The sequence below is a fragment of the Taurulus bubalis genome (assembly GCF_910589615.1).
Source record: "Taurulus bubalis genome assembly, chromosome: 10".
Taxonomy (NCBI): domain Eukaryota; kingdom Metazoa; phylum Chordata; class Actinopteri; order Perciformes; family Cottidae; genus Taurulus; species Taurulus bubalis.
The window spans coordinates 14,327,277-14,471,455 of NC_136598.1; the positions used below are offsets into that span (position 1 = coordinate 14,327,277).

At 41.0% G+C, this 144,179-nt stretch overlaps 5 protein-coding genes across 5 annotated transcripts; 2 read left to right on the forward strand and 3 right to left on the reverse strand.

The window, feature by feature from the left end:
- Positions 1-18,019: 18,019 nt before the first annotated feature.
- tmprss4a (transmembrane serine protease 4a) lies at positions 18,020-31,292 on the forward strand (the record flags this gene model as incomplete). Its single annotated transcript, XM_079224535.1, has 13 exons — positions 18,020-18,100; positions 26,288-26,342; positions 26,442-26,585; positions 26,716-26,868; positions 26,967-27,093; positions 27,212-27,331; positions 27,896-27,939; positions 28,296-28,458; positions 28,564-28,730; positions 29,052-29,147; positions 29,247-29,389; positions 29,590-29,742; positions 29,828-31,292. 13 exons carry the CDS (start codon positions 18,020-18,022, stop codon positions 29,837-29,839), a joined length of 1,458 nt encoding a protein of 485 aa, XP_079080661.1. The 3' UTR covers positions 29,840-31,292.
- A 238-nt stretch (positions 31,293-31,530) lies between these two features.
- On the reverse strand, positions 31,531-36,651 carry mre11a (MRE11 homolog A, double strand break repair nuclease). Its single transcript, XM_079225329.1, has 19 exons — positions 36,579-36,651; positions 36,332-36,464; positions 36,044-36,204; positions 35,866-35,953; positions 35,596-35,737; positions 35,359-35,473; positions 35,060-35,245; positions 34,776-34,947; positions 34,592-34,672; positions 34,380-34,509; positions 34,177-34,277; positions 33,891-34,061; positions 33,745-33,804; positions 33,490-33,661; positions 33,030-33,116; positions 32,835-32,878; positions 32,689-32,750; positions 32,406-32,511; positions 31,531-32,092 (listed from the first exon to the last, which is right to left on the reverse strand). Exons 1-19 carry the CDS (start codon positions 36,596-36,598, stop codon positions 32,054-32,056), a joined length of 2,070 nt encoding a protein of 689 aa, XP_079081455.1. The 5' UTR covers positions 36,599-36,651; the 3' UTR covers positions 31,531-32,053.
- A 1,105-nt stretch (positions 36,652-37,756) lies between these two features.
- cep57 (centrosomal protein 57) lies at positions 37,757-41,704 on the forward strand (the record flags this gene model as incomplete). The annotated part of the gene is made up of 11 exons (XM_079225036.1): positions 37,757-37,804; positions 38,147-38,333; positions 38,636-38,839; positions 38,922-39,043; positions 39,145-39,273; positions 39,568-39,645; positions 39,853-39,948; positions 40,421-40,501; positions 40,613-40,845; positions 40,928-41,072; positions 41,169-41,704. The coding sequence occupies 11 exons, from the start codon at positions 37,757-37,759 to the stop codon at positions 41,352-41,354; spliced, it is 1,509 nt and encodes a 502-aa protein (XP_079081162.1). The 3' UTR covers positions 41,355-41,704.
- A 2,357-nt stretch (positions 41,705-44,061) lies between these two features.
- On the reverse strand, positions 44,062-45,574 carry LOC306742194 (uncharacterized protein; the record flags this gene model as incomplete). Its single annotated transcript, XM_079224536.1, has 3 exons — positions 44,062-44,185; positions 44,287-44,509; positions 45,256-45,574. The coding sequence occupies 3 exons, from the start codon at positions 45,572-45,574 to the stop codon at positions 44,062-44,064; spliced, it is 666 nt and encodes a 221-aa protein (XP_079080662.1).
- A 3,040-nt stretch (positions 45,575-48,614) lies between these two features.
- On the reverse strand, positions 48,615-106,751 carry dock10 (dedicator of cytokinesis 10; the record flags this gene model as incomplete). Its single annotated transcript, XM_079225179.1, has 57 exons — positions 48,615-49,613; positions 49,800-49,872; positions 50,035-50,173; positions 50,821-50,921; positions 51,003-51,193; positions 51,324-51,534; positions 51,662-51,808; positions 52,963-53,076; positions 53,203-53,325; positions 53,542-53,648; positions 54,207-54,308; positions 55,003-55,060; positions 55,178-55,393; positions 55,479-55,589; positions 55,676-55,858; positions 55,954-56,091; positions 56,669-56,784; positions 56,874-56,986; positions 57,479-57,589; positions 60,217-60,264; positions 60,669-60,735; positions 60,997-61,111; positions 62,519-62,631; positions 62,743-62,860; positions 63,853-63,969; positions 64,519-64,697; positions 64,939-64,971; positions 65,127-65,223; positions 65,313-65,396; positions 65,616-65,762; positions 65,881-65,952; positions 66,184-66,297; positions 67,657-67,726; positions 67,975-68,093; positions 68,305-68,397; positions 69,658-69,741; positions 69,918-70,039; positions 70,162-70,285; positions 70,450-70,542; positions 70,661-70,726; positions 70,880-71,067; positions 71,197-71,276; positions 71,368-71,490; positions 71,610-71,692; positions 72,221-72,343; positions 72,452-72,700; positions 72,860-73,018; positions 73,198-73,281; positions 73,775-73,863; positions 74,757-74,943; positions 75,387-75,521; positions 75,859-75,987; positions 76,251-76,323; positions 78,098-78,180; positions 79,078-79,167; positions 80,996-81,115; positions 106,644-106,751. The coding sequence occupies 57 exons, from the start codon at positions 106,749-106,751 to the stop codon at positions 49,555-49,557; spliced, it is 6,591 nt and encodes a 2,196-aa protein (XP_079081305.1). The 3' UTR covers positions 48,615-49,554.
- Positions 106,752-144,179: the final 37,428 nt, after the last annotated feature.

Genomic DNA, 144,179 nt, shown 5'->3' on the forward strand with positions numbered 1-144,179 from the left:
CAGTGCACCAGATTCCTACCTGCCAGACCGGTTTTGTGGCAGACCAAGACTGTCAAAGCTTGTTTCGCAGTGTTACGCTCCATTGTGGCTCAAATGACACCAGCTGAGTTGTCAGGGCCCTACACCAAAATGTCTTCTCCTCCACAGAGAGAGAACTTTACTTGTTATCCCATCACATTCGTATTCTACATTATTTCCGCTTAATGCAGTATGCGTTGTCTGTAAAGTTCACAATATGCTCATAGGTGGTATCAGGAAATGCTGGGGAAAAGAAAAGCTCTATCATTGAATCCTGGAAATAAAGGTAATGATTATTGGGTGTTCAAATTTGTGACTCGTGTGTGGCCCTTTTTGAGTGTTTTCCTAAACTTTAACCTGTGAATTGTAGACCGCTGCGAATGCACAGCATATTGGCCTTCCACACTGCAAAACCTTTCCGCAAACAGATCTCCGATGTTGCTTCTGGAAACTTTTGGAGCTGCCTTCCTCTAGTTTTTAAATTTCACTTCTGTGTTCACTTTTACATTCAGGCAACGGGGCCTGGCCCCACCCACCTTGATATATATATATATATATATATATATATATATATATATATATATATATATATATATATATATATATATATTTATAATATTATTAATTATAAAAAATATAATAATATGAATAAACTATACTAATGTATTACTATTATTATTATTTGTGTTTATGAGCTATGGATATGGATCAGATAGATAGATATGGAACAGTAATATTCGTAAAATAGGATATCTGCACAAAATATATGCTTTTCCTGCTTGTCCTCTCCATACCTCTCAGCTGCCCGTGCACGTCTCTGCTGCGCCGTGCACGTGCTGGGGCAACATCGATTTTGCCCAAAGAAGGCTAACTCGGTATAATCTCTCCTCCAACACCAATTTGAGAGAAGACCTTTGGCGGAGAAACTATAGGTAAAACACCTGGACCCAGATCAACCTGACCGGTGGTACAACCGGTACCAGACCGAAAAGCAAAGCAGATTTCGGTGCTTCCTTTCGGTGCCTGAGCCGATTAAAAAAAAATATGTTTACACTACTCTGTAATGTTGCACGATACTAAAAAAGTAGCGCGGTACCCGTACGTTAAAAACGATACGATTTTGCATATTTTTATTATCGATACTTTATTAAAATAGCGCGGATCAGAGCGCACTCAATGCTCCGCACTCAATGCCCTCAATGCCTCTCATGCAGAGATGGGGCTCAAGGGGGCGGGGCTTCCAGCGCTCACACACGCAGCAATGCTCGCTCACAGAGTGATCAGTGGAGACATGAGTGCAGGAGCTTTTGCCGACTGTCCTCGGCTTGTTGGAACAAAACTCTCCCAGTTGATATGATATGATATGATGATATGAGGACGTGTAGTCCAGTAAAGCAGCAGAGTTTGTAGAATCCAACAGTCTCTGAGTGGAGTTCTGTTGCACACGGTCCCAATCAGGCCACCTGATGCTTGTGTCTGTTCTTTATATATATATATATATATATATATATTGTTTGAAGTTAAACAGTTTGAAGCTGTAGTTTGAAGTCAAATGTTTTGTGTTTATTTATTTATTTATATGTATAGTATACTTTAAACAGTTAATATATTGTTCAATTTTAAGAAGAAAAATCGATTCAGGCACCGTTTAGGCATCGTTATCATTTTTAAAGTATCGTTTTAGCTCCGGTATCGGAAAAAAATCCAAACAATACCCATCCCTAATTATAATATACTGAATTGTAATAATAAGATGTCCTTGTTATGTCAATGTGTTGGAATAAATGTTAAATGTTTGACTGCAAAGTAGTAATGCGTGATACCTTTTTTTTTGCATTGAATCATACTGGGATTAGATGGCCCTACCAAAAATAATTGCCACTAGATGCCACTGCCTCTCCAGTTTGGCATATTCACTTTTTTTTAGTTGCTGTCCCTTGAGACTCTACATATCTTGCCCCCTGAGGATTTCTGTTCCCTGCCTATTTGCATAATGTCTGGTTGACCAGTACGTGTCAAGGTCTGGAAATTCAACAAGGCTAACCCTTCACTGTGTCTTCCTTTGTAAGCTTCCCACAGTTTACAGGAGCTTCTCAGTGTGTGGTCTTCCTGCATCTTTCACCCTGACACGATATATTGTCAGGAACAATCTAGCTGGTGGGTGCAGTGTGATAAGGGGGACCTATGCCTCTATTGACTTGGTGCTGAGCGCCTGCTTTTTGAAAAGAAAACAACATAGAAAACAACACATAATTATTAATATAGGGCATTGAGGTGGCCTAGTGTGGTCTAAGACACATACCACATAACCACAATGTCCCAGATTTGAACTTTGCTCTGGACCTTTCTAGCACATCATCCTCCAACCTCTCTCTCCACATTTCCTTTGTCAAAACTCTGTACTATAACACACATTAAAGTAATATCTCACCAAAATATATAAAACCATGATAGAGAGAGAGCAGATAGAGACCATTATTCATTCAAAATAATAAAGTGCTGAAATACAGAACTGGATTGCAAGACCTTTAAAGTTCAGACAAACTGAGTCTTTGTGTGGGTCTTTTTAAATGTGATCATTACTGAATTTATGGGAAGCACTACAAGATTCAATGTAAAGATGTGATCACCTTGAGGTTGATATTCTATACAGTCTTCCTCTGTGCATGTATCCACTCCTCACATACCAAGTGACTCGTAAGAGAAGTCCCCTTTGTTAACACCAGCAGATGATCTCTGACATTTAAGTGGCGTCCCACAGTTCCGATTTACTCAGCAGCTCTCTGTCCGTCTGCAAGACAGAAACCAAAAAGTGACACTAAATAGCTAACTCGTGATTTGCTCTGTTTGCATTTACCAGGAACTAAAACTTGAAGAGTCTCATGTGAAAAGAAGTTGAGAAACAGAGAGGGGAACTGTGGCGACATTTTTGGCTATAATTAAGAGAAAAATGCTTTCTCAGAATTCAAACCATATTCATAAAAATCCAAGTATCAGACTTAGAGTATAAGCGTTTAATAAAAGTAAAACAAATGATCAACTAATAATTGACTTCTCCCCCTGAGCAGCATCATTATATGTACAGTATGCTAACAACTTTAAAGTTTAAATGGGACTGATTGTAAACATTAGGACAGCAAGAGTTTGGTGTTTTCATGATGAGACAAATGTCTCGGACGGATGCAAACGTTGTGTTTAGTTACCAAACAAGATAATGTGAGAGACCTGGCTTAAGGCTGGCACTGTTGTAATGTAAACAGAACAAACAAGTGAGATAGTTCATCCAACTGTAAACGTCTAGTTTTGGGGCAATTACATTAGAAATGTGTCTTGTATTTTCAGATATTATTTCTTATTATAGAGCAGTATCCAGCAGAGTCATGAGATAAGAAAATGTATGTAAAAATGTTGTGCCTTGTTTGTTTGAATTCTGCACATACTAACAGTCAGTACATGAAGGTACATTTCTCAGACAATCCTACTTATCCACCCTCAATAACCTTTATATCACTCATTTCCTTTTAAAGTCTGACAAAATGTTGAACTGATTTGTTTCAGACTGAGTGAGGCATTGAGTTAAGGTTCCATGGTCACTGTGGTGTGTAAAGACCTTTTAAAGGTCAAGCTTGTCCCATGATGTCACAAATCAAGTAATGATTTACCTGTTTTGCTTTTTTTCATGTTTGTTTTGCTTTTCAAACATATGTTACCAAATTACCCCAGAATAAATGTGTTTTTAGTTGTCCTATCCTCTAAGCCAGTGGTTCTCAATCTTTTTCCAGTGATGTACCCCTGTGGATTTTTTTAAAAACAATGTAATACACAGCGGTGCGCCATCAGTGTCTGATTTAATAAAGAATATATACAATTCAGTTTAAGAATTTACACTTATATTATTGAATATTTATGCTAAATTTAAATATATATATTTTTAATCTCAAGCACCCCCAGGTGTACTAGTACCCCCATTTGCGAACCACTGCTCTCAGCCATCTCTACCATTGCTCTTTGCTAAAACCACCTGCAATGCAGCCAACCACAACTGAGGTTTTACAGACAGATTATTACAGGAAACGATTCAAATACACGTGCTGTAGTCAAAAAGGCACGCACACACAAACTAAACAGAAGCAAATAAAGACAATATGTGTCTTCTACATGTGTGGATTGTATATTTTTCAATATGGAAGCTAAGAAGTGAAACACATTATGTTTAAAAACAACAGAATGCCCCTCTCATCAAACTTCTGCCTGCAATCACAAAAAGTGAAAGGGGAATCCCTAATTGCTTCCCTTTTCTTGTCTCTGAGCCACGTATATCACAGCAGTTCATTGTACACCATGAACCTGCTGAGAGTGTAAAGAGGAAAAGAAAAAGAGGAACGCAAATGTTCGGTGAGAGAGAAGGGAGAGATGAAACTAGCAGCAGCGTCACTCATGTAGTCGCAACAGGAAGTGCATCACGTGAGAGGGAGGGGGGTTTAGCAAGAGTGGAAGATATTTTGGGAGATCTATGTAAATAATTAGGCAAAAACAAGTGGCTTCTTCTTATTTCTTCCAGAGACGAACAGACACCACATCAGTGAGAGACGAGCTGCTTCCCCACTGAATACATTTGTTAACATGTTCATGTTAATCTGAACTGTTACACAGACTCGCTGTAGAGGAAATATGTTTCTACAGACTGATTTGCTTCACTGATGATTGGAATAAGAGACTTCTTTAGTGGCTACTGCGTGGAATACGACTGAATGACATGATACCAGACATGGATATGAGCAATAAGTCACCACTTCTTGTCGTCCTGATTGTCTACATAAACTGTGTGTCAGGTAATTAACACTTTTTATTACACAATATCAAGTCTTCTCTGTTTAATTTATCCTGTTGTGTATTTAAATTACTTTTGAATTATCTTACTGTGAAATGCTTTTGTAAAATTCACATGACTGGAATTATGGAATGGAGAAATACTGAAAGTCAAATACAGACATTCTGTAAAATGTTTAGTTGTTTCAATGAAACTTACGTTCTAAATCTATGTTTGTAATATGGTTTCCATCATGAAAGCGTCAGGTGGAAAAAAGAATTACGTGGGAAGTGTATCGCAAAAAAATAGCCCACAGTGTCATTATCATCAGAGATCCCATAAATGATTTGCAAGATTGTAGCCAGACTTCCTTTTACCGCCCACATCCTTCCATTGTAACATACCATATGTACAGTATACAGCATTTGCTTAGCAAGGTTTATGATTGTATAGCCTGAAATCTGTCTTCTCCCTCGACCACTCGAAAACTGTTTTTCATTGGAATGAATGTAAATGATTGTGTAATACTCGGCACTGAATATTTATGATAATTTCCCCCTTTGCTATGGCAGGACTGGACGTGCCTCAGCCTGAAAAACTGGTTGTGAATATTTTGGATGGGGAGGTAATCGTACATTGGGGACATCCTGCGGACGCCCCATCAAACTCCCAATACAATGTACAAATGGCAAAGTATGTTTAACTTTTTATTTCAGAGTTACATTGTACACTTTGTTCACAAATTTCCTATTATTTTGAAATTCAAATTCACAGCATTCTGTACTTTTTTCTTCACATCTACACCACTTAGATTGTTATTTTTGCCCTTTGATTCATCTGATTCTTCCAGGGAGAATTATCTTTTTATCATATTCAGCTCCTTCCAGTTTGTGACTGGTGTTTTCTGTCCACTAGGTACATTGGTGAATGGGCCGTGGTGGCCAGCTGCACCGGGATCATAAATACCTACTGTCACCTTAGCAACCTTGTACAGGACTGTGGCTCTGCATACAAGGTCAGAGTTCAGCTGGTTGCAGGAGATGACGTGTCTGTTTGGACACAGAAGAAATTTCTCCCAAATAAAAGTACGATTAGTTGTCAGTTTGGTCGGATGTCAGTGTACCATGGTTAATACATTACATTTTTGCTATATGTTTGTTTTCTAACCTCTCTCTGGTCCTACAGGTGAATTGCAGCCTCCCTCATTCACCTTGTGGGCAACGTCCAGCACTCTGAGAGTTTATGTTCACCAAAAACCCATTCTGAAAAAACTCTTTCCTTTTGGGCTCACCTACACCATATACCTGGAGGAGAGAGGACCACATGAAAAGGTATATGTCCCACCAACCCATCATTAAAATTCAAATCAGAAGCATGAACTAATAGAAACACTCTTAACTGATAGGGTGGACTGTTAAAATACAGACCTACACACAGAAGTATAACTTTGTCATGATTTTTTTTTATTTACATTTTCAATTATGTTAAGTTGAGAAATAGATAAAAAAAAATCCAACTCTACAATTGTATGGAATTTAATTCACCTCATTGTGAATGATCCAAGAAAACCATTTTACAATATTTAATGTTAAAAACATCTGAACCTTACTCATCCCACATTGTAAAATGTGGTCTATACAATGCCTTAACCTGCGTGGTAATTACATTTCTAACCTATAGAACACGACAGCATACCTGAAAGATAACATGGAGGAGGATCAGAGGACTAAGTTGTTCAGTTCTCTTCGCTGGGGGCGAGAGTACTGTGTCAGCATCAAAGTAGAGGGCATTGGATCTCTGTCCACCAGCAGTGTGTCCCCGAAACAGTGTCTGCTGCTACCAGAGCAAGGTAAGCAAAACATTGTCATGATATTAGTGATGTTAGTTTAGTGGATTTTGTAATGGAAATTTAACTTGTCAATTTCCTTCAGTGGAAAACAAATGCGATGTTAAACACTTAAATGTCTTTAAGTATTTATTAAACAGAAACTTGGAAATAATTCAATTGAATGGGCAGAGCTCTTCCCCACAAATGGTTCGGAGGTCTGACCCGGAAAAAATAGTTCACATGAGTTTTATACATCAACAATTATTCTTTGAAATGGTTGCCCTCTTCCCTTTCCCCTCCCCCCACACTGCCATCCGTGTGCAGACAGGGGACAGTCCACGTCACCCAGCTGGCGCCTGCCGCTTGGTCGCGGCCCTGAGAAAGGAAAGTGATAGCCCAGAGAAAGAAAACAAGAAAACAGAAGAATCCAAACAATAGAAAGATACCCCTGCTATCATTCCAAGATGGCCCGGTTCAGTCTGGGCGAACTGACCTAACTAAATGATCCACACGTTGAAGAATAATGCCTTCTAAATAAAATTTCCACCACAATTCCCCCTTTGGTCACGACAGTGACCACAAAAGTAATTACAATGTGTCAACCCATACATTTGACCTAAAATGGTTTACGCACATCATCTGTAAGGTTAGGCTTCAGCTGTTTTTGTGAGAAGTAAGCAACTCTATGTTAGATAGATAGATAGATAGATAGATAGATAGATAGATAGATAGATAGATAGATAGATAGATAAGGAATGCTGACATATTTTAATTAAACCCTGGGAACAAACAATTTAAACTAATCTATTCAATCACATAGTTAAGTTATTATAACAATCATCAGGAACCAATTGTTGATTTAATTGATCCTTCTACCTGTAAACATTGATTGGATAACTTATTCTTTATTACACCACATCTAGGAAAAAAACCGCGTAATGACACGAATTATAAGCTTTATTACACAGAAGAATCACTTTTATATTCCTCCCCACTCGTCCCTTTGGTCTTTGTCACACTCCTCTGACGTGTGTTCTATCTCAAATAATAACTAGCAATATTTATTTCCTCCTGTTCTTTTACATTCCCTTAATTAACAACTAATTTGAATACTTTGATTTAATTTCCCCTAAAAATGTGAAATCATATAAAGAGATATAAAATGTTATAAACCGTTTTTATTATCTGTGTGTAAATGTTGCTTTTATTTGCTTTGGTGACACCTACATCTTAATGAGCAGTTGAACAAAAATAATTATAATCTGCCTTAAACAATTACCAAAGTATTTACTCTTTTATCACTGTGTTATTTTGATGCCTTTTAGATTGCCATTACTAAAATAACTATACAGAATATGGATCTATCTTTATAATAACCTACATATACATACTCCCCCTTTTGCTAAATGACCTATGCTAATTTAGCAAAACAGAAAAACTGCACCAGAAGAGGCCCATCCCTTCACTTTGGGGCAGCCAATGTCTGGAAATACGTCAACATCATCAGTGAAAGATATTTCTGAAGGCACACCTAGTGTTATGAGCTGAAAAGAGAAAACCTAAATAAGCCTCGCTTCTAGCTGCAGCAGCATCTGCAGCACTACCTGTTGAAAGGGATCAGAAGCGTTAGCGTGAGCATCACATTTCATGCCACAGTCAGTTTTAGGGAGCAGTATGGCTCCTAGCTCAGCGCTCAGACCTGTTCAAAAGAAAAACAACATAGTTATGTGGCTCTCCATCTGTTCGAGTAAGAAAACAAGTTGCAGGATTAAGGTAGAAAACAGTAGTGAAACAAACACCAGGTCTCTGTTTCCCCCCATAGTCCTGAGTCAAAACCTAATGTCATGTGACCGTCCCGTTGGTCAACGTACTGTGTGAACGATGTGTCCAGTTTAGCTAGTCCAAGTGTCAGAGCACCCACTAATGCACTCTTTAGGTCAAGGAAAGCCTCACTCGAGGAGTCAGTCCAGGTCAGTTTGTCATGCGCAGAAAGATGCTTACCATGAATTATGGAAGAGAGTAGTGCCTCTCTTTCTGAATAATTGGTGAATGTTGTGAAGCAAAATCAGTCCGCTGTGTCGGTTTTTTGTCCGCTCACCATCAGGCCATCAGGGCCCGATGTGAGAATAATTCCAAATATGCACATTAAATCTCTGCCCCGCTAAATTTATGGAGCAGCAATCAGACAGCAGAAATACATGTCTGACTTTGATGTCATCAAATGTACAAGACAATAGCGTTGTCTACGGTTCACTAATTGATACGCCCACCGAGCCAACCGTTCTGCAATATCTGCCACTCTTCTCAGGAGGGACAGGTAAAGCAGAAGTCCTTCAAATTGAGAGTTTGGCTCCTGTGTCAATCAAATATGGAACATCTTACCTTTAATAGTTAACATGACTTATGGTCATTTCCTAAAACCTCAATTTTCATTCAAATATATCTTATATTTTTTGTGTTTTTGCGCGCCCCTGCTATCATTCCAAGATGGCCCGGTTCAGTCTGGGTGAACTGACCTCACTAAATGATCCACACGTTTAAGAATAATGCCTTCTAAATAAAATTTCCACCACAGATTTATTTAAGTAAAACAAAAAAAGACATAATACATTCACAGACTGATAAATAATGTAGCTGGTGAGATGAAAACAAACAAAAGGCCTTTCAAAGACATCTCATGAAACATGTCAACTAAAATAAATCTAACAATAAAATAAATATGGGAGACATTTATATGTCAATTGTCCCAACAGGCAGGGCACAAAACTACAAAAAAAGAGTGAAGGCATAAATCTATTCTCACCCATTTTCAATCTTTGTGTGGTTTGCTAGAGGTTGTTTCTTGTTTACTCTTGACATGAGTAAAATAAGCACATTTCCCAAAACCTCACTAATCCATTGGCCAAAATATAAAGTCTGAAAGAAAGAAATATTGTGTTGCAAGATGATACAAGTTTAAATCTCCAGGTTTAACAGATAACACCCTTGCTCCTATTAAACTGTCTTTTTCTTTTTCCCCTCCAGAATGGTTCATAATTGCTGTGTCATCTTTAACTATTCTGGGTGTGCTGGCCAGCACCGGTATCATGGCAACCATTCTCCTGTGTTACCTGAGACGTCCAGCAAAAACACCTGCAGCACTGGTAAGTACATTCAAAAAATAAATAATGGGGCAAATTACAGTAATACAAACTTTTACTCTCAACGATGCTGAAAACAGAACCAAAAGTTAATTGTTTTAGTTGCATCCTGTTCTTGATATTAGCCTTGCTGAGACGGTTCAGTCGGTCATAACTACCATTGTTCCTAAACATGATTTTGTGAAACAATAAGTTATACAACAACCTCTGTCTTCTTTCTTCTCCGCCCAGAAATCGACTGTAAGTGGTTGGCTTCCACTTTCTGTTGGAGAAGGGACTATGGAGGCTGTTACAGACAAGGGATGGTTCCTGTCCAGCGACAAAACGGAAGTGAAAAACTGTGTCAAAGATCCAGTGGCACATGATACGGTAACTGAGGACGATAGAGAGGAGGACAGGAGGACCAGCATGGACAGCGGCTCGTCCATGGAGTCCAATTCTGCTACAACCAGCAGAGGAAGTCCTCCAAGGAGACAAGAGGACAGTGGCTGTGGGAGCTTAGGAGAACAAGAGAGCTCCACTAGCTGTCAGACCGATTACCCAGTAAAGGATGAGAGGACTGTCACCGACATGGCTGGGAAGAGGGAGGACAGTGGGATGGGGCTGTGCTGCCAGCTTGATTCCTCTTCCATTAATCTGGAGGGTCAGGACAAGGGATCTCTAAAGGTTGCTGGGGGTAATTATCGCAGCCATAGCGCCTCTGCTGTGCAGATTCATGTCTGTGATGATGAGGAGCGGTTTAAACAGATGCTTCCTGACTTCATTTTGGCGGAAGTGGTCACAGGTTACAGGGCTGGGCTTCAATCCTGTATTTGTTCAGGAGCAGGACAGTGCACTTGGTGCCATAAACAAGGCCACTATGAAACTGACGTCATCAAACAATACAGAGCTTTGTGTATTCAAAATGGACTACTGAGCAGCACATGTGATTTTGTGGACTCTTACAAACGGGGGCTTACTTTTTCAAATTATTCTAAAAAAACACAAATGGACACTGTTGTGGTGGATGACTTAGAAACAACTTTTATACAATTGGGGGAGACTTTCCCTCTGTTGACAGCTCTATCACCACTGCCCCTAGAGGACAGAGGACATGACTTCAACATGAACCACCTGCCTCTCTCCCTCTGTGACATACAGCTGATGGCTGACTGACGCCCTGTGGAATGCAACAAACGCTATTTATAAACTCGTGCTGACATGACCTACGTACCTGAGTATTATATTGGATTATTTAAATTTTCTTCATAACACAATCATGCAAATGAAAAAATTGAGTCGTGAAATAGAAGCATTAGTCAGTATTTGGGGGGAGAGGAATTGCTCCAGAATGAATATTTTTAGAGAAAAGAGAGGAGAAAGCCGCAGGCTGTTATTGAACACAGGAAGGAAACAGACGTTAGACCACCCAGCTGCTGGCTGGTAGCTGTTAGTTAAAGTCTCAGGAGCTTCTATAGATGGACGACATAAGGTCAAAAACCTTATTCAACCCTATCACACTGGGTATATATTATAACTGACTTAACTGCTGTATGCCGGAAGTGAAACTAGCATGGGGAGCAATGCTGACAAAACAGTTTGACAGTTTCATGCTCTTGGACATTTTGCGACTCCTCCCTGCTCTCACATACGCCAACAATGTCTGTAACCAACCCGTAAAGTTTCTGAAATGTATTTATTTTTCTCACCACTATGTAAACTTTAGACAATGTAAAATACTTGTTAGCCATTTTAAATTAGTGCAATATCAAGTGGTGTCAAACAAAGCAGCTAACATTTTCAATGATGTGCAAAACATTTTGTCACAGATATGAAGCCAGTGACATTCATATGCCTTCTGGCCTAATTAGCACATCTGTACCCCCGTTTACATATTTTATTAGGTATTTATTGTGTATTAATGTGACTTGTTTGTCATTAAAAGAAAATGTCTCTGGAATGTTCTGCAAATGTCATTCATTCTCAAAAAAAAGGTTTTTAAATGACAGAATGTTGATTTCAGAAACCATGACTCGAAGAAACGCAGAAACAGAGTGATACTCACTGGAAAATTAACATTGCATATCACGTTCTTTACTTGGGAACCCCATTTGCAAATGATCTGTACAGGAACCAAATGGTGGTTTTAAAGCTTCTGATCTAAGATAAAAACACTTCCTCTTAATGGTTTCCACTCAGCTCAAAAAACTCCTGCTTCACATTGCATAGAGCATAATATCGTCACTTATGCTGTTAGGAAATACCTCTCTTAATGAAGCAGATCCCTGGTAGTGGTGGGGAAATCATGTGACCTACAAACATATGTGACTACAGTGGAAGTGAGACAGCTTTTGGGTGAAACCTAAATGTTAACCCAAAGAATCCTTTACTGGTTTTGTAGTTCACTGATGATCACCAAATGTAGATCACAGTTCATCTTCTGTTTTTTACCCCACCATGTTTGGCTGCTGTAGGAGGCCTTGTGGAAAACATTTTCTGTTGAGCCCATATTGATCCTCTGTGCACTGCTACCAGTACTCCAATGCTAAAATAATACGTTTTGTAGTAATTATATTAAAAAACAAAGCTCTGAAAATTAGATTTTGAGACAGGGTCTCTCTACAAGATGCAGACACAAAATTAACTGATTAGCCGGGATCCACCGATTGACATTTTATTTTAGAGGTCCAAATTCCTGTAAAATGATTCAGTGATATTAACAACATCCTAAAAATGAAATTAGACTGTCTCTCGACAAATTACTATGTGCTATTAAGAGGGCATAAATTCCCAATAAAACACAGTTTGTGTGTCCAGTCAAGTAACATTTTTGGGGACAGTGCAAATGTGCACAGCTGTAGATAGTTAACAAAAAATGTATCACGTTGCAGAAATAAAAATGGAAACAGTAATATATTAGACTTACATTAGACTCTATTAGGATTATGTGTGAAACTGAGCAACATTTACAGGAAATGTTTATGGTAACCAGGCTTACGAGTGGCATTTCCCACCTTTTCATGACCAAGACACAATAAGACAGACTCAATTTTTTAATTTGCTGTGGCATAAAAAGTCATAAGTGTCTCATCCGCCATTTGTGTTTCTGTGCAGAGAAGGAAGCCTGAAGTCATCTAAAATAATTCAAATCAAATTCACAAACTTCTAATGCCTATTTTTTATTTCGTGCACCACTAAGTTGTTGTTTTGACTGAGTGGAGAAGTTGACCTTTATTTCCCTTTGTGTAGGCAGTTCATATTTTAAAAAAAATCAGATACAGATAAACAAGTTTTAGTTTCATTAAAAGAAAAACTATGAGACATAATTCCGCTAACCATAGAAAAAAACAAAAAGGTAATATCGAGGGAAGTAACTTGCAGCTTACAAGAAAAATGATCTGCCTGGTTGCTGTGGTTAAGCTGTTGATATTTTGCTTTCCACTCAATAGGTTTTTCTCATCTGTAGCAGAATGTATGCGTTTGTTTTTCTGGGGTTTGTGTGTGCATGTGTGTACGGACGTGCATGTGTGTGTGTGTGTGTGTGTGTGTGTGTGTGTGTGTGTGTGTGTGTGTGTGTGTGTGTGTGTGTGTGCGCAGCCAAACTGAGACAGTTGGTATGACAAAAAGTGAAACTTATCATACTAAACTAAACTAATTAAATTAAATTGCAAGTATACAGTATATACATGTGCATTCCACATATTCCTTTTATTCATTATTGTTGCAATGTCATTAACATTACATAAGTGAGTACAACTTTGCATACACAGTAGCATGTAATGCCCCTCCTTCAGTTTCAAAGTGAGCACTGTTGTCAGGACAAAGACTAAAAATCTAAGTTGGCCACTGACATGTTTCAAAAGCACGACATCACACAAAGTCATGTACAAATAACATTGTTATATGCTTCTTCAGTATTCAGGTAAAAAACATGAACATGAATTATAGCAGCAAAATACAAACAGAAATGGTTAACATACTAAAAACAAGATAGGTGATGCGTAGGAAAGTGACAGCCGAGGGCTTCTGTCATGGTGGTCGTTACCAGAATCAACTGCCACCGAGTCAGCTGTCATTTTATGACATTGCTGATGGAGAAGGGAGGAGGGGACTTCTTCAAGCCAACTTTTCTGTAGATAGAGAGAGCAACTGTTAAGTAATTATATACGAGTAAATAAAACTTGAATTCAAACGGCCTGTAAGGAAGAAATAAACTTACTTGAACACTTTGTCCTTCAGAGATGGCTCTATATAGAAAGAAGAGGAGATGGAGTAGAGGTGCATTTCAGTGTGACAGTAGCATGACAGATTCATCATATTGTGGGTGATATGCATGCCAGTTTTTGAGATAACTGTATCTGAAAAGTGTGTCTCCACCTCAATATAATGTAGGTAAAAGCACATAGCATAGAAGAATAAAAAAACAAAATCTGCATCTGTATTCATTGTCAGGGTTACCCCAGATAACAACTATATAACAACAGAAAGTAGTTGCTACAGTATGAAACGTGTTCACAGAGGTCTAAGATGGACTGATTTATTCAGAGTAACCAACTTCATGATGCATATCTCAAACCACAAACACACAATGCCACTAGAAGAAAGATAGAACGTTCTTGTTTTAGTTTTTTTGTGGTGAACTGACTCACTGAAGCTCTGCTCACCCGTTTTCTTGCAGCATTTTTGGCATTTGTACTTGCAGCAGAATTGTAGAATGGCAATGGTGAAGAGGATCACCAAAATCCCAAAGCCAACAGCAATACCAACTGCCGTCGAGTTTACACTGCTCCCTGCAAATACAAATACAGATTTCACACAGATCATTTTACAGACATTTGAAGAACAATAAACAAGCCAACTGAGTGACAAAATGTTATTTTTGAGTTTTAATGAGTTGTATATTTCTGACATAAATTATTAACAACTGAAATAGTCATTTGTCTGGCTGTATCTGTTCCTTACGAGTGATTATAATACAGGTAGATGAAATCCAGCATTCTGATTGGTTGAGAGTGAGTCACGGGGTGTACTGTATTGACCCATAATGTCCTGTATGCCTGTTTACATTTACCAGAGCATTCCATATCAGTGCGCACTCAAAATAACAGGTAGATTTTGCGCGACCGTTAGTTGTGATTTCAAACAAACATGTTTCGTGTAAACTTTGATATTTCGGGGGGGAATGACTTTTGATGAGAATGGCAGGGGTGAATAATGGGGGCGAGGGGAGAGGAGAGCAGATAACGCTCTGAGCGAGCAGACTCATTTGTGGGGAGCGAGTGCGTAAAACCGGAAACTAAGATGAGGAATGAAAAGGGGTTTATCACAAAATCGTGATGATTTCCAGTGAGAGATAATTACCGTCAGTAATTTCCCGACGCGAGGAAAGTTCTCTAAACTACATGGAGGGGAATAAAGTGACAGAGAAGTCGACGGACAGAGAAGCAGCGAGACCTGAGTAGCATTCATCCTCCACCCTGCTTTCAGACAAATGTGGTTTTCCCAATGCTGTTTGTATGTACAGCCACACATACGGGGACTATTTTTTTTACTGTTCAAGGCTTTGCCGGCCCTCCGCTACGTGTCGGGCCTAACAACACCCTTGAACTGTACATTATTGACGATACAGTACTGCCTCTCGTACCTTGCTTAAATATTCACTCTGATGAAATGAGTTTGGGAAATCAGTCTCTGGGAAAGAAACCTTTGAAAGGAAAGTGAAATGACGAGTGCAGATGGACTATAAGGGACACGAAAACTTCTCTTACATTGCCCTTTCGTTTTCTTTCCTAACTGCATGAGTATCAGCAGCAGCAGATGGAGAACACTTTACTACTAAACTTTCACAATTGTATTTGCTACTTTACCGTTGCACCTTTTAAGAATATATATACATGCACTGATGACAATAGTGACTGGCCATGCATATTTAAAAGACATTTTCAATATAAGTTCTATGTTGCAGCTTACACATTGAGAGGAGCTAATAGTGTAGTTACAGGAAACATGCAGAGCTAAATGACGTGATGTGTGTAATGTGCCACATTAAAACACAATGACCAGAAAAAGCAGCCCAGTACATTTAGTTGGAATTCAAGGACAACAATGTTGTAAAATAAAAAAATTAAGCTGGATCACTACGTAGAGCTGCTTTTTCAAAGTTGTTTGTGTGCTTCACAGTGATTGTAAACATAATTGAAATGAAGCATTACAGCAGAAAGACTCTTACCATTCCCCATAGTCGACCAGCGAGGATGACCAGTGTTATTTATTTTTTATCTTCTTTTCTCCTCCCAATCATTCCGTGTTGAACTCCGTCATTCACTCATCAGTCTTACAAAATGATTTGTCTTGACTGTGAAGATCCAATGCGGAGTTCTCCCTTCCCCTTCTTATGCCTTTGTCTGCCTGTCCATGTCCCCATTCCTGTCATTCTTTGAAACCGGTCCATCTTCTTTCTTTATCCTGCCTCTCTCCTACCTTCTTCATGAGCATATGTTAGAACAAAGTGGATCTGACGGCCTGTTGTTCTCACATGGCCATTCATGCTGAGCAACCCCTGCTTTAAAACATTCACATTGGAGTACTTTGGTACTGTGCATTGTAACAACTTTTCAAAAGCCTCACTGAGATCCAGCAAGAAACTTAAACAGAAACTCTAAGAAATCTATTTTAAAAATCAAAGCTACAACATGATGAGCCTTTCCTTTGTACCTCAGGTTTCAATAGCTCAAATACTAGCCTGTCTCTTTTCCCTCTAACAAATCATTAACAGACCGTCTGGTAATGGCACCTGAATTAGGTGGTCCTTGGTGACTCCTGTTGGATGCCTGAGTTACTACACCTCTTTATCATCATACTCTAGTCCCGTAATCGTTTTGATCATGACAAAATACTTTTAAACTATTGAATTCCCCATGTTAAAATCTGAAGTGAAATCAATAAAACATGCTCTCAAATTAAAAAAGAACACTCTTGAATAAAGATATGAATAAAGTTCCATTAGTGCAGTGGTTCTCAAACTGTGGGGCGCGACCCTCTAATGGGGGGGATATTTGGGGAAATTATGCTTTGCATTTTACCCATCCTTAGTATTAAAGGGGCAGTGTGCTGCTGTGAAGCACTGGGGCTTCAGTGTGCTGCTCAAGGACACTTCAACATGAAACTATGGGAAGAACAGGGATCGAACCGGCTACCTTGTGGTTTCAGGACGAACACTCTCCCCATGAGCATGATAACTTTACATAGTACAAAAGTACAAAGTACACAGACATAAAACGTCTTTAATAAATACATGGCGAAATGCCTGTACTTTCGTGGAAATGTATACGTTACTCCGTTAACAGGTTACGGTTGCGCGACTCACCGATGGCGTTTTGCTAAAAGCCTATCTTCGTGAGATCTCCGTGAGATCTTTTCTGCTGCTGCGTCTCTCAAAACAGAATACAGATCTAAGGTCAACATTGAGCATGAATTGAGATTGGCCGTATCAAATCTACAACCCCGTTTTAAAAATATTTGTAAAGGAAAGCAGCTCACTGCAGCAACTAATACTGACACAACGTGATGGCTCACACATCTGCACTCATTCTGTTTTGCACAGGTTGAACATTATTGTTATTATCTTGAAAATATATTCAGTGCAAAACAGGTAATTTGCATGTACACTTTATTTGCATTGTTTTTGTCTGATGGAGCAATCTGGTTTACTTGACAGGGATTTCAATTTTCTTTATTCTATTATTTGAGTCACAAAAAGTTGTTACAATTTTGTTGGGGTGGTGGGGCTCGAACATTTTTCTTCCTCCAAAGTGGGGCGTGACAGAACAAGTTTGAGAACCACTGCATTAGTGTAACAGGATCTCAAGCACCTGGATTTATTTTTTGCATTAAGCAAAAGTTAAGTTGGTAAATTGTGATCTGCCTAATTCTCAATAAAAATTTTAATTCATGTTTTCACTCTGAATATACGTTTTCGTAAAAGCCACATCAAAGCATGGGTAGGTAACATTGAACAAATCAGGAAGACTACGCTCGATTAAAATAATTATCCAGCTGAAAAATGAGCGTTGCCAACTCATCTTCAATAAAAGTAGATGGCAGCATTAGCCAAAAAAAGTCACTAAATCTTGCGAGAAATCTAACAGCACTCTCAACGTTTCCTTTCAGGCCTCCCTCTGAATTGTTCTTATCGATCGTATTGTTATTCACGTAAAGGTATTATCATGAACCTAAACAACAAAAATGTCTATTGATTGTACTCGCAGCTGTAAACTTAACAGCGTGTGGAAGACTCCGGTGACCCACAGTGAGTGCACGGGCAGAGTGAGCGCAGGTAGGCAGGCCATAAATGATGATCCAAATGATTGGACGAGTTTATTGCAGTCCTGCAACAGCCACAGATACCAGATGTTTAATTTAATTTTGTGAGAGCATTTGATTTATTGATTGCCCTTGGGATGTGCTTGCTGTGCTATGAAAGGGGTGAGCTGGAGAACAAGGGCCACAGCAGAGCAGAGGGAGCTGTAGGGACAGAAGAAACAGGGTTACAAGAATGGCTTGAAATGCAGACTGACTGAGTAGGAACTACAATCTGTCTCCAGTGAAGAAATCACGCACACAATCTCTCTCTCTCTCTCTCTCTCTCTCTCTCTCTCTCTCTCACACACACACACACACACACACACACACACACACACACACACACGCACGCATGCACGCACACACACAAACAGAAAAGAGAGAGCGAGACACTCAGGAAGATGTCCCAGGAGCCCTGACAAAGCCTGACATCTATAAAAACGTCAATAAACTAAACCAACCCAAATAAATAAAGTAGAAATATAGATCAAATATGCTAACTTTACAGTGTCCACACATACATTTTCACAAAAGTATCCTATACATGTGTGTCAGTATGTTCAGGAGGTGAGCGGTAAGTCGCAGAGAAAAGATATTTTCAGGAAACGTTTTGGCGATTTCTTGGTAATATGGCTGCACAATTCCCAGATACAATTTCATTTTACCATCACATCACAAGTGAAATGTAACTGATCCTCTTTCCGATGATCAAGGCAATAATAGATTATCAGGCTGCAGTGACCTATATTCACTGTGATATCATCCATCACTATGGCATGACTAATGCATTGCTGTGGCTACATGCAGCTTACTTAAGTTGCATAATGGATATATTTCATATTTCTCAGCAAACAACACAAGTACTTCCTCATACTGTAAGTCCAGTGTTTGATATTGTCAGCCCGGTAAAGTGGGTGTCAGCTGACACAATGACACTATTCAAATTGACACTATTTTGTGATCTCAAAGGACAGTGACACAAGACTTTGATCCCAGGATCTGTGTTGATCTTTTCTCATGTTGCAATTGTAATGCTTAAGATAACATATTGTTGTATGTTAAAGAATATATACAATTTTAGATGGCAAGTGTGTATTATCACAGACTTATTGGTGGAACTTTCATGTCTCTTTGTTTTTTCCACTCAATTCACGTTTGTTTTCCCTTCGCTTTTGTATGTCCTATATTCAGAGAATGTAATTTATATTTTCCATTTTCAATATCTTTAATTACTCTAAAAACCCATCCAGTTTTGAAAGGAAAGTGGTTCACCCAGATGAGAACACTTTGTTTAGAGTCCAGGGAACATGAAGTGGGAAAGTGTTAATTATTAACCAGTTATTTTTTTCTAGCTGCACTTCCCTTAACATTTGGCTTCATATTAAGTGACACAAAATGCACACCTGTGTTGACAAAAGACGGTTTGGGTGCCTTGTCTGGTGAGGAGATAGGGGTCTAATAGTTTTGAGGGTGTGTGTGTGTGTGTGTGTGTGTGTGTGTGTGTGTGTGTGTGTGTGTGTGTGTGTGTGTGTGTGTGTGTGTAAGAGAGAGAGAGAGAGAGAGACGGCTGTTTGCCGTGGAAGGAGGGTGGAAAGTTGGGATGAAGGAACTCAGAAGGGTGTTCCCTGTTGAAGCAATAAAGGTCGGTCGAGAAACTCCTCTGAGTAAAATGTGGTCAGATATCTAGAACACTTTTCTCCAGCGTCAGTGTGTTCAGTAATCTTCAAATGCTTTTCTGACAAGGAGTGACAGAGTGACAGCTACTTCACAGGTGAGGAAGAGTACAGTGGTGTGGGCATTGATGGTGTTTTTTTTTATTTGTATTACTTTTTCTTTTTTCTTAAACCTTAACTGTCATAGCCCCATTATAATGAATGTGTTTGTATTGCATTTCTCTCTGTTAGAGTAGTAGATGATTTGTATTGGTGCTTTACAAATTTTAAATTGATGTTGTTCGGCAGTACGACTTAGTACGACTTAAAAATATGTTTTGCTCATAAGAGACTGTATTTGTAATTTAATTGGACGACAGTGGTTTTCTATGTTCATGATACTTTTGCTTCGTTCAAAATGTTACTTAAATCAAATGCTTTAAAGTAATGTTCCAAAAGCTCCATGCTTAGGTTTCTGAGAAGTTTTGAATCTGCTGGCGCATTGTTTGCAAGTCAATGAGAAATAAAATGGTTCCAACATTTTCCAAAGATGCTGTCAGATAATAAGTAATAAAATGGAATGATTTTAACTTCCATTTTCTTAGTTGGCATATAATCATATTGTGAATACAACAATCACAGCAATAGTCCAAATAGATCTGTTAATATGTAATCCATCTGGACTATAAGCGGTTCAGGAGGGCAGCAGTCTATTTAGTTTCCCTTGAGCCGTACATGGCTGTCGTACTGTGAGAGCTGATGTGATATGAACAAAATGAAGCCGCTTGACTCAGTAGAACAATAAAAGCCCAGAGCCAAACAAAGGTGCACAATAGATTTATTAGATCCCTGAATTGCTCTCATCTTCTCCTTTATAACGTGTGCAAACATCTTGTCAGCCATTGTTCATTCATGTCAGACTGTCAGACAGGAAAACACTTTTATTGCACAACATTTATTTGATTTACTGTGTAAACTCTGTGGGAAATGTGTGCTATCCGAGTTAATGGGAAATGGGAGATTTAGATGATTTTATTGTGGCCCATCATTTTACAAATTGGAATATATGACACTATATTGACGTTATAGGTCCAGTCTGGCAAACGCACTAAAGGAGGTCATGCACCAGAGGTAATACCAGGGTGGAGCCTCTAAGTGCCATGGCAACTTTATGGCAACCTGAATGTTTAACCAAGGTTATTGACCGAAAGAAACCTTGTCTGGAGAACTTTCAGAGGCCGCTAGCTTCACACTGATCCCCTCTATCTGTATTTACCTCATGGATACATCCTTCTATCTATCTATTTCTGCATACATATACTCTGAGACAGTTAATGAGTCCATAGACCAAGTTTTATGAGGGAAGACAAGTTGTGTGTCAGCTGTAAAGTTCATTGCATTAATAGTTCAGGTCAAGCCACAAAATCAGCTTCTGTTTTATTTGTTTATTTTTTGCACAATTCAAACAATAAAATAAAAATAAAAAAACATAACAGAGATAAATGAATATCACAGTGCAGAAAGGGGGACCTATATAATATTTAACATTTTACAAAATTACAAACATAAAAAGAAATATGCATAAGACAAAAAAGAAAAAGAAAAAAATAAATGAAAGAAAAAGAATGTCATTATGTCGAGTCTGTGTGTGCATGTGTGAGTGAAAGTAAGCATGGCTTGCGTTTGTTCAGGGATGTTGGATTATACCCCTGTGGCATTTCCTAAGCAATGGTAATGCTACAAGTCCCCATGAGTGAAACAACTATACATGTAGATAAAACAGCTAAAACAAGACATGAAACTAATACATTAAAAACAAATCTTACAAAACAGCAATGAGACTTTCTTTTAGGCAATTTTTGAAACATTTTATGGAGGTACATTTCTTTGTTAGGTGGGAAAATAGTGTCTCCTTCTGTTCAGACAACCTCCATTTTTTTTCTCACACTCATTCAATTGCTTTCACCCTCAGTGGTCTATGCTCACTGTCCCATAACATTCACATTCATACAAACATGTGCTGCTTTAGTCATTCTATACGTTTTTTTATAATCATGTTTCTGACATGTTTAATTCCGTTTTCTGTTAACTTCTAACTCTGCATAGAAAGACATATTCAATTTGTATTTTCTCTCGCATGTCACGGAGTGTGTTTGTCATATTCCTGTTCTGTTCATGATGTGGCATGAGTCACAACGTGATGTCAGGAACTCCTGACAGATACCAACTGACTATTAGACTGTCAAAACAATCCAGACGAAACACACCTCCGCCTCGATGGCATGTCACCACACACACACACACACACACACACACACACACACACACACACACACACACACTAAACCATTTGAAAGTTTGAAGTGGGAGGAGAGAGAGAGAGAGAGAGAGAGAGAGAGAGAGAGGGTTCAAGTTTCAGGTTACCTGTAATACTTTTGTTTTGTTTTGTCAGCAGGGCTGGGTCATTCCGAAACCGCTTTCTGAATCTGCGCAGTGTCGAAAAACAAGGCTCCAAATCAGCGCACTTTAATACTTCCTCGGGGTCTCAAAGAGGGGCAAGTCAAGCCGGATTTGGTTTCACTGCTGTAGAAAGAAGAGAGTGAGGGAGGGAAGGAATACGGAATAAAACCAGGTTTTGTAGTTGAAGCCAGTGGAGCGAGAGCTTGGATAGGGTGAGAGGAAGAGGAAGGACATCCAGGTGAGAGTGAGTTACTGAGGAGTCCCACTTCCAGGGAGTGAGGGCAGCGTTGACTCGCTGCTCCGTGTCAGAGTGTGTCTAGGCCTTACCACAAAGGACAACTAACTACATCATGTGGGTGAGTACAACTGGAAGGAGAATCAACGGATTTGTTGTGAAGATGACAGGGCAGGTCTCTGTTTTGCACTGGATTTGCACGTCACCACTACAACATATCCTGCTCACCAGTTTCTCATACTATGGTACAAGGAGTCACATTTAAAGTACTCTGTTTGCGTACTTTTGCTACACTAGTGTGTGCAGTGTATAGGCTCATAAGAAGCAGGAATGTTTTGCATGTTTGAGATACTATCTGCAACTGAATTGGTGCACACACAGTTGGCTGTTGTTCATATGTTAAGCATATGTAGCCTTGTGCTATATATGGTATGGTGTCACAGGTGTGTGATCAGTTGCAGCTTCTGGCAGGTAGGAACATGTTGGTTCATATTGATACAGCTGATTCTCATTACATTATTTGTGCAGTTGTGAGTTTATTTTACCTGTGGATCAAACTAGACAGCAACTTTTAGTTTTTCAGAATGTATGTGTGCACCACCTACCTCATTGTGTGAATGAGCAGATTTGTACGGATCTGCTTGTGTGTTGGTGAGTAAAGCTTGCTCAACACTAAATAAGGTGTTCACTTCTGGTACATGTGTGCTTGCCTGTGCCTCTAAATAACATGTACAATGCTGTGGAAGGGAACATCCACATGAGGACATTAGTTTGAAGTCAAAAAGGCATCTAAATGTGCAGACTGCACTGGTCTAGATCTCTGCCTCTTGATTAAAGCGCGTCCAACATGGCACGCGTAGCTTCTCAAAAGCTCTTTTGTGAACGTTTTAGTTTAGAGGAACATAATCCTACGAAGCTGAGAAGCAGCAATGGGGAACACCTTGTTTGAACAAAAGGTTTACAATGTCAAAACTTGTATCTGTTCAGTCTGACCCAGTTATGCATGTTTGATGGAGCAGGATCTGTTCTGACCCAGGGTTAATGGTTGGAGTCCACCTTGTGAGTCAGTCTGACTCAAAGAAACAAAATCAGGTTCGGCACATTAGCTGTTGCTGTCGCAATAAGACGTGAGATATAACAATGCTTAGCTATTTGATTGTTTTTAATTACTGCTCCGGCTCATTAATTAAACTGTTTCTGTTGTCGTGGCACAAATTATGACTTTAATTAATTAAGGCACTTACATGTCATGGTTCGACAAAACAGGCAGAATGACTTTCTTTAGCTATCTTTCTGGTTTCCCAGGTAGGTGGACCTCCCACTTTTTAGTGCTGTGTCATTCATCTTGCCTTTAATCCTCTCTCGCTTATTCAGTTCATACTGTATAACATCAGGGAATGATGACCTGGTTTCTCCTATCTTTGGTTTTTATTGATTTCTGGTATCGGTGATGATTATTTTGAGGGTGTTTATTAACTCTGATTTTTTTTTTTTTTAAGCTCCATACTGTACTGTGTGACATCAATGTGAGGCCTAAACTCTGCACCTGACTTACACAAAGAGTTTTTAATCTTTTGGGGACAATACGAAGAGAGGGTATCTCAGGATAACTTTACACCCTGTTACATAAAGTGAAATGTATATGGCTATAAACTAAATATATGAAATCAAATAGCATTTTTACTATAATTGAGTACAACTCTTGTTATACATACCAAAGTACTGCAAGGGTTAATGCACACAAGCCGAACATTCCTTGTTTCAATGTAAAATTTGAGAGAGATTGGACATGACAACATGTACAGTGAAGAACAAAGTGTCTGGGTCTTTGACGTATGCAGCTTTTATGCTTTCAGTTGGACTTGACCTGTTCAAATGTCTTTTTATAGTAAAGCAAACCAGTCTTAGCCCGCATAGCTGATTCATAGCCAGATAAAGGCTATGAATCAGCTGAATAGTCTCTCTTCTGAAAAAAAAACCCTTGACCTCTCTACGTATAGAGTCTATATACTATAGATATATACTAACTATATGCATGTTCCTTACATTTGGCTGACGAGAACAGACTGTGGACATGAAACAGATATGAGATTTCAAAAACTCTTGCATCGGAGTTGATTATTATGAACTTCCTTTAAATGAGGTAAGCCAAACTACAGTAGAATGGACCTGGTAGTTAGCAAATGAGGGAATTTACCTAATACTTTCAAACAGAAGTGAAAACTATAGAACATTGTGGCACTCTGAGATTCTTTTGAAAGAAAAGTGCGTTAAAAATGAAATTTATTATTATTATTAGCAGTATAACAGCTTTCCCCGTGAGCTGTTCTGTTTAGCTGTGGTTCTAGCAATTCCTCATTTAGTCTGAATATCAAAGAGTCCGAACTAAATGCCAAACAACGTATCGACTAACATATACTGTATACAGTAAATGTGTGTGGTTCAAACAGTGAATGAAAAGTTGGGCAGACAAGACAAAGGAAGAACAGCAGGTAGACGACAAGTGCTCCTCAAACCATCAGTTAGTTATATACCATCTGCTGAAATCCAGTCAGCAGCCATAGTGATGTTTATCTATACCATTACAGGATGAATCCTTTTCATCTTTGATGAATAACAGGCACTATACCTACTACAGAGTGTAACACACAAAAAGTGGAAAAGCCACCACAGATGACCTCAAAGCCGTCATTTTAGTGGCTCTTTACAAAAGGCTTTTGGAAAATGAGTTTTTTCCCCTTCCAGTTGTAAAAGATCTCTCCGAGCTTTTTTAATTCTGATTTCTGCTTTAAAAATAATGAAAGTGGTGTTCATTTGTCAAGATTATCTCACGACAACTTGTATGTATCGTAAACGTTTGTTTGCCACAGAGTTTATTTTCTGCAATAATACCAAATCTATTGGAAAACTCCCTTGCAATTCTAACTGGTTGGCCAACCAAAATGCATCATCCCTGCAGCAGTTTCAGCTCATTAATTAGCGGCTTGGCTTAGCTGCTAAAAAGCTAACACGACCTGTTCAGCACCAGACAGACACAGTTAGCCACGTACTGGTGAACATAATAAAGCGCCATATATTTCCTTTGTGGTTGAACATTTGCCATTTATAATTGTTCCTACACACATACAATGTACTGTGTATGCAAAAATGCAACTGCAGCTGCTATCTTCCTGGAGTATATCTGAGTAGCATGGAGCTTGAACCTGTCTCCTGTGGTTGAAGGGCGACCACCCTCTGGCTATACCGCCTTGCAACATTACAATGTGTGGCTCCACAATATAAGCTGCGTTGAATGGAAGACACACACGGCCCCAATAGATCCTGCCACACTACACCCCACAGTATTGTACATTCAGAGTCTATTCTTTCCCTGGTGGGGTCGAGGAGTCTCTCTGATGACAGATTATGGGAACTCCCTGAAGCCTGTGGAGCGATGAACTGCGTGGCACACGATGTCCCATGTTTGAATGATTGGTCATCCTTTTGCGGCTCCTCCCTTGGATATGCATTGTATTATATACTTGTTTTACGCATGGCTAACGTTTGTGTTTTGTAGTACTTTGGACAGATAGGTGCAACTTATTCTCACATATATTTCGATCACCTGGAATTAAACACAAAAGGTCCATCCAAACCGATCGAGAGCTTGGATAATTACATCGAAACTCTGACACAAAATTAAACAATCACAATTACCTCCACCTAGAAATACATACTTTATATTTTCTCTCAAACCAAGCAATGCACAATGTGTTGACACCTGTGCTAACCTTGTCTGATGTATCCTTGATATTCTTTCCACAGACGAGCGCCCAGGTGCCTGAGGAAAGCACTAGACCATTGAATCCAAGGCAGGCAGGTAAGCTGTTGTTTGGGGTTGGTTTCATGTAAATGTATGTTGCTTAATGAATATGTTAAATAGATGGAAACTATAGTATAATACTTTTTTTCTTCTCAGTGGCTCCACAGCCAGGCCGCCACAGAAAGCCCATGACAGCGCCAAAGACTCAGAAAGACAAGGCGTCTAAGAGGAAGAAAGTGTTGGTGACTGTTGTGACAGTTGTGGTCTTACTGGGCATACTGGTCACTGCAGCATACTTCAGTGAGTCACAATTATTGGAAGTACTGTAGCTTCCTCCTCAAAGGACACATTTATTTAAAATGATCCACGCAAAATGCCCAACCTTTTGTTCTGCCCTTCCCTTCCAATGTGCCTCTCTGTCTCCATCCAGTTAAGCAGCTGATTGACAGCAAATATTTCTTCTGCAAAAGTTCAGTGAAGTTCATTCCAATAGACAAAGCCTGTGACGGGACAGATGACTGTAGTGGAGGAGAGGATGAGATTACATGCGTGGCAAGATTTACGGTCAACACTACCTTTCCAGGTATAACAACACACCTGACTGTCGCTTTGTCATCACGGACGCAAAAACAAAGCTATTCAAACTCATTATCTTCCTTTTTGTGCCATTTCTCCCTCCAGTGCGTCTCATGACAGCGCGGCAGGTCCTGCAGGTGTACAATCATGGACAAGGTTGGCGAAGTGTGTGTAGCGACAACTGGACCGAGAGGAACACAGACACAGCATGCAAACAACTAGGCTACACATCGTGAGCTTACACGTGCATATGAGATTGCTTCCATTGCAAAATTTGTCTTGCAAATTTGATTTAATGTGTTATTTGACCTGACGTCAAGTCTTACATCGCCTCCCTTCTGTCTGAACAGTAAACCAAGTAGCACCAGGGTCTCAGTAAACACCTTGATGTCTTCCCTGAAAAATGGACGGTTCACAGCTATCAAGCCTGGTACTACGAACACGCCCATCCATCAGGCCACCATAGACCAGTGAGTAATGGGTCAGCAAATAGGAAAATCCCTGTTCACATCAGACCTGAAGTCATCTAACATATCAGTGTTGTTTAGGACTCTCTGTGTGCTGTTGCTGTTCACATTACTTTTATGTCAAGAGAGACAAAGATGCAGCTTTTGACACAGAGCTGATTCCCATCTGAACTCAAAAGAATCCATTGTCTTGAAAATGAAAGCACATTGTACACATCCCACACTTCCTGTGTTTGAAAAATTCTTACTTTTATTCTCTTTCAGCTTTTTACTCCTGCTCTCCCCCCTCATGTCTCTTCTTGCTGGTATCTGCTCTCACAGTTTCTGTTCCTAAAAGACAATAAGTCCCACAGTTTTTGTTCCCTCTCTGTCTTCTCCCCTATGTCCGTGAACAAAAAGACAGGGTAGTTTACTCAAACAAAGCAGAAGAGAAACATAGACAAAGTTCAGCATGGGTGACGTTTGGTCAACATTTGACTGTGTGTTTTGTCTATCTGACTAATTGTTGGGTTTGTGGTACATGTGCAACTCTAAATATTTGTATCAATTCATTTTATTTCCCAACAGCACTGTGTGTAAATCTGGATCTGTGGTATCTTTGTCATGTTCAGGTGAGTTTAAAAAAAAAAAAAAAAAAAAAAAAAAAATCCCATTGTTTACAGTTTAAAGTAGGACTCATGGGTGGAAGGTGGAGAGTGACATGGTTGTGGGACCAGTTTTACACGAACTGGCCCATACACGTTGAGCAGCAAAACTATTTCTTAGCAACATGAGAAGTTTCCTTCTTTTTTTTACAACAAATAAAATTAAAAGTTCTGGACAGGAAAAATAAACGTGTCCTACCTGACCTTTACTGTCAGAATAGAAGAGTCTACTCTAGATGAATAAAACAAAAATGCAATACAAGTTTGATTTAAATGGACTACAGTAAATACAATGATCTTAACAAGATAACTTTGTTCATCAGACTGTGGATACGTGGGCCCTAGGGAACGTATTGTCGGGGGTACAGATGCTGTCATTGAGGACTGGCCCTGGCAGGTTAGCCTGCAACAGGGGGGCCATCACACATGTGGAGGCTCACTGGTGTCGACGCGTTGGGTCGTCACTGCCGCCCATTGCTTTACTGGGTCAGTGTAGATTCCATAAACACTATTTCCAATGAACAGCTTTTGTCGGTGAACATCATACACTCATTCTCACACCTCCTCGCTCTCTTCTTCTGGGCCTTGCAGTAGTAAAAAGGAGCTGACTCGCTGGAGAGTGGTGTCAGGCCGGACATCCATGGGCACACTTGGAGGTTCCTATGTGGACAGGATCATATTGAATGGAGACTATGACCCAGTACGAAATGACTACGACATTGCACTGATGAGACTCAGCAGCCCAATCAGCGTGGGAGGTTAGTTTTATTTATTACTCCATTTTAAAAACCTGGATTGCTATATGTATTAGTATATTGTTGAACTGACCCTGTGGAGTCTGTAGTTGAAATTTAAACCCAAACAGTTCAGATAAGTGAGGAATGCATGTGCTTTACTCAATTGCCCTCTTGTGGTGTCTATGTCAAACAGCACGCTCTTCACTATGGATCAAATTCAGCCAATGTGATCACCACTCTAACTTTAACTGTATCACCAATTGGACAGAGCTTTGACAAAGGTTACATAATAAAATAATAAGACGGTATTTTCATAACAAATGCCCTGTTCCTGTCCTTCAGAGAGCCGCAGGCCAGTTTGTCTACCTCCTAAAGCCTTCGGCCTTATTGCCTCCGCCTCCATGGCTGTGACCGGCTGGGGATACCTGGAGGAAGATGGTGAGAAACCACACTACCCCTCATCTTCATCAACTGTCACCCTGTGAACAAGAATATAAGTTATCTCTATAACTGAATGTTGCATCCTTGTCCCTTCAGGTAAGGTCTCTCCTTCACTTCAGGAGGCCTTTATCCCTTTGATAGACCATGCTAAGTGTTCCAGCCCCACAGTGTATGGTAGTGCCATAACCCAAAGGATGATCTGTGCTGGTTTAATGAAGGGGGGAGTGGACGCCTGCCAGGTAAGAGTCCACTGATGCAAATTACAATCAATATTGATTTAGACTAAAAATGAAAAACAAGAATATTATCAGTTTTACCTCTCTAGGCCTACAGTTCAATATTAGTTGTAGTTTGGAGAATGGTCAAACAAATGATGTTCTCTTCTGGTAAATGATACTCGGATGTGATAAAAATGTCATTGTGCTGTTATGACTCCCAGGGGGACAGTGGGGGTCCTTTGGTGTACTTCACCTCCTCTCGATGGCATCTGGTTGGAGTGGTGAGCTGGGGTGTTGGCTGTGCTCGGGAGAGAAGGCCAGGTGTTTACTGCAACGTTGAAGAGATGTTAAACTGGATTCATACAGTCATTGAGGTACAGCATACAAAATTATACATGTTTGTGATACTGCAATACATTCAAAACCCCGCCCTGATTATTTTTAACTTCATCCCTCCAGAAAACCCCCTGAGGTCCTCCATCGTGAAGAGCAGCCTCCTCAAGACTCCAGTCTAGTCGACCTTGGACGGCCTGTGAAACGAAAAGAACGTTTTTAACTCAATGTGGCTGACAGAAGATGGGAGACAGAAGTAGAGAAAGGGGAAGTTTAGGATCGATCTCAGCGGCAGGGTAACTGTTAAACATAGCCATATGCAAGAACACACACACACACACGCGCACCCACACACAAACATTTCAGACAAAGCTTATTTCAGGTGTTGTTTGGGCCCTTTCAGGTTCTTCTTTCAGGGGACTCAATTTATGTTTGTTTATGTGTCACTTTTACAATGTTGTAATCTGACAGATTCAATGATTAATTCAATTTAAGAAATAGTAATTGGTATTAAAGTGAGGGCTTGGTAATAAGAGCACTACCTGTTTAGGCTGGGAAGATATTGGACCTTAGCAGCCTGGCAGACCTTAACCCTAATGTACTTTATTACATGGTATGATTACAGGTGTGCAATGTGTTATGAGCGTTCATACCGTAAACTGCTGTGAGGAAAGGTGACAGACCGGGTAAACCTGTGCTATGCTAATGTCAGCTGAAGTCTGAAGCTTCAGGTTAATATTACCAATATAAGTAAGTCTAGGAGTTTACGGCCTTCATGGTGCTGATTCTGTTGATCTGATGTGCATCTTGATTACAAAGAAAATGCACCTTTTTTATTTTTTTAACAAATGTGCTCGCTTCCTACAACAAAAGCTATTTTAATAAGCACTTTAAGTGGACAGTGAGAATTACTTGACCTTACCGTATGTACAGATGGCTCAAGTTGCTAGTCAAATAAAGCACTGAAAACTAAAATTCAATACACTGTTATGTTTTCATAGTGCCTCCACAATGAGTTTCAAAGTACAAGTGCCTTTATTCAGAAAACTCACATCACAGACAGAATATTCAGAGTGGTGGTCACAGAGTTTTTCCCTTTTTTTTTAAAGCTAACATGTAAATAAATAAATATAATTTGCTCAAGTTTGAGGAACAGTAATTAAAAGTATGTTAATTTGTAAAACGTGTGCACTCAGCCAACACCCTGTCATTATTTCATCCATTTTAATCATTCCATTTGTAGCAAAGAAAGAATACATCTACCTGTATTTCTGGGTTATATTTCATTCTCTAGTCTATGGAGATCTACACACAATTAGGGTACCTGCATTCAAAAACAGTTTACACGTTTAATTCAAATATATTTAAATATATATATATTAATATAAATGTGTGTGTATATATAACTATTTTAAATATATATATAAACATATATATATATATTTCTATTTTAATATTACATACAGGAATAGCCTTTCTTTCTAGATTTGGTGTGTGGCTGATAACATTTGAGTATATATATATGGTCCATTTTGTTTATTTTATATACTTGTAAATAAGTTGTAAATATAATAAAGACATTCTTGTGTAAGTTGGCCATTGTTTATTCACAACTGTAAATGTATGTGTTGGAAACTAGATCTCCTTTCCGTTCAGTGCTACTCTCCTCCCAAGCCCACATCCTCTGACCCAAACTGAACAAAAAGCAACAACAGGGAACAGAATTTATGTAAATAGTTATATGCACACAATATATGATCCAAATGACAATTGTCATCTCAAATTTCAGGAACATTTCTTAAAACGAGGTATTGCGTAAAAAGGTTGGATTCTTCTACCGTCACCTAATGTCTTGGCAAAACCAGTTTTTAGCAGCAAGACAGTGGAAAAAAGAATATGGGACTCCAGTGCTATTGGTGCTTGGACCCCCAAAAAATGCGTGCCACAAGACACAGACCATAGATCAAAAATAACGAGACCGTTGATTATGTATGAAAAAACATTTATAATTTCCTGAATATCAGAGAGCGATAAAGGCCAATGACAAAACACAACTTTAAACAGTGTTGATGTACAGTAGCAGATGGGCTGCACCAGTGGAAAGCTTAGGTGGTGAATAATAAACGTAGTAGTTCTTGTCTGAAAGCCATCTCCACACTACAGCCTTTATTCTTCACCAAAATAGATTGATTGGATAGTTTTACCCCAAGCAGTAGCTAATCAACATTATTTATTGTCAACAATAGGAGGTTAATTGAAAATGCACTTTAAAGTCCTCCAGAACACGCTGCAACAGCTCACATGCTAATTAGCATTTACAGATTTTAAAGTTACATAATAGATGCTCTTGTGTTATTTTCGTGAACGATGGCTGGGGCCTTTGAATGGGTCCTGGTCAAGAAAAAAAGAAAAGGAGATGAAAAAAAGATTACAACATTTGCCATGTTAAGATAATCAAGTATATAGTTAAATACATTTTTGGCAAGCAAATATAAAATGGATTACGGGAGATTAAGTGTAGATGTATACATTTATATTAGGATTTTAATAATACATGTTAGGATTTAAGATTGGTTTTCATTTCCAGAAAGGTATGTGGTTAAATAGTAATCCCACTTTACAGGACAATACATTTTTCACCATTGGAAAACCAAATCACAGACTTCCCCCCCTAGCACTCCAGATACATGCTACATCTTTTTACCTCATCATCATCATCATCACTGTCATCAAATGCAACTCCTTTAGATGCCTGGCTCTGGCTCTGAGAGCTGTACTTGTTGAAGGACAATGACGACGATGCTGCTGACCTGTAGTAAGCAAGAGAAGGAACCAGGGTAAAAGAAATGATCAAAAGAAGCATCACAGATATAGAATATAAAGTAAGTTACAGAGAGGATGAATATAGTATGGACAGCTGTGTGACTGCAGGTTTTTCTTTTCATAATGTACTGGACTACCACATTGTAGACCGAACAAAGACAGACCTTGAAGGGGGTCTGGTAACTTTCATTACAGGCATATCTTCATCGGAGTCATCAATGGTCACCTGGAGACGGATAGAGATGAAAAGCAAGCTTAAAGGAAGGTATAGTTTACATACTGTATTTGTGCAAGTCATCATTTGACTTACTTCATCTGCAATCCGAGATGATCTTTGGGATGAAGCTTGAAATGCTGAAGAATGAGGTATAAAGAAGAGGGAAAACTTGAAGTCATGGAAGAAATTTGAAGTGATGCTGCAGTCTGGCATATAAGTGTTGTATACAGAACGTTAACTGTGTGTCTATATATCATCACACTCACACGCATAATGTCACTCTCCTACCTTGCATAATGCTCCTGCTTTGTGTTGACGCTGAGGATTTATGGGAACGGCCCCGACCAGCTGGCTTTGGTTCAGAGGCAGTTGCACCTGGGTGGATAGATGAACAACTCAGAACAAGGATTCATGATGAGGCTGTCCATCATAGATGTACATTCTGAAATCTCTTTTCCTTTCTAATTAACTAGTGAATACACATAACATTAACTTTGGTAAGAGTGCATATTTCTGCATCAATCTTTCTCACAAGGCTGGTAGGCTGTGTATATGGTGTGAACTACCACTTGTGGTATTTACTGCTTTAATGCTTTTATGCACAAAACGTATTACGTTGTGCATTTGCTGATTCATTTTCTTGCACCAAGCCTATTCTAAACTAAACCTGTGGATCAACTATTTACCACTATCTTACTCTTGCTGCACCTCATAGTTCATCTTCGTGACAAATAATATGATAACTCACCTCTCCCCCGCCCCCGGCCTCCCCGCCCCCGGCCTCCTCGTCCTCTGCCTCGCGCGGGGGGAGAAAATGGAGCCGGGCCTTCGTCAGAGTCCAACTCAAGCTCATTGGATACATCAAAGTCTACAGGCTCATTGCCACGCTCCAAACGGTGAGCTTTGGCTCTGTTGAAAGCCTGAGAAATGGCGATAGAAAGCACACGAAGTGTAACACAACAGACCACACAACTTGTCTGGCGTCTGTGCAATCCTTACTTACCTCTTTGATTTCATTCTCTTCCTCAGTTGTGTTTTTTTTGGAGTCTCTGAATCGCTGAATCTGAAAATGTAAAAACCAGCATTATTTTAATGACGTGAGACATTAACATCCTTTGCCCTACTTACCATGCAAGCCCCAGTTCTTACCTCAGTGTCTATATCCTGCTCCGTGGTTACTGCTCTGCCTTGGAGGTGGCGCTGGGTCTTCTCTAACTGGTAATTGATCAGCTCCTCAATTGCATCTTTCTCATCTTTTTCTACAAACTCCTGAATTGCCTTCCCCATGCCCTGCTCCGTCAGAAGGGACAGCTGCACTGTCTATGAAGATATTGACACACTTTTTAAGAAGAAAAAAAAGAATATTCAATAGAAACAGTAGATAAGTGTTATGACACCCTGTAAGTGTGTGACGGTAAATCTGTGTGTGCAGTACCTGTTCAGTTGCCTCAAAGTACTCTTTAACCATGTCCTCCACTCTCAGCCCCTCAACTGCTGTGGTTTTTATCAGTTTGCTGTAGTCCACATTGACCTCATCTAAAAAGCACAAAGATTGAAACATGTCAAATAGATAATGCTGTAAATTAATCAATGGGGTAAACTGTAGATCCGTAGCTGTGTATTTAGCTTGAGTCAGACCTTTGATGCCCTCCTTCTGCTCACGGCGTCTGAGAAAGTGAATGATGTCTTTTGGGTTGGCTACTTGGTCCACAAACTTCTGACTGAAGCGAGAAGTGTTGAACGTATCAAAGCCTCCAGTGTAGTCAACCTAGGAAGGCAATGAAGATGATGACTTTGACTGAAAAGCAATGGGAAGGTGATTGCACACACTGAAAGTGTCTCCATCTTACCCTCAGGCGAATAAGAGGTTTCTCTGGGGTGAGCGGACATCCAAGTCTTTCTCTTTCAGCTTCTTGTAACATCTCTGTGACCTACAGAATGACAGAAAGATTAAGACACATATATTAGGGGACAGATGAGGGCAAGAATGGTAAGATGAGCAATGGATGTTTGTTAGTGGCTTTTAAGTGTTACCTTTGCATAGCACAAGTCCTCCACCTTCTTTGTGACCTGGGGTGTATCAGCTGTGAAGCGGTCTTGGTAGTCATCCAGCACCACATCTTGGATGAAGAACTGACGCACTGTCTTTAGAGGGATCTTTTGCAGGTTCATTTTACGACCTTTCACCCTCAGCAGCCCTATGTGCCTATATCCACACAAACAGTGTTTGGTCTACTTTATCTCTTTAAGACACCATCAGAATATAGAGTGGACTATCCATTGTGGGTGTGTCTGAGTATGTGTGTATTTGTTTGTACTTCTTGGTGGCCTCTCCAGGGGACAGGGAGGTGGCTACAGAGCTGCCAGGCTGTGTCACATAGAAGAGCTGCTGTTCATTTCTGGATGGTGCAATCAAACACTCATGCTCATGACCCCAAACCACCAAGTCGATAAATTCATCCAGGAACTGCTCAGGGATGTAGTTAGTGGGTCCGTGTTTACTCCTAGAGAAGACACATAGACAGAAAAGACAACAATTCAAAACAAATCCCAAAGTGTAGCGTGATATTGGGAAAATATAGTGGTTTAAATCCCTAAACCACAAACATGCACAGACCTGTTCTGGTGGATGGTGAAGAGGTTAAACCATTCATCTTGGTCTTCTTTGGGGCGAAGCATTGTGACCTGATTGTTGACAAACATCCTGTACAAGCGCTCATCTGGGATGGAGCCTACACACACATGCATACTTAATTTAGACCAAAACATTAATAATGTTTCTAATCTTGGCAGAACAGAGACAAAACATATTCTAGGAATAAGTAAGTACATCGTGATACAAATAAACTCTTACCAAGACCAAATAAGGCTATCTTGGTGTTGCCTTTCTGCATTAGGATGGGACTAATTTCTATCCTCTCCACTGACTGGGAGTGGCCAAAGTGATTGACAAGACCAGAGGCACTTAGCAGATCCAATGCACACAAACCTTCAGCCTTGAGGGGGAAAAAGTAACCTTGTCATTAAAACAAACAAATACATACAAAAACAACTTAACAGACACACACACATATACATACTTGTGTTGAGTCCAATTATGTATTTTATGGTGAACTCAACTCACCCCAGTTGGGTCATCATGGTTACCATGAATGCTAAATGCAGGGATAGAGATGTTCAGGTTTTCATCCTGATAGTTAACCCAGGGGAACCTACAACACATCAACAAACATTAAACAACATTAATGTAACAGGACTACCAGGTTTTGATAAATTGACCACACAAACACAGCAGAACTGACTGAGTGGTGTTGAAGTTGACAGCCTGGTCACTGAGGATGTTGAATTTTATGGGCGTGTCTCCCATGCAGTATTGTCTCAGCATAGTGATGCAGCTGTGGAGGCATCGGCGGGACGGCTTGTTGTCGTGAAACAAATCACCACCCAGCAAGATGAAATCTACCTGCAAGCAAACAAGCAAATAGAAAGCAGTGGGCGTTTGGAGTAGGTAGACTTTATTATGTCCGCTCAAGCAGACAGAGATCAACATGTCGAGTCATCCACATCCACTTTCATCAACTTGTATGTACCTGATTTGTCTTGGCACATTTCAGGATTTCATCAAGTGTGTTAAAAGAGTCATTTCCACGGATAGCGTCCTTTTCGAGGTAACCAAGGTGAATATCTGTAGCGATCAGGATCTTGAAGGTATCCTCATCATCCCTAGAAAAATAAACAGCAAAACAACACAACTCATTAGATTTAACTGTAAATGATCTAGATGTCTACTATGCATTTGCTTTGAGAAAAGCTTTGCAGGTATTTAAAAAGACTCACATGGTTTCCCCCGAGGACATGATGTGGGAAAATTAGATCTCACTCCTGACAGTTGGTCAGCAACAGGCTTCCCCTGCAGAAAATACATTTAGCACAAAATATCTTGCTTAAAAATGATATTCTGGCATACATTTACAATGATGAGACTAAGCAACACATTTGTACAACTATTATGTTTGGATGTAAGGAGCGAATATAAATACCACATTTCAAAGTTAGGTTACAATGATAAAGATAATATCCATTCATCAACAGACCGTGAGCTATTCGTGGGAACTATTGCAGAATACATATTTCTGTCAAAGTTTCTGAAAGAAAGCCATGTTTACAATATCTTGGTCACCGAACAATACACTCCTCAACGTAAGGTATTACTGTGTGATAGCTTGCTAGCTAATTATCCGTTCGTAAAGTCGTAGTTAACAGCAACATCACAGTTACTGCCAGGATGAGCTATGTTACTGTTAGCTTTCACTTTAGCTAGAAACCATCAACAGCTAACGTGAGGTGAAAGTTATCAATGACATAGCGAACAGGAACTACACTTGAGAGTTTACAAAGCAGGTAACAAAGCTAGGTGAAACGTTAGCCCACGTGTCTATTGGACGTTAAATAATTAACATTATTGATAGTGTATACTACGAGCTACAACCATATAACTACAACCCACCTCCTCTTGAGTTCAATAACTGGTAAACGTGCCAGAAAACTCCCGGCAAGTCTTGCAAACCCTCTCTCCCCGCCTCTCACAGATGGCTCACAGTTGTTGTAGTTTTATTATGAAACAGCAGGATTCTAAACACCGGAATAATCACGGAAGAAAAACTACACTTCCGGTAAGAAAACGGCGTGCGCTTGTTTTATTTTTCCAATGACGCCGGTTCGGCTGCCTCTACCAGAACGCTTCACGTGTATCTGTGCCGCGCCGGGCGAGCTACTCTGGTGTTAATATCATTCAAACCCCTCAGAAATCCTGGATTGTGCTGCTTGTCAAGTGATGTTTTCTTTTCATGACCTACATTAGCGGCGGTGGCAGCCACAGTCGTAGCTAGCAGGCTGTCAATCAGGAATTAAAAACGGTTTTGACTGTTATTTCACTTTTAACTATCATTAACGTATTTTCCATAATTTAACTACTTCTCAGCACAGGCGGCGTGGACTGGATTGGCTTCATTTCAATGGAGACGCTGTCAAAAACACCCGGTGCTGACGCTACGCAGCAGAAGGTAGCTTTAACCTTAAATTACTAACATTATATCTAGTCAGGTCTGTTCGCCACTGCTCATGGTGGCGATAGAGTGAGCTGGACGACAAGGAAAGCTGCCTGGCAGCAGTTGCTACAACTCAGTTCAGCTGATGTTGCAGACCTGGAGAAGTTGTACCTTCATGTGTTAACGTTATTTGTGACTTGTGTTGGACATGACTCATGCAATCTAAGGTTGTAGCTCATAACTTCATATTTGCACTTGTATTGATCGTGATGCGATGGCTACTATTACTGTCATACTCATATATTAAATATATACTTTAGTGGATGCTGGTCAACATTTAGCCCTGTTTCTCTGCAGAAGCTCTGTCCACCACCAGCACCCAGTGGAGTGGTATCTGACAGCCTTTCTCTCCCATCTTACAAAGACTACCCTTCTCACCGTCCCTTCATCAACACACTTTTGCATCACACCCCCCAAACACGCTCACAACAGTCTTGTCGCTCCTCATCTCCCAGTAAGGCATTCCCAGAGACCAGCAGTGCAGGTAACTTTATTCAATGTCTGCATTCATGTTTGTGCTTTGTTTTTCCCCTGTCAAAGTTTCCATTCAGGTATTGTGGTGTTTCAGCGCTCCATGGCAACAGCATGTGCAACATGATGCCGCACTACATGAACGTCTCACTTGCACCGACATGTATCCATTCTTTCTTAGTGTCCTCCCTCTCTTCCCATCCTGCCCTCCAGTTTTTCCATCCAAACCTTAAAAATCATATATTTTTACTCCACGACTTAATTCATGCCCTAAATATGTTCAATCCTCCCAATCCGTGTGTCGTGTTCGTGTAGAGATCTTATCTGCCTTGAGGAACCTCCAGGAGAAGATCAGGATATTGGAGTTGGAGAAAGGACATGTGAAGCGCAGTCTGCACACTGTGGGGAAAAACGCCACATCATACACACATCTGCAGACTGATGAAGTCACACAGAGACTCTTAAAAGATCCCAGAGACCCAGAAAGAGAAATAAGTGGGCAGTCCAACTGCAATCAAGGTGGGTGCATGAATATCATATTATAACTTATTTATTCCTCCCTGCTATTCCTTATAGCTCATGGTGTCTCATTGTTCTCCAGTGTTGATCACTCATCTGGCTGCTGCCGAGTCTCGCTGTGTGAAGCTGGAGCGACAGCTGGACCACATGAGGAGGATGCTGCGCAGTGCCAAGGCAGACAGGACCAGCCTGCTCAAACAGCAGGTTTGTGTTCCCGAGGCCCAAAGAACGGCAAAAGATAAAGGCCTCCGATGTGTGAGTGAGTAGATTTGTAGAACTTTATTAATTGTTGTCTAATCTTTCAGGTTTCCATGGAGACGACCAGGTCAGCTGATCAACAGTGGGACACAGTGTTTGAGCATGCCCAGTTGGAGAAGCTGGAGCGATTGGAGCGGGAATATTTTCGGCTGACACGCACACAAAACAATGCAGAGGTACAGACAAGGACACAGCCCAATCTGAGAGGGGAAAAGTTAATTTTTGGTTAAACTACTTGTAATTTGGGAGAAATTGATTTGTTCTAAATAATCCCAAACCAAGTGCTGTAGGTCGAAAGACACTGAGTTTGCTCTGGTTCTCCAGATTAGTTCAGAAATCACACGTGTGGGCGTTGTCTCACTTCACGCCAGGATGATGTTGAAAAGATTGTGGGCAGGGACCAGAGGGAAAAAAATCAATTGTATTATTATTATACCAATAAGATGATTGTACATGTTTTATTATGTCAGATGAAGATTCGGCAGCTGGAGATGAAACTACAGGAGGAGGAGCACCAGAGAAAGCTGGTCCAGGATAAGGCCAATCAGGTAACAAGGATTTGATTTGTATTTCTCTTTAGCTTCAATCACCACTATTGACAGTTGTGATGTTTGCTATACTTGAAAGGAAGTGCAGGCTACTGTTTTACATACTGCATTTGTTTATGCTAAATGTACATTTTGAAATTTCCCCACACTCAAAATAAACTTAAAACTCAAAATAATGTTGTGTGTGTGTGTGTTTGCGTTCCTCAGCTGCAGACTGGTTTGGAGACCAATAGGATACTGCTGCAGTCGGTGTCTCCTTGCCTGTCCAGCAGAAAGTCCAAAGAGAAGAAGTCTTATTCAAAGGTAAAGAACTCTACAGTTCAAAGCTTTTACTACAGTTTGAGAATGCTTCTTCCCCTCTTTGAACAAATGTGACAAGGCGATTAAAGTCGAGAGTTTCTCTACAGTGTTAGCACATCTCCTAATGTCACATTGAATAAAGAAGGAAGGAATTAAGTGCACGTGTTTAAATATCTTGATACATTTTTAAGATGGTAAAAAAAAATATATATATGGAAGTTGCATTTCCTCTACCTTTATTTCCTCAAAAAAGCACCATACTTTTTAATAAGTTTAATTTTTTTTTTTTGTATATATTTTGAATGTGAAAAACTAATTGTTTAAATATGTTTTACAGTAAATAATATAATCAAGCCTTTTGATAGATTAACCGATAATAAAAAAAACAATCCTTAGCTGTAGGTTTACTTCATACTCACAAATCTACATTTTCCTGTGGATCTTACTATTGTTTATGTTGATTTTCTCTTTCCAGAAATCTTCACCACAGCAGGCGTCTTTCACAGAGCCACACTATAGACTGAGCCTCAGAGATGTACCTTTTGTTGCTGGAACGGTATTATGGGCACACGTACATATGTGGATTTAGTGTTGGAATAAAAATTATATTAATTTAATGCTGCACCTTCCTAACGCCGTCTCTCTATTCAACTCTCCTAACTTTCAGTCAGTCGGCTGCAGCCACTCAGTCCGAGCAAACGTCCAGTCAGTTTTGTCCCTTCTGAAGCGACACCAGCCACACCTCTGCAACAGCCGCGTCCTCTCGAACAACGCAAACAGCTATGAGACAGGATGTCGCAGGCATTCAGACGGCTCCTCGTCCTCCTCCTCCTCCGCTAGTGGGGAAGAGCTGTCAGAGCTGCTGCAAACACTCCAGGAGGAGCAAAGACTCATAAGCTTGTGAGTGTGGCTGCGTATGAGCGCTATAAGGAATGGCTTACTTAGAATAGTGTTGGATTTTAGTCTCTGTTTTGTGTTGCAGGGAGCAGGACGAGTTGATGAGGCAGGTGGAGGCCAGTGTCTCAGACCAGGAGAGAAAAGAACTTCAGAGGGAGCAGGAGAGGCTGCTGCTGAAAATGGAGAGGAAAGGAGAACAGATCAATACGCTCTACAAACACAAGTTACACGTACGTTTTTTTACACAGAAACAATTCAGTTTACACAAACCTAAATTGAAAAAGTAAGATTTAGTTTTCCCTCCTTTTTATTCATCTCTCTGCTAGATAAAGAAGTTAAGAAAGGAAGCGAATTCCAGACGGAACAGCGGCAGTGAGGCGAGGGTGACTTCCACAATGTCCACTAGAGGTCGCTCTGCTGCACCAGTCAAAGTGAGACCAGGAGACAGAAGCAAGGGGAACCTGAGGCTGCTGCGGGACATGAGGGCTCTGCAGACCTCATTACGAACCTGAAACCCACCAGAACATGAACACACGCGTGAGGTTCATCTTGTTGGTGCTTCCTACCTAAGGCCAGTATTTCATAGTCAACACACCATGAACGACCTATGATCCATCGGGGAAAAGACTTTTTTTGTCTACTGTATTAGGAAAATGTAACGGTCTAAACAGACTGCTTGAACAAGACCTACGTTTTCTCCACCAGTCCGCCCAAAGTGCATTTTGTCAGTTTGTTAGTCTGGTGAATCATCTCGTCAAATGCCTTTTCAGAATATTTTGAAGAAAATTGGGGTTGACTTGGTTTAAACCTAGACTTTACTTAATGTTGAAGTCCTTTACCAGATGGAGGCATGAGGGTTCAGAGTGACAATGTGGCTGGCTATGTAATTGAAGATCCAATGAGGAAAAACTTTAAAGGAAATTTAACATTTTCATTTTAGTTTTTCATGTAGTTTTCTGAGCATCGGAACCATTTTTACAATAATAGACAACCTGGACTTCTAAGAGTCTCATTAAATAAAATACAATATATAAATGTCATTCTTAAATACGGAAGCTACAATCTTCTGGTTCGAAAACATTCCTGGGTTGCTTGATAGTTACAGATTCTTACACTTAAATATTTATGAATGGGATGCCGCAGCAACCATGGTTTGAAGAAACTGCAGTGATGAAATTGTTTATAACATATTTCTGCAATTTGATTAACCTAATTTTGTGCTGAAGGACCTAAGCACACTGTGCGGTATTTGGTCAAAATAAACTGAACCCTCTCCCTGTGTGTACGGTATGCGCTCATGCGTTGTGTGTTATGATCAGATATGTTTTATTATTTCTACAAATATACATATGAATCATGGGATACCTATTTTTGAGTGAACACATTTCTTCAAGGAATAAAGTATTTGTGTTTGCATATGACTACAGTGCTGCTTTGTGTATTTGGCCACAGTTTGTTCCACTGTGCCTTGTACTCTGTGTGAGCTGCTACTGTTGGGCTCTCATGTTTGACACACTTGTCTTAGCTAACATTGATGCTGGTACCATGGACCGCCGTCATGACATCAGTGGGCATCTAAACAGTTTTCCACATCGACAGTTTTTTTGTTATCATAACCACAAAAACAAGAAACTTTTCATATGAAGTATTTAAGGATGAAATTACAATGCTGTTAGGAAAAAAGAAACCTGCAAGCTCCTAGGTACAATTTGTCAAAGGTTGTCTTGAGGCAGTTCGAAGAATATTTCTTTGAGTTTTGCAAACACTCGGGCTATGATCACATGCTACAGACTCTGGGAGGAACTCCTGTCTGTTTTAAATTGGGTAACAAAGACTTCTAATTGCCAATTGTTTGCTTTTTGATGCTCTGCAGACTTTATTAGCTGTATATCAATCGTATTCCCTCTCACTCACTTGACTATAAATGATTCAACCATGGTGCAGTGTATTTAACAAGTGTCATTGCTCTTGAACACCAGACATTGCCAAAAGAGTTTTTTTGTAGATGGCATCATTTATTCTCACTGTGTATTATAGCTTAATAGTCCCTTGAGTGAATGTGCGATACAATGTCTGACATACTAAATAATAAATGCATTTTCTCTGTCAGTGATGGACTAATATTCCGATGAGCACAGAAGGTACACATTCAGTTTATATTATATAATACTAATTTGTTTGCATGCAACATAGTGAAGAGTCAACACGCTCCCTTGTTTGCCTGGTGCTTTTAAACCAACAAATTCTGCAGGTTTATTTGAAATACGGGTGTTGCAATATACAGATATCAATGATAACCGTGATATTTAAATATATCATGTGAATACACATTATGTAAACACAAAAATCCAGGGCCTCTTAAATCAGGCGTTTGTACAGGTATGGTAACAGACTCTCTCGCCACCCCCCTGAACAAGTTATTCGTTTGCTAAAAAAAGAGGCAAACGCACAATAAACAAAGTTTCAAATGAATTTGACTGACAGCAATTTTTTTTTTTTCAAATTTTCTATAGATATCGTGATGTTATCATTATCGGGAATAGTGAACAAATGATATCGTGACAGCCCTAATTTGAAGCATGGACATTTCAGCTAATGCCAAAATACTGAGACAACAAATGTGAACTTCAAGAGACCTTGAGTGGAATTTGTTTGCGCAGTAACAGTTTATAATGACTATTGAAGGTGCCTTACATTAATTTTCATAATAGTATACAAAACACTGGTTTATTTACAAGGAGCCTTTCATACATGAAAGCAGAGACTACGATGTGTGATGTGCTCTAAAAAAATACTCTCCAGTTTAAAAACACTGTCAAGAAGCCACATGTTTAGAGGCACACATGGCCCCTTGACTAGCCTTTACAGTTGCCTTCGTGAAAAGATAAATATCTAATGAGTCTGATGTTGCTCACGAGGCCGGAGTCAGTGACCACAACAGTCCGTAAAATGGCCATCACCTGCAGGTGTGGGTCTCACTCCGAAACGACACCCCAGGTCAAGAGAGGAGTCCAGACATCTGATCCTCTCCGCAGAGGGCCCTGTGTCACATCACCGCTAACCGGGCCTGGATTGCGATGGTCTGATGAAAACAACACCTGTAACCAGAGTCTTCTGTTTGTGTGGTCAGGTGTGATCAAATCAGTCTGCAGGCTCACTCATTAAGTTGTCTGTTTCAAGGCTTATTTCATGTGGTCAAGTCTTCAAAAGTTCTGCTTATCAGGAATCTGTCTCGGTTATAGAAGACAGCTCAGTGATTTTAGGCCCCAGTTTGGCCAGAACTGGCCGATTGGTGTAAATGTCATCCACAGGTAGAAGAAACGTGACAGTTTTTACCTTGGCCCTGAAAGATCAAAGACATCACAGGTTATATGGCTACAAAGCTGCAACTTAGAAATAGATTTATGCAACATATCTTTACATAGTAGACAGGCCAGTCTGTACCTGTTTTTGTCTACATATTCCTGCAGGGAGTGCCTGTTCGTTACTTTTCCCATTTCTCCTCCAGCTGAGTTACAAAAGATACCATTACCATGCTGGATCTGTTCATGTAGTCTTTCCCAACCAGAGTCACTGGGCTGTGCTCTGTCAGTCCTCCCCTCTGTCATAATCACACCAGACAGACTGGAGCTTATAGAGTATCTTCGGACAGTCATGACGGCGTTCTCTGTGAAATACCATGAAATGCATGAGATTGGATTAATTTCCCCATTATGGAGATGGATATGAAAAGAAAACACTAAGGACATTTTTTTATGTTGAAATCAAAATGTCATGTTATCTTTCTACAGCAATTAAAACAAAAATATCACTCTAGGTCTTCAAATAAACACATGATTTTCTGTTACTTTCTCACATGTTGTGAATAGAAAGTGCACTTATGTTACAATGTTTCATTAAACCTCTTTAACCTCAGTTGAAAAAAAAAATCCAAATGTTTTGCAGAAAGCTTCCAGAAGCTTTCCAGAAAGGTGCGCTAATCATGTCTCTCTCTCTCTCTCGAGTCACTTTCGCGTCCTCGAGTCATATTTATGGTTTATGTTAATAGTTATGGTTGAATTGTGTTATAAACATGTCAAATGGACTTATATGCTCTTGTGTTTGTGTAGCTTGACCAATACAAAATACTAACATCTCGACTCTTAACGTGCTCTTCGATTTGAAGTATTCTCTCATTTAATTTGTCTCTTAAGAAACCTCCAACTTAATTACAGTGTGATGCTAAAATCGTTGAAGTGCATCATTCAAATACTTGCTGTATTAAATGACAAACAAAGTATCATATTATATTTCTTTTTAAATCACTTCACACACAAACAGCCCACTTTCGTGTGTTGTATTGTGGTGTGGCCTATATTGTAATACTAGTTTAATATCTTGAATACACAGCTGTGCTGTAACCGGACATCTTACCTTTATATTGGCCCTCCAGGACTGGCGCAGACGCATTTCGCCTCAGGTTCACATAAGTGTTTTCCTCCACTCCCGCTCCTGAGGGAGCCGGGCTGGCTCCCCCTCGCATCGCCTCGGGGGCCCGCTGCCCGTGGTCCCCCCGTAGCTCTCGGTTCTCCGCCTCCAGTTTATTGATTTCATCGCGCATCTCCATGATAACCTCCGCCAGGCCGCGGGTGCTCTCCATGGTGCTGCCGCTGCGCTGCCAGTACCACGGCTTCCCAAAAACCGGCGAGGAGTCGTGCAGGAGAAGCTCGCCGTGCTGCTGCGGTTTTAACATGCTGCTCGTCAAAGCTTTTGCGGTCTTACCGCTGTGTGCCTTTCTCGGTTGCGTTTGCCTCAATCTCAGTCCAGGTCTTGTTCTGGGGAGATTATGTCGCCTTTCACCACTTATACAGCTGAAAGGGCTCCGGTGATCAGCCAGCAGCACACAAAGGATGTTTTATTAATCAGCCCCGGCGTCCAGTTTCAGGAAAACTAAGCAGGGGTCGGAAATGAAATGTGCACTGCAAGAGCTTGAATGGCGGGAGACCTATAACTGCAGGGTGTCTGAAATAGTGAGAGTTTATGACAACGTCTTGGCCCTAGAACATGTGCACCTCCATGTTTTAGCTCAAGAGAAGATGGGCAAGATCAGATTTTTCTGGCCACCTTGCTCTTCCTCTTGTAATGCCCATGTATCTGTCGGGATACTATAACCTCCCTCTAAAATAAGAATTACATCCTTCAGCAAAGATAAATATAGGACGGAAAAATAAAAACTTTTCAGTATTTTATTTCTTACGTTTTGAATGTAATGGTTTAAAACTATTTATAGTTATACGTATAGATTTGATTTATGTCTTTGCAGAGTGATATTTTTGACATTTCCCTCAGAAGACAGGAATTGGAGACACGGGTGGGTTGGCCTCTAATTCAAGTTGACTGAATATTCGTTCCTCTGTCTCGTGAATATGCATGTTAATTGATGGCAGGAGGTTTGGCAGTCCACCCAATGATGACGGAGAGCTTTGAAGAAAAAAAAAACCCACATGAAAACAAAACAGATGCTTGATAAATAATAAGAGAAGGAATCACTGCAACAGACATCAAATAGGCATGCTGCACACAAAGAAGAAAATTACAGATAATTCCACTCAAAGGGGCTTCCACAGCTGAGATTGTACAGCCAGGTGCTCCAGTGGAGCTCATGTGGACATAGGCTGTAACCCATGATGAATAGAGCAGACAGCCTCTGAGCACACCTGTAGCTTAGCTGGTCTGACTGCAACATGAAAAGATGTTTAACACTGCCCAAATACATTAAAATAATATGCAAATAGGAAATATTGTCCGATGAGCCGATGGCTACCAGGTGGCAGGTTTGAGACTGTTTGTCGTCAGTGACCTGGACTGAATGTTGCTGGCTCAGAGCAACCTGACCCGCTAGAGTGTAGGCCACTGGGAGGGAGACAGGCCGCTCTGTGGAGGAGAGAAACCCAATCATGCCCCTCTTTCTGGTTCACAAAATAGGCTACAGAGAGGGAGGGAGGCGAGGGAGACGAGACAGAGGCGGGGAGAAATACTGAGCGTCTGGAAGGAAATTAGTTTGTGGAAAAGAAACTCTATCTGCTGCACCTCAGGTGTGCAACGTATTGCCACTGCCCAAGTTGCATTATTTGGGTGAGAATGTGTTGGTGACTGCAGAGCGAGAATGAAGAGACAGACGTAGAAATGTTTCAGCCGTCTCGCCAGGCAGAGATAGAAAAAGACAGATGAGACACAGAGGACTGCATGCTGTCTTTTACCACCCGCTGTATGTTCAGGGCCACTTAATCTCTTTGTATGCACATTGCCACAACCCCAAGCTTAGCATCAATAAGTAAACAACCACTCTGCTGCTCGCTCTCGGCGTGGTCAGTAATTACACCCAACTATTGGAAAAAAGTGAAACCCGATCCCATGGAGAACTGTCAGTCATTTCACTTTCATTGAAACCCCAAGCACAAGTTTTGTACATGATGTCTTCTCACAATACATTTTATCATAACGGTTTCTTACGATACTACTTATATTTAAGTGAATGAAAAGAAGCACCTCTAATTAAAAAAATTGCTCCCTGCTATCAACTAAACAAAAATCATTCTCTTTACTAATTCCTATATCCAGACGGCATTTTAGTTGCCCACATATTATTAAAAAAAGATGTCAATATAGTGATGGTGAGATATGGAGTCAACAATGAAGATGCAAAGCACAAAGGAAACCAGAGCCTCTGGGTAAACATCACGTAGACGGTCTGAAACAGAGACACCAAAACAACAGACAGACTTGTAGCAGTGATGATCAGAGCCTTCAGACTCTATAAATAAAAAATAAATTTAAAAAACTGTCGGATTTGGATTTATTTGGCAACTGCCTTTGGAAAATAAATCAATGATCCAAAACAAAGCATAGTTGCTTTTGCTATCCCTTCATTTGAGGCATTTGTTACTGTACAGTAAAGTAACCCTTCCCGAGTAGTTTCTACAGAACAATTGATAAGCAAAGAAAAAATATTTTGGCACAATGCACGCACATATTTAACAGTGGACATGCCTTAAAGCACTGGCCCTGAGTCATTGTGATGAACGGAGATGACATGAAAGGTTGACCTAAAGCTGAATGTCTTTCTACCGGTTAAAACAACCCGATCTCTTTTATCTGGATGCTTTGATGCAGCAGAGCCTTTTCTTCTCTTGCATTGGGCTTTCTCCGCTAAGTACCAAGTTACACAAAAAAAAGAAGGAAAACAGGCAACAGAGTCCAACTCATAACTAAAGGTGTGAACGCTGGAAATGTACTGTATAGTTTCATAATGGTGGTTCAAACTCCACTACTACGTTAAAATTAGAAACAATACAATGGGTATTAATAGCTGCTGGATATAAACGTTAAAACAGCTGCTGTCCATTATCTCATGGACCTCGGCAAAAAGTCTTTGCAATTTAACACATTTCCATCACATTTGTTGTGCAGGTGAAAGGCCTCACACTTATCTATAATTAGCTGCGCTCTGGTCTCAGGCTCGCTCAATAGACAGAAATGAGTGTTGCTGTGCACAGCTGCAGCCAAGGCACAATTTCATTTTAGAAAGCTATTTTACCCCATTTACATCTGGATTAATGCAATTAACATAGTGAGCAACATGAGCTATAGTGGGAGGAAGGGTGATCTGAATGTAAGGTATGAAACAATAGTACACTGACATGTGGATGAAGTGGAACATTATGTAGTATAATCATGGATTTTGGACATTAACAAAATTTTATTTAAATGTTATACATAAAACTTTAGTTGTTGTTCTTTTTTTGAATTCAGCTAAACAAATATTTATATATTGTATATTTTATAAAAAAACAAACATTTCAAACGTTTTAAATATTAATATTTCTTATTTACAATTCAAAACAGTACAGGAAATAATAACAGTAACAATGCAATTTCAATCATAAAAATGTTACAAAACATACTTTTTTTTTTGTTTCCACTTGAAAATTGGCAAGCTGATATTTCCAGAACGTTAGCAAGGATACAAAGTAGCAATGTGGAGCTGCTCTACATTCAAACAAGAACTGGAGGTGCGTTCAACTCTTCAGATGCTTCGTTAGTTAAAAAACCTGTAATCCAATTATTTCTTCACATTAGTCATCTTAAAAGATCTCTTGAGATAGCTTGAAGTACAATGATATTCCACAGAAAAAATGTAAAAATGGTGATCAAAACGCACCAGGGCGCTATGTGTTAGATCAACAGCTGAACGCACCTCGAGCTCAGTAAGGTCACTGTTCTCTAAAGGGACTGGGTTGTGGACAGAAGGCGCATGTTGGGTGGTTGTGTGCATGTATATGTGAACATGTGCACTGTGTATACTTGTTTGTGAGTGTGTATGTCAGTATGTAAGCTGATGAATCAGTTGGCAGGGGAATCCATGACGCGCATGGATTGAGTCTCTAAAACCAAAACAAACGGTAGCTAACAGTCCAGCAGCCTGGCCTCTACTGTAGATAGTCAACGTTCAACGACAGGACTACAGACTATCACGACCACGGTCTACACACTTCTTCCCTTGTTTTCTCTACACTCCACCAGTCACAGTTCCACTAGCCTGCTGCTTCTTGCAGCAGGAAACAACTACAGTCAGAAGCAAGCAAATGAGCCACTTTTGAGGCTCGAACTGGCACTCCAAAGCCATTTCTGGGAAGAATAAATGTCCTCCCAGGCAAAAAGGATTACTTGAGTCTAGTGACCATTCAGTAGGCGCTGTGCCGTTCCGTTCCTGGTTGTCTTGTGTGAGGAATCTGGACAAGAGCAAGAATAAAAAGCTTGCATTGGTACAGGAAAATTCAAAAGGCGGTCAAGTATTGAGACTAGCAGTTTGGCTCTTGGATAGATTGGCTGACATATGGGAGAAAGATAGAGTGGTTTAAGCAAGTAGCAAGGTGACAGGAGAGTGTTTTATGAAGGAATGTGATGACATGACATACCGGTCTTAGAAAGAGTGGACAGAAAGCTGTTAGAGAGAGAGGTGGTACTGGCAGCAAGAACACTTTTTTGAAGCTGTAATGAAAAAAAGTTGGAAAAGAAGTAGATGAAACCATGAAGTAAAAACAGAAGCTGATACACATGAGAATGATGATGCTCATTATGCCATATGGAAAACAAGCAACAATGTGGTAGTAACATAAGTCTGGACACTCATTGGTCATTGCATAGTGAGACCTGTTCATTCATGATGCCAGACAGCTCAGTCAGCATGTCCCGGTAGTGAGCTCTCATCTCCTCCTGGTACTCCAGCTGGTCCTCCTTGATCAGACGCTCATTCACGTCCAAAGCCTGACCGCAGGCTTCTGCAAACTGCCTGCAGGGGGAAAACAAAGTTTTACTGATTATTAATCATGCCATTGAACCTGACTTTTAATGATCTGGGTATGTTTTTTTATTTTCAAGAAGTAACATTGACAAAAGGCTCTAATGGGTGCTATTTACACTTTGAAAAAGATTGTTGCATTTATAAATCCTAATGTGCAAATCAATTATGATCATATCATGTATCAATATAATCAAATAACTCAAAAAGGAACTGATCATGATGGGTTTTCTGAATTGTTTGCAATATTTATTCCCCTTTAATTCACATGTAAGACAGTCACTATTAGTGCTGTCAAGTGTACCCTTCATCTTGGCCTTTTATCATCTGGCTAAGTGTGTTACACTGTAACAATTATTTTGTGTTGATTTGAGTTTACTCGCACCTAAAACAGATTTAGCTCTAAAACAGCATTCAAGACTATACAAACATGTTAAATGAATAAGTATGATGTGTGTGCACTATTAAACACTGGAGAACAAGTGAATGCAAATTTGTGGTAATACACCTATTTTGCTCTTCTTATAAGGTGTTGAATTTAAGTAATTTTTGAGGGCCATTTCTACAATGTAATGCTAAGAACAAAATCCAATTCTTAGCACTGAATAGTGCTTTTAAAATTTCTTTAAATGTCCTACCTGAAGATCTCTTTGAGCAATTTGACCTGGTTGTCTGGGTATTTCTTGGCATTCTTCTCTTCTAAAAACGCTCTGGCATAGGCCATCGGCCCTGCATTCACCTGGAAAGGGGATGATCAGCTGAGACAAAGCAAAGCAAACGGTTTTAACCACAAATCTGTATTTTTTGGAGGAATCCCCACCTTGACACTGACACTGCCCTGCAGTTTCAGCTGCAGCCGGATCATGTCCACCTCCTCCATATTGCAGAGCTGGTTGAGTTCAGAGACTTTACGGGACATCTCATCGATGGCTACCTCAATGGGGTTCATTTCTGTGCTCTGCTGCTCCACCACCTGGATACGCTTCTTTAGGTAGGGGAAGCTGGAACTGGCTGTTGAGAGAGAAACAACAGCCCACTGGTCAGACCAACTCCATGTTTTAGTTCCCTCGGTTTTAAGGGCAGAAATTGTAAAGACATGTGTTCTTTTTGACAGGGGATAAAGTGGCAAACGAATACTTACTGGTCAGTATGGTGCGCCTCTTGCACTGCTCCTCCACGTCTCCATGTTTCTTTCCAGAGAGAGTGAACGGCGTCTCAAATACGAAGCGGTTGATGTTGTGATGTCTCTCAAAATCAGTCCTTTTGTCCTGCTGTTCTTTCTCGTCAAAGTAGTGCACCACGTACGTTACCTGAATGTACGCAAACTTGGGGTCCAGGTCTTTAGGATTTACCTGTTTTTAAAGAATGTTAAGCAACCAATAGTGAACGTCCACAAATTCACCAATAAGTGGTAATAATAACAGCTCGGCAAATTATTAAATTTGATTGTCTTATAAGTAACTTAAACCGGCCTCCAACCTTATTGGAGTCCTGGATCATCTTGACATTATCGGCTCCAAACTTGTCAGAGTAGAGTTTGAGTAATCTCTGGGAGATTTCCGACAGCCCCGTCAGCTTTGGCTCTTTGTAGATGAACTCTTTGCTCTCTTCCTCCTCAAAAAAACCCTACCAGAACAAAATGTAAACTCTAGTTACCAATGCCGGTTACATGTATGAGTGTTTGTACGTATGCAATTAAAGTGTACTATGTAGATGTTGCTTTTGCTGTCAAAACAAGCTGTATACATGTCAGTGTGACTTGATGTTGCCCCCTAGTGGTTTCTTGAGTCACTGGCTGTACACACAGGTGTAACACATGTTAGAACAACTCAAGGTGTCAGGTTAAGTGCTGGATGGGAGAGTTCAGAGGTCATACTCAAAGCAGCATTGGCGGCAAATGTCAAAAGGTGACTGAGGTTTATTAAAAAGTTATTTTCCTGTCCACTGTGGCTTTTTGACACCAAGCTCTTCTTAATGTTTGGGGAGGAAACAACTTCTTCATTGGAGATTATGGGAAGTCAAATGGACAACAGCAAGCTTGAAACAAACCCATCACAGGGTAAGAGCAGCAGATGTTAATAGTGGCAGAAGGAGAAGAGAGGTAAAAGTGGTTAGCACTGAGGAAAATGGAAAATCAAAGACATACAAAACTTACCACGATCTTGATATAGAATTTTTTTTTTTTTTAAAGGAAGAAAAGAGCAGACGGAAGAATTAAGGACACCGACTCTGGTCTTGTTTTCTTTCAATCTCTCTGCGTCACTGATGAGAGTGTAACTCTCTTCTCCTTTTTCCCAACAATCAGCTTAATAAACTTGACTTCAGAGCACTGAAATCACTGCATGGAAATTCTATCCCCTCATTAACAAATAGGCATCTGTGTCAAGGATCTAGGTTCTTAAAAACAACCCTGAACGGCAAAGCCCTTCTTCACTGATGAAGCCATTAAAAAAGCAAATCTGTTATCTGTATCTAATATGTGTTAAAAAAATTAAAAAGAATTAGTTCACCAAAATAACTAACAAAAGAAAATATTTGCAGAGGTTGATCTTTACCACTGAGACGTTTTCCACCTTGGTTTGAGACACTTAAAGCAGAAAAAATGACATTTTATAAACTAAATCAGCAAAATCTCTGCAGAGACGTTTGGTACCAAATTCAGTCGGTCAAATCTGTCGGCAGTAGAGTTTAATTTACTGTTGTTCTGCTGTGGCTTAAGTAATGTGCGTGCGGAGACATGGAAGTGTGTGTGCTGTCTGCGGTAAGGAAGTGTCGCTCACCAGTCCATAGAAAGCTACACGGTAGTAGCGACCGAAGAGGCGCTTCTCTGAGTTCACCACCTCAGTCACCTTCAGGTAGGAGCGATGGATGTCGTAGTACAGCTCCGACAGCCTCTGTGGTCACGCACCAACACACATGTAAGATCAAACCTAGCTCAACATGCGTGTGCATGTTGAGCTAGGTAACACACACACACACACACACACACACTTACAAAGAGTGGAAGGGTGAAGAGTTACCTTAAAATCCCTTCGCTTCTCAAAAACAGCAATCACAGGTTTGTTGATGTCAGCGATGAGTTCGTATCTCTCTGATTTCCACAGGTAGTCCACACACAACTCCAGCTGCTCTACCAGAGTGTCCTACACAGTACAGCAGGAAGCATGTCAGAGAGAAAGACTGTAACTTGGTGGCCACTATTTCAAATCCAATAGGCTATTAAACTCAACAAGGATCTTCTAAAACCTACAATAATGGTTCTGGTCATTAGATTACTTGATACGCAAAATATTTGGTCATTTGTGAAGCTAAACAAAGTGTATTTACAATGCTGTTTAGGGTTAAAGGCGAACACTGACCTCGGTATAGGGCGTGTCTTGTGTACCAGTGTCTTCTTTCATGGCTCCCTCCTCCTTCACATTAGGGCTGATGCACATAAACGCTGCCCAGCCCATAGAAAACGATGCTGGGATTTCAAATAAGTAAAAGTGAAACAAAGGCAGGTTAGCAAATAAAATGATATAAATGTACGCTCCATTTACGCTCAGCTTGTTGATATACAGAAACAGACATTTTTTTATCGAAATACAAAACGTATTTACTGTTTGACGATCAAGCATTCATCAAAAAGTCATAAATAAAAAACTCAAAATGAGAGCATGCTTCATCTCAAACCTTAGTGACACTAAACATCTTATCCGTGAGTGAACAGTGACGGTCAAACAGTGACAGTAATTAGTGATAACCGGACACAATCATCATAAAAGGCAAGAACAGTGGTCATCAACATATTTAACTGTCTAGTACAACACAGTGTAGAAACCTGGTTCAACACCTGGGTGGAAAGGATTTAAACTGGAACCTAATGCTCTTCAATCCAAACCATGTCCACCTGTCAATAGCAAAAGTGGTTTAAACATGTCATTGCACACACCCACTCCCTCCCACACTCCCTTGTCTCTCCATCCTGATCTTGTGAACTCCCATCCCCACCACCCAGCAGGCCCCAGGCGCACACACTCACTGTCTTGATCTCGGGAGGTAGTTAGTAAGGAGCTACAGTTAAAGACAGGGCTTTCTTCACGGGACACACTGGACATCCTGGCCTTGTCAGCTCTCCAGTAGCCTGTTTGGTAGGAGGGGAGGAGGAGGAGGACGAGGTTTACAAAGTCCGCTTGCTTTTGCCCATTATGCTCGAGGACAAGGATCGCGAATCAGCTACATGTACAGCATGCTGCTGGCATGCTATGCTAGCTATTAGCACACAGACTCTGTGTGTAAAGTGCAAGCGAAAAGATATCAGACACGTTCAGCGAAAGGTTGACACATGCTGTAGCCTACGTGAGGAAGCACATGTAATAACACAAACATTTGCAGAAAGAAGAACATGCAGCACAGCTACATGTTTAGACATCAATCTCTATTTATACTAGAAGCCATGGAAGGGAATGGTGTGTGGATGCAAAGACAGATCCCTACAACTAGTAACATAAGAATCCATCTTCATTCCCCACGAGTTCCTAATTTAATCTCCACCACACAAAAACACATTCAAGTCACTGGCGTGCTCACTTTCAGGCAAACAAATCAACCCCCATGGTGAGATGAAGGACTGATGCCTGAAAGTTAAAGTGATTTGCAGAGAGTTGTGATGACCATGTTGTCAGAGAGAAAGAGAGATTTGCTGAGTGACAGAAGATGGCTGTGATCAGACTTTCCATGTCCGCAAAGATGCACGCACAGGCAGCAATTTCAAACATATGCACACCCGCAAACACATGCAAAATGTAAAGTTAAAGCAGCAGTATGTGTGCACTAACCTCTCCTCTTCAGCGATTCAGCGATCAGGGCCGAGATGTGGATGTAGCACATGGCAGCCTGATGGGAAAATCACACATTACCATCAAATTCACTTCTTAACTTTAATAAAAAATAAAAGCAATTTCAGAAGTTTCTGAAGTAAGACCACCCTGAAACATTTATAAAATTTCTCACCTCTGAGAGATCACCGTTGCGGACGTGAACCTTAGCCATGCTCTCCAGCCAGGTGCACCGAAGCTCCGGGGTGCTGGCGTAGGAGTTAGCCAAACTGTACTGAAGATCCACCAGCATCTCTGGGTCCTTCTCATGCTCCTTCATTTGGGCTGTGGCCATCAGAACCGTTCTGATCCGTTTGGTCAGGTCCTTCACCTCAGCAGGGAATGGAGTGTTCTGCAGAAAACGTGTTATGAACATTTGAAAATAGAAACAAATAACAGCGTGATTCATAATCAATGATAATAAAGCTGTGCTATACCTTGAGTGGTGCATCTCCGTTGGCAAAGTTATTAATGATAGCCAGGGACTGCTGAAATCTCGAGCCACCAATGCCAGCATCTGCTATCAACTGGCTCACTGCCTTGATAACCTGATTTGGAATGAGGAGTGTGGGTTGAGGACAATGTCACCATTAACAAAACACACAAGACTGAAAATGCATTTGGTCTCACTGACCTGCAGATGGGAGCGGACTATAGACTTGCCCTTGGTGAATTCAAAGTTTTTTCTCATGAAAAAATACAGCAGGGCAGCTGCCTCCGTCTGAGTGGAGCTGGAACGATGGTTGCAGCACTTGAGGATTTCATAGCACAGACAGCCACACAGGTCTGCCTTACCCTGGAAGAATGCACTGGGGAACTACATGTACAGAGAGAGAGAAATACGAATACACACGTAAGGAAAAAATATTTAAATTTTCATGTAGATGTATGTGTACATGGAGCTTGCTGGACCTTTTGTACAAAGAGCCTGAGTCCAGCGAAGATATGTCGTAGAGTGGCGGTTGATTGGTTGATCTGAAAGAAGAGCAAGTAGGTGTCCAGCACCTTCTTCATCAGTGCGTTTTGTCCTTCATCCAGCAACAGCTGCTTCTGCATACATGAATGTGAGAAGAAAAAAGCAGAAAATACATTTTACTTTCAAGTTTTAACTGAAAGGTTAATAGCTGAGAGACAATAATGACAAATATATATATATATATATATATATATATATATATATATATATATATATATATATATATATATATATATATATATATATATTGGGCACCAGGTGGCAGTAGAGTAGCATTAGCTTGTCTTTAGAATGTGCATGAAACACTATGTGCGTGATTTACAATGCAATTTGTTCTGGAGCCTACACACAAACAAATGTAGATTGTTATGTTTGTTTTAAATCAAGAAACAGAAAATAAAACTGTTTGAAAACTCCCTGTTCAATTTCACAGTTAGAAAGCCAGGATCTAACTTTATATTAGATTGTTTTAAGTAGACTACTGGTGGGATATTTACCCTTTGCTACTATGATATCCACAGGCCAATGCAATATGTACTGAATATACATAACATAATATATCTTAACAATAGAAAATATATGACACCACACACAGTAAGTGTGTGGTGTGAACTGTAGTTTTAAGTCATAAACTATGAAAGGACTGAATACCTTGTGATGGTGAACAAAGAGCTCCAGTACATCCAGCACAGTGAGGGCCACCTCTGTGGACAAGTTTGCCTCGATATCTGTCGGACTCAGGTTGTCCCCATCCTGAATATTCCCATCTGAAAACAGGATCCGATATCAATAACTCAAATCTATGTCAGTCATTTTATATTCATCTCAGTCAAATGCGTGTGTTTGTGTGTGTTACCTGTCTCCATCATGTGCAGCAGCTTTGGGTTGGTGAGAGCATTCTTGCTCCTGATGATGGGCATGGTTTGGGAGCGAGCATGCCGGTGACCGTCCCCTCCAGATGACGCCATCCTGGAGGCAACAGGAGGGATCAGCAGTTTGATCCAATACTTGTTTAAAATCAGACTGCAGTAACTGCACATCTAAACTGGGTAAATATAAATATACATGGCAACCATGTCCCAAGGACATGCTGTTATTGGGAGTCTATTAACACATGGGAAGACAGAGACAGAGACAAATCACACCAAACACTGAAGGTATGAGGAGGGACATGCTGAGAACACAATTACAGTCTATAACATGGAAACACAAGGTGGTCACATCAATGACGAATACACACAGGGCAAGAATGTATTTATCTAAATCTACAGTAAGTGTTGTTGTAGGTTGCACCTGTATTCAAATAGTCTGAAGTTTCTCGCTATTAAAGAAAATATTTGCATTTTCAGCCAATCACCATACATCATTACAGCATTTCGAACAATTTCAGTAACCAAAGACTCTTTAAATAGTTTAACTCTGGAACGTGGCCACAGTGTTTTCCTGGTGGAGGGTGATTACCATTGTGGGAAGAGGCTTGAGGGATGAGAGGACTGGGAGGGGTGGTTAGAGCCCTTCAGGGTGCCATTGGCGTGGGTGGACTGGGCCAGCTTTACTGCCGCTGCTAGCTTCCTGTTCACGAGCCAATCACATCAAAGCTAACATTAGTTAGTCTAGTTGAAACCATCATGGTTTGGTGTCCATTATTAGTCAGTTATATTAACTATGTGTGGCACGCTAATAGCTAAGCATGCCTGCAATCAATAAATAAATTGATCTTGTAGCGTAAATATACACATTGCAATACAGCACTATGTTTTGCAATTTTGTGATCTAGTTGCATGTTTATAGCAACAAGGTCACATTGTATTCCTGTAAGGCTAAATGAAATGCTAAAAGCATACAGGATCTCCAATTTGCCCTTGACGTGATGAGAGCGGCTAAAGTCAAAGAGGAAGATCAAATAGCTTGCATGGAGAGGGAGGGAGGTCAGCCAGATGGAAAGGTTAGTGGCGTAGCAGAGTCAATGGTTTTAGTTTGCCATTAGTAAAATATTGTGTAAAGGTTATATCAACTCTTTGGAGAGTTTAAGTGGAGAGTATAGGCTTGAGGTCAGCATTAACGGTGGTGGACAGCAAGGAGATTAGGGTGTATAGATGTGATGAAACCGATAGACAGTTAAGCTGCAGCACAAATCATCTTAGTAACAAACAGATGTTCAACATATCATATTCTCATGATGCCTAAATGAAGCTCCAGCTACACTAAGCACATAATGCCCTCGCCAGCCAAAAGAAAGATGACACAACTACCGTGTAAGCCAATCAAGGAGACAGCGGGCTACAAGGTCGACATGCAACATCAAGGAGGCGACTGGATTACAGAATGTGAAGAGCAAACACAACTAACATACAGCACCAGAATGAATAATACAGAATAATACATGAAGGGTTACTTAATGCGACAGAACATCAATAATGTGCAGTCACACTGTCAATCCATTAACAGCTGCAGCATGCACAGAGGGGGAGGACATGAGGCATGCACTGTGGTGGAAACTACAAAAGCAAGGTCCAACAGGGAGAAAACAATACGATTCATAGTTATTGGTTTGTGTCATGTAGAGCAGTGGTTCTCAACCTTTTTTCAGCGATGTGCCCCTTGTGAAATGTTTTTCCAGCCAAGTACCGCCTAACCAGTGCAAAGCATTTTTGTTTGAAAAAAAGATGTAATACACAGCGCTTTGCCATCAGTGTCGGATTTAATATAGAATATATACAATTCTGTTTATGAACTTACACTTATATTTCATTGAATATTTATTAAATATATAATTGAAAGGATTTTTGGATGAATGTTCATTTTTAATATATATTTTTTAAATCTCACGTACCCCCTGGAGTGCTTTCATGTACACCCATTTGAGAACAACTGATGTAGAGCATATTGTGCATGAGTGTGTTTGTATCTTAGCTAAAGTCTACAGTATGTTCTACGTTAAGGAAGTGAGGCACCCTGAACCAACGCAGCCAAAACAGGATAAATTAGAAGAATGTCTGGGATTAAACTGCAGCGTAGGTGGCTAATCTTAAAGCCCTGACAATCTATTTTCTCAATCGGTTTGTAATGAGAACACATATTCTTGGCAGAATTTTGAACAGGTTTGGTGATTTTAATTTTAATTTGATCAAACCACATCCACACATTCCTAATGAAGCACATTAGCAGTTTTGCTTTACCTTTTATTGGTGCTTTATCCCCAGTATTCAATATGATGGAGGAATTTTAAACAACTTTTCAGCAGGGGCTGCAGTGGTTGATTGTTGTCTGACAGACTGGCTGACGGATGGTCTTCAGCTGGCTGGCTGGCTACACAATGCTGACTGGCTGGCTGGCTACACAATGCTAGTGTAACGCATCTCTGCTGAACTTCAATGGGTGCCCACACTCTCAGCCAGGCATCAAAGAGCTAACAGAGAGAGACACTGAGACAGACACAGGTGTAAGACTGTGAATCCCTCATGGCCTTGTATTAGAGACGAATGTTAAGTAGCTTGCAGCCACAGACAGGCTCAACTGCATCTGAGAGCAGTAGCTAGGCTTCCAGCTATCTTTATTCTGTTAATGCCTCCACACACAGTAAAGCAGTGTGTTCTCCCAGCCTTTTGTTGGCTTACATCTCAGCATCTTATTGCTGAAAGGAAAAAGAGAGCTAATTTAATTAGCTGGGAGGAACCAGAAGATGGAAGAGTCTAGCTGTGCCAATGGCTCAGCTCCAGTAAGAGAGCACACACACACACACGCACACGCACACACAATCAACCCCCATCCTGTGCTTGCCAACTACTACAGTACAATATCCAGCAGTGCTTTTCTCTCAACAGCAAGATCCAGGAGTTCCCCCTCCCCCGCTCTTCCTTTTCTTCCCCCCTTTACCTCTTCCCCTCTTGAAGCACATCCCTGAGCGTGCACACGCATACAGAACACATATTAGTATTTCTGCCTGACTGTGTCTGATTCATTTTTGTGTGTGTGTTTGCATACGTGTCTGTGTGTGCGTCGCTGCATTTGCACATGTGTGCATGCGTGTGTGCGCATGATTAAAGGATTATGTGGGTTGGGGGTGTTACAACCATTAGCTGCAACATGTATGTTGAGTTAATAAGCTGTTTCCATATATGCAACATTATAATAAATGCATGTGAATGAGACCTGGTCCACCTCTTTGTTGGAGAAAGCAGTCAGAGGCACACACTCACCTGGCTATGTGGCGTTTCCCGAGGAATCTGAAGTGCTGAAGACAGAGCCTGAAGAAAGAGAAAATGCAGCAATATCTTGGTTGAAGGGGGAAGGTTTGCTCGTTTTCATGTTTTTTGTAAGTTAAGAACACAGGACAAATGAAGTGCATTTGATCAAACTGAGCTGCAACAGCCGAGTCTGGATGCTGACACAAACAGGAAACAGGCAGTTAATTAACTGCACTGTTCAGTGGAGAGGGTGCCCTCATTGGAATTACAGTCTGTTTTTCTTCTCTCCTTCTCTCTCTTGCTGTGTCATTACTTTCATCTGTTCCCTTCTGGCTAGATTATTCCCCTTTCTTCTCCTATCATTCTCCTGTCCCCATCCACGTCTGTCTCAATGTGCTTTCACACTGTGCTCAGTATCACTAGTCTGTGGTAATACTCTGCAATGAAAAGAGAAGAGCACTTACTCCAGGATGTTAAAGAAGTCTGATATCTCCTGGTGAATGGCCCGATGCCAGTAGGAGACCAGCACATCTGGAAACAGGAAGCAAAGACATCATATCACATTGCAAAGCAGATGTCCAGAGGGCCAGCCAAATGCCAAAGAACCTTTTTGCAGAGTCAGTATTTCTCTACTGAACGGGTGTTGGAGTGATTCAAAAAAGCCCTGATTCTGTTTCCTGATCACGTGTAGTATGATAGTAAACATAATAACATTTACAAACACAATTCGACAAGGCTCTGGGCTGGACTGTGTGAATCTTCTGTACATGTTTGTAAAATGTAATTTCTTACCCTCGGATATAGTTTTCATGATGTGCAAAAAGCACATGAGGAGACTGCGGGTCTCTGCCTGGTCCAGCTTGTCACAGCGAGAGCCGTAGCCTATGAGCGACTGTGGCCGTGCAAACTAAGGAGAAACATCCAGACAGAAACACAGTCAGAGATATACTGTTAGTGTTGAGCTACCACTGAGGACACTGAGATCATGTCCTCAGTATTCTTCATCTTTAATACATGAATAAAGGGTTCAGCAATTCCCTGCCAAAATTGTATTCCAGGAAATGTGGAGAGGGTTTGGAAACATCATTTATACCTTCATCTTGGGAAACTAAATTTAAAGAAACATGAACTGGCAAATGTGTGAATGAAATATCTCTTCTTTTGTATTTTGTATTAAGAGATCTCGGGCCCTGACAGGAGTGATGGCTGCAATATTTTTTCTTTAGGGGATGAAATTCAACAAAGGTCCCTGGCTGGACTTGAACATTGCAAAAATATGATAAGTCCTGGACCACCAGGCTACCGCCCAACTTCAATATTTCTTTAGCTGGTATTAGCGCAGTGTGCAAAGTCTACATGTCCAATCTTAAAGGTTCAGTGTGTTGCAAGTTGCAACCAACTAAATACCCCTCAGCTCACACCAACAGGTAGGGAGAGTTATCTTTAGGATTTTAGTACAACTAGAAGCAAAAAAAAAGCAACCCATAATTCCATTTCCAATAGAACCAACACTCCATCCACTGATAAATATATTCATGTCTTATAAATAAAAATGTAGAGTATTGATAAGAGTAGCCTCTTATCAATACTCTTTTCTACAGTCGAAATAATTGCTTTAAGAAAAATATATCGAATTTTGAAAACAAATCAATTCAGAAAAGGATTCAAATCTATATTTAAAATATATCAAAATATTGTTTATAAAGTAGCAACAGTTGTTTACACTCATAAAGTACAGCAGTAACTTATGGGTTTAAATACCCCAGTAATTTAGCCCTGGGCCTGTTATATACCGGGTTTCGGAACAAATCACTATCTTCAGATAAAAGACTCTCGTCAGAGCCAATGTCCATTCTGCTGAAGATGGTGAACTCCGTGGAAGACGACGCTCCCTAGGTAAATATAAATTACTTTTTCCAAGGAAACGAAAACCCTACCATTCTTAGTTTCTGGTGATTATACACTGATGAAAACATTATTATGAATATATTTCATTGCTGCCAATTAATCCCCCTAAATGTTACAAACTGTACCTTTAAGTGGTCTAAAATGGAAGCCAATGGAAGTCTGTTTTTTAGCATACTCCTCTTTCAGAAATCCATGTATCATATAGAATGAGAATATATAGAATATGAATGACTCACGGTGAAGAAGTTGCACCATAAATACATATACGTACATTTAAAAAACATACAATAAATGTATTTAAATGATTTTTAGAGACGGGTCTGCTTGCTGCTCCTCTCCAAGAGTCCATAAGAGGACGTGTCATTAAACAGAAAGGGCTGTTTCACTCTTCTCTTTCTTTTCTCACCTTCTCACATCCATCCATCTTCTCACTGTTCCTGTCACTGTTGCTCGGGTTGGAGTCCACGCTGATCAGAGAACCCCGAGAGTCTGCCGTGGCAACTGCCAAGGATGAGAAGGCTGGTGGGAGGGGAGGACAGGGGGGTCAGCATGAATGTCCTCATTCACAGCTTTTATATAGACACTGAAAATAGATAGACAGCTACATACGAGCGCGTCACACACCGTTACCTGTGATCGAGTTCAGTACTTCTTTGGAAAAGGAAGCATCTACAGAGTTGCCATGGCGAGTCACAGGAATCACGCCTCCCGCCACTCCGCCTCCGACACTGAGATCGTCTCGAGAGCCCTGATAGAGGAGAGGCTTATTATTTTATAATCCAGGCTATTATTTCTATTAGTTATGAGAGTTATTAACAAGCTGCAATGATTGCCAAGATCTCAGGCAGCAACACCAGCATCTATAAAGGAAAGCAACATACGTCTTTTGTTTTACTAGAACCACCAAATGTTACAATGTTTACTTATTTAATAATACAAGTAAACATTTAAAGTTGCATTATAATTGGCCATTGTATTGCTGTACTTCCAGTTCAACTGGGCAGGATGATTAATATACACTACAGCAGTGGTTCTCAAATGGGGGTACTTAAAGGCACTCCAGTGGTGGCAGTACTTGAGATTTAAAATATATATATTTAAAATGAGCATAAATTCAAAAATCCTTTAAAAAATAGTTATTTAATAAATATGTTATAGTGTAAGTTCTTCAACAGAATTTGTATATATTCTATATTAAATCAGACACTGATGGCAGAGTGCTGTTTATTACATTGTTTTTTCAACCAAAAGGGCTTTGCGCTGGTTAGGGGATACTTGGCTGAAAAGAAATTCCACACGTGTACATCACTGAAAAAAGGTTGAGAACCACTCACTGCACTATAGTACTCATGAGCACACAGACTCTTGTTTCCAGTGTGGTGGATATCAAATGGAAAAGAACAGACAGAGACAACATGTACATCCAGCAAGACTGTATAGTTCATAGTATTCCTGTAGTCACTGCAAACCCATAACATCTAAGGAGGAGAGCCTATGCAGCAACGAATGAAACAAAAATATGTCCAGCTGAAGAAGTGAAGTATGCTGCTGTCACATTGTGTTCAGATGAATCTACATTCATCAAATCATTGTAATTCCGTAGGTAACATGTTGTCATAAGCAGCAAGAATGAGAGCCCAAACTATGAATATTAGACCACGGTTATGTACCTTCAAACACTGCAGAAATGTACAATACAGTCAATCAATAAACGCAGGAGTCTTTCCTCTGGACTCTTACCTGGTCACTAGAAGTGAAGTAGATGGGGAAGATGTCCCTGAGAAAGAAGCGAGGCATGTTGTCCAGGATCAGGCCATACAGAGGCAGGTAGAGGGATGCAATTCTTGCCTGCTTCTCCTGGAAGGGCAGCCAATAAAAGCGGTATTGCATTTAAAATATTTGTTCATATTCTTCATCCAGTGGCTTCATCTTGTAATACCCCATCCAATCAACATGCCGCTTGATTTTTAAAGCCAGTATTGATACCTTTATTATTATGTTTGCAAAGTGATCATACACTGGCAATGAAAATCCCCAGTCGTTTGGTAGTCCATAGAACAATTCAATGACATAATATTTATTAGCTCCTGCCAAGAAAATGCTTTGGCCTTTAAAGGAACACGATTTTCCCCTAATTTGGCACACATTTTGGTTTTGACTGTCTTTACTACAGCCCTGCAGTTGTGTTGTGGTTGGCGGTATTTGGTTCCGTTTAACAGAGGGCAGACTACTGACTCGATCTGATCTGGACTCTTCCCAGCATTCATTGAGCAGCTGCTACGAACAATCACATGTCAGTGTGTATGTGTTGTGTGTGAATCACATAGGAAGAATTTCTACTGTGAGCTCATGACTCATTGTTCATGCCTGTTAGTTTCCTCCCATGTAAACATGTGTGCTGGCTACCTTGGTAGCATAGCGTGCATCCAGGGAGTGTTTGGCCATGAGCGTCTTCAGGGTGGCCAAGGCCAGGTGTCTTAGGTCCTGCTCGTCTTGGAGGGCCAGCCCCAGTTCCCGTAGCAACAGGCCAGTCAGGAAGTGCTTCCTGCAGAACTCTCCCGTCAGGTTGTACTCGGGCACCGACACTGAAGAGAAACGGCATCAAAGATTCACATTTTAAACAGAAATGAACTGAGCTGCACGTGATTTAAAAGACACTCGTGCCAATATTAGCTTTCCATCAGGGAGTTAATTAATCCGTTTAAAAAAAAAAAATCTGGTTACTGTGAGCAAATAATGCGACAAGCCAATTTTTCCATGAATTTCATTATCATCATCCCGCTGTAGCACACGCAACATTACAAAGGAACGCGTGAACATATTTACCATGAGTACTTTGTGGCTCTGGAGATGTATGGTCTGACATGGACACATAGTTAGAGGAAGTGACAGGAAGAGAAAGAGAGAGAGACAGAGTGTTAATAGACAAATGAGAGTGAGAGCTACTTGATGAATGAAAGTTACCACATTAACACTGGCGTCACTAAACTACAGTGTAGGACTCAAGCTCTTACCTGTGATGCGAGCGGAGGGTAGCGGCAGGCTGAGAGGAATGTAGTGCTCGTGGTTACACACATCTCTCAAAAACTCAAATTTCCGCTCACACAAGACCTGTCGGACAAGAAAAATATATAAATGTATTGTGTGTACATGTCTCGTTGACGTTTTTCTGAATTTAACTCCAATTAAGTTGTGTGTACCTTGCTGTCCGTAGAGGTGATCATGTTAATGTAGTTGCTAATCAGCTTGAATGTGAAGCCTCGGTCCATGAGGGTAAAGCAACGCTACGAAGAGACAGACAGAGACATCAGCTGGTAAGACGGAGACAGAGCATTTAACAGAGATGGTTGAATCAATAGGTAACAACTGTAAATGGAAACACACAGTTTGTACTGAGCATTATAAAGTATGTACAGTTTTTTCACGTGTACTCAGACATTACAGGGTCCTTTTTTATGCAACATTATAATTTAAATCTATGAGATAACATATTTTGCTCCCACCTTGACAAAAGCTGCCACAGCTAAGTTGGCACAGCGTGTCTCTTCTGCCAGTTCTTTGTTTTTCCAGAAGATGTGTTCGGACACCGTCTCCACCAGGGTCTCCACGCGGCTCAGGTAGGATGAGGGGAAACGCTGGGGCCTCGGAAGCTGCAGGAACACAGAGTCAGCTTCCACAGCCAGAATATGCAAATAGAAAGGAACTATACTGAACCAATCAATAACAATGAGGGACTACGAGAGCCAAAAGTAGAGTCTGCCACCTTACCTTCACCTTGTCAGAGTCAAGCAAATGTTGGGCCATGGATTTGACAATCAGCTCAAAGAAGAACCAGGAGAACTAAAACCAGGAGAAGTCAAAGCAAGGTCAGTCATGCTCCAATATTTTTCTGTCTAATCATCTCCAGCATGAAAACAGGGGAGGCACACATGATGTTGTTTGAGAGTTTTGCACTGATTTACTTTCCTCTAGGACCTTAGAGGCAGAAACAACAGTTTCCATAATTAAAAATAAAGTTTTCCATTTAAAAAATAAATAAACTGAAGAATAGGTTTGAGGAAAGAGACAAACCTTCAGGACATTCTTGACTGCTGTCTGCTCATTGCTCTTCAGGTCAAAGGTCATTCCCTTAGCCAGCTCCTCGTGAACTGTCCGGAAGCCGTGGGCCTCAGACCTGAACACATACTACACACAAGGAGAAGGGAAATGAGTCAGTTAAAAGGCGCATTCTAACAATTATTTTCATAATCGATTTATCTTTTTAAAATTATTTTTTGGGGGGGGGTTTTTTCCTTTATCGGGAAGCAAAAGTTGAGCTGTCAGGGAATGAGGGGAGAGAATGATCGGAAACTACATGCAACAAAGACCTACGCCCAGATTCCAGGTGTGTTGCAGTTCATGGTCCTAACAAGAGCTGCAATGATAAGTCGATTATTGATACGTCGATTGGAAGAAACTTAATTGGCAACTATTTTTGATAGACATTTAAGTTACTTTTCAAGCAAATTCCCCTCAAACGTATTGTTTTCTTAAATGAGAGAATTTGCCTTACAATATAGTAGATTTAGGTTTTTGTTTTGATGTTTTTGGATGTTACATAGACCAGAAGATTAATAGATATATTGAGTATTCAGTAAGTATTCTTCAGATTAGACAGTTGCAGCCAAGTCTACAAGAGAGCTGATCATTGTATTGATTCATTAATCTATTAATGGTCTATAAAAAGGAAAAAGGAAAAAAAGAAACAGTGAAAAGTGTCTGACACAATTTCCTACAGCGCAAGGTGACGTCTAAAATGTCTTGTTGTGCACCCAACAAACCAATACCCACATATATTCAGTTTATAGAGATATAAAATAGATACATGCAGCAAATTCTCACAATTGGGAGGTCGGTACTGGGGAATAATTGGGCATTTCTTCTAAACAAATACACACACACACACACACACACCAGTGTAAATTGGGAACCACTACTACTGAACATCATGCCAATCTGTTACTATGGCAACCTCGGCTCCATTAGCCGTGCTCGTCCTCTCCTCTCACCCTCCCACCGTTCGTTTTTTGCGCAGCAGTTTTCCTTCACTGCGGCCAACATGAAACAGGTCTGGTGATTTCTCCAGATCTCTTCTCTAATTATCTTCCTGATTTTGCCCCTTAAACAAACACGCCTCGTGTTTCTGATTGAGCGGGCTGAATATCCTCGTTTGCCTCCTACTCAGTCGCCCTTTCTTCGGCTTCTTCATCTCTCCCTACTTCTCTGTTTGTGTTTGCACAGTTTTCTGGGCATGTGGCCCTAGCTACACTCCTGGTGGTCCAAACACACACACACACACACACACACACACACACACACACACACACACACACACACACACACACACACACACATACACAAAGCCTCTGAAATGAAATAGTCTGTGCATAGTCACAACAGCCTTCATAATTATCAAATGATCAACACACACAGAAACACACTCCATTCCAGGGATTGCTACTAGCCCACCACACACCCCATGGTATTGTTGGTATGTTATTATACCTTGATATATGAGTGCAGGTAGTGATCCAGGTTTTCTTCATGGCACTTTGCAACAATGTGGACCAGCACTCTGCAGGCACAGGAGAACAAAGCAGTGTATTTATTACAGCCTTTATCATCAATCAATCACCAACACTGACACATTTTCTCCTCATGTTTTCTTTTCAATAGCAGATCTTTGTTATGAAAAAAATAAAAACGGGGTATGGTGTTTTTAAAAACAATAATTTTAACGCATCCCTCACTGTGTGCTTTAACACATTTACTGAGCCCTGATGTCAGTCCAGCCTTTATGGATGGTGTAATACCACAGCCTACCTGGTGGTGGCAGTAGTGACCTCATCGTTGTCATTCTGAGTCAGAACCTTGAACAGCTGGTTGAAGAGCACTGGCAGAAATCGAATGATCACTGGGATCCTTTCCATACTGAGAAGACCCTGGAGGATGGTGGGAAAAAGAGCGGAGGAGAAGAAGTGTGGAAATAAATAAGAAACATAAACCAGAAAAATGGCACAAAAAATAATATTATGTTTGGCATACAGTACAGCAGATTTTCACTGATTAGACATGTAGCAGTGATCAGTAGTCAAGGCTTTGGTATTTGTCACAAAAATACAAATTGAGGTGATATAGGGCCTTTTCTCTGACCTTCAAGGAGTTGAGGAAGTTGGAGGTAGGAGGTTGTGAGAGGTCCGGCTCTCTCTTCTGGCACTGCTGGAAGAATCGGTTCAGGTGGGGGTCCTGGCACAGAGAGAAGAAACCAGGGAGTCAGCAGTAAGCATCTGCACTAATACTTAGTGGACCGTCACAGTTCATCCTAAAATGTGAACTTCTCCACCTCACTACGTCAGTCATTTTCAATTCCATTCTCTCAGCCTTGTTACAAACAATTGAAGTACTTGTAATAGTTTCAAAAAGCAGTTTCTGGTTTGACTATTTACTATGGAGGCAATACAATATATGGTGTAGTGAAAGTTTTGTTGCAGCAGAAAGACTTTACAGTAGTATGTATTTATTCTATTTTGAACTTGTCATTGAAAGACAGAATCTACCTGGACTCAAGGCCAATTTATGATACATTCATGAGAATAAATAATAGGGCTAATCTTCAAGGAGCTTTGTTTGTTCAGAAGCTATACACCGCGGGCGCAGCTAATCCAGTTAGTACGGATATAGCTTCACTCAATTGAGCCAATCGAATTGATTGTCTACCGTGCTTAGACAGTTTGCTTGAGAGAACAGCATCAGAGGGACGTAAGAGAGATGGCGGCATGGAGAGATGACTCTGCCTACAGATCCTGTATAAGACTGTTTTCTCTGGTCCAATCAAAATAGCACGACACACGTTGACCATGTTTGGATGACTTACAGCTGTCAGTCAGCTTTCTCCACTATGACCATTATTAACACCAAGTACAGTTCCAGGCTCACCAATGAGCAACATGTGCACGATGACTGACTCCATTCAAGCCAAGATTCAAACTATTGGCAGAGAAGTCCCACACTCATTTCTTTTGTATAAAATCAAGATAAAAAGAGCTAATCAAAGCTCTGTTTGCACTTTTTCTAAAAGAGACACTTATTTATTTATTTTATTCAGAAGAATCTGTCTTGTTTTCTTTTTGTTGAAATGGGGGCCTAATTTTCAGACTAATTCTATTTATGATAAAGATAGCTATTTGTTTTCCATACAAGTTAAATGTGCCTGTAAGTTAAAAGTTTTTTCTGATTTTGCTTGGAGGAAACGTTAGTGACTGAACCTCTGGATACTGATATGACACCTCTAATTTTGGTTCAGTGTTCCTTTGGGGTTGAGACCATGACATGCATGTCCACATTCTAGCTCACTTTAACAAGGATGTTGAGGCTGAAACCAGCAATCCATTGATTTTTCATACCACTGATCCTGTTTAGGTTCATGCAGAATTGTAACCTATCTGAGCGTTCACAGATCACACAGGGAACGAGGAGAGCCTGCAGAAAGCCAGGTGATGGTTTTACCTGAGTGTATACTGTGGAGACGACATTGGTGGAAACTTTGAAGATAGCTTTTCCTCCATCAACCCATTTCAAGTCTGCTCCATTCTGTGAAATGGAGAAAGTGAGGATGGCTCCAACCCATGTTCATTCTCTTTAAACACTCAATTTATCCACTACCTTTCTTCTCACAGAAATTAATGTTTTCATTATTCATCACAATTTTTAATATTCATACACCCGTATCCATCTTCTTTCTTTTCCCTTTCCTTCCTCTCTCTTACCTTGGTGTTGCTCGCTTCCTTGATGGCCAGGTATCCAGGTGGCAGGTTACAGGAGATGGGGACACTGAATTCCTGGGATGAAAGACGGCCTTCTTTGAGGAGAGGAAGCCAAGAATACCCCACTGAAAAGGCACAGACGGACGCAAAACACAGAGTACTGAATAGTGGACAAGACAAACCATAAAATGACCCGCTGCATAATTAGGTTCACTATAATACAGCTCCAGATATGCCGCCAAATCACCTGGTGTCTCCAGGGCTTCTTTCCTCTTCACATTCGTCTTAGCGTTGATGTCACAGGTGACGTGGTAAAAGGAGAAAAGAAGGTGGTGCTTTTCATGAAGTTGAGTAGGAAGCTCAATCTTCACCTGGGGACACAACAGCATGTAGTGGGTTATATGATGGGCTGCAAGCGATGCTGCAGTTTTCTCGAAACGCCTGTTTATGTTTTAAAGACTGCTGATGCGAAGCAGTCGATCCAATTCCTGGTTCTACGATCATATTAATGTGATGATTGTTCCTGCCCATTTACCTCATCATAGAAGTCAGGGTTCTGGGAGTGATGCAGGACTGTGGAGCAGGCTGCTGTGGTGAGGACCGGACCTCCCGGCTTGCCGTAGATGCACTGGAAAAATGACAGAAACAGAAAAAGTCATGCTCGGCCAGTTTCTCATGGTGGAGAAAATTGAGTCATGTAAAAGCCAGTAAATGTCCCATCAGCATGTTTTAGGATAACTTTCTACCTTTAAAGGTTTGGCAACTTCTTCATCTGAGCTGCGGAACTCCACATAGACTGAAAGGTTACGAGCCTGGGAACAAACGGACCATTATGACGTTAAGTATTGCCCACAAACAAAACAAATAAAAGTATATGAAGTATGTAAAAAACAAGAGGCACATTGCAAGTGATTTTTTGATCTGAGGCTACTCTCAAATGATGCTTAAAAGCTACCATGCTATACCTTGGCAAAACTCTTCTGGCTGTCATATTTAAGGTGTTTAGGATAGACGTAGATGTGGTTTCTGTAGACGCGGTGCGGCTGCGTGAACTTGGTGGTGTCCTGGACAAACTCCTCCACCTCCACAGTAGGCTGGTGTTTGCTCAGCTCCTCAAAGGGCTTCACCGGTACACAGGAGGATGTCACACAGTCTGAACGCACAGAAAAGACAGAGTTACAAACACATGGCAGAGTACAGAAGTAGAAGGGAAGGAGGGGACAGAAAAAAAACATGAATGAACATAGACAGAGGGGAGGTATTGCCTAAAAAGCGGACATACTAGGATGCTCCAATGGAACATAGTCGACTGCAATTTCCAGCGCCCCAGGAATAGTCTGCAGTTTGCTGGTTTTCTCGGCCCTGTACAAACAAAGGTTAGAGTTAAACGTCATAAGAACTGTTGCCTTGTTGCTGCCTTGAAGGAGCCGAAGTAACATACGCTACGCCTTACCTCCTGTACTCAGTTACAAGCTTAATCAAGTCATCTGTGGAAATCTTGTTGCTCTCCTGTTTGAAGAGAGGCGAGAATCGAGACTCTCTGTCCAGTGCCCCGTGGTTGTCCTTAAACACTGACCTATAATAGATAGACAGAGACATGCCGATTTTGTTTAACCATTAGATCCTGTGGAGATAAACATGGTAAATACATTTTGAAGTGTTTAGAAAACTGAGCCTCCAACCAGGGGCACTGACCTGACAGACCAGGCAAATGGCATACGGTACTTCCCCAGTTTATTACAGAACTGTTTGTTGGACTTCAATATCTTCTGAACAGTCTGTACGAGACATAAGCAGAGAAAGGGGAAGTTAGCAAGACACCACATCTGATATTTTTAAATACGATGGGCTGCGATCAGCCCTAAATTCTAGTTGACCTAGACAGAGTGACAGACTAAATCAGCGGTTGTTGAATACAGGCAGCAGGTTGAATGTCTGGAGATTCACTTAGCCATTTAAACAAGGACCACATGGAGCACAGCCAGCGGGGAAGCCAGGAAATGTCTTGGATAAGATGTCGGAAAAACCTCATTTCTAAACTAGACGACCGGACATTCAGTGATGAAGATAAACTCTTGCCTTACAGGAAAATCATTTTGTAAATGTCATGCGTTAAACTCTTAGAGTGCATTAAGCCATTTCTCGTACAATACATGCCCTAACAGCATGTTTCATGAGCCATTGTTCAGCTTGCTTCAAGAGATAAAACAGCTCCATGTTGTTGTGTCCATGTAATTTGTGTCAATGATGTCAAATATTGATGCAAAGGGACAATGACCAAGGCAATGAAAAAATGACTGTCTGACCTTGCTGGAGTCTGTATTCTTGATATAAGGTTCCGCCCCACAAGTAATATTTCCCATCAGCACCTTTTCCACTCTTGCCACCATCACTATGTCTGTATGGGGGTTGGTGACTGAGAAGATGGCCTACATGAAGAGCATTGGGAAGGAATTAGACTAATTCGCAAGTTAAATGCATGTTTCTTTGACTGCTCTACATCTATAACACATACTGTAGCAGGAACATCCTTGTACCTGCTTGGGAAAAGATAGCCAGTGCTCCAGGTCCAAGCCGAGGCAACAGTCTCCTGGCTTCTTCTCCGCAGTAGAAGACAGGCCATTTTCCTGAACTTCAACCCCCGTCACAGGAACACCTGTCCCGTTACAGCAGCTTCCAAGCATCTGACGCACAGTCTCATGGTTGAGGTCTACGTGGAAGTCTGCGGACACCTTTCTCCCTTCTCGTACATCCAGCAGAGCCAGAGACACGAAGAAAGGTTCAATCTAGTGGAGCAGATTCAGCTCAATCAATCTCAGTCTTACCTTCACCCAGCAAAATAGCCCCTGTGACATGCTTTACCATATATTTCATTCAGACATATGAATGCAAAAGTCAGTTTTGAATGATTGAAAGTGTAAAATGCCCATATTTCTAATGCTCACATTAGTGACTGGTCCAGTTTCACTCTCGTTGATGCAGCCCTGTAACATGAGACTGAGTGATCGGCAGGTTATCATGAACCTTCTGCCCAACTTCTCCTCAAATGGACGCACTGCTGCATTCTCAGCTGATGAATGTTCGGTCCGAGGGCTCCTTAGAACCTATGAGTGGTTAAATAAAGTTCCATTGAAACTTCCATTCATTCCATCCAGGTTAAAAACAGATTCAAGTCCAAAGATACAACAACGCATGGTGTCAAAAGGGTAAATTATGTTAGGTTAAAACTGGACACTGTATCAAATAGAAATATACAAAAACAATAAAGACACTCTGTACATACTGGAGTATCAGGGTCCAGCGAGAACAGATTCAACCTCTCTTCTCTCCTCGCAGAGCGAATTCCTTCATCCGTCTCAGAGATATACTTTTATGGAAGAGATGGCGATAAAGACAGAGAGAGGCAGTTAAAGAGCAACTAGATGCAAATAATACATAACTTATTATGAATTATGAGTAAAAACAGAAATGTTATGTTTACGTTCTGTGTTTCTCATCAAAATGCATTGTGTGTTAAAATAACATGACAAATTTCTTCCTCATGAAAATATTTCCAAAGATTGTTTTTTTAATATCTGTATCAGCATTGTTTTCATCCATATTCATTTTTCTTCCCCGTCTTCTACAATTGCCAACTGCTGATCAATGAAAAATATCAGAAATATGTATTGCTGGTGTGCATAGATGTGCATCCTTATGCAAAGCATTGCTCCATAGCACCACTGATGGTCAAAACCTCCAAAGGGTACCTTTAAATAGACAGTTGGGCTTTGCATGCATGTACAGTTATCAGTTATCAGGCAGCAGCAGCAGAGGTACTTTAGTGTTTCAAAGAGAAGAGTTGACAGCTGATAGCCAACCTTTGCTAGCTCTGGATTGATGCCGTTCTCTGTCGTAGTATCTTCGTTCTCCTGCAAACAGCAGTCACTCAACGACAAGTCAAACACATCTGGAGGGAGAACAAACACAATCAGGACTCCCGACTTCTGTTCCTGAGTGATGAATGCCAACACTGCCTGATGGGAAAGTTGATCTAAGCAGTGCATTTTCCCAAAAGGTTAGAGGCCATATAATATTTTCTAAAAGAGGCAGCACATTAAATACACACTAACCAGAGTCAGCGGACATATATCCAGCTCAGAATAAAATATGACTCCATTTGTGGTATTTACGGGCAATAAGGCAGGCAGGCTTCTGTAGAAATATATCCTTCGTGTGCCGAGAGCTATTCTTCCCAAAGGCCATGCTGAACAAAATGGCTCATTAATGGTAGGTCACCACACGCTCGCAGCCTGATTTAGAGGCATGCTAACAGACCACAGAGCCATGACGGCTATTACATCATCCCACCCCTTTTCACTGGGCCAAGTCTCAAAGGTCTGTCGCTGTGTGTTATGTTACAGGCCGTGGTCCCATGCCCAACTCTAGCAGAGTTTTTTAATAACAAGGTATGATTTATTAAAGAAAGGTGGAGTCACTGGTTGGTGTCAGGCTTCATTTCCTGATAGTGGTGTTATGGATTGAGCCCTAACCTAGCTGAAATTCCCAATTAAATTCATGGCAAGATGAAGAATATTATAGTAAGTCAGAGAGCGAGCAGAAGGTAACATTTTTGCTGACACCGAGTATAAAATCGTTCTGTCTTTAGGGCACAATGATTTATACATGTGATGGAATTATACTAAAATTTCCTCTCCTTAAATACCCTTTTCGCCACTAAATTACCATTTGTGCTTCCATCGACTTTACTCTTTCCAACAACTATTTATCAGTTCTCTCTCTCTCTCTACATCATCGGTAGACTTTGTGTATTCCTAAATACAAGAACAGAAGCGGTCTCACCCTGCCGATGGTCGGTGAGGTCCAGACTCTTGCGGTCAGGAGCCGGACCGTCGTGGGGACTGATCTGTAAAATGCGAGTCAGTGTGCTAATCCACTCCTCCATGTCCTGCTCGCTCTCCGCGGCCAGCACGAAGTACGTAACCTCGTTCATCTTCAGCTCAAAGGCATGTTTCCTCAGACGGTTATTCTGTCGGGGGATGAATGGAAGGATGGATAGGATAATGTGGTTAAACGACAAAACCAAAGCTTGGTTCCGTCTTTGGAAAATTTGACTCTTTCTTCCACATGCGGTTTTTGAAGATACTGTAGACGGATTTATATACTTAGCCTTGATTAGCATAGTTTCTGAATGTCTAGTGGATAATGAAACTACCTCTAAAAATCAAAAAAATATCACAACATGTCACAAGGACATCTTAAATCATGTAAATAAAATTAAGGTTTGGGACATCTGCCATCCAACAGTTCTAGCCTTTGTAGATGATGTATTTGACAATAAAAAACATTCTTTGCTGCTTTTTGCACCCAGCACATTCTTGTTTTAATTACTTTAAATATCCAAGTGTATAAATCTATAATATAGTTTATATTGTTTTGCGTGCTGAATAATATGAATGCTTTAAAACCCACCTGTACCACACCAGTGCACGAGTCAAGGAAAATGCACCCTTTTGGTTCCTTTGAGATCTTTTCATCTTTGTAGAAGTTCATGATATAGGAGTTATCCGTCAACTGGGTGAGCTGAAAATATCTCCTCTTGAATGACTGCACAGATGAAAAAAGGTTTATATACTGCATTAATAACATCATCGGCAAATACTTTCCTTATTAAAAAATGTCCCAAAAACATAAAGGGGTTGTTCTTCAAAGATTTTTGAGAAATCTTCCTGAATTATAAACAGCAAAGTAGATGGTGCTATATATCACCCTGACAAAAACCTTCTGGGTTTATATACGTCATCAACAAGAGTCACATTTAAAGTTCAAACTAAGTTCACCACCAGGTAGAGCGACGTAAAACAGCTCAGCGGAAAACAGGGGTGATTTGAGGTCCAAAGGAAAGACACGGCATGGAAAGGGAGAGCATCAGACATTTCCTCACCCGAACAGTGATGCTATTGTTGACGGTGCTGTTGAAGTTCCCTTTGTAGAGCCAGCCGGACCGAAACACACCGATCCCTCCACCACCACCTCCCCCGCCTCCTTTAGAAGATGACAGGGAGGTCGTATCCTATGGACACAAATACAGTCACAGTTATAGACAGTTACAGACTGGAAAGGGAGACTTTCCCAGACTCATTCTATGTGTGGATGGCCATTTGTCAATACAATTATGTTCATAAACTATGTACCACTAAACTGTAATGAGCTAACTGCTCTTGCAAAGTATATTTTAACAGCTTCAAGGCAGGGGTAAACTAATTTAAACAGGATGTTTCCAGAAGGTAATGCATTCGCTCTAAAAGCATTTGTCAGAAGATGGTCATTACTGACCTCATCCTTGTCAATGTCCTCATGGTCAATCTCGAAAGAATGGGATGGCAGCTTCTGTGCTTTGTACAGTTTCCTATAGAGGAATGGGGAAAGAAAAATGTGAAACTATGATAATGAAATATATTGATGGAAAGAGAAAAGGATTCAGGAATCAAATTTGTACACTCTATTGGAGTGGTGCAAATGAGTGTGGCGAGCTGACTCTGCTCCAACGTTCTCTGTCAGCAGTCGACAATAGGTAGTCCTCACTTGATCCCGCTTCACTGATTTCACAGGCTGACCTGTCTTTGTGTTCGAGCCATGGGATAAAATGCCTTTGTGTGTGTGCTGTGAGCTGGAGACAGCGAGGCTGCAGCCTGTGGAGGGTAACGCTGGAACCACCCTCTGCTAAAAGTCACTGTCGTAAAATCTGTCTGATAAAAATCTCTTCAGGCGACTATGTTTAGAAGATTTCTGATGATTGTGGGCTGGCCGCTGACAGAGGAATGCTAATATTGGCCTCCGCAGATGAGAAACGCTCCAATCAATCACAGTGGGGACAACAGCACATATACAGTAGCTGTAGATCTCCATTGTACTCAGGTTTTCCTGGTGTATTTCACTTCAATGAATGCATAACTCATGTTTAAATGTATGGTTTGTTAGCCTGATAAACAAACAATGTGTGTGCTTGTATGCTAATTCTACAGCTGCAAAGAAACAACTAAAGTAGGTGTGATTGTGCTCTAACTTGTGTTTAGGCTGCATCTTACTTGATAGTTCAGCCTGGATGTCAGGTCAGAGGTCATGTGAACCGACTGAATGAGTACAGTGCCAACCCAGGGGACACGAGAGGGACATTCCTGTGGTTGAGAGCAGTAACTGCAGGGCTCTGCGTCATTCTCACCGGGACTGATAAAACTCCAGATGACTGAGTGACAGTTAAATAAATGGCTTACTGACTGTTTGAGTGTCTGACTGGATGGCTGACATTTAAAAGACAAATCGAGGGAGCACTGGGAGGTAACATGTGTTCGGGTGGAAAGTCATCAGTCTTCCACTCTGACTTCTTTCTCACTCAACACCTGCCACCACCTTGTTCTTGTTAACGTCCTCCCACCTCAGTGTAACACATTGTGGTTGTCCTTGATGTTAGGGGCTACTTCTGGGTCTGGTTGTTCATAAATCAAGTCAGGAAGACAAACAAGTCTGAATCCACATTTTTTTAAACATCCATATCATCAGGAACTAAACAATAATAAAGTATACAAATCGAATACCTTACAATAGGAAATACAACTAATACAACAATAAGAAAGTTAAGGTGAAAGAAATGTTTTAGGCATTTTGGCACAAACACATCTTTTCCTTCCTGCCAAGAGTTACATGAGAAGATTGATACCACTCGCAATGTTGGAGGCTAAACAAAAGAAGCTACAACATAAATTGTTCTAAAGAAGGGGAAACAGCTAGCCTCAACAACTAAAACTTTATAGATTGTTTGTTTAATCCCCGCAAAACTCAAAGTGTAAAATGGACAAGTTGGAGTTTACGTATTATTCTGTTCCGTACAATTTTTTTACCAGGTGTAGTGACTTCCGGGTATCTCCAAACTGGATCAGAAAGGCACTGTGTCAGGTCAGAAAGTTGCCTCGCACATATAACCCAGGCTAGCCGTTTGCCCCTGCTTCCAGTTTTTATGCTAAGCTAACCATCTCTTGGATGTAGCTTTATATAGAGCGTACATATATGGGAATAATATCAATCTTCTCATCTCAATCTCCTCAAGAAAATGGTTACCTATAGGTTGAAATCCCAAAAGGCAGACACAGTTAAGAGGCTTATTGAGTATTGTTCAAGTGTATTACCTGGGCAGCAGGCGGTAGTCTCCGGCATAGTCGTCATACTTGAACTGGACCACATTTAGGTCAGAGTTGTAATACTTACAGGCCTGGAGAAGAGGAAGGAGATTAAGTTGAACATCATTAAATATTAACTTTGTAAAATGATGAGCTCTCTGGGAGACCAAGGGCTGCTGAAACGTCTGCAGACAATGAAGAAAGCTACACTACAGTGAAAGTACAGTAGACACCAGCTTTCCTGAGGCCTGGTTACTGATGGGCATGCTGGGATTCATCATTAGAGGATCTAAATTATAAAGAGGAACTGAATTAAGACTCTGTCCCCAAGGAATGTACTAATAAATATATCGTTATAGATTTCTTGTCTGTTTCACACGTCGTTAAAATAGTCCTCCCATAGGTTTCTCTCACTGTAAGGAATCTCAGTCTGTCTCTCTCGTCACAAAGGCAGTTTCACATCCCCCCACGTGTCTGCTTGTTGAGCGCTGTGTCGCAGTCTCCTTTGATCCTTTTGTTTAGAAAGATCTCGATCTTTTGTTTACAATGTCACAAATTATAAGCAGACCAAACATATTATCTGCTACATTATCAACCTCAGACAGGATAGAGCACACGCACGCACACACAAAAAGTCAGACACACACACACTCTTCTCCAGTGAGCTGTGACAGGACTGTCTGGGGAGTTTCCGTCTACTCAGGGCTCATTTTAGATCGACCATAATCTCAAGGGCTCAGTGGAGAAATTATTGTATATCTGATAGCCCGACACACATACACACACACACACACACACACACACACACACACACTTTTAGAGGCCTGGTGAAATTGCTCCACCGGTATCAGGAAGTCCTATATTAAGAACCTAAACTGAAAAACCTAACCACCACCAACGGAAACCTTCTTCATCCCAAACCACGGCGCCTTCAGTTATGTCCCGTACACATGAGGATACATGTGGGCAAACGCACACTCGCTCCTCACCTGTCTGACCAGCAGACATTCAGCTTGCAGTTCTGCCCCCTCAGGAACAGTCGACTTGAGAGTCCGTCTCTCCTGAGGCACAGTGGATACCTGGAGGGATGAAAGGCAAGGGACAGTTAACCCTCGTGTTGTCTTGGGGTCAAAATGACCCATCAACACACATACATATACACTCGTACACGGGTCATTTTGACCCCCAAGACAACACAAGGGTTAAGATGTGTCATGGCGAGGTAAGTCAACTTACAAAAATTCATGGTCCCCATAGGATGCATCCTAATCCCTTTCATTTTAATTTTAATTTTGCATTCATCACCAGCCGCAGGGACAAATACTTTGTCCAATACTTCCAAAATGGTTGACATTCTAATCCGTCTCAACTGTACTTGATGTTGCTAATGAGCAACGGTTAGCCTGCTAGCACGCTAAACTAGAATAACGAACATCGAGCTTAACATTAGCATGCAACATTGTCATTGTGAGCATGTTAGCATGCCAATGTTAATATTTAGCTTGAAGCATGTTGAGCTGTGTCCAGCACAGAACATGTAAAGAAAAGGATGGAAAAGGTGGATGAACACAATAATGCTCTCATGAACATTTCATTGATTACCATCAAGATATCCTGGGTGGTAATTATTGTTCATGGCAGCATTATCTAGTGTGCAGACTCTATTCATTCCGTCTGTGTCTAACAACAGACTCACAGAGCTACTAGCATGGCTTATATTTATGACGTTTGACCTCTGCATTGAACCCATTTGAGGCATTTAGGAGCAGTGGGCCCTGGGAGCAACTTAGGTTACTTTCTTATCAGGAATACTTGTCATGCTTTATTGCTTACACCTCATAATTTGAGAGGACATGCAAACACATCATATTTTTAATATTACAAGAAATAGTTTCTGGCCAGCTTTATTGCAATGGAGATAGAGAATCTAAGTAAAATCCCTGTATATGTATTTTTCCCAGACGCTGATTAGATCTAGAACTAACAACCTAAACTATGAATCATGTTGATTTTATTGCATAAAGCATATGTTATGATCCATCAACAGAAAAAAAACATTTAATCTTTAAGATTCAGGTTCAGACAATTCATATTAAAGTGATTTTGCAGAATAGGAATGAAAACAAGTCAGCAGTAAAGATCTCTGTGTGTGCACAGAGACAGACTTTGATTTCTATAACCCAATCAGCCGGAGCACTGAGCTCACGAACCAACTGGCAAAGAAGCAGATCTAGTAAATGCCTTTTGTTCATTAGCAATGCTCAGCCAAGCCACTTTCAGTTACAATTATGGAAATTGACTGTAGGTTGCCTCCACATGCACTGACACAGAGACAAAGAAAATCAGAGGAGATTGTGTTGTAGCCAGACAGAGCTGGGAACCGGCAGAGTCAAGCATTAAAGCTACAACTCCACAACTCCACAAGCCAATGTTTCCCTTTACCACAACAGCCAATTAGGTCAGTGGATCTGTGTCTGCAGAAATGCATTAGCACCGTAATGAAAGTACTAATGAACGAAGAGCTAATGGGAGCCGGGGAGAATACGTTGTTTACTGTATTGAAAAGACCCCAGTGCTCAACATGCATGATTAGTGTGAATAAGTGTGTGATGCTGACGTTTAAAAGCCAATGTATCAAATTAAGAACTGAGGACTTGTACTATGTTCACGTTTACTATGTAGTGTACTATATTTACTGTCCGCCAAGGATCTGAATTATGTAGTTTCGTAGCAAGTTCTCACAATAGAACAGAAAAAGATTATATCAATTGCGAGTACACTGCTTTCTGCCAACGATACAATGTGTTGTATTTCATAGATGCGAAAATCTACGCCGGTCAAACAGGATTGTAATAACCACTGGACCATCAGGTACCAACGTACACACAAACACAAACACACGCTTACCGTGAAATCATGGTCAGGGAATAGGAGCAATTCTCTGAGAGGGTCTTCCTTTAACTCATCCCCTAGTTCAGAGATCACAGTCTCATAGTCGAGAGGATCAATCAGCTTCGGCTTCTCATGCTGCAAATGGAAACACAGAGACATTGGATCAGTATTCACTTGTTGTTGGGCATCAAACCTCACTGGAGACATTGGTGTACTTGTCTCTTTGTAGGATATTGATTTATAGTCATTTTAAACCATGATTATTTATTGTCCTTTGTATGTTTATTCCATGTAACATCTTGTCATTTATCTGGACCCTGAGTCTGTAATTAAGTTTTGATTGATTGAATATAATATGATAATATCCAATAACATATGACACAATGCGATACGATACACTCAGCATTTTAAAATGTCTATTACTGTAAGTATTGAATGCTTGGTCAAATTAATGTATTAATGAGTAACATTTATTTATGTAACACATACAGTGAGCAGTTTGTCATTTTTAGTTAAATTTGTGGAAAATTCCCCAAAGAACTATTTTATACACAACCCTTCTAAAAGTGCATTTTGTTTCATATCTCATATCTATGACCAGATATTGTAAAAGCAGAAAAAAAGAAACAGTTTGTGTTCATAAACCACTTCCTTGCAGCATTCATACATATTGTATTAAAAGCAGTATCCATGACAGCGATAGAAATGACATTTCCTGTGTTTTGCCATGACATCAACATGACCTAAATAATTGTAGAGGAAGTAGCGGTACAGATGAAGTGAGGCTGAGATGCACCACACATACAAATACACATTATGTAGAGTTGTTTTAAATTAATTGAGATTCAAAAGAGATGTTTCAGATACCAGTTTTATGCAAGCAGACTTTTCAGTAAATAAAGACTGCAATATGCAACTAGACCAACATATATTGACATTGAATGACCTCAAACATGAAAGCACCACATCCAAGAGTCATGCAACTCAACAGTTCTTCTCTATGCGGATGCCTGTTCTCACAACCCCATTTTACACGCTCAGTATATAAACCGCCAAACTAGAACTTCAGACAAAACAATCCATTATACACTAACTTTCTCTTTTGAAGGATTGTGCAACCAGTCAATGATTCATTCACATACAAGAAATGACAACATTTAAAACATATGTTTTACAGAAAGAAGACAACGGTAAATTACTTCTGTCATTCAGAGAAAAGCAACAGAGGCAAAGTGAGCGCTGGAGCAGGCCGTGGTGAGGAAGTAATGATCTCTGGTTTGGTTCACACGCATACAGAGCAGACGGGGCTTTTACCCACCGCCGCTACTTCAACACTCAGAACAGGCCTCTTGGTGCACGACCAACTGAGAGCACCCAAGGTGTTCTGTGTTTTACGAAAGTCAACTGTCTAAGTATTGCCCTTGCCACCCATACTATATCTTGTTAATATTGAGCCTGCTGAAGAACACTGTCGGATTTTTACGTCACAGTTATGTCACAGTACAACAGTGTTATTTTTAAGCCTAGTCTAGTCTTTTTTTTTTTAATACTTTCTGACGTCTTATATAGACAAATAATTAGCCAATGCATTTAAAAAACAGTCAACAAATGAATGATTCATTAGTTGTTAGCCCTATTGCTTCTCTGCCCAGTAATCATTAGCAAGTAAATGACATGATATTCAAACTGATAAATGACAGAGGAAAGCAGGCAGGCAAGGAGATACCCGTGTGACGTCAGTGTTAAGGGAAAGTCTTGGCTTTAGCACCAGCTGACATCTGACAGACCCAGTAATGTACCATAGGGTGCTGAGAGGGTGATTGGCTGTAATCTTCCATGCCTCCAGGACTTGTTCGTTTCAAGGACTCTGAAGCGGGCTAGAAAGATTGTAGCCGACCCCTCTCACCCTGGACATAACTTGTTTGAGTCCCTCCCCTCTGGCAGGAGGCTGAGGTCCATCAGGACCAAGACCTGTTTTGTGTCAACAGTTGTTTCCCATCAGCAGTCGGGCTCATCAACAGAGCCCGGGTCCCCCATTGACTGACTCGGACTCTGTCACCCCCAGACAATTTCCTACCGTTCACTCCACTGCACATCCCTCCACACCTCGTTTTAATACAGTTGCCACTTTACTTTACACTTGGCACTTTCACATAATCACTTCATTCCGTGCACTTTATTTTAATTTCATTTTAACTTTAATTTTTATATATTCCGTAGTAATTGTAAATACTCAGTAGACCCAATTGTAAATATTCATGCTCCCTTTTATTGCACTCTGTTTTATGTTTATCGTTAAATGTTTATTGTTAAATGTTAAATGTCATGTACCTTCCGCCAGAACAAATTCCTTGTATGTGTGCACATACTTGGTAATTAAATGGTTTCTGATTCTGATTCTGATTAGCTCTGCTGGGTGATCATTTAATTTGAGTATTCTCTTCAATCTGGCTCTTCCTGTCGCAGAGCCTGGCTCACTGTAGTGGAACAAACCCATCTTCAAAAGGGGAGGAAATAAAGCACACACATATCTTGAAACACATTACAGTATAATGGCCACTGACTGTGGTATAATTCCCAATTAGCACTATGATGGACAGCATATACACATGTGTAAGTCCCTGATAGTAAACTGTAGTCAATGTGATAATAATAATTCAAGTCAATAAATACTATTCATGAGTTGTAATGCAGCGTGAATGTGACTTGGCGGAGACAGAAAGAGACATACAAATACATACAATACTCAGCCGGGTGAAATCCGATCGCACTCGTTTGCTCTTTATTTTCCTCCTGAAGGTGATTTTACTCCTGAAGCTCATTGCGAGCAGAATTAAGTTCAAGTGTGTACAATGTTACACAAAAAAGCAGCAGAACTTCCACTATCGGGAGAAAAAAAAGTGTCAAAGCTAAATTAAAAGTGAACTTAACAAAATGCAAATCGCAGACATGTGCTCTATCAGAAGCAGAACTAACGCTCAGAGCGTTTGTGAGGTTGTGTCAGTGCACGTGGATGTAGAGGAAGTTGACGTCCCAACACACACTTCAGCGCACACACATGCAACCACAGACTCACAGAAAATCCCCAAAGAAAAACATCTAACCAACCAGACGTTTCTACACATCATACTCTCAATGTCTTTTGTTTTCTGACAATTCAGAAAGACAAGGCAATACACTATTGCAATTTAAGATTTTCAACAGTTTACAGATAATAATTTTTGTAACACTTGATATTACTACCTGTACAAACAGACGACCCCTCACTACAGTTAAACACTATCACAAACTCACACACACTCAAAGTCAAACTCTCAGCATCTTATTTGCCTCTATCCGTCAACCCCCAAATGCACCAAACCGATGAACTAGCAAGCAGACCATCAACTTCCTGTTCTAAAGCTAATCTGTCCATGACACTGTCTTCAAGCCGTTGAATGTATAAAAAGACAGTATTCACAGATGCGCGTTCGTATTTAAATAAATGCACAAAACGCAACATAAATAAAGATATGACATTTATATCTATTTTCACTTGTACACAAACAGACACTAACTTCCTCAGATAAACCCTCATAGCAGAACAGAGATCTGTACAAGAGGAAACAACTCCTGATGATACAACAAACCAATATACTTGCTGTTAACACATTACTGAAGGCATCGCCATTCGCCGCTCGACACAGTTTCTGAAATGACACATGCATTTTTTGTTTCAACGCTGTGAGTAAGCACCACAAATGGAATCCCATTCATCTCAAATGTACTGGGGGAGAGGCAGCGATCTCAAAACCTGAACAAGCAAACCCAGAACTGTCTGCATGGCCATACCACAAGAGTTAAATAAGAATATACCTTTTTTATTTGTATGCACTGAGCCTTTAAAACATGTGTGCTATATTAGATGTGTAAATGTACATTGGGAATGAAAATATTTTTTTTAACATACAAATCTGAGGCTGCTCATTGCTATAGTTTATAGTGTGTGGAGGTTACGTCAGTTAATGGCAGTTGGTAATGTTCAAGTGATGTGATAGACAAACTTTTCAAATTAAATGAAAATTCTATGTGAAAAGCAAAGGTTTGGTTTGTCTGTTTCGCTTTGAGCTACGCTTTTAATTCATCAGAGATAAAACTACAGTATGTCCCATGACTGCATCTCTGATGTTCATGAGAGAGTGGAACAACAACCTGCAAGTCTACCAGGACAAGACATTTATAAATCATTCATCTTAATCTGCTGTATGTTTTTCTAATTTAATAAATTTTAACTCTTTGATGTTTTGCATCTGACATTGAATCATAATTATGCTCTTAGCACTGCGCTGCTTCAAAGCCAGTTAATGTCTGATGCGTAACCTCCCTCCTCTTCTTTCACCCTTTTCCTCCCTCCATCCGTCCTCTGTTCTGCAGCTGCCTCCATGCCTTCCTCTCATCCCTCCTCTCTCGCTTCCTCTCTTCATCAAACATCCTCAGCAACGCAGTCCTTTATTTATTCTTCCTTTGATTCTCTCTCTGTCTCTTCCCTGATCCCTTGTTCTAACTCTATTTAACATCCCTTTTAACATCACTCTTTCCGTCCCCCACTCCTCTGTTTTTCTCCCGCCCTCTTAACAGGGGTGGGATGGAGTGGGTGTTGATGTTGGTACCCTCCAGCTGTTTGGAGGGCACAAATAGAGCACTGGAAAGGTGGCTCACAGCATAACTGAACAAGACAACGAGACAGAGGCAGAGAATGGTGGGGTGTAGGAAAAGAGAAGAGCAGAATAAATCAAAGTTGGGAAACGATTAAGACAAAGATGGGGAGAAATCCCAGCATTCAACTCTTTTCACGTTATGCACACACGCTGGTCCGTGTCATTCTCAAGCACAGATTAAGGGCCAGTCATCCTGTTCAAGGAAAGATGTGAGGAAAGTAAGACAAAAACGAAGAGAGGGGGAGTTTAGAGGAAGAGTATGAAAGATTGATAGGGAGTATGAGAGAGAGACAGAAAGGGGAGAGAGGGGGACAACTGGGACAGAAACGAGGAGAAGGAACCAGACAGAAGTCATCTGCTTTACATCATTAGAGCAATGCAAGGTCTGAGGAGAGACACAGTTTGACTAATGGGGATTCGTACTTCAAAGAGAAGTCGCTCATCTGATGAAAATTACTGTTTTTCTTTATTAAGGCCAATATGACGTGTTGAGTCATGGTAAAAAAGACAACTAAGCTTTTTCTAACTTCCTTACCTTCTTCCAAAACACGCCACGCAGATTTTGTGTGGTGTGTTTTGTTGGCGGTTTACTTAATACATCTATTTCAGTCTGTGCATTCAGCTGTGAGGTAATTCCGCGAACCATTAGCAGCCCTCCTTCTGCAGTGAATCATGTCAACGATCAATTAACCAACCAGTAACACATTATCGAATGCCACTCAAGAGGTCAACACCAAAGATGATTGACAGTGTCCAAAGAGAGACTGGAGGATTTGCATTCCTTCCCTGACCACAGTGTCAGTGACTGGGTGTTAGATAGAGTGTCAGGCTTGGAGGGATAGAGGTTCGGAGGTGTACTGCACATCTGACAGCTATAGGGGGCAACTTGTAGCATGTGTTATAGCCCTATACTAGCGCCCTTGATGGAAGCCATGGTTGCCAGCCAAATTTCTGATAGAAATCTTTCTTAACAGTCTTGTTATTATTGTGTTGTATATTGTTGTTACAATTGTATACAAAACCCAGACCAGTGGTACATATATTGCTTAGTTCAAAAGCATTTTTGGAGAAACCCTTCAAACGGTGTTGAAGAACTGAAGACCAGACCTTACAAACACTTCACAATCATCTACAACACCAAAGTTGTTGTAGATGATTGTGTCTTCAGTTTCATGACCAAATGGGTCAGATGGCACATGTGAGTTATGAATTACATGATAGTAGCAGCTGGCAGTTTTAGTTCTTTAAGATCACAGCTGTTCAAAATGGAACTTTAACAAAATCCGCCAAGTTGACTTTGACCTTTGGAGTTCCCCAAGGTTCAATACTTGGGCCTTTGCTGTTTTCTGTCTGTATGCTGCTGCTACATAACATTATACAATTTTACATGTTATTCATTTTCATGCAGATGATACACAGCTGTACATTTTCACTTGATTCTCCTGATATATCCAGCAATCTGACTCCCCTACATGATCATCTATTAGTCCAATGCAATTATGTTTAACAAAAACGTATAAAACTTGACAAATCAGGGCACCTGTGTGAATCACAGATCAGGTTGTTGCAGTGATGTTAATCAATTGTGATTAACTGTAATCTCAAATATCACACCCATGGACTACTTTATTGCGTTCATAAAAGTGCTATAAAGACAGAAGTCAAGGTTTTAAATTCATTATAATGAAACACAGGTTGTATATCCTGTTGACATTTTGATATGGCTGGAAAGATATTTACTCAAATGTAGATTTTTTTAAGACTGCTTACTTCTAAAGCAACTAAAAACATAATTTACAGTTTACAGCACTTTTTTCAGTCATCTACTTGTGAAAAGTCTTGTTTGAAGAGCTCTGTTTGTACACTCGCAACTGGTAAAAAAAAATCAGAGATGAACTACCAAGCGCCGCGACCACTTACATTTTCAGACCTTCCACTACAGCGAGTATAAACCACGCTTTACTCTGACATGGAATATATCTCATGCTACAATAGATCAGCAAAAGGCAGAGTTAGTGCACAGTTTCTCGTAAAGACTGGCTTACAGTACAAGAATCAGCAGGCAAACATGACTTTTGAGTGTAAACCATGATGACTCGTTTGCCACAGAGACTAGAATAAAAACGGCACCAGAAGGTTTATGGAGAGAAAGAAAGAAAGGGGAACCAGACGGGGCGAGTGTAAAAATCCCACCATGCCAAAACTTTAACATTTTTTCCACTGAGTTTACAGAAACCAGGGTCTTTCTGGGATTGAAAAAATCTGGCCAGCACTAGTGGATACAGATACCAAACAGATGTACTGACTGTACAAAGAAGAAAAGTTGGTAAGGAGAAACAACATAAGTAACTCAATTCCTTTATCCAGTCATTCATTCACTCACTCAGGTAAATACAATTGTATTCATGGTTCTCTTTGAATAGCTATTTTGATCATCTTCTCTGTTGGCCATATGCAGAGTTTGCAGATTTTTTCCCACAGAAACTAGATTCCTCCTGTCTGACCCCACTACCCCCCTCTATTCTCCTCCCTCCATTTCCGTCCTTCTGCCTCTCAGCTGTGAATGGAAACAACCAGGCCCCAATCACTGATCATACATCAACCTCAGAAAAGACAAAAAGAAAGAGGCAGTTAAGAAGAGAAAGTTGACAGGGAAAGTAGGAGACGTAGCAAAAACAGAATGCCAAAATTAAGAAAAGAAACTATATCCACATGGAAAAAAATACTTTTACTTTTTGGCTCAGGACTTCCATTCGTCCATCACTGCAATTAAAATGCACAAAAATACACAACAAAATCTGATGCCATTGTGCACACAATTACTCTACACCCACATGCTGTAGCCCCCTCTACCTGTCCACACTTTCAAAGTGAATGGGAGCTGCAAGTGCGTTAGTGCTGGTTACCATTACAATGATGGTCAGAGGTGAGGTGGTAGTGGTGTAACCCTCTAGGGTTGGAGTGGCAGCCTCCAATGACATCTGGTCCTGTCGTGAACACATGTGGCCGCAGTCGGCCCCGCCCACTGAGCGTAGAAGCAGGACCACACTCGCTGAACAACCCATAATCCACTGCTGTTGACTCCTAGCCCAGCCTGGTCCTGTCCAGCAGTTTAGGCGTCACCTGCACTGAGGTCCTTGCTTATCCCAGTCAACCTGAACTCAAGTGTCTGCCCTGATGACACGGTCCAGTTCAGTCCATCCAGCCCCTGGTCCAGCCAGTGGTACTGTGTTCTGTTCAAGCCCAGTAGGATAACTGAGGCTCCATCCTACTCGACCCTCCCGAGTCTTGCTTCGTTTCCCCAGTCCTGTTTTGCAAGCTTTCTGTTTCTTTCCAGCACTGCACTACTCCAGTCTCCAGCTCCTAATGTTGCTGAGCTTACACACTGGCAGTCTTACATGGCTCCCTCTCTTTCCCTCTCCCTCTCTCGCTCTTCCTCTAACACACACAAGCACACACACACACACACACACACACACGCACACACACTGACAGCAGCTGTGCACGGTTCAGCCCAGCCCAGCTCACCCAACAAATCACAGTCTGCAATAGCTGTCAGCTGATCAGAACCAGCTGCTATGTGCACGCACAGACACACACATACATGCAAACCTACATAATTTTTCTGATTTTCATTCTGCAGCACTCTTCTCCACCATTTTTCTCCCAATAACACCAGTCCTTTGAAATCGCAGTTCTGTTGGCTGCGTTTGTGCATTCGTGGTGTGTGCACTGAAGACAGGCACATGAAGGGCAGACGTGTGTCACACACTCTGATATGGTCAAATAAACTGTAGCTTTAAAAAAGGGGGGAAAACAAGGAAAAGATTCAAATGTGTTCATGCATATGCATGTGTTCCCTACAGTAAATTCAGCTTTGTGTTCCAGAGTGTGTGGCAGAGTGTGTGTGTGCAGCTCCAGGGAGAGTGTTGGGGCGTGGTGAGAGAGGCTATTGAACAGAAAGTGGATAGAAAGTGGGGAGTGGGCGGCTTTACAGATGAAGCGTGGATGTGGAGTTTTAGTTCTGTAGATCTAACATGTTAAATTCCTGCGACTTTGGTTCGGAACATAGGCAACAGGGACCGACTGGGCTTTTAGTTCAAATTACAACAAGTACCTAAATTATAAAATTCCTTTACAAAAGATCTGATATCTCTAAGTGCCAGCGAAAGTTACTTTAACCACAATTGTTTCCATGTCACTAAGGCATCTGGTCTTGCTTTATTCTTTATTTTTCACTTTCACTGTCTGTGGCTAAATTGAAAGAAATAAAGAAATGTGCATTTTGAGAACAAAATGATTTTGCAGCAGTTTGAAATTCTTCTCATTATAAAATTACCCTTTTCATTCATTGCCAGTCAGAACCAGAGGTTGTCCAAAACATTTTTTAATTTTTTTTTAAATATGGATGTCACCCAGAGGTTTCTGAAGGGATGCTTTGAAGCCTGGCTTTTGGTTTACTGTTCTTTACCATCTTTGTCAGTCACTGGAACTTAATTTAATGTAGTTAATGGGGCAGAGACGACTGTCAATCCAAAACTGACCAACGCATACTTCTCAAATAAGCCGTAATATTTCCTACATGGGACAATAGTAGTCAAAATCACCACTACAAAAGAGGAGCAAATTTATAAAAAATTAGAATTAATTGACTGCATTAAAAGAGAGAAGTTGAATCTCCAAAACTGAACTGAATAAGATAATTTAACAATCTAAAAACCCATTGGATTGACCGAAAAACATAGTGTTGCAATGATGATAAGGGGGCTGTTTTTCTTAGCTTATGAAAAGTTGATGTTTTGGAAATACATGACCGCATCAAGCCTACATATAAATGATCAGAGATGACTGAAACAATGATAGAAGATACAGAACGAGTAGACATTAAGACAAATAAAGTCAAACATGCAGATCGCAAAGCGCTACCCACACTCAGCGTCATTTGAGGGAAGGTTTTTACATAATCTACCTATAATATATTTAGCTTGACTGTTAGCATTGTTTGCAAAAGCTGCCAGTAGACCTGTAATCAAGTGACGCATAATGTAAAGGCAATGACATGTTCACACTCAGCTTCCTGCAGAGAGTAGAAGGTAACCATAGTGATGTTGATAGGTCATGATTAAGGTCATTAGTGTTCATGTCAATGTGGCAGAAAATCCCACCCCCCATCCACATAAATGGTGATTATTATAATGCTCTATATGGCTAAATATAAACAGCACGACACACATGAACACAGAGCGGCACGCATAATGACAGTGCATGTGTCCACTGCAAGGTTCAAGTTGGAGAAACATTAACCACACCCACCACCATCACCCCCCACTACAACGCCTTCAAAACCATTACTTCTAACTAAAGGCTCTTCAGTGCAACATGCCTCATATCAGCAGCTAAAACACACAGGAAACACAGAGATGGGCTTTGTTTGTATGCCAGGCCTCCACAATGGTTCTATCATGCAAATATGCCCACACAGACATGCCCTGTCGTCTCCAGCAGAGTGCCTGTGTCACACTGCCCGCTTGGTGTTCGCTCTCATTCAGCCCGCCAGGCTTCACACTGAGCTTAAACACAGATTATATCCCCACGCTGGCTGCTGCGAGTATGTTTCCATCCGAATGTTCGTCAAGGTTCAAACTATTCATTGAATGTTTCCATTATCTGGTGACACGCAAACATTTAGAAGAGAGGGCGACAAGATGGGATCATCAAAAGAGCACCTCCCATTGTAGAGTATAAGGGATGCTGATGTGGTATTTGTGTCTTTCTATGCATTAGGAGGTTTTTATCTGCTACCTCTACAGTATTTTGGGGCCGGGCACTCTGGTATGAAAGAGTGGGTGGCAGTAATATACTGAAGATGCTTCTGCACTACCATGAATAAAGCAAGAAGAGAAAAGTGGTGCTCTTACGATATATTCAAGTACTATAAAGACTTTGTTTTCCCACACATGTTTTTTCATGCACAAATGCAAAATCAATTTGCATTTAAGAGCAATAGAAACATACTTGTATTTGATATGAGGAAAGGTGTTATCTGTTGGTTTGAATGAATTATGTCATTGTGTACATAAACTGAAACTAAAAACACCTATTTTTCGACTACACCTTGAATAAGGAAGGTAGCCCGTAGTAGCACTATAGTAGCACTTAAATGGCACTTACTTATAGCACTTTTTGGTTTAACTTTATTGAAGAAATTGTACTTTTCTTGATTCTTGTTGTTCTGAGTTTGTACTCATGGTTGAATGCACTTAATGTAAGTCGCTTTGGATAAAAGAGTCAGCTAAATGAAATGTAATGTAATGTGTTAAGATAAGGCCTGTTCATCCTTCATGCTGAGTCTTACACCGTTGAAGTTGTATGTTATGTACGGCCATCAATTAAATAAAAGATCTTTACACTTTTCCATAAAAACAGAGCAGTCTTAATGCAGAGCCAGTGCAGGGGAGTAATTAAGGAAAGATACACTCGTTACAATCTTCTCTGCATTTTGTTAATGTTCCACTTTTTTTTTTAAGAGGAGATGTGAACCTAAAGCAAAACCCTCGAGGCAACTTTGAGCGAATGAGGTGGTAAATGTTGAATAAGTGATGAGGAAATTGCATCTTCCATGGAGGGGAACGAGGAAGCCGACAGTGGTACGGTGTAAAGCATCTCCGCTCCCAAAACACCTACCCTTTAGTTAGAGTCGGTTAGGAGAATAAATAAATCACACAATAAAATGGGATAACAAACGTGTACAAGGATAATTACACATCCACATACAAAACCACAAACACCCTAAACACAATGCACACATTAGAATAATCCGATCTAGTCTTCAATCTGCCACCTGAGTAATAGGAAACCTTTATATCAGGTAGTTTCTACAATATGAATAAGAATCACATTGACAAGTACAATAAAGCTTTAGTATTCAGTTGTGTGCACCTTTGCCATTGTTGGGACCTGCAGCATGTGTGCCCGAGTGCATGTCCTCCTTGTGTGAACGGGGTTAAGCTGTGTGTCAGTCTGAACCTCTGCAAAGGATGACATCATTGGGCTGTATATTGCAGTGTGCTTCCATCATTTGTGGAGTTAATGTTTTCCAGCTGTAGAGCCTCAGTAATCCTTCTGTTACTCTGCTGAACAACAGTGACGGGGACAAAGTGGCGGTTATGTACACTAGATTTGCAGGAGTTTGATATGTTGGTTAACTATTTAGACAAAAGACAAACATAAGCCATTTTACTGACTTCAAATACCTCAGCCAACTAGGCCAAGTAGAAAACCACAGTCCATTAAAGCGCCTGCACACTGCCTTGTAAGCAGTTAGCTCTGCTATAGTTAGGTTCCCTGTAGTGCTGGAGGCTGACTCATGGCAGCGATATTTGATGTGGTGCAGAGCTTTTCTGAGTTTACTTGGGAAAACACTCTTGTGTTCCCATGGTGACCACAACAGGAAGGAGGCTGTCATTCAAGGATACTGGGTTCTCAGCAAACTACGGTTTAGCCCCTGGCACTCACAGGGCAACAAGAGGGACACTGGGTCAACCTCTTTATACACACACACACATATGCACACACACACACACACACACACACACACACACACACACACACACACACACACACACACACACACACACACACACACTTTCGGTGCCAGGCTGCAGAGATGGAGAAAGTTCACTGGCTGGACTGTAAAAAGTCAGGACTAGCTGGAAAACTCAACTGCAGATAAAGTACAAAATCATTTTCTCACGCTGTGATCTGATATGTTGGGTCGAACAAACTTCATCAAATGAGCAGTATTTTTCTCCAATTGCTCAGAACTTGACAGACTTGAGTTTGCGGCTCAAGGTGTCTTTAGGTGTGTAACTCTCCAGTGTTGTTTGTGATCACGGTGTTAATTGCGTCGCATTCTCAGTAAAACCTCAGCCTGCAGATGCAACACCACAGCAAACAGGAAGACAGTATATACTGAGCATACTCTATGAATCTATTGCTGCTTGAATTGATTAGAGAAAACATTTCAATAAAAATGCCTATGTACTATACTTGTACGTAAGTTGTCAGATGTTTTTGTGGTCAGATGGAATTTTCATGATCCTGAGTGCTCCATCATATTGTATTTCGTGAAGTTGTTTCAGGTGGTTGTATACGTTTATGATATAAACCGGCTGTGCTGCAGCTGTGGCAAAATAGTGCTTGACAAGTATGTGCTTTTGACTGTTATCCTTGTATCTGAAAATGTTCCTATGAGCAGATGGGAGACTTTTTCTGTTCAAGCACAACACTTCTGTTTGAACTGGGGGGGGCGTTCTTGATTCTGACTCATTTAGTCTTGTTTTTGTTGCTCCTCCAGAGCTTTTGCTTTCACTGCCTTACTAGTCTGTCTTTCTCTTTCACTGTTAGATTTGTTTTTGTTTCGGCCCCCCACTGCCGGTGCCTGCCTGTCACGTGATGCGCAGTGTTCTTGTTACTTGTTGAAGCAACCTAACACAATGGAACGCTCTACAACTGCAAACACTGCAGACATATTTTCATTGGAGAATGCAATTATGAATCAAACCCATGACTGTAACGAGATCATGTTGTAACCTGAAGACTGTGTAATATCTGGCTCGGAATTGAGTTATTCCCCTGGAGGAGTTTAACAGGAAGAACAGAGTTCAGAGCCGCAGCACACTGCCAATGCCATCTAGTGCTGAGAACTGGACACGGCAGGCTCCTGGAGGATGAGATGGTGCCATTGTCCACACACCAGCAGAGCCACGTCTTTAAGGAAGGACCTCCAGGAGGCGCTCTGTGCCGCAGATACTATCTGGTCCTCTGGCAGCTGGTTTGTTTAGAAAAGGAAGCTATTAAAATGTCTTTAACTGAGAACTAAAGTCCTGAGGCAGGAGGGATGTTGGGGGAGGGATTGAGAGAGGGGAAGTTGGCGAGTAGCAACTGCCTGGATGGGGGATGGGGGGGGGGGGTCATTGTTAAAAACGTATATTCATTCACCTTAGACTGACCTCGCTCTTAAAATTCACCCTCCCACCCCAACAACCAACCTCACCTTTTCTACCGTCCATCCATCCTCATCTAGCCTCCAAATAACTTTTTACAGTGTTTCTCAACAATTCAGTTGAGATGAACACAAAATGCAAATACACACAAACATAAAACACCTTGGTTTATGGGTAATGTATATATGTGCAAATCTTTATTATAGCAGACAATCAGGCAGCATATTAGGAGCCTGACAGAGGAGCAGCTTTATTCTTTGTTTATTGCATATACTTTATGGACTCACTTGAAAGATAAGTGGGACACTGTTCATGTCAAAGATGGTTTTAAATTCAACATCAGCAGGATCCGTTTCAGGAACCGTTTTGCAGAGGTGGTAAGCCGCCCAGATGCTGATACATCTGGCATCATGGTCAATTTAATTAGTAGATTAGTAGTCACACTCATTAAATGCATGCCATTTGCCCCTTTTATTTTATAAAAGTAGATACATTGTTGTAGTTATTGGTGGAGGTTTCCCTTGTTTCAGGTGAGGTGTCCCACATCCAATACAAAACACTGTGGGAAACGAGCTAGACTTTTACATTGTGATGTTGCGAGCATGTTATTGGTCCTTGATCTACTGTATGAACCACTCCTTTAAGCTTGGACTAAACTATAGCTTGTACCTGTCTACCTGCCTGTTTCAACATTCACTCACTGACTCAAACATTCATAAAGAATCTGGCTGACGACTGGTATTATTTAGCATCTATTCATCAGCAAAAGCAGTAGAAACAGACAGCTACTGTACTGTCACAGCGCTGGTGCCTCATTAATTCAGTCTCCCACGTGGCATCTCTCCATATCTCCCTGCTGTTTCTCCCCCTCCCGTCCCAGCTCGGGACTCAGCAGTGAAGCATAGACGGCTGAGGTCACCGGCTTCTTCTGTTCTGTGCAATAAATGTTTGCGATAATACCCATCCTTCATGAGGTAGTTGCGATTTTTGGGGGGTTTGTGCGGCAACAGGGGTATACTTATAAAATTGGATTCAGTGCTGTTGTTATACTATTTAAATATGAAACACAGAAAGTCAATGCATACTAAAAGGAGAGGTTTGTGGTAATAGCCATTCAAGAGAGAGAACATTCATTTGAAAGAGAAAAAGTCCCTCTTGCCAATATTAATCTGTTCATCAAAAGCTGACATTACCGGAAAGAGTACTGCAGCAACAATATAAATACCAGTCCAGTAGTCATGCTTTCTCTCTCAGCACTGCCGTGTATCCGTTGTTTCTCTGTGATCTTATCTGGGCCATTTACACAGCTTTTAGGCCTCTCCTGTTTCCTGTCCAGGTAACAGCGTCTCCAACCAATAAGACAGTTCACGTACTCCTTCATGCTGGCCAAGTCAAATTCTGAAATACTCCAAACTCTCCTCTACTTCCACTGCATGTCTGAGCCTCTGGAACTCTGAAACAGTAACTATTCCTCGGGCAATTATCCCTGATGATTTCTGTTTCCTGTAACTCTGTTTGCAGGCCCAAGCCAATATTTACTTTAATGCAAACATGCCAGAAACACATACCAGCACAATGGATGCAATAGTTAGAAGCTATGGTCACATCAGTCCAGCCCTAGTGAAAAATACATCACAAGACTTTATTCCAACCCCCAATTTGTACCCTCCGAGTGAAGAAAAAGCCCACTAGAATGCCTAGTTTGCAATGAATCATTCAGTCATGACGCCTACATGACACCTTCACAAAGCCTACACGTAACCTCTGTGTGACCTCCATACCAGCGCTAACTATCTACCAGACGCCCACTCAGCACAGCTCCCTCTCCCTAAGGTCCCAGTTTAGACCGAGGACACAGCTGTTCTGAAGTTTTCTCCTCATGCGTTTTTATATCTATGATCCTCCGTACCTTTTCCCATCCCCCATCCCCATTTCCCCCCCCAAAAAAAGAAATCACTCCTCTTTCTCCCTTTATGCCCGGTGCTTTTTTCTCTCCCTTATTTATTTGGCAGATTATTTCAGCTCTTTGGCTGACATTTAAGGCACACAAAATGTATGTACACGCAAAGAAAGATACGCATACAGTGAGCCAGCGCAGACTCATAGAAAGGCTTTAACATCAGCATCCACACGCATGGCAGACAATCATGGATCCCAGTTTGTGTCTTCACCTGAACTCCCTTCACTTATCGAGTGTCTTGGCTCTGGGCTATTCCTGTGGGACTCATGTGAGAGGGACACACTCTCAGTGTCAGTCAGGGATAATAGCATAGAGTGGAACTGACATCTTTGAATCTGTAAGTGTGAGACTCAAGAGTCCCAATAACTCAGAGATAGAGATATTAGGACTGGAACTAAAATATATTCGTAGTTTCTTGGAAAACAATAAATGCAACAGTAATTATTTTTGTATATTTCTCCTGCCGACTCACTAGTCCATCCAAGATTAATGGTGATTTAGTTGAGCAGGTCTCAATTTACAAATACCTTTGAGTTGAAATTGATGACTTAAGATTCAATGATTAGGGCTAAGAAACTACAACAGAGTCAGATCTTTCGGTTGAAATTGAATCACTTTAGAGTAGACAGTCGTGTCATCCAGATGCTGCTCAGATCCTCAATGATCACACCTATTCCGTGGGAGTAGCAGGTCAAACGGTACAATCCTGCAGAAGAAAATCTGAACAAGGTACAGCAAATCATTTGTGCCTTCAGCCATTAGACTACTAAATGAGAGATAGATGTGCACCTATATTACTAGGTTTGAGTGTTTTATGTAGTCATGTAAAACTGAGTACATTATCACAATCTGTGGGCAAGATTCCTAACTTTGTGTAAAAAGATGTGCCAGGACATCACCATTGAAAAATATACATTTTAATCTTTCATTTCACCAACTGAGCGTATTGACATGTCTTGAGCCTGTGGTTTTTTTTCAGCCAGTTATCTTCTTCTATCACCAGTTATGCCGGCTATTTCTTCTTGTGCGCTGCTACCCAAGACACATTATCTGGAGGGGAAAACTATCTGTTCTATTTCTAACAGGGGCCCAGGCTCTGCAGACATAATACTGTGTGTGCATGCATGTGTGTACTTTTATCTTTGTGTACATGTGTGGATGGATGTGGGTAACTAAAGCAGGTGCAGGTGTGAAAATATTAATAATGGCTGCTTGTTTCTGTCTCTTTCTGTTTTACTTTCTGACACCGGGGCCAAGAGGACAGATGCGGTCAGACAGGATTATTAACGGATCGGCCAGGCTGATCAAAGGCGGCTAGGAACGGTTAGACAGCAGAGGAGAAAGGGACAAAAAGATCTTAAGAGGATTCGACCATCTAACAAAAACCCATTTCTGTTGTAAGAGTTATACACTTTTGAAGATGGCTCGCACAAATGGTGGACACATTTCCTTTACATCCTCGCTTAATTAGATCCTGCTCTCTCTCTCTCCGTCACTCCCCGTCCAGTCAGTGAAGACAGTTAATGAGGGAAAGTCCACATCACACATGACTGCCACACTGTGTGTGTGTGTGTGTGTGTGTGTGTGTGTGTGTGTGTGTGTGTGTGTGTGTGTGTGTGTGTGTGTGTGGATACAACAGGGCAAGGGCAGCAGGGCATGGGGGTCAGACGGTAATGGCAGTAACATATTCAGGCCTCCTACTCTGGAATGCAGAGTGAGGGAGAGACACAACACTGCAATTCACTCACAGAGAGTCACTGAACTATTCTTAGTCCAGTATGTGAAGTGAAGTGGACCCCCATCCCCTCCCTCACCCCTTCCCTGGGGGCCGTGAAAAGAGTGTGGATGGACGAGTTGACGTGGTGTCTATTAAGGTACAGGGCAGGATGGTGGAACTGGACGGAGGGCATTAGAGAAAGAGTGAGAGGATAAAAGTTAAGCTCCAGTGAGGCAAAGCCTGGTCAGCTAAGTCTGAATGGAGCAGTTGACTGGCTGTGAAGCCTCTCCAAAGAGCCTATTGTAAACGTACATTGGCAGAATGCATGGAGCCCCGGGGACCTCTCTCTCTCTCACTCACTCACTCACTCACTCACTCTCTATCTCTCTCTCGCTCTCTCCTCCTCTCATGTGACCGCTCACAAACGCCGGCCTAAAAGGCAGAAACATACTTTTTCTCTGTCCAGTTTTCTGACCTAGACTAAACAGTCTTTTTTTTTTTGTCTTTTAATACAATTCAACAACTGGTAGCACTACAAGGTTACATGTATTTCGGGGGCGGGAGATTTCCTGTGCTCACATCCAGCAGACGCACACTAGTGAGATCCCTGCGCAGCCTCTCGCAGAGTTCAAACAGAAGGGGAATTCAGCAAGAGACAGTGTCAGTAGTGACAGTGACAGCCTCAGATATTTCCCGCTGTGCTCTACCCTCTTTGCTTGTATTTCTCTGCCCTTTCTGAATGAGTCATGGAGAAGATGGGGACAGACACACACCAAGGCCTGGCAGTGCACGGTCCCACTGTTATCGGGCAAACGCGGCCGAGTCGTCTGTAGCTCAGTCATAACAAATGTCAAAGAGCTATTCATCTCCTCTAATCCCTTTCTCTATTCTCCTGTCTGCATACACACACGCACCGGTGACACAGAAGCGTTCACTCAACATTATAAAGAGCGAAAAACTGAGGAGCAATGGATGTAATCCCGTTGATTTAGAAAAAGGGCGAGGGAGTAGAAAAGAAGTGCAGGCAATCAGGGAATTCATTTAGAGATGGAAAAGGCAAAGAAGGAGAGAAAATGCAGAGGGAGCAGATCAAAAAGGGAGGCAGGAGGTAAGATTTGAACAAGTAGAGGGAGAAAGTGGAGGGAAGAGCAGAGGGGGAGAAAGGGTGAGGGGAGGTTTGATAGGAGGAAGAGAATAAGGATGCGTCACCCTGCTGAAGTGAAATGAACAAACATTTAAGTTGCACTGCATGAGGAAGGCGCCCCAAAGAACTCAATAGTGTGACTTCTCAGAAAAGCTGCACGACGGGTTGTTCACACACAAAATGAGCGGTGAGAGAGAGATAGAGCGAGCATGACATCCTGTCCCACACTGTCAGAGTGGTAACAATCTAGGAGGTGACTCTTTCACAACCAGACTTGACACATATAGTAGTATAAATAGGACATAAACACATGTATTTGCTCTTCTGAGCATGAGAGTTTAGAAGAGGGTGATCATCATCCATCTTGTTTTGTGATCAACTTCTCTCATACATAATAGCCTAAATTGTAGCCACAGACATTTAGAATAACATTGGTTTGTGAAAAAGTATCGGGCTTATATTTATATCTAACTGTACGTTTTGTGACATAAAACCCTGAAAATCATTCTGTAAAGTTCTACTGTAGTTGTTCCAAGGCCCAAAGCTCTTTTCTTAATTGTTCTTGGTGCAGGAGTCTCTTTTGTTCAATCTAATTTACATGGTTATACAATCAGACTGTGGCATGATTTCCAAAACTGCAACTTATGTAAGAGAATAACTGTATTGGCAGGCAGGGGAATGTTGCCTCTGTTGATTTGTGAAGCAGCTTCATTTGTGACTCTCTGGAAATTAAGGCAACAGCAGCTGTGCTGTTCTCTTTATGTTGTATTTCATGTCCTGGGGTGTTGAGAAACCAACTTTCTTCAAGAACTGGAACACTTACATAAATATCTAAAAGGGACCTGAAAAGTTGCTGGCGCGCAAACTTCTTCATGTCGCACAAAGATACGAACAATTACAATACACATATACAATAGCCTGCTGAGACACAGTAATGCACAGGACAGAGTGTTTATAAGAGGACAAGTTATCTGCATTAGAGCCTCTGCTCCTCTGGGAGATGAGACAGATCTGCAGACTCTCTTCCTGCCTCATTTTCTTCTTGGTTTTCCCATCTTTACGATGTAGCTCTAGAAAATGATAAGACTAGTGATGTCTGACCCAATTATGAGCTTGATTCTGTCTCCGTCCTTCGCTGTCCAGATGTAATAAGAGGCATGTGACAGAAATGTCAGCATCAACGCAGATCTCCTCCTCAGACTTCTTAGTGTGCAAAGCTAAAGATTAATTATTTTTAACAAAACACAGGGGTTGATAAAAGATGGAGTGGGTGTTCAGAAAGCATTTGAAGGGGGAGGGTTACAGATTTAAATAATAAAGTGTAGAATATAAGCAGCGACACAACCTAGCTGAATTAATGTATGAAATGCTTGGGAGCGTGGGAACACCAGATGAGATGAAATACAGATTTCCTAGAAGGGGAAAAGCAGAGATACTCAGAGTGCTTCCTGTTGGAATTCCACCGTAATTGACCTTTCTGCGTTGCCGTGGTAACAGAGGCACGGCTGCGGGAGAGTTGGCTAATCACTGGTAATTTAACTGGTTTCAATCGATTTTCAGCATTATCAGTTTGACTTACTCGCATGAGACGGGCATATTAGCTGCTGCCAGCAACTGATTAATGTGACACTGACAACTCTTTTCTTAAAACAGAGCAGCAGCACACTGTGGTCAAATCAAGAGAAAAACCACAATGACACAGATCTAAAGCAGCTACAAGCAGCCTGAATGTTTTTTTTTTACAGAACAACCACAAGTACCACACACACACACACACGATACGTTTTGCTGAACAAATGGGCAGGTCAGCATTCATGCACAATGCATCCAAGGCCGTCGACATGATGGGTCATGAGACTAGAGCAAAGTCAGACTGACAGCACACACACACACACACACACACCGGCAACATGCCACTGGGGCTCGCCGGGTAGACGTGCCCCGCCCCCCAACAACAAATGACTGCTCCATGCCGTCTGACACACATTTTTAGGTACAGACAGACAGACGTGCCCGGTGGTGGTATTTTACTAGAACAGAAACATACAAACAGAACATGACTGGTGTAAGCCCAGAAGACAGATAATCTGTATCTATCAGCCTTAATTTAACAGAAAGCAGAGGACATTTTACAAACGTAATGAGACAAGCCCAAAACAGTCCCGTTCTCCGAGAGGAGGAGACCTTAATAAATCCACTGAAATATCCATCGTTCTTCCTTTCATCCTCAAAGTGCGAATGGAGATGAGTCACAAAACAAATAAAGCATGCAAGTGAGTGACAAATCAAAAAGATGAGTTAAAGGGAGGTCAATGAAATATGTAGGCCTTTTTTAATATGTCGAAGCGTTTTGGGTCATTTTTAAAACGTGGTCAAAATACAGGAAGGAAATACACTTGAACTAGAAACTACTTTCTATATGTTGCAGTGGGAGTGAGGGTTTGAGCGTAAAGGCCAAAGAACACACACTGCTCTCTGGGAAGGAGAGCAATCACATGAGCACGGAGGTGAATAAGACCGCCATACCAATGGGTTTTGCATGTTTAAGCTCATTAACTATAAGTCACATATATTTTACATCACTGTCAGCCAGTTTCCAACGCACCACATGTGTTTTTGTAATTTCATACCTTTTCAGCAGTTCTTAAAGCAGAACAGACATTGCTGACAGAATTAATAGAATGGTCTAACTATCCAACTGAATTATTTAAATTTGACTTTAAATCTCTTGTCAGAAAATAAATAAGAACCTCAATGATCTCAGTGGCAGCCATTGGGTCAGTATGGCGCTAAAATCATTCTTTAGGTGATCTTTTAGTTGATCATCGATCAAGATTAATTAACAATATTTTGCTAATTTACTAAATTTCAAAAGTAACAGATTTACTAATGCACGTGTCTCAATTGTGAGGATTTGCAGTAGGAGATTCTCTGACATACTCTATAGACCAATCAATACATGTTAAGTATATGATCTACACAATAATCGACAGATGATTCATGAATAATAAAGATAGTTGTTAGTTGAAGCCATAGCCAGTATGAAAAATTGCAGAGACTTGAAACTTGCTTGAAATAGCCAATGGTCAGCAACAGCAATAAAACACTTGAAGTTAAGAAGCTAAATCAGGAAAAACTGTTGTAGAATGATTCTAGATACAGTCACATTATAGGATTACCGGTCCATCACGATTGGACAACAGACACTGGTTTAAAAAAAAATTAAAAATGTCGGTAAATGCCTGGAGCCTGGGATTTGGCACCAAACTAGTCAATACGTGATCAGCCGTGAAGCTAGTGCCATAAGGGCACCAAGGAATGCCAAGTGCAAGATAAAAGGAGAGACAAGACAACAATGATTTAACTATGAGGATATGGTGTGAAAAAATGTATGTGCATGCATGCGGCCTTAAGCGCCGAGTGAGGGTCACTGCTGACAAGCAACCCGGTGTTACTGGGCAAACAAACTGAGCTACAGTGGGGTGCCACATGCCAGGGTGGGCATGTTGGCCCCGATCTCTGGCTGTGTGGTCCGCGTGGCTGGCATCCTCCAGGCATGGTATGACATGTGGTTCATCCCATCAGGCAGCCAGAGTTACAACAAGTCTTGTGTCTACACTGCTATGCTGCTCACTTTTGCTGAGAGTCATAATAAACACTCACTGTCCGGTGGCAATAATCAGCAGTACTGGGTCTACAATGCAGTGTTCATTTAGTTGGTAATGCGATTTAAATACTGCTCCTGGTGTGTTTGATACAAATCCTGCTTCATTCTCTTTAATGTTTGACATTTGTTGGATATGTCGATCTATTTATTTATTCTGTGTCTTTGGTATTTGTTGTCCAGCAGCTCAGAGGCCGACAGGGGCCAGAAAAGATGTAATGGAAAAGATCTCATGGTCACTGAAGCAACAAACTGCAGCTCTTTTTTTTTTTTTAAGAACCCAAACTTAACCACCGTTACATCCTTCGTTCTTGTATCTATCCACCCTTCCATGCTGCCCGCATATTTGGGGATGGGTGGGCTGACCACTGTGAGAAACAGTGAAGTAGTCAGAACGCAGTGATTGCTTTCACAGAGCACTTCATCAAAAGGAAAATGCAGCATGCACCAGGGGGATTTACCAGGTATCATCTGTATATAAACTCACCAACACACACACACACACTTCTGTGATCTAACCTGATCTAACCGGACCCACGCAGAGCACTGGAACGGTAAGACACTCAAAAGAAAACAGTTTCAGAAGCAACTCAAATATGAAATCTGAAGCAGTGAAGGCATGCAGAGGTGGGGAGGGGTCAATAATAAAAAATAATAAAAGAGAGGGGGTCTATGAGAGAGAGATAAAGAGCCTCACGCTTCATTGAATGTTATGCCAAAGGGCCTGATTCTGCTGACCTGGTTTCTTTCACCAACAAAGGCTTTGCATTAACACACTCACAAAAACACCCGTCCATGCACATGCACAAAACGCCTATGGACATTTACACATCCACTTAACCTAGACCCGTGCACAGCTACACATTCACGCACAAGTTTACTCTTCTGTCCAGCTTGTATATCTGCACATAAAATGACTTGGAGTAATTATGTATGGCTTTTGTCATCTTTAGAGACGTTGCTTTTTCAAGATATAAGGGATTGAAACTAACCAGCCAGTCTTTGCACATATGGTGTCGATCAAAGTACAAGTCACGGTTTCAACAACAGCACACTTTTTCAAGGAATTGATTGGGTGTTCTGGTAAATTATTTTTACTGTGGGGGTGGGTGATAGGACAATATACACGCGTGGGAGACTAAACTTGTTAACCCTTGGAAATTCTGTCATACAGTTTACACTGTGGTATTTATACCTTTGAGGGCATTGTGGGCGATGTTGCAAATCATTTAGTGGAAATTACGTATTACTTATTCCACTGCGTTAGCTATTATCTTCTCAACGGATTATCCAGAAAATGAATTACGTCAAAATATAAATATTTATATAGTAATATATCATTACATACACTGGGACAGACCGTTTTAACCCTAATTCAGCGTGTATTTAATCCACCAAATATGTTATATCCTCGAATAAACTCTGAACATACTGAGCCAAGAACATTTAGGATCATGAGTTATTAAAGCACTATTGAAGCAAAACCTTTAATCACTTAAAACGCAATAGAACTGATTTCTGAAAAAATACTTCTGGAACATCAGACTTTGTGGAGATGCAGTCTTTTTCTGATGCAAACACAACCCAACATCCACATGTCCCACATCTAAATACACCCTTTTCACGGCTAACATGTTGGACAAGCACAGGCATAACATATAGCATGCACAATGCCAGGACCCTGAAACCAAAGCAGCTAAATTAAATTGAGCCATCGTTAATTATATGCTTTTTCTACACTAACATATCAGACTGCCTACTATGTCCAATACAATTACTTGTAGACTTTGCACCACAAATTAATGGGGGCTTTCATGAACAATACAAACGTGTTGGCAGACTTTTACTACTTAATGTCTGAATTGGCGTAACTGCTTATGTTTAATGCCATGGTGATAATAGAGAGACACCTAACAACTCAAATGCCTCTCGTTTCAGGTTGAGCTACTGTACATGTTCACACTCAGTGACTATTTTTCTCCATCTGTTTCCGGTATATCTCTCACCTACTTACTTTCAACTACTCACTTATTGGTTGCGTCTTTGCTTGAAACCCCCACGCTATGTGTGTGACCTCCACTGCAGTGCTTTTAGGCAAGGCAGTGAAGCTCAGTGTGGTATTTCTGCAGTGCAACACGACATCTAAATGATACAATAACACAAGGTGACTCACTAGTCAATTTCTACATCCAATAAAGGAATCAATGAACACTGTTCTGTTGTACTCCATTTGGCGACATGACAAATGCATAAGGCTCATGCTATTCTATTGTATTCTATTCAGCGGACCCTGTGCCGGTGGTAACATCTGGCTGCTCGTGGAAAATGTGTAAATTTCATTGAAAAAGCCAGGTTCCGTTCATTCAATTTGTTTCCATTTTAATCACGTAGTCTGCCACACACTCCAGTTATATTATATTTTCTCTCTTTATTCCAATCAATTCTCACTGTGCTCCGTTACGCATGTGTCCCACTGACACACTAACACCAACGTGAAGAGGATGCAGAGTAGCAGCAAAGCGTCTGTAGTGGAGTGACCTTTCTCTATGCTAATCTAATCCATACAGTTCGGCCACACACACACACACACACACACACACACACACACACACACACACACACACACACACACACACACACACACACACACACACATAACGTGAGGTAGAGGATTTGTCCTCTGCCAGATGAATCAAAAGGACATCATCAAAACACAAATCATTCTCCTTGGGTGTGTGTATATGTGTGTGTATGTGCGTGCGTGCGTGCGTACGTGCGTACGTGCATGCTCGTGTATGGTTTTTCCTGGACTACCCCTCCTCCCAGTATCATAACGTCAGTCAGAGCCTCTCAGTATAAGGCGTGACACACCCACCGAGCCGAGCCACACGTTTTCACAAAGAGTTCTCGTGACAATAAAATGGCCTAATGGTAGAAATAGTGATAAATCATCAATCATGTGGTCTTATTCGTCTCCTCTCTGTTCCTCCCTCCGTGTTTCTGAGCACCGCTGGCCAGATGTAAACCGCTGCATGTGTCATGCCGCATCCCACTATCCTACTACCACCAAGCCGCTATTTACTGCAGACACACCGAAATAAACTCCAACCCACGGGGGGACACGATAGGCTCTCGGACTTCAGCCACAGTACCAGCCAAGATGCGGGTTATTTTCAATAGTAGTACCCCTTTGAACGTATTGGATTGTTTCCCCCCGCATGATCAATAGGCAGAGGCTGAACAGCGGCGCTGCGCTGCAAGGGAAGATGCAGCATGAATGTCAATGTCAGATTGGCCACATTGTACGGGGCAGTGGTGCAAACCGAATCTAATTCACTTCCCAGATGCAGATGTTCGCGGCGCGTAACGCTCATAGCAGCAAAAGCTTCGGGCCCACAGGTGGTGATGCGTTTTTTTTGTTTTTTTTCTTCTCCCTACTACCACCATGTTTTTACAATTCATACGCGTCTACTCACCGTCACTGCGGAGTGTCTGACTGCGTTGCACGCTGTCTGTCGTATCTCCGCCGCGGTCCCCGGCTTCAGCAGGTTCTTGGTGAATCTCCGGGTCGATTCGGCTGCCATGTCCTCATCTGAGCGGCCGCCGGCGGGCACAATTCAGCCGGATAATGTCTGACCGACCTGGCCCTCGCTCCCAACGTGAGCCGAGCCGACCGAGCTGTGTTTACACACATACACGCACACACACACACACACGCTTCTCACACACACCGTCGGTCCACACACGCAGCGCGCGCAGTGCAGAGGATGCCTGCGCGCTGGATGTCAAACTGCACTGAATTAAAAAAAAACGGTACTTCCGGTCACGACTTTCGAAATAAAACCTCTTTGGCAAAGCCGAGCGAGATGAATGCACCACTCCCAGAGTGCATTTATTTTGAAGGCTAAAAGCATCAATTGTACTGTAGTTAGTATATCTCTATTTTACTTCACGTGTAAAAAATAGCCATTATTTTCATGCTGCTGAAACTGAATTTGTATTTCCATTAAGCCTAATTAAGATGTGTTAGTTTAGACTGTTGAATGGGTCGGTATTCAACAGTGGCCTAACAGTCGAAACTGCTAACATGGATGTAAACAGCGGTATTTGAGCCCATACTGTAGAAACATCATTCATCTCAAGGGTTGCTCTGAAATGTCAACGATTTATCAGCAGTCCAGTCACGATCAAGGAAGGATGGAGCAACCATAGACTGTATATAAGGGAGCAGCACAGTAGGTTAGACCAGTGATTCTCAAATGGGGATGAAGGCACTCCAGGGGGTACATGAGATTACAAAATATGTATATATATATATATATATATATATATATATATATATATATATATATATATATATATATATATATATATATTTGAAAATTAGCATCCATTCAAAAATCCTCGAAAAAGAGTTATTTAATAAATATTAAAAATTGTAAAAATATATTCAAAGCAAAAAATATGAGTGTAAGTTCAATAACGGAATTATATATATTATATTAAATCAGACACTAATGGCACAGCGCTGTGTATTGGGTCATTCCTAGCATTCGGTGCCATTTCAGGCAGGTTTACATCTATCAAAACATTTAATATGTTCCATGATTTTTATATTTCATCTGAAAGAGGGCTTGTTAAACTAAAATAAAAGTATATCAAGCACAGGATATGACAATTTAATAATTTCGACCAATTCTTTATATGCGAGCAAGACCAAATTTCCACCCTGTGCATTTACATGTCTATTAATGTGTTTTTAATACACAGGTAATGTAATAATTACATTTTCTAAGTGTAAACATGTCCCTTACTTTAGCCTTAAACTAGCTTTTAAACAGTATTTACAAACAAGCATTAATTTGACAAAAGTTGTGGCACATTTCTTTTAGAATAAAGGGGAATGTCAACGGAAGTTTAGGTTATTTAATTTTGCCAATTCATAACCCGCAAGTAACCACAAAGATATACTAGATATTTGTTGATTTAATTTAATTATTAAAAACAGACAGGTAACAGGGTGGACAGAAGAGTAACAGGGTGGACTGGAAGTAACAGGGTATCATATCAGTGAACAATGCATTTAATTAATGAAGGCAATTCATTTTCATTTCACATACAAATTAGGGAGTGCATATTAATCAACATTTGAAAGTAAATGTGTTGGAGTTAGCTTGTGAGCTAATGTATCCAATAACACCCCAACCCGAAGGGAGCTACACACTCAGGATGTAGATTGTCTTTCTTCAAACCCAAGTGTTCACCCAAAAAGAAAGGGGAGTCCCCACAATGTAACTGTGTCAACAGATGTATATCCCCACCACATAAGAAACACATGGACTGACAGACACACTCACACACCTAACCATCAACTCTCTTCTAACCTTGATAGCCCTTGTAGTGAGGCCTTTTCTGATTCTGGAGGAGTGGTTACACTTTGAGGACGAGTAGTCCAGGCTCTGGCGCTCTCCCCTTCTCTATATTCTCTTCTCTCTTTCACTGAGGTTTGATACTTTCTTTTTTCTTTCTTCTACTCTGTGCTTTGTCCACCTTCTCGTTTTTAGGTATTGCTGCCTTCTTTCAGGGTCTGGATCCCGATGCGCCATTCCCTGACAAATACAAGCATGCTATTTCAACTAATATTTTAAAAGTATCGAACAAATACATTCATAATAAATAATGCTAAATACCAACACATGTTGGAAACACTATTCATATAGACAGGGACTTTTCATGCTAAAGTTAGCCATTAGTACTCATGAGATGAAAAACAGGCTAGCACTTAAAACCCTGACCCTATTACATATATTTTTTCAACCAAAAAGGCTTTGCTCTGGTTAGGGGGTACTTGGCTGAACACATCTTTCACATGGTGTACATCACTTAAAAAAGGTTGAGAACCACTGGTTGAGACAATGCCGGAGATACACATGCCTACAGCGACACATGGCGGTAGGAAGTGGTTAAAGCATTTGGAAATACACAACACCGTTTTCAGGCATTTCCTCAAATGAGGGAAACAGCGCCCCCCTGGGAGGTAAGGCTGGCGATGTGGTCAAAGGTGGTATTGCACTGTTACAGTCGCGACATGTCTACTGGAAGTCAGGTGCAGTTAAGCATTATTCAGGTGCGGTAACTTTCATAACATGAAGAAATTGTGAATGCACAGTTTTCTGAGGACAAAAAAAAACTCTTAAGTGAACTGTATAAGGACAGCAATACTCTGTTATCACAAATAAACGTTGACAACATAGTTAAAGCAAAACGTTGTAAGTGAAACGACCAAGAGAGTTATCTAACGTTAGTTTTGTCGCTAATAATAATACCAGCTGCCATGGTTTTGTTCACTAGCTCGCGAGCAGCGATGGAAAGAGGAGACAAGAAACAGACCAACAATAGACCAACACTGCTGCAGGAGCAGCTGGACCAGAGCTGGAATAACATGCCATGGATACTCCTCCTCCATGTAAGTATAGACTTCAGCGGGGAAAGGTGAGTCGACAGATAGTGTCAGTCTCTCTGTGTCGCTTAGCGAGCTGGTTGTGATGTCGATGTGATGGAGGCTACTGATATGACACAGTGAGCAGGCAAAGTGCCTGGAAGGCTTTTAAAAGACTAACTTTCTTATTTTTAGTGTTTAAATTGTTGTTGACTGTGAAAGACTGAGGAAGTCATGTTTGGATACATGCACTTGCAACTATTCTGAACCTGTAACGTTATCCGGGTTGAAGCTTTTGTCATGTGATATATATATATATATATATATATATATATATATATATATATATATATATATATATGAATAAACAATGTGTGTAAGTCATGCATCCATGATATATGCATTGCTTCTTTTAATGTGATTGTCACCCTGCAGTTTACTAATTGCATTCTCTGTGGTTTGTTCTCCACAATGCTGAAAAATCATAATAACAACGTTATACCATGTTTCTAAAGTTTAGAGGATCTTCCTGACTTGGCTTCTGAACCAGTCCACTGCTAAAATGACCACTCGGTTTTCAAAGTTGATCCCACCGGCCCCTCTAAGAGAGCAGCGGCCCTAGTCTGGCTTTAGTGGTCTTCTGTCCCGCCACAGGATGGGCTGAATACAACACACTTGTTCTCCCTACATATGTAGCTCCCACCCTCACAAATCCCAACAGCGTCATGATGGAGGCTTTTTGTTGACCCATGGCGCAACATATTTTTCTTACTTTTAGGAAGATACATAATGTTGTTGAGCGTGGATAATGATGTATTTGAAGGTCTGCATGTTAGATCAAATCCATGGGGAATATACACTCAGTTGCCACAAATTATACTATATCTATAATGTAGATTATAAGGATATAATTAAGGTTATAATGTATGCTTTAGTGAAGTGTTGATTAAACTCAATGGTTGTTTTGGAGGCTGCAGTTTGTGGTGCTGTTGATTTGTATTGTGTTACTGTATACTGAGAGGTGTTTCTGTTATGTTGTCTATCCTTGTTTATATAAATGGGGCTGACAATATATTAAGGACACCATAACAAAACACAATTTAACAGCACCACAAACTGTAGACTTCAATATGACCCTAAGTTAAATCAACACCTCACTAAAACATACAATACAACCTCCATGAAGGGAGAATTTACTCAATAAAAACTGAACATTATGAGAAGAATGGAGGTAGAATTTATTGCAGGGCTGTTTGTTTTCAGGTGGGTGCAATTCATTTAATTGTGATACCAAATCTGACCTCTGGGTGGCAGTAACACATCAGGCACTGCCTTTGCTGAGCCTGTGTATCTGAGCAAAACAAACTATTGATGAACCATGAATGATACAGTTGTACATCACATACAATATGTGTAACATAAACAAACTACTACATCTTCCATTGAGTTCAGTGAAGACTTTGGGAACACATAACTGACCTGTCATACCACTGAAACCATCTGGAATAGATACAAATATATTCTGCATCCAAATCAGAATCAAAATCAGAAACCTTTTATTTGCCAGGAATGTTTACACAAACAAGGAATTTTTCTAGGTAGAAGGTGCATACATTAGACATGAGCCGTTAGACGAGATAAACAACAATCAACGACAAATGAGTGAAATACACGCTCACTGGTCACTATAGGTACACTTTCCACTTCTGTAACGATATGGAACTACCTTGTAAGCATCTAGCAAGTTCCTGGAACCAAATATTTGTTTTACCACGTGTTGAATCCAATGTTGGGTGGTGATGCGTTACTCAAAAACATGTCACACAGTACCAGGATTACAAAAGTGTAGTCAGGATTACATTTTCAAATTCAATTCCATTACTTTTACTAATTGCATTACTCTGACATTTTGAGACATGAACTGGTCATCTCTATGATGCAATACCATCACCTAACCTCAACCCTGATGTAGCATGGACGCTCACAAGTGGTGCAAGAGGGTAGTTTCTGCCAAAAGAGGCCGAATATGCCTTCAAGGAACTCCAAAGTTGTCTTGCGTGATTTGACGTCTTGGCTGGCGAGCTAGCCACTGTATCCAGTGGGGTTTGTTCAAAGTTGGAAGGTTGTGTGAAGCTTCATTGCAAGAACTTCTGAGGTGCCGTTTGAGTTACCGGGGCTAAGCTAGCTGTTCACACTCAGTGAAGCCTCAACGATAGACTGGCGGCCCTCCTTTTCTATTTCGACACCAGACATGCGTGTGGGTGTGATGGCCTTGGAGGGGGCTTGTCTGTCTAACAGATAATCAGTACATTTATGTGATTATTGTTTCCAGATGCAAAACACGATGAGTGATTTGCGCATTGAACTTGAGCAATATTGCAGCGCTGCGGGCGAGTCAGTCCTGCCTAATAGAATGTGCAACTACTAAAGTGGCCACAGAATGTAGAAATACTATTTGGACGCTTGACAAAATCTTGTGCGGTCTGACAGACATCTCGGTTCACCTCGGAGCTGCAGACAGAGGCAGCCAGATGGGGTGGGGTGGATGTATATGAGGGGAATAAAGGCAAAAGAGCAGAAATGTAAAAGACAAGTAAAGTAGTTAAGAATTAAGTGCTGGTCTACTTGTAAATGATGAATTAATCTCATAATGCGACAGCCAGACAGTTATAAATGCACTGCGAGTTCTACCCCAATCCCAGTCCTGTATGCCTGACAGTACAGGTTAACTGAGAGGTGAACGGGAAATGCAGAATATGGAAAAGAGAAAATATAAAGCAGCCAAGACAGAAAAAAAGGGAGTGAAGAGGGTTGGTGAAATGTCAGATCTCTTCTGGACATAGTGCAGCTTTTGGCAGCCTATTTTTCTTGTCATGTCCTCAGATTCAATAACAAGATAGCACTCTCCAGCGGCCTCAGGTCCCTCAATCCAGGACTATCTTGAGGACAGAGGAAAGAATAAAGACCATTTGAAACCATTCGGGAGAGATGCAGGATCACTTTTCTGCAGGCCAGGCGTTGCCTGAGTGTCTAATTCTAATTTCCTCTTCGACAAGCAAACACAAAAGGAGTGTGTGTTCATCTGCAATAGGATCCCCCAAAGGGAAGGAGAAGTATGGTGTGTGTAGACCTGAGGCTTGTATGTGTGTGCTGCGTGTGTGAGAGAATCTTTAAAAGATGTGGATATGATGTGGAGGGGAGTGAGTGGACTTGTCTAAGATTGAGAGAGTACGGGGAAGGAGAGCTGTTGCCAGTAGAGGACAAGCTGATGCTGGATATACAACCACAGAGAGACTTAAATGGAGGGAGAAGTGCAGTGATAATAGAAAGTAGGTGCAGAGGCAAAAATTGAGGAAAATGAGAACATTTGAAAATTACAAATGGACTTTTTAGGGTTTTGAACAAATGGACAAGCAATGTCAAAGGGAAACTCCCAAGTTGAAAATAAATATGTTTTATTCTAAACGCATCATGCAGAGCAATGAATGAAATACAGAATTTGTACTGCATATGTTTTTTTAAATTCCCCAATTGTTTGGGGGGTAATATCCAAAACATGTCCATAGCACAATTGAACACCTATTTTTTGTTGCTGAATTTAGACTCAAAGTTTGACCAAAAAAAATCATCAAAACAAACCATTTAAACAAATATTGTTTTAATAAATGTACCAAAACTAAAGGATTGCCTTACATCTGACATTTATTTTGTCAATTAACTATACTAATCGTTCCAATTCCAATTGTAATTCGTGAAGCTGAAGATTTTGTCGTCAAGTGGTCTGTGTTGTCTGACCAACCAAAAGTCCAAAACAATTTACTTTCACATAAGATGAAGAAAAGCAGCAAATCATAAAGTTTGATCAGCTGGAACTTGTGTAGTTTGTCATTTTTGCTTTCGAAATAATGAGTCATTGCTTATTTAATCAATTAACCAATTGATAAAGTCACCTCTCCTGCAATGATAAATATAAGATCAGACATAAATGAATCCTGTCAATTGACACCTGATGGATGCCATTTCTTTTTGCCATGTACATACCACAAAGCAATCATCCTCTGCATTTTCTTTTTCATCTTTTTGTTTCTTTTTTTTGTTTTTTTGTTTTACAAAGTCAAGCAGATATGTGAGGCGTCACTCTGAGTCCAACAGATACTAGATGACACGCCCTCTCTATTTGTTTCTTACTCCTATACTTTATATTTTTTCTTTGTGTTCTTTAATAAATGAAAAGTGTTCATCCCCTCTTATCCCCTCTCTCATTCACTTAGTGTGTGTGCGTGTGTGTGTGTGTGTGTGTGTGTGTGTGTGTGTGTGTGTGTGTGTGTGTGTGTGTGTGTGTGTGTGTGTGTTAGAGAAGAGTGTCTGGTGCCTGGGGTGAAATCAGGCAGATAAAAGGCGTGATGAGGTCTGGATCGTCAGCATCCTGACAGCTGTAGATTAAATTAAAGAACTTCTGACAAATCAAACAGATTTCTCTCTCTTTCTCTCCAGTTATCTCTCTCTTCCTCTTCACCCCTAGAGCCCTCATCAGGCAAGCTGGTTGCGGAACTTGAAACAAAATAGATTTCATCTTTAAGGGCTCGGGCAGGCTTTGAAACAGCACCAGCTGCCGGGCCTGCTTGTCTCTTTTTCTTTCTCTTTTGGACTCGTTGGTGTGCCTTTTTTTTTTTACAGATACTTCAACAAACTTGAGCCATATTGTGACAGATATTGGTAGAACATCAGTACTTCAAGCCCTGACAGTAATTGAGAGATGAAACAGACACATTTTCCAGGTTCTGAGAGGCCCACTCCGAACGGCACATCAAACGCTCTCACTCGGGATTCCAGGGAATGGCAGAGAGCGGCGCTCGACTCCCACTGGATCTAAATGCCGTCGTAATAAGATGTTAGTACTTTCTAATGTGGTCTATTGGCAGTTAAACCCACTCTGATATGAAAATACAAGTCAAATAGGCCCACACACACACACACACACACACACACACACACACACACACACACACACACACACACACACACACACACACACGGACACACATATGCTCAAAAAATAGCTCCTACCATCATGAAAATGTGTCTGTCATTGAAATACCCCCTCCCTAATGTGTGGCCCTCGTGTGACTGCCAGTTTAACATTACACAGATTTATATTGGAAGCCTAATTCAGACACATGCTGCCCCACAAAGGAAGTAGCTGACATCTGTGTCATTTTTAACATTTAAATTACTGCACGAGTGCTAAGTTATCAGTCTACTGTAGCTTTTATCTTTTCATGGAATCACAGTTCCACATGGTCCGCATGAATATCTGTGAATGAAATGCATATACAAAATAATGAATGGCTTGCTTAAGATTAACTTAATACAGTACACATCTGGACCAATACTCATTATCTGTGTTTCTCTTTAGAAAGGGGGCTAACATGTGCCAGACACAGTAAAGGGGCTGCAATTTATTTTTGAATTATTGATTAATCTACTGATTTTATTCGGGATTCATCATTGCATCGTCTTGTTTGAAAAGAGTCATCCTCGCATTCTGTGTTTTATGGCAAAGAAAAGAAGCAATTCCTCACAATTGAGAAGCTGTGGCATTTTTGCTCCAAAAAACTATGAAATGATTACTTTTTTATCAAAATATTTGCTGATTAATCTTCTTTCGATCAACTAATCGGTTCATTGACATTGTTTCACACAACTACACGTCTGGAATTACAACTTTATATAACTTTTTCTGAATTGTTTTGTTAAAAAAAGTCATAGTTTTCTTCTAATTTGTCTCAAATGTCTTCAGACAGGCAGAGGAGTTGGCTTTCGAGGGATACACCTTAAAAGTGATATTCGACAAACTCATTCAAGAATTCACATCACAGAGCATCTTCAAGAATCAGTCACTAGAGAGCAGTATTGGGCAGCGATGAGAGGGGTGATATGCCAATCGTGTTTGTGTGTGTGTGTGTGTGTGTGTGTGTGTTTGTGTGTGTGTGTGTGTGTGTGTGTGTGTGTGTGTTTGTCGGAGAGAGAGAGAGAGAAAAAGTAAAAGAGTGTGTGGACTCAAAGCTTCAGCAGCTGGCCAAACAGACTGAGCAGGGGTTCAGGCAGGATCTGTGTGTGTGTGTGTGTGTGTGTGTGTGTGTGTGTGCGTGTGTGTGTGTGTGTGTGTGTGTGTGTGCGTGTGTGCGTGTGTGTGTGTGTGTGTGTATATGTGTGTGTGTGGGAAAGAGAGAGAGAGGGAGTGGTGCAGACTGCTGAAGAGAGGCCTTCTTCTTATACCGACTCCTCGGCCCTGCTGCTCAAACCAACAGAATTAATAGGCTCGTTTGCCAAGAAAAACACTCTAATCAGTGGGTTTCCTCTCATTAAAAGTTAATTAGTTTGACACGAGTTTCCTGCAGAAGAAAGTATTGGCCACTTAGAACTCATTAGGGCCAAAGGAAAACATCACACTGAGGAAAGCTGGAGGAGAGGAGAGAAAGGAGGAACGGAGCGCACACACACACACACACACACACACACACACATTCATATACTGTAACATACAGTATAGCACACACACTGAAAGACCCACGCTAGCTGAACATCTACACATGTGCAGTACTTTGTTACTCCAAAATGTTGGTGACATATGTAAACATGCATGCCAGCACACATATACACATAGACACTCTTAAGCAGTTACATGTGCACACACATAGATATACAATACTGTTACCTCATGTTGGAGACTGGGAGACCCCCCCTATAACAAATGGAGCATTTGAGTGAACACTTCCAACCGTGTAGGAGCCTTTTTCTTGTTGATTGCTAATGGCAGGTCCTGAAATATATAAATATAATGTCATTCATTAGACATATTTTGTTACCACACAGTAAGTTAGTAACATCTTTGGCTGCTCATATTAATTGTGAGTAACTCTTGCAGTCTGCTGACAGTGAAGTGGTTTTGAAATATACTGTCATGGCTCGACAGTAAGGGTGACCAGTTTGCAATCATTTTGAGAAATTGACCAATTCTTATCCTTTTTTACCATTTGAAAAGTAGGGACAAGAAACAGCTAAATGTGACCCTCAAAATACATACATTTCAAATATTTGTTGCATTAGTAATATTTTATTGCTGTTACAGTCAGAACCTAACAACACTGCATGTGTGTTTGTGTGAGTATTTGTGTGGACACAATCATCTGTTTAAGAGAATGGCAAAGCTGATTAAATTGTGTGTCTGTGGGGTTTTCATTTGGTTACCGTAATAAAACTTGTATTCTTTTATGACACATTTTCATGATTAAGCAAACGACTACCTTTGTAGTATATTTAATTGATGAAAAATGGCGACCATATTTTCAGTTTGGCAACCAAAAACTGATGCCAGCCTGACAGCCACTTTTAAAATGTTAAATGTTGTTTCAAGCTCCTTTTTTTATAATAGTTTTATTCCAGAGCACATTGAAGTATCAGCACGGATGGATTTATACATTTTTCATCCTCATATAGTAAGTTTCTTCACATTTGGCAATGCACTAATCTTAGCAGGACTGGCTACAATTTTCAGGTATAGGCGGATTTTTAATTCATTTTTAAACAGCAAAAACACCACATTAATTATTTTTTTCAAAATCTGTTGAGATTTTATGTCTTAAATTGTATGTTAAGTTTGCAAACAAAGTGGTCAGGACATTAAACACATTTAGAAATATTAATAAATGTAATATGTTCAAAGCATGTAAACACAAGCACAATTTCTAATAATTGCATTTGGAAATACCTTCGCGCCACAAAATCTTGTGCTTCCATTACTTTGCTTATACTGTAAACATTCTACAATACAATACAAAAGCAGGTATGGATCGCTTCTCAACACGCACTTCTATATTTCATTTAACACTTTTTTTTGTGGGGGTGGTTACAAGATTCACATTGAAGACAAAGAGACAGAAGTCATAACAGACCTGAGAGAGTAGAAAGGAAAGAAAAAGTGTAAGTGTGCAAAAGGCTATTAAAAAGTTAAAATAAGTAAGCTATTACATTACAGGTGTGTAAGAGAATTATCAAAGTACATTGGGTGGAGCCCAGTCTGTGCCACACCTCCCGGTTAAATAACATTAGACATACAGAGACTCATACGCTCACTAAACGCTCCCCCGTTTCCTCCGACCCTCCATCTCTCCGGTCTCGCTGATCTGTCCAGCCTGCTCAGACTTCCTCTTCTTAATGAATTATGAAGTTTGACTTTCACTCCTTAATAAGCAGTGTTTTGCAGAGAGCGGATGGAAAGCTCAGAGTTTGTTTTCCTTTAATTAGCCAGCAGGTTCCCTGGGCACGGGGCTGAGCGAGTGAGAAGGGCCTGTGCCCATGGAGCAGCATCAGACGAGGAAATGCTGAGAGGCAGCTCCCGCTGCCAGGTGGCCGTAAGACGAATGGGCGTGGGCACAGACTGAAACGGGGCAGGAAACAGAGGCATGGTGCTGCGAGCTGAAGTACAATGATAGGAAACGTCCTGGAGAAAACACACCAGCCAGTGGGGAAAGTAGTCTGGAAAGAAAAGATGAGGAGTGAGGAAAGGAGAGAGGTGGAAGTAGGAAAAGAAAGGCGTTAAAAAAGGAAAGAATGTGAAGATGGAGAAAAAGAAACAGGAAGAAAGGCGGAGGTGTAATTTATTTTAGGTACATAGTTTACTACAATAGTCTCGTTAATGGAGTTGATGGTCGAGATTTAAATGACGAATAACTTTGCTGAATCCACTTAAGTTATAGGTTTGTGGTCACTTTTTATTTATTTTGCCAAGCCGTTGCAGCACACTTACAGTACAGTAATAGTAAGTGAACACATCACTGTTCATAACACCAATACAACAGGTGACAACAATGCTCTCAGTCACCAGTGAGGAGAGATTTTGCACTAAAGGTTCATCGCACATATGAGGAACACTTCTAGTCGATGATAGAAAGACATCTTTTGAAAAAACTAACTGGACTTATTGTTCCGTTACCAACAGAGCTAACAAACATGCTCGCCTGTCCAGCTGTCACATGAAATGCTGCTTGCACAGATAATATCGAATACATTGAAATATAATTCTTTAATTCTTTAAAGGGTACATGCTATCTATTGAGTACTTTTACTTTCCATACTTGATACTTGGTACATCTACCTAATAGTCTGGCTACTACAGGAGTATTTCTACAGGTTGGTATTGTAATAGACCTGAGTACATCTTCCACCACTGGACGTTAGACCTTTAAGTTTCTTCACAGAGATTAACAGAATTAATAATTAAATATGTGGCTTAACACAGCCATGCTCTTACACAAATGCATAAAGGAATATAAAACCAAATTCCGATAGTATGTGGCAACATGCGTAGACCAGTATGGTGTTAGAAAACGTTTCTGGAGTTTTTTCTGAGCATGAAAGCATGAAATGTCCGGAGCAATTTGAATTGTTGCAACTGAATGCACACCAGAGAGTAAATAATGTGTTGTTTATTCCAGGCTCTTAGCTTTTTCTTGTACTTAAAGATGGCTATAACCAATTCAAAGTAATCCTCAGAGCATCATTATTATTTTGACTGCATGTCTTATTGTGTGTGCGTGTGTGAGTGCGCGTGTGTGTGTTTACACTGTGTAGTTGTGCGATCACAGGTGTTAGACTCTCATCAGAGCGAACCTTTGTAGAGTCAATATCAGAGGCTTCACCTCAGAGTTTGACCTTTCCAGCCTGTCCCCTCTCTAAAAGACCCCCCACCACACCCTCCTAGGTGCACACACACACACACACACACACACACACACACACACACACACACACACACTCACACACACACCCACGATCAATCTTCCCCCGGTTACTACGACAGCAAAGCACAAAGCCAATCACATCAACACGGCTGGGATGCCACACTCACCCTCTGACGAAATGTCACCAGAGAGGCTATGTCAGGAGACCTCGGGCCTGTTAAGACTGTGTGTGTGTGTGTGTGTGTGTGTGTGTGTGTGTGTGTGTGTGTGTGTGTGTGTGTGTGTGTGTGTGTGTGTGTGTGTGTGTGTGTGTGTGTGTGTGTGTGTGTGTGAGAGAGAGAGAGATCTAGAAGATTCTGGTTCCACATGAATAGAGGAGTATATGGATTGTGTATTTATTTGTGTAGTTGCAGCAAGAAAGTTAAATTCTGTGATTCACTCACACTCTGACCCTTTTACTCGTTTAGCAACAGACGACGAACTAACCTTATTACCAGCTGGTGCTTCAGCAACGTTTGTGTTACGAAGCAACAGCTTTGTCTATTGAGATGCCCCTGCCTGAAGGCTATGAAGATAATGACATCACGTCACACTTGAATAAAAGGGCAGCAGTTGATAGGTTGCATAAGAGACAGCCAACTAACAGTCACACAACACTATAAAGCTATAATATACTTTCATTAATTCATCAGGAAATCAATTTACATCCCGCAGACTCGGGTCTTAACCTGAATGACTATGCTTCACATGCACTAATTAAACAATGACTGATCATTTTTTTCCCACAGTATCTTACATTAAAAAAAAGGACTCCGGCCAATCAAATGCAAGATGGAGCCTGGCCAATGCTGTGTACTGTATACTATCGCTTTACCTGGGTTACATTGTGTTTCCGTGTGAAGTTGGATGCCAAGAAGAGGCTTCAGAGCCCATCTGAGTCTCACGTCCTACAGACAGTCGCCTGCGTTCTTCTGCCAAGCTCACCTGGACGGCTTCACCTGTGCTGGTGACCCAGTGGTGCAGAGCAGCTCTGTATGTGTAGAGCTGTTGGCTGAATCAAAGGAAAGTGCTGTGTAACACTGGTGTGTGAGAAAAAGGTGAGCGAGGTGCAGGACATACACATCTCACAGAATAAGAGAAGCTTGACGGTGCCAAACGTTCTTGGTTCTTTGGCGAGCTTTCGGTGCAACACTGACCCTCTTTCTTGTAGCGACGTATAGCATAATCATCACTACAGAGCACTGCTACACATCACAGTTGGGTCTTTGTCGTTAGTAACTGGAGACACTTGTGATCCAACATAAAAACAGGTGTATTTTATGTTGTTATTGATTTCTTAGATGACCTTTTAAAATGATAAGAATGTTATATTAAGTGTAACATGTTGTGCTTTGTTCTGCCATAAATGCAAATACACTACTATTTTTATATATAATTGTTTATCGTTACATTTTCTCATGCAAAGCACACTACTACTGTAAATTCAAGTGAACATAGGCTGAATTTGTTTGATTCAAGTTAAGTTTACAGAATAAAACGAGTTAGGGCCTCCTAAAAATGGTCACATAAAGGAAATCATAAAACCATTATAGTACAATAAAGAAGTGTTTATGGTTGCTCTTTTTATAGGCCACAGCAGACTTTTTGACTCGTAGGAAAAACACAGGTGTTACTTCTCACATTAGCTCTGTTGTGTCCAATCAGCTGTGACAGTGTGACAGTGAGCACAACAGGACCCTGAAACCGAAGCAGCTAAATGGAAATCAGCCAACATGAATTTTATTTTAACACCTGTGCTTTTGCTACTGTGATGACAGAATATCTTCCTCAACAAGATCTCTGGTTGGAGAACAGTCTTTGTTTGTTTTTTCATTTGTGAAACACTGATGATACATAGCAGTAGACAGATTGATGCAATCAATACTTTCCTACTCCAATGCTATTTAGCCAGCAGCTACTAAAAGGTATCAATTGCAAAGTTGCATTTTTTTGAAATGCAGTTATATGGTTCTGGGAGACAACAAATGTGTTGCTGCACTTGCAGTGACTTGTGCATGTTTGTTAAACTCAAACCACAGACCAACTCATTCAATGTTTTTTGTGTAAAAATTGCAGCTCGGAGGTCAATAATGCCATGATGCCATGATGCCAATGCCATGCGTTATGCATATTAAGAGACGGAAATGTAGCAACTAATAACAACACATTTAGAGTAGGGCCTATTATTTGTTATAATGTGTAGAGAGTAAAATACATCGTGTTAAAGTGATCTGTATGAGAACTGCACATACAATTGGTTTGTTTGAGAACAGCTCTGAGGACTAGGATCAATTCTGGCTGGCACCTACATTTCAGACATCAGAAACATTAGCATTGTTTGATTGTGGATAAACCAAGTTTAGACATAAGAGTATTAGCCCTGAGGTTCACCCTGTGCTTTGTGTTTTTTTAAATATATATTTATTTGTTTAGGGCAAAGTGGGGTTATATTTAGAGAGATTGATATTCTCTATTTACAGAATGAATTATATTAACCAAACAAGAGGTCACTGGCTGTGCCTAGCATGTTGGGGCTAAGGGAGTGTCTGGAGTTGAACAATATCAGCGTAACCTCTGCTTTAACCCCACATATGAGCACTATTGATTCATTCACTTTGAAGAGGTCCTTGAAATTGTTTCGATGAGGAACTATTGTGGCAGTCTATTGGGGCATCCAAGGCACCAGTCCAAATGAGAATGTCTCCAAGCTGGAGACAGATAGACAGACAAAATCACAAAGGCTGTGAAAAAAGACAGACAGACACAGACAGACAAAAAAAAATGAAAAAGGGAGAAAAAGAGTAAAAGAGCTATAAAAAAAACAGAGAACTCCTTGTTTCAGAAACAATGACTTTCCTGCCGATAGAAAGCGATGCCTGAGCTGTTGCAATATCCATGTCTCTGACAGAACTCAGGGCGTATCAGGCTTATTGCATTACTTGAAAAAAAGGGAAAGGGTAGAAATAATCAAAAATGCATCAGAAATAATGCACTTTTCAGACTCTATCCATCATTGTTTCGGCACCCTCGATCCTTTACGAGAAGTGAGTGAGCGGAGGGAGGGGGGCGAGGCGCTTGCTCCCGCTCCCACAGCCAAAGAGGAGGATGGATAATTAAATTGTGTGTCGCTCTCTAAGAACTAAAATGAATGAAATAGATGAATGCTATTGCATTATGCCACAATCGTGACCTGCAGAAAACTAATGGCAGAATAATAGTTTTAGGTACTGGTTCTGTTTCTTTGATGCAGACAGCCACTTGAGTGAATATGCAACTGTACTCACAGTCAAAATGGTTTGTCCTCCACCTTGACTATGTAATGGTCTGTCTGTCTGCAGGATGTGTCTGTCTCTCAGTCTGGGGGCCTGTTTGTGTGTACGTTTACTTCGATCACAGCTCCATCCATCCACCTTTCTCTCCCAAGCTGTCACGCTCAGATCAAGCTATTTGCCAGACCAACATGGAGTCCAAAGTGGCTGAACTGATGTAGTTTTTAGTTTCTGAAGCAAGCAGCCAAACCGGCGGTTTCTTTCTTTATTCAACATGCCTCCCAGAGACGGGGGCCTTGCTTTGTAGTTTGTTGACTGTAAAGAGCTGGGAAAATTGTCCTGAAATCTTGAGCAAAAAGGAGTGTAAATAAAAGATCAAACCAGGCCTGTGAGCAGAACCAGCGGCCTGGTACTCAGTGCAATAACTCACCACGCGTCACCATGTATTAGCTTGACGCGTTCAGCCACGGTGCAGAGAGGTAGCCAGGAGCTTTTTCCAGCCATTCTGTAGTACTGTACGATCACCTGAGGAGATTCTGCAGGAAAGAAATGCATCTTATTGAAGCTTTGAAGTTTTATAAGTTGTTCATCGTGGATCACTTGCTACGCAAAGAATAAAGTCTGCGAGTTAGAGTCTGCTCACATTATGAAGGTGTTTTTTCTGTTGGACGCAGGAAGTCAAACAGAAATCTTAAAATATTTTTCAAGTTGCAACAAATATAAGTTTCAATGGCGGAAAGTGTTGCAACATCTAACTCACTGGTATTAATGCATGAATGTTTAAACCGCAAAGTACTCAGGGAGTTTAATTTACAAAACATGTATGATACTTTCCACAAGAGGAATTTGCTGTCCTCATGTGGCGCCTGGCCAGAAGATGGCAGCACCCAGCTATGCTTTGGCCTCCTCTGATCTTTATTGTGTCCAACGGCTCCTTCATGGATGTGCTGTGTCCAATGATGGATAGAGATGTTTCGTGGCTGCACTCACTCGCTACAGAGTGTAGGTCACTGGGCTGATTGGGGGCCTGGTCCTCGCCACTGCTCGCTACATTTAAACATGCTGAACCAGTTAACCGTGGCATTCCTGGATCGGTCCACGAATCAACAGCTGATCAACAGAATCACTCATGACACATCCTGGCAGTGAATACTAAACATAACTTAGCAAATAGCTGTCTGGGGAAATGAAGGAGAAGAGTCCAGCCATCCCCGAATACACAAGTTGACAAATATACACAAACCTTCTAAATGACTGCTCAAACTTTGCAATAGCCTTGAAGTAAAAGTTGCTGTCCTATTGTTAGATATAGACAGCCAATGTTTATTTCTGTTTGTATATGCTGGAGGGGGTTGTAGCTCTGCTCCTGTTGGCCCTGTTATTTGATTTCCTCTTTTACAAAGGCCACAGTCAGAGCTCATGTCAAAAGAATGCATGCAATAACAAAACAAGCTTGACTGATAAATACCCTCTTTTCAGTGTGTGTGTGTGTGTGTGTGTGTGTGTGTGTGTGTGTGTGTGTGTGTGTATCTTCAGGGCTGCGCTGTTAGTGATCTTCCTAGAGTGCGTCTGACAGAAACAGTCTTACACACAAAAACCAAAGCAGCTTGAGACTCCTCCAACCCTCTAATGATGTTTAATGATACCTATCAGTGGTGGAACACACACACACACAAACACACACACACACACACACACACACACACACACACACACACACACACTAACACACACTCACACCTTTCAAACCCCTCCAGGAGCAGCAGCACCTTGCCGACTGTGGAATTACAGACAGGCGATAATCAGGTCAGCCCGCAGGTCCTCTGGGTTTTGAGGTGTTCATAAACATTCCTGCTGCTCTTTTGTGTTACTTCCTGCGGTAAAACAGCAAGCGCTCCAGTCGAGCCAACACAAGCTAGCTAGTGCGTTGGCTCGCCCCTGGGTGCACCATCCCTGTCTCTGTGTGGAGGTAGACACACACCTTCTCTGGGATATTAAAACACACTCGGGCTTCATGTAGACATATCATCAGAATATTAACCACCTTATTCGCATAAAAATACCCTCCTAGTCATCTACATCTGATTTGACATTTGGCATTTAAATCAGTACCTCGACTTAAAATAATATCTAACAGCATTATACATTTCTTTTAAAGACTGAACAAATGTGTGTGTGTGTGTGTGTGTGTGTGTGTGTGTGTGTGTGTGTGTGTGTGTGTGTGTGTGTGTGTGTGTGAGAGAGATATTACTTGAGGTTGATACTCAGAGCCAACTACCTCCTCCTCCATGTACGAACCTTCTACAAACAAAGACCAAAAGAACACAAAGGCGTGGGTTCAGTGAAAGCCGTTTTTTTTCCTTCTTTTTTTCTCAAGGATGTCAGCCTTTGCTTTTCAAAGATTTGACTCTTGCTCTGCAGTCAAACAAAAACCTTTTGGTAAATTGATTAGGCTCTCCAAACTTTTCAGGTTTTTGATGCAACTCAATGTGAAAAGTTCAATATTCCACTCGCTCGCACTGAAAAGTTCACAAACATGTCTCTTTGTCTCCTTTTTTCTCCCGTCAGTGACTCGGGGCCTTCTGTTGCAGCAGGTGCAGAGAGGGCTGTTGACTTTTTTCTTCTGATTTTTTTTACTCTTGAGGAAAAGAGAAGACGCTTGTGTGACAGCTCCGTCTGTACGTTCTATCTCAGGCTCATTTAACTTTTCAAAACTTACGTACATTAAACATCATTTCTGGCAGGTACGGACACTTGAAGAATTGAATCCTGCAAGTGATGCTTATTCTCAGTTCAGTTTTTTTGGTTTTCTCCAGTTATATCCAGCCCTTTTTAGTCAAGTTTTTGACTAAAATTGTGTTTTTCCATATTTTACTTCACTTACTTTTGTTGTACCCACTGTAACTCTACCTGCGTTGTCTCCTGCTTCAGTCAGGGGGTTATTGCCAGTAAATAAATGGATATTTCTTCTTTTTCTGATAGTATTTTCCCTGCTTGACTGTTCTAATGACGTTGATGTTTTCGACCAATTAACTGGGAAGAATAACTGCAAAATGGGCCAAGAAATACCACGCAGAGGGGTTAAATTAGGGTGGATATTTATACTTGAATTTCCTCATTCTTCCTTTGTCTGACCGTTTTTTGTTCCTGTTCTTTGCCTTTGTTGGCCCGTCTTCCACAGGCCAACTCGGAGCTAAATACTGTCCAGACCTTGAGAGCAGCTCGACTCTTCGTCTCAGTGTCAACATGTGTCCAGCAGAGCTATGTAAACAGCTCAGCCACAGCACAGGGCCCACTGTCAGAGCCTGATTACCCCTAAACAGCCCACAATCAAATGGAAATATGAAATAAATCACAAGTGACTAGCTCTGCTTCGAGGGTTGGCATGGCCTTGCTGTTGTGGCCGATTTTGAGGGTCAGGTTTAATGCATCAAAATAAACAAGTCAGAACGGCTTTGTTTGTTGTGCACACCAGACTACACAAGAAATGATTTGTCTTTTGCTGATGAATCTGTGAGAGGAGATGTGCTGGATGATGAAGAGCATTCAGTTACTTTTCTTATGTAAAAGTAGTTATACTGCAATTTACAAAGACTCCATTACAAGTAAAAGCCCTGCTTTCAAAGTTTTACAGCATTAATGTAGTGAAAGTATCAGTCCTCATTAAGAAAAAAGGCCCCTGGGGGTATTACATTATTATATCTTATATTATTGAATTATTATTTACGTGGGAGTACTACATTTACAGCATTAATGCTGTAGCGTGTTGGGGTGTAATATAGTTATTTTATCTATTGTTGGGCACCTAAATAAACTATATAACAGTGCATCCTATTTTATATGTCAGAGTATGTTTCAAACATGCACAGATAGATGCAGGGGAGTAAAAGGGAAAGCCCCCCCCGCCCCCGGAAATGAGAAGGAATTGAGGTTTATAGTAGTGCAAAATTAGGTACTACCACTACTACTAAGTACTACCTCAGAATTGTGCTTAAGTACTGTACTTGTTGCAAATGTTCTCATTTAGTTTCCACCATTTTGAAGAAGGACTTAACGGAGAAAAAAAAGAAGAAAAGGAAGAACGAAAATCTGCGTGAAAGTACAAGGCAATGAACCAAATGAGGAGGATTAGGGCCCACATCTGATATAGCCTACTGTCTGTGTGAGACTGGGGCAGTGGTTGTGGTGTTAACATGATGCTGTAAGTGTGATAGCCCTGTAATAGCATGTCATTAAACTGTTATGGTTACACAGCTCACTGGAACAGAACAGTGGGTGTATAACCTTGAACGAGGCAAGGCTCTTCAAGCCTCAGCCCAGCAACAATCTATAGGGCAGAGGGTGTGTGTGTGTGTGTGTGTGTGTGTGTGTGTGTGTGTGTGTGTGTGTGTGTGCGTGTGCGCGCGCGCCTCATCACAGCTCCCATTCTGATTTGTGTATTCATCATTACAGTTTAAATAAGCACAGAGTCCTTGTGCCACATTTCAAGTATTTGATCAAAGTCCAATATATCTGAGTTAAGCAGAGCTATACAGTACGGCCCACTACCCAAAGAAAATATACTGACAAACTGTGTTTCAGATTCAGGCCTTTACACAGAAGTTAAAGCACGAGAAAGAAAGAGATGGAAAGACCTGTTGGCGATTGCAGAAATTTCTGAATTGCGCTGTTTGTGCGTTATTTTTTTGCTGTAGCTGAATGTTTACTGTCATGACTCAAACCTTGTTTATTATTTTACCTCAAATGACCACTGAAAACATGAAGACATGCACAACTTGTTGACTGAACCTAGTATGTATAACAAAAGTTTAGCATCCTGATTTGAGGAGTGTTTATAGAGCATGACCTTGCAGGCCTCGTTCTCATCTCAGTCCAAATGTGGTTACACCTCTGTGCCAGCATGTGTCTCTTTCTGAATATTTCTCTCCTCGCCACAGCTGGCTTACAAACCCTTAAAAAAAACATCTAAATTAAAAATCTCTGTCCTGACCGATGTTATTACAATCTTTAACATGCCAGTAAACATTGATGAAGGCGAGCAGTAATGTGACCTGCATGTGGATTTAAGCAGCGTTGTGAAGACTGGCTAGCTGCTGGGTGGGTCGGTTCATGGTGCCGGGAGACTGGGCTGTTGTCAGCCTCAACACTGGCCCTCTGATCTCTTTCTCTTACTCTCCCTCTCTCTCCTCTGCTAACAAGCCCTTTCATTTCATTTCTGGAAAATCTGTTCTTCATAATATCACACACAGAGCTTGAGTGGGAAAGTGGGAAGACGCCAAGGAGAGGCAGAGGGAGTAAAATTTAGGAAATTTTTCAGACTTGATTCTAACCATATTTCCATTCCATGTGGACGTGGCTGGCTTCCAATGATGAGCAGTGTGTTGGTCAAAGATATAATTGAAGGTTCACTCTCTGGCTGTTGATGGAGCAATGCTGAATGGTAGAGGCAAAAACGGGATTATACAGAAGCTGCAGGGTGGATGAGCTTTGTGCTGCACCACCAGAACCCCAACACATAGACCAAGGAGCTATTGCCTGAGACATCATGTTCTTAAATATAAACTCTCCAGGAACATGGCATGATGTGGTAAAACTGAAAATGCCATCCATTATCAGCATAGTACTGTGGTACTTTATGTAAAGGAGAGAAAAAAGTGAGAGCCAGTACTGATTTTTACCATCTGTTGTGTGACTGAATCCCCATAATCTCCATAGCTAAATGACTAAATTGTTATTTTGACAGTTCTGATTTTTCTGACCGTTACAAAAGTTATTAATTAAAGTATTTAATGTGTATGACATGTATTTGAAGGTTTGCTTGTGTTGAGGTAGGTACTTGGTTGGGTAATGTTGTGGTTATGGTTAAAAGAAACCAAAGCTTACAGTAGGAGACTGGATGACAATTGTTTCTTCTAATGCATACTGTGCATTATTGACCCAACTATTCTTCCAGAAATCCCCCCTGTAGGGGTTTTATGGCACCATAACCATGTACCTTTTTTTTCAGGGTTATTATTCGCAAAACCACAAGAGGTTGTTTGTCAGAGCAGTGATCATTTATTTTTGGACCACTAAGAAAATCGAACACAACATAAGATGTCACCATATAAAGTATCAGAAAAGAGTTGGCTATTTACCCATCTCAGCAACATTAGCGTTTATTCATTTTGTTTTGGTCTCCACTAACTGAAAGCCCTGCTGCTTAGCTCCCTAATGCTACATTATGTTCACCAGCTAGCCGCTAACTGTGTCTGTCTGCTGATTGATGGGCAGTTCAGGTTCGACAGGTTTATTGAAACTTTTTTTTACTGAAAACAGCTGCCTGCTGGAGCTGAAAACGATGCTATGAGACAGTGAGAGAGTATCCAAACATGGAAGTTGCGGGCCATAAAACCAAAACAGTGAGCTGAAAGATGCTAACGCACCACATAGAGCTGAGGGGAGTCAGGTGATAGCGCCTCTCACATTCCACATAGTCATTAGATCCATAGATGATATAAAGATAGTGATTAGTGCAGCTTTAAACATGTGTTCAACAACACAGGCTGTTGAACTGTGTGGTTGGCTCTTTTGGTACTTGAGGGAGGAAAAATACGCTGAAGAGAAGGTATCCGCTGAAAGAAGAAGGCTGGATTAACGATGAAATGAATGACAAGCTTTGTGATGGCAGGAGGCAGCGGTAAGTCAGTATAGAGACCGGCATTCAGCTTGACCCACACTGATCTTTGCTGTCTATAGCACTCAGAGCCAAAGAAAGCTGATTCACTTTCAAAAAACACATCACTTGTCAAAAGGAGCTGTCAGACACTAAGGTAGCGAGGCACTTCAATTAGAAGATACAAAAAGTAAGCCCCTCATCCTGGATGTGACGTTTCTGTTGATCTGGCATTTTCCTCCAAAAAGAGCACAGAGGCGAGACACTACAAGAGGAAAGCAAAACAAACGGGAAACAGGAAAAGAGAGACATGTATGGGGGAGAAATGTTTGAACTTGTGTTTCAAACCATTACCTGCATACTGTAGTCTACACACCATTACAGCAGCACTTACTGCCATCCAAGTTACAAAGCAAACCATAAGCTCTGGCTGGATATCCTACTTTCTTGGCGGCCATTTGTTTGACTTCATGCCAAAGAGAATATCAACTTTCATAGACTTAAAATCTACTTAAAGTAAGTAATTTATCACAGTGAATGTATACATGATACTGGCATTTCAAAAGTAACCAAAGTCAACTGTGTTCATTGTGAAAGATTATGCCTACTTATTTCAGGTTTCAAGTACACTGAAAACAATGGCTGTACAGAAGGCAGTGGGTGAACGTAGAAATTAATGGTAGGTTTGGAAAATGGTTGTATAGGCTGTATGGTTTGTAGCTGCGTGGCTGACACATGAAACCCGACTGGTTTTGTCATTCAAACGACATAAGCTTTCTAGATGGAACGACATGAGCAAACCACGCTATTAAATAAGCAACATTTCCCCTGCATGACTGTTCTACTGATGTTGATGTTTTAACATTAAATTTCAACCAACTTATTGGGAAGAGTAACTGCAAAATGGACCAATAAATACCACGCAGGGTGGTACAATTTGGGTGGATATTTATACTGGAATTTCCACATTCTTCCTTTGTCCAACCGTTTTTTGTACCCGTTCTTTGCCCTTGTTCAGTTAAGCCCTATGGCTTAATTGTATTGTTAAAGACCATTTTCTCATTTTACTTCCCTCGTTCTTCTTCTTACCCTTTATCCAATGTTGTATCGAAGCATCTTCCTTTCACCTTCTTTTATTTCCCTGACTTTCCTATTTTGTCAATTTCACTGCCTTTCCACTTTATCTTTAGCTTCTGTCCTTTTGTCTTTTTAATTCTGTTCCATTCTTCCTAACATGTATCTCCTCTCCTCTCCTCTGCCTTGAATTCAGTGTTGAGAGCGCAACAGTAGAATTTGTTTTGCTGCCTCTCATCAGATTAGTGTTGATTTTTCTGCCGCAATTCAGCAGAGTGGATGAACTTCTTTTAACTGTTTATCAGCGGCGCATTACACTGCACCGCTCAGCGGCCACGCGGTTTGTTACCTGCCATTTACTATGAAATGAAAATCGATGGATGCTGAAATGTGATTTTATGGCCGCCTTTATTGAGACCAATGATGATTTCCTGCTTAACAGAATATGGAATGTCAGTCCCACTGGTGTACTGTTTCAACAAAGGAAAGCGCTCTCATGAAGAGCTGCTGTAGTAACAGTAGTTTTTAAATTTGCTGGGATAAGGCCGACTGGCATTTGTATCCAGGAAGTCTTTCAGTAGTGCAAAAGTTTGTTGGTCTCCTGGTAGCCGTCTGGATCGATAGGCCGCAAGTCAAAGTTTTATATAAAATCATAATATCTGTTGTAGCAGCTTGAATCAAACATCCTGTGGTGACTGTGCTGTGCTCATAACTTCCCTCACACTCTGTCATTTACCAAACTACAAGGAATTCTGGGCTGCCCACAATAAAAACAGTAGTTAACTTGAAGCCTCTCCACTCGAGAGGAGTTCTGCGCCAGACAATGATGACACAGTGTCCTGTCAGAGCAGTAATGACTGAGATTTACACTCTATTATTAGAGCTGGGCCCCTTTGAGCTGCCCTCGGAGACCCCTTCCTCTCTCATCCGGATCCAGCAAGAGAGGCAGAGCACAGATCACAGCTAATGCACTGAATCACTGACCACAGGATAGCATGCTGATAAGAGGTAAAATAACAGTGTTTACATGTGTGTGTGTGTGTGTGTGTGTGTGTGTGTGTGTGTGTGTGTGTGTGTGTGTGTGTGTGTGTGTGTGTGTGTGTGTGTGTGTGTACTTACTTTCAAGAAGAACAAATTAAAATGCCAGATTACAAGATGTAATTCTGTATTACTACTCCTCATAACAAACAATGTGTGAGTGTGCATAATAGCAGCAGACAAGGTGACCCAATCTGCATGCTAACCCCATAAACTGCTGTTAAACATTCATAAGAACACTGATCGGAAGTAAAGAGGAGTGTGCAAACCGAGTTTAGTCAGCACCATGCATGCTACGACACCGTCATTTATTCAATTCCTTTTCATTACTCATCTTTGTCTGTGCTCAACATCAAAATACTCACCAGGTTACCATCTGATCACCACTATTCTTAAAATAATACTGGCAAGCAGTAAGAGGCACGATAAGGTCAGGGGGAGGACCGTGCTAAATATAGTTGTTTTTTTCTAGACATATGCATGTATTATTTCTTTTCTTTCCACCCACTCTGCAGGTCTACTCATATTGCTATGGTTGTTATTGTTATTATTGTCTTCCCCATTAATTACAGATAACACCATAAAGGTGGTGAGCATCAGGAGCAGTGGGAGCTCCAGGATAGGGTCATGCAGCTTTAAGGCCACTTGGTCTCTGCATGTCTCACTTGCATTAGTCATTTCTAATGTGTTTGTGATTCATCTTCACATGATTGCAGAATCTCTTTTCCAGAAGAGAAAGCGTGAATCTGTGTTGGATGTTGGATGTTTCACAGTCTCCAGACCCTCACTAATGAGGTCATATACCGCTGATAAACACAGACAAAGAACACGAAAAGCATGGAGATGGAGATGTCCTCACCAGGTGTCTGTGGAACATTTCTTGAGCCTCTAATCTCCCCTCGTTGGTGAGAGTAAAACAACAACACACACAGAGTAGAATTTCCCAAATGTGCATGTTTGCACACTCGTGCACACACACCCTCTGTAGCGTTGTAAGGGGACGGGGATGAGAGGCGGAGAGGAAAAGGGTCCACTGCCTCAGCAGGCGGTTCGGAGCTGCCCGGCAATGTCACCATGTCATCGCCATGGGAACACAGAGCCTGCAGACTCTTTTGGACTAATAGGCAGTTGTCAAGGCAATGATAAGATAAATGCTGCGTTTGATGGAAACATAGAGCGATGGGCCTGATAGCCACCAAGAAGCCCAAACAATCAGCAGAGAGCTGCTGAGAGGGGAGTACTGGAGGGGTGGGGAGGGCGGGTGCAAGGCAGGGGGTAGAGAGTGAGGGAGGTAGAGTGGGGAGAAAGGGTGAGGGGAGAAAACAGAGGATGGACTCCCACCGGACAGGCAACGTCAAACCTTTTTCTCTCCCTCTGTCTCTGCCAGGGTCTCTTTGTCTGCTGAGCTTGTTGGCTTTTTTTCTCTTGATTTCTGCCTCATTCCCCCTCTTGCTATGTGACCTGCACACCAACACTTGACTGTAGAAACAATCTAAACCTGCTGCTATGTATACACACACACACACACACACACACACACACACACACACACACACACACACACACACACACACACACACACACACACACACGTGTAGAGGGGAGGGGGTATGTGCTTATCTAATGTTGAGGATTGAATTCAGTTAGCCCCAGTGGGATTGGGTTAGGAGATGTCAGAAAGATAGATGGGCATCATGCTACGCCCCCCTCCCCCCCACACCCCTCAAATTGTTTTGCATGTGTGTGTTAGTGTGTTTACTATACATGTGTGCATCCACCTGCAATGTGGATCCGAAACATTTTATCTGTCAAATTTGTTTGAAATACTGCATGAAAGAAAAGGAAGTTCATATCAAAAACAAAGGTGTAATATGATCGCCTTTTGCATATATACTATGCACTTTATATTACATTGCATCTGAAGCAAGCATACACGTCCTGTACAATGCAGGATCAGTACTTGTCACATACTGTACGTTGCATTTAGCATTACAAGATGGTGACGTTTTCTCTCTGAAGCACACTGGGACTCTAGTAGCTGTCGAGCCCATCTCACTGGTCTCTGTCCTGGAGGAGAGTCTTTCCGTTTGACCCACGGATCCTCTCGCCTGATCAAAACTACAGGCACTTTCAGCTGTAATTGAATGTTTGGTTACAGTTATGAGAAAAAGAGAAGAAGAAACACGACACCACAGCAGTTTGCTGCGCGCCGCTGTGTAAACGTGTTTGCACTGTAAGCATCGAAGTCGTACCTCCAGCCTTTGGCCTCTGAATGGGTTCCCCTGTCAGTGATGTGGTCATGTATTGATTTGTCAACAGTTGTACAACAACACAGTCTGATTTCACATTCTCGGTTTTCTTCCCGCTTTATATGCCTGCATACACACACACACGCACAGGGTCATCTGATCCTGATCAAAACCGTCACTTAAACGCTGAATAAGATCACAATCCAAGTTCAAAAACTCTGGATCCTATAAAGCTTAACAATGTAGACATAGATTGTGTGTTTCTTCTGTCTGTCTTTGTCGCACAAATTAATTCACACACGGCCAAATAGACACACACTATATGGGTGTGTATGATCTTTTCTCCAGAGAGTCTGATGCCCTGCAGTAATGGCTAGCCATACCTGGCCATAGCTGCCTGTTCATGGCCTCAGGCTACTGCTTAGCAATTCCACTCTGAATACAATGGGCTGCAGGCTTTCACGCACACACACTCACACACACACACACACACACACACACACACACACACACACACACACACACACACACACACACACACACACACACACACACACACACACAAACCCATATACATCCAACAGACCTCTTTCAAAGCTGCTGTCCAGTAATGAATTTCCAGACCTTGGAAAGCTCCTTCTGATACACTTCAAACAGGTACTAACAAAAAAAGACAGACGACTCCTTCATCTCGCCCAACCTCCACTGTCTGCGTCTCTATCGCCTTGTGAAACCCAGACAAAGTGCATTTATGAATCAAGATCACCAAAACCAGCAGTGTGCGAACATGAAAACCCAAACGTTCTCGTTTATAAATGAGTGTCTGCATAATCTACGTCTTCTAAGTGCTTCCGCTCTTCCTGTCCCCAGTTTTGGGAGGGACATTTGTACTTATTTGTTGTTTGACACCAGCTAGTCGTACAAAGAAGCGAGTCACAGGAAGAACAGGATCCACATATGAAGACCTGCCAATCACAGGCTGAGAGAAGAGCGAGGACGAGCAAGATGCTACAGCAACCTCTCCAACCAGCGTTTGAAAAGAGAATACATTTCTGTCACACTCACTTCCCGTCTGCCTGTTTAGGTCTGAAAGAGGAGACACACACACAAATACACACACCTGGCATCTCATGAAGGTGGTAGGTGTGAAACGAGCCTACTCTCATACTATGAATATGCAGTATACCGAGTATACCGAAAAATTACGGGAAAATTTGTTTCGACTTTCAGATTATGTTTTCCGTGCAAATACAGGAAGTAGTGTGCTTTGCATGGAGCGAGAAGGAATGTAAAATAGATGGGCCTAACCTTATCCAAACCTCAATAATAGTTTATTTACCATAACCACAGTCTATCCCCTTTATTGCAGAGTTTGACGAGAAGATCTATACAACTCTCATACGGTAAAGAAGCTACTTCAATTAGCTTAGCACAAAGACGAAAAGCGGGAAGAAACAGGTGCCCTAAAAAAAATATGCCTACCAGCACATAAAGCTCACTAATTAACATAGTATATCTCATTTGTTTAATCTGTACAAAAAACAAAGTGTAAAAACGACAAGTTGCGGTTTTACCGGGGGGTTTTGTGCAGGACTTCTTGGTTGAAAGTTTTAAACGAGTGTGTGTGCCTGTTTCCGTGTATATGAGGGCAGGGTGATGTAGAGTAGTGTAAATATAAAACCCTGACTTCCTGCTGTCTCCTCCATTATGGCAGCACGGAAACTTAATCTGCCTAGCACTGCAGCTGCCTGCCAGCCTGCTTCACTACTGTCTCCCTTTGCTCCCTTTACTCCCTGCGCTTCTTTCCTCCAACTGTTCCCTCGCTCTCTCAGCATCTTCCTTCACTTACACTCATTTCTCACCAATTTTTTCCGTCATATCATTAGTCTTTGCACACATGCGAACAAACCGCTTCGGTTTCTTTTTGGACTCTCTTACGGTCCCTATTGGAGGAAATGACAGGACGGCAGGAAATGGTGAGACAGACAAATTGAGGGAGAGAGGAGGAGACGGGGGACAGGAGTGAAGGACAGGACAGAGAGAGATAGACATTAGCGGCATGAGATGCTGCGGGAGGCAGCCATATTTATCTTCTCTTGTAGGTGTGGTGGCCCCTATGCGATTATCTAGGTTCCTCTTTTTTTTTTTACCTTGACCTTGCGCATGGAGGGTATTTTCCAGTCAGCAGAACGCTTTATCTCTGAGAGTAACAATCAATAAGGATAATTAATGATGCCCGCCGCAATGATAGCCTCAGCAGTCATTACCAGGCATTAATCCATGCAGTCAGAGGAGGGTCAAGGCCGGCCGCATCGCTCATTTAGGGGCGGGGCGCAAATTAAAATAATCTACACACTGGTCGCTCTGTCAGGCCTTTTCTGATGCATTCACCTCCGTTGGACCATAATTAAAGATGGCCCATTGCTAGGTGCTGGGGCGCAGGGTGACAATCCACTGCCATGTCTCTTTAATATACAACACTTAGCTTGGAGGATGACACTAACAGCAATCTGCAAGAACTCATCTCACCTGCAAGCGTGGGAGGGTGGATGTTTTTTTTCTCTAGATATGCTGGGACATAAATCAAACGCACAACATGCAATTTTCTAATAACGCAGCGCCATCAGAAATGTGATTTAGCAGTAAATATAATTTGGTCTGGGTGTGAGACATATCAAGTGGATGTATTATCTTTGCAGTAATGCTGTGCTTAGAGAATTAAATATCACAAAGACATTATGTCTTCGCACAAGATTCAACAGTTTGCCCCTGAAAATATATTTTGAACCATAAGGTAAAGATTCTCACCACTGCAGAAAAATAGATGTAAACATGTATACCAACAGCGATGACTGCCTCTCACTTTTCATCTGATCTTTTTTTCCATTTTCAAACAGAGAGAAACACAGCCGAACCAAATAGTATTCTGCTTTGTCTCCTTCTGATTGGTTATAGCAGCACATCAGGGGGAGGGAGCAATGGACCCGCCAAGTGCCCACCTTGTTGTCAAGGACATTTACAGTCACAGTTTAAAGTTTGAAATGAGAAATTCAGCTTGATTCCATAATTCATGGGTGACATTTTCATTGTACTTAAACTTTAGGGTAAAAATTGTAAATGTGAGATTTAATTTCCTGTAATGTTTAAATTACTTTCTGCTTGGCCGGCGTCCAAGTGCAGGGAAGCGCCGAGGGGCAGAAAGGAGATGTTTAAGCAGAGGTTGCTCTCGCTGCCAGCGGAGAAGTGGAGAATCTATAATAATGAAAAATGCATTTATCCTCAGCTGCCATACCTCCTTTCTCTCCCTTCTAAAAAACATTGCTATGTAAATGCATGTGTGTTACTGAGCCAGTATGTGTCACATTCAACATGCACAAGCAAAGTGAAAGATAACTACATAAAAAATCAAAAAGCCTTGAGTGTGTCTAGTTGGAACTTATCCTGAACGATGAGGAAAGTCAAACTGCGAGCATCAAGAAGTGCGCTTGATGATGATTGACAAGCATTGGTTATATCTCACTCCCACGCATGATTACGCCGTCTTCATCTATCCTCCAGTAACTCTCTCACCTTCAGCTCTGTTTGGTTAAAGTGAAGAGGCGTGCGGGCGCAGCACAAGACGCTCATGTGATTTCTATGAAGTCATTCTCACCAAGTTAACTTCACTTTCCCCTGCTTTAAATGTTCATCTTATCTGTTTTATGACTGGTCAGAACACGAAGGGGCAGAGGGTGTGAACTCCCATTGCAGCAAGTCAGAAATACACACACACTAGCAGGGAAGGGAAATGTCAATACATCCATCCAACCATTATCAGCCGCTTATCCGGGGTCGGGTCGCGGTGGCAGCAGGTTCAGCAGGCCGACCCAGGCTTCCCTCTCACCCGCAACACTTTCCAGCTCATTCTGGGGGATCCCGAGGCGTTCCAAGGCCAGCCGGGAGATATAATCCCTCCAGCGTGTCCTCGGTCTTCCCCGGGGTCTCCTACCATACATGCAAGAAAAATCTATGATGTGCTTGCAATGTACCAGGTCTCATCTGTACGATTTCTCCTGATTCATTTCAGTGAACTCACCATTGGAGATGAATGTTTTACAGTACATGGCTATGTGGCGTAAACACTGCCAGTAGATTTCACAAATATGGCAGTCACATTGAATATTTCCCAGCAGCCACTCTCATCACTGTGACATTTATTGTTTTGCTTACTTTCACACCACTGGTGATTTAGACCAAAAAATCAAACACAAGATGAGTCATAAATCTCTTGCTTGGCGGCCTATATACACCTTCTCATTGTCCCCATTATTGTAACAGTAAACACTCACACGGTCACAAATTAAATGATCAGAGTGATTAGATATTGCAGCAGGTCCCTTAAAAACGTTTAAGTGTTCATGTATGATTGATCATCAGTGAATTCTCCACATTTTCAATTTGTTTGTTTTTCTCTCAGTTGATTGTGCATGGCTAAGTCTTCACCATTTTCTTTCCCTATTTCCGTCCAATAAGGTCATGGAGAATTACAGAGATTAGTGCTATGTATATAACAGCCTGTCAATCATTTGAAATTAATTCCTTAAAGGGTCTGATGATGTGATTGTTAGATTGTGGATCTTCAGACATGAACGGTCATTAGGCAATGAGGTAGTTGTTTATAGAAAATGCTTTCTTCTTTGAAGAAATGTGGAGTTACGGTTTTCTGATTATTTAGTGATTTAAGAAAACATTTTACTGAGCTAATTTTTAAGGACACAGTGCAAGGTCAAATACCTGCAATATCTTTCTCAATAAGTTTGATTTTGCAACGTATGGTTATAGATAATCATGTGTCTGTCTGTGTGTGTGTGTGTGTGTGTGTGTGCGTGTGTGTGTGTGTGTGTGTGTGCACATTTCTGGTGCGTGCGCGTGTACCCATGTGCACACCTGGGTCTTGTCATCAGGTTAGCCGGTCGGATTCCTGATATCGCTGAAACCTGTCAGCCGGTTAATTAGAGCCGGCATCCAGCCGCCCTGGCTTCATTTGACTATCAGCCACAAAGCCACTTACTCCATAATTTCCTGCCCGAATTGGAGGGCTTTACTATCGCTCACCCAGGCAGATCGGAAGTTTCCCTTTATCTGCTACATAAGCCAGCAAGCTGCACCTAAACTAAGTAGGCCCACCATTAGAATACATATACATTATGATGACAAGCGAAGGGTGGGAAGCTGAGATACAGGTGAGCTTCAAACTCACAGCAAACAAGAGATAGCAATGTTTGGCTGTCTGTGTGTGTCACTGTAAAAGAGCTGGGAGAGCTTTCTAGTCTCAAGTTTGTTTGTTTTTTGTGTATATATTTCATATTGGTGATTACAAATTGTAATGTGTGTGTGTGCCTTGTCTGAGTTTGTGTACACGCTGTCGTCTACTGTGTCACGCTACCTTTTAACTTTTTATGGTTTTCTCTTCATTAATTGAAAACATGACGGGGTGCTCTCGGGGCCTGATGGATGGAGCAGGAGAATTGAGAAAGCCATTAGCTGTACTGGAATCACAGCCTGTCAAGCAGTCAATACACACTGCTTTATGTGTCTGCAAGCAAAGATGGAACAATTATCCCTTTTATTAGGCAGCCGCGGCACGCGCGCACACACACGCACGTGTGCTCACGCACTGGCGGAGCATCGCAGGCGAGAGGAGGGTAGCAATAACGATCAGCTAAAATCAGTCATTCATTACTGTCAAGTACACCTGACTATCAGCTTATTAAAAACAGGCATTATAGGAGAAAGGAGATCGAAAAACTTAATTAGTAAACAATTGTGATTTGTAACCTTTGGAATAAATGGACATTCTCTGAGAACAATGTTATCGTGTATCAAATTAAACTAAAAGTAACACACAGTTTGCATTTAATTTGCATACATGCTCGTGCTTCTACAAAGAGAAACAAACTGTTCAGTCGAGATCTATAAGAAACCGCTTCACATCTATTTCTCTTTGCTGCAAGCTTTATCTGCATCTCACAAAGCTGTTCTCGCTTTCGATTGTGTTTTTTAATGAGTGTTAATGCATGATAAACACATACAAAAACATGGTGATCGGGGTGCTATGAATAACACGTTACAGCTTTCCCGAGTGTCCCTGGCCTCCCAGCCCCTTGTGGGGGTCACGCCCCCTCACCGAGCAGCACAAAGCGGGCGGGGGGGTCACGGGTTCACGACCCAGGGGCTGGTTTAGTAATAGCAGGACACTGCGGGCTGTCTGTGAGGGGCTGGCTGATGCTGCGATCAATACAACAGGTACTGGAGGAGCAGGAAAAGATGCACAGACAAGACGTCTCTGCGGAGATCAGCGTACATAGAAACTTACAACAGCTTCAGTGAAATTTATCCTCGCAATTGGAGTATAACCATCAAGATTATTGACTAATACTGCTGGTAATCACTCCATTGTTAGAGGTTGAACTCACAGAGCAACTGAGTCAAAAGACAGTGAGGATGGAAAAATAAGAAATGTTGGGAAAATAAAAACGTGTGCGAGTGTGTCTTTTTTTCCCCACCACATCTCTGCCATTGCTATATAAGCGGTGGAGCACTTTACATAAGATTTATTACATCCAAGCAGAAATATTATCTTCTGCGGGTGCCATTCATCATTCGGGCCGTGAGACACTGTGAATGATACCACCAAATTATGTAGATCAGCCATGTCTGAGGGGACGATTCAATTTGGTAACCTTGGTAACCCCAGGTACTCTGAACACCCTGGCTCCCCAACACATTTTGGCACATCACTTAGCGAGTTCAAATACTTAAAGCCCACGTCAGTAAAAAAAAAAAAACAAGATGTCGCACAATTAAAGCCAGCTAAGCAGACATTCACGCAGTCTGGAGGCATGGATGCGAACACACAAAGACAGAAATGTTTTCACGTATATTCAACACATGAGCAAGCAGGATGAAAATAAAGCTGCAGTTACGGAGAGTTGGAGAGGCCATTACATGTTTGAAGAGATGGATGGACGTGGGGACACAGATCCGCCTCAAACGGTCATACAGGCTTTCTGTGGCCTGGTCAAGGCCACGTCTGTGCTAATGGTTGGCCAAGAGAAATACTTCCTGTTAATGGCATCCTCTGGTGCAGTTTGATGACACCAGAGTTGCAACATAGAAATTAATTTAATAGAAAGAAAGCTTTATTATGTAGATGATGCAGTATGTCATTCTTTCCAGATATTTCACAGTTTCCCTTTTTAACCAAATAACCTCTCAACGTTATAAGAGAAGTAATTCCTTGCATACAGTTTGTCTTCAGTGTCATCATTTATTTCTGAATGTAAATGTGTTTGCAGAAACCACAGTAAAGATACAATTACCAAAAGAATCCCACTGGATTTATTATTTGTATTTAGTTTTTAACTTTCCATCTTGTGTTTACTGTTGTTCTTCAGGCCTTCTGATGTGAGCAATGATACTCCATGGTTTAAAAAAAAAAAGTCCTGAACAAACCTCTGCACGTTCTTGATCAAAAACCGCCCACATATCAAAACACCGGCAACCTTCTAGTCACAACCCCCTCTAGATACAAGGCATTTATATTCAGTAATTGTCGTATATTTCATTGTTTTGACCCAGATATTATAGGGCAGTTTCCTCTGCTGTTGTTTAAAGCACAATAATGTTGTATATACAAATAATTCAAGTTGCTCTGAGTCGAGGTAGGTGTATCATAATTACCAATCATCTCTGAGCGTGTTCAGAAACAGGCATCTTTTCCCCACTCACTGCCGTTTACTCCGGCGCTGAGCTGACTCAATTATGATGCAAAAGGGTGTTTTTGAAAAAGCCTGGCTCATTTCTAATTAAGCCACACACTCATACCTATTTGTAGCTCATGTCCTGACATAATGCAAATGCTATGTAAATTAACTGCACTGATCTCCCGCTAGCTCCGCACTCAGAGCTCCTCGGAGACCAGCAGGGCATTTAGTCGTACTTTATACTAGTTTGGTTTCTCATTGGCTGAAACACATGGATATATTGATGGTTCAGCTAGGAAACAGACAGCACAGTAGCCTGCAAAGAATTATTTTAATTGCTTTGCATCCCAAACTCCCTCTTTCCTTTCTCAATGTTGACAACAAATTGATTAGTAATGATTGTAGCTGCTTGAGTCAACCCTTCTGTCTCCTCGTCCTGTGGTCTCCAGATGCCTTTACAGGCTACAACCTGCAACACCTCCAGGCCGTAGGCAAAACCGAGGGAAGACAGCCCCCCGCCTCCCTCTTTACTTCGGCCCCCAGCTGAGGCTGTTTAGGCAGGCCATTAACACGCTCACTCTGCCGTCACTAAGCAGCCATACAACGGCTGGTTAGGCAGCTGACTGACCGTATCTGAATGCCGTTGGAGGGGTTATGGCCCTAACAGTGGCTCTGCTGTTGGCAGTGACATGAGGCTCCAACACTTGATATACTTCCCGGAAGAACTACAGACTCATTTCCCAGGCTTTGGTGACACTGCCTGGAAGGCCGGAAAAAATTCTTGCTTTATGTTTGACTGTGTTAGCAGAGTTATTGATATGCTAGTGTTTGATCATAAGCGATGTAATAATAACAAATGTAACTATCGTTATTTATTTATGACAGGAAGAATTGCTCTGAAACTAGAGGGGTATACAATCGCACATAATTCATATTTTTGCATCGTGTTGTTTTAAGGATAGGGCAGTAGATTATAAATGAATAAACGTGACCATTCTATACGTTTGTGTACAATAGTGGACATTTAAATTAAAGAGTCATGAAGTTCATTCTTGACCTTGGAAAAAAAATAAAAATTATGAAAACAAGCCCACCTAGTCCAAGTCCATTTAGGATCCCTTCAAGCTTTCAATCATTATCACATGATCTTCATCAGCAGATGGTGTTGCAGTTGTCATTGAGTTTTAGATGTTCAGAAACAAATAATTAATTGAAAATGTATTCAATAAAATGTATATTTAAGACTTAATTTGTGTAATCAATGAATACTTTAATTTCCCAAAAAAGGGAAATGATATAATCCCGTGAAAAGTAAGCATATCCATCTACTGATGGGGGTCATATGATCAAAAGCTCCAGAGTGGCTAAGTGGACCTTGAGGTGAGATTGTTTTCTCAACTACTGTGTTACTAATGTATGTTTCACATTATTCAATATTATTCAAATAAAAAAATAGTGAATTATATAATTGTGCAAAATGTTGAAGATAATTTCTGGTAAATGGACATAAATCAAGAATATAATTCTTAATATAATTGGGGGAAAGGGCAAAAGGTTGCATAAACATTTTTGAACCAACATTATAAAGTTGATGCCATCATCTCTGCAGGCAAAACCATTATTTTGTAATCTGAATTAGTTCTGATTGAAGTATTCTGAAATAAAGCCACACATAGTATCATTCTGAGCCAGACAAACATCTACAGTGTTTGAGATTATTTTTTAATATTTGAGCAGCCAGCGCCTGAATTTCCTATTCAAACTTAGCAAAATAAAGAAAAAGAAATAGAGATGCAACAATAGAAATCATTACAGTCAATCTGTCCAGGTCTAGACTTTGCTCTCTCTTTGGTCATCTGTGCCACCAGTCATTTCTTTGTATCTTTGTCTCTTTTTTGTTCTCCCTCTCCATATCTCTGTGTCTATGCTCAGCCCATTAATTGTGCCCGATCACTGCCACATGCCTCAATGAAAATAAATTGCTTTTAATTTGGGCTTTCCTTTTTACCACGGCCGGCATCACTTAATTTCATTAGCTCTGAACCTGTAGAGCGCTTTTTCAAAAGCGTCATCTCATGGACGCACTTGAAAATGAAAAGAAGCCCCTCTCCCCTCCCCCCACCCTCCCCTCGCTGCCTCTCTCCTCTCTCTGCGCTCCTCAATTAACAGAATCGTTTCCTTTCAACTAAAATGAATGTTATTGAAACCAATTAGCATCGACTGGAAAATCTCTCGTTAATGAGGGGAGTGTGGGTGAGTAAACAGGAATGAAAAGATGAAATTAGAGAAGAGGCTCTTCTTGTTGGCCTGGAATAATGACATGCTTAGTCGCCTAATTGTCTGGTGAAAAGCACCGCTGCGATAGTAACAGATTGCGGTGTTCATTAGGCAGCAATGGGCCACCTGCTGCTGGGGCGGCGAGCCCGCAGTCCCCGTACACGTGTTTATCCCAGGGGGCACTTTTTTTTGGACACAACGCTCACTATGAAAAGCAAATGAGCTTGCCAATATGCTGCAATGTTGTGTCCTTATTGCCAGAGCACAGAAGCATGATATGTCAAATCAAATGAAATGAATGAAACCCAATAGTGTGAAGCTGGAGGGTTTCCTCTTTTTTTTTGATGATATTTAGCGAGAAATGACCTATAAAAAAATACACAGGTTAGTAAAACTGTGTAATTTCATTAGAAATCCTAAAGATAAGTATTCTGTTCATCATTACTGTTATCATATCTCATCACAGGGCTCTTTATTGCTGCTT

Excerpts from the sequence above, each read along its gene's own strand:
- mre11a (XM_079225329.1), bottom strand. The coding sequence starts at position 36,598 with ATGTCCTCGGGGGAAACCAT. Across the intron at positions 36,465-36,578 it reads ATGTCCTCGGGGGAAACCAT|GGATGATGAGGATACCTTCA; the intron begins GTGAGTCTTTTT and ends TTATTTTTCTAG. Across the intron at positions 33,805-33,890 it reads AGCAGGATATAGACACTGAG|ATTCAGCGATTCAGAGACTC; the intron begins GTAAGAACTGGG and ends TTACATTTTCAG.